We start from the raw sequence: 134,424 nt of genomic DNA, 5'->3' as shown, positions 1-134,424 counted from the left end.
TCATTAAAAAACATTATTCTGAGAAGGCTTCCAACAACTTCCTAAGATGTTATGTAGAAATCAGGACAATATGAAAAAGATTTATATTTTTAAAATATCAGTTTGAAATACTTTAAGAATTATTTTTGCAAATAAAATCTATTTAGTTAACAATTACTACAAAATTAAATGACTAAAAAAAACATTTTACCTTCTAATAACCTCCGGGCTGATGCTAGAAGTAAGGCAATTCCCAAATCTGCAGTGCTGTTAGTAACAGCATGTCGAGTGTTGACCACTTTCACCCCAAAGCTGGCAATCATGTCCAGGTCCAGATGATCCAGGCCTGCTCCTGAGCTTGCAATAGTCTTCAAGTGAGGCAAACTCTGAAGGAGCTCCAGGTCAATATGTGGTTTTCCTTCCCACATATATATTGCTTGTATCTTTTGACTGAAATATGTTTTGTTTTCAAGAAATTCTTGCATGGTGGTAAGATTAAAATGTTTCTTAAGATCTCTTACATGATCTTCATTCAAACTACACAATTCTTTAAAACCACTTAACAAAGCACCAGGTAGATTTTGATCTTGCATGATGTGTGGAAAAAAATAAAGGGTTTCTGCAGTAAAGGAAAAAAATATCTTCAGGAGTACTGACTTTGTTCTTTAGTCAATCATTGACTTCCTGAATTCCAGAAATGTAATGGGATTATTTGAGTATTTTTGTGAAATTTCTAGAATAGCTCATAGTTCCTAGGAGCTCATACTACTCTAAGTTTCCATGTCTCCTCCACTTTCTCCTCCCTTGGTCTTTCTCTGTTCTAAAATTAGCCATACCATTAAAATGAAGAATATTTTTATCATGTTTTAAATTAAATAAAATTGTGTGTTCCTGATGCTTAAAGGTCAGCAAAATAGAACATTTTGTATCTTAAATAACAAATTCTTTTTTAAGTGTAGCGAGGAAATAATTTTGACCTTTGTCTAACTGGCCCTTGATGGAAAAAATAAATTTTCCTTATGGAATTTTTATAAGATTCAGTTGAGAAAATAAAGTTTAATATAATTACCAAGTTGCAAATGTCTTCAGATTATAGTAAACTGAGTATAATGTAATCAGTATATGTTTATTTATATATTCTAATATATAAACATATACTGATATATACTGATCATATATAATTATATACACTCCATATACACTATAATAGTATATATATATATATAATAGTAATCAGAACATATTTTATCAACTTATATATAATAAAAACAAATGTTTATTTGTGATCTTTTAATACAAAGCTCAACTTTATTTTTTTTCTCTGACTTCAGAGTTACTGATCTCACCAGTGTACTACACTGCTTTCATGGTACTGACACAGAAAACTATGTCTTCCAGAGTAGATAATAGATGTTAGGGACTAAGCATTCAGTTTTTGAAATTGAATTTTGAAAGCCAACATTCTGAATTTCAAATGCCAACAAGAGTTTAACAAAATTGAAAGCAAAAAAGTTCCAATCATATTGATATATAAAATGAAGGGCTACTTAAAATTTTTAAAAGCTAATAAAATAAACACTAATGTGTTAAAAAAAAACAAATTTTTTTAATCAAAGGTGAGTAAAGAGAATATATAAGAAATGATGACGAAATAAACTCTGTTTGCCCAATTTTATGGCAAAAAAAATGGTAACAGAGAAAATAGATGAATATAAAAATAAAATATGCAGATCAAGAGAACAAGATATAGATTTAGATTATTTACAAAACAAAATGTCAGAAAAAAATTAAATATTCCATTAATTAAGTTACAGGGACAAATCTAGAGGCAGAACCAGATGGATTCCCAAGTGATTTCTATCAAACATTCAAAGAACAATTAATTATACTATTACATAAACTATTTAAAAAATAAAAGACCCAGGGGAAAGGATTCCTTTAATACTCTATGATACAAATATGGTATTAAAAACTAAACTAGATAGAGACAAAACAGACAGAACTATAAACCAGAAAGCCTAATAAACCTCAAGATAACATGCTAAATGAAATATTGGCAGGATGGCTCCCAAAAGACAAGTGATCATAGTGAGCATAGAGTTTTCAAAGGATGAATTGCAAAACATTCACAATTATAAGAAAGAATTTTCTAGATCACTAGTAACAAAATCATTAGTAATAATAGAATATAAACCAAAACAACCTCAGGGAAGTTAATAATAAGAGGAAAGTCCCCATATACACCAAAATATTTGTAACAACACTTTCTGTGATAGAAAAGAAATAGAACAAAGTAGATGTCAATTGACTAGAGAATGGCTAAAGAAATTGTGGTACATTAATACAATGCAGCTACTGTGTTGTAAGAAATATTGTATGTGATGAATACAGAGAAGTATGGAAAGATCCATATGAACTGATGCAGAATGAAGTCAGCAGAGTCAAAAAATGACATACAAGAAATCTACAACAATGTAAGTGGAAAGAACAACCACATAACAAAAAGTAAAAAAAGAATGTAACAATAGTATAAAAATCAAGCATGACTTGAGTGAAGAGATATGAAGACATGCCCCAACCCATGTCTTAGTTGAAGTAGAAGGTCCATAGGTGTTACACATTACACGTCTTCAGATATTTTTAATGTATTTATCAGTTGTCCTGATTTTTTTTACTCTTTTTACTCTTTATTTGTTATATGACATGCTTCTTTGGGAAGAGAAAGGTAACAATAATGACAATAACTATGATGATGTGAGAAACAGAACATATTAACAAGAACTTATTTTTTTTAAAAAAAGAGACTAAATTAACATAATAAAATGACTCTAAGCTATAATCTGGTTTGGATTTATGCCAAGAATGCTGGATTGGTTCAATATAATAAAAACTATAAGCATAACACACAATATTAATAACAAAAGTACATGATTATACCAATAGAAACTGAAAACTCTGATATCAATTTGGGGTAAAAATATTTTTTTAAATGTAGGAATAAATGGAACTGTCCTTAATATGATGAGCAGTATTTATCTAAAACCCAGATGCAACTTTATATATAGTGGAGAAAGGTAGAAGTCTTTCCAATAAAATCAGGTGTAACACAAAGATATCAATCATTAGTATTACTTAACATAGGGCTAGAAATCCTAGCCATAAAAATGTCTAGAAAAAAGAACCAAGGAAATTACACACAAGCAAATAGGAAACAGAACTATCACTTTCTACAGGGGATACTATGAAGCCCCAAAGACATAACTAAAAATTAATTGAAACAATGACTCCAGCAAAGTTGCAGGATATAAAATAAAAAATGACTAAAGTAATGGTACCTAACATGTATATAGGTGTAGTATGTGCCAGGAGTTGTGTTAAGTATGTCGTGATGATCTCATTTGGTCCAAACAACAATCCTGGGAGGTTGATACCATTGTTATCCCCTTTTTACAGATGAGGAAACTGAAGCAAACTAAGGTAAAGTGATATTCCCAACATCACAAAGCTAGTTAATGTCTGAGGTCAGAAATTGAATTCAGGTCTTTCTGACTCTTGGCCCAGTACTCTATCCCCTGTACCATTGAGCTGTCATAGAAATCAATATCATTTCTCTATGCTACCTGTAAATTTCAATGTAAGAGAACTTCCATGTAAAATAATTATATGACACAAGAAATATTTGTTACTCTAGCTACTAAAATACACATAAGAACTATATGAATATCACTACAAAACATCCATTAGGGGGGAAAAACTAGACCTAAATATGGAGAAATAACTAATGATTCATGAGTAAGGTGAGTCAATATAGTAAAAATATTATCTAAATCCACCTGTTTATTCAATGCCATACTGACCAAATTTACCAAAAATTATTTTATAGAGCTAAAAATGTTATACAATTCATCTAGACCAGCTATCAGTAAACTATCAGGCAGATCTGTCTCAGTGCATATTTATGTATGGCCAGGAAGCTAAGATTAGTTTTTAGGTTTTTAAATAAAGCTTTATTGTATTTTAAAAATATACTGAAATACATGTAAAATACATTAAAAACCATTCTTAGCTCTACAAAAATAGGTAAAGTGTATTTTGATTTTGGTCTCTAGTTTGCTGAAACAAGTGGAAAACAATTTGTAACTACGCTCAAAAAATCGCAAAGCTGTAACTAAATCTTTTAACCTAGCATTAGCACAAACAGGCCCACACTCCAAAGGAATCAAGGAAAGAGGAAAGTGACCCGCATGTACAAAAAGGTTTATAGTAACAAGTCTCAAGAAAAGCATAAAAAGGTGAACAGGGGAAAAAACTAGCTATTCAATACGGGCAAACTGTTTACATCGCTCCAAGGGAAGATGGTGCTTGTTAATCTGGAGAACTGTGTATTTATTGTGATATTTGAAAGGGATATACATAGATAGAGGGAGTGGGTATAAATTAAATGATGTGATGATGAAAACATGGTTTAAAGGTACAAAGGGATTGTAAAGGGAGATGTGAAAAGGAGGAGGCAGAAAAAAGTAAATTATATCGCAGGAAGAGGCACAGAAATATATTGCAGTAGAGGGAAAAAGGGGAGAGAGATGAAGAGTGTTTGAGATTTTTTCTCTTCTGATTTGGTTCAAGGAGGGAACACTAAACTCAGTTAAGCATAGAAATCTAACTAGCCCCAGAAGCAGTAGGAGGGGAAAGGGGATAGAAAAGAGAGAAGAAGTAGTAAGGGAAAAGGGGAAATAAAGGGAGGGGTATTGACAGAAGGGAGGAAAGACTGAGGGAAGTGGTAGTCAAAAATTAAAACTCTATTGGGGAGGGGAATGGAGAAGAGAGAACTAAAAGCATAAACAGAGGGAAATAGGATGGAGGAAAAGAGACAGACAGTAATCATAACTGTGAATATGAATGAGATGAACTCTTCCATAAAACAGAGATGGATAGCAGAATGGATTAAAAGCCATAATCCAAAAATATGTTGTTTACAAGAAACACATCTGAAGCAGGAGATACGCATAGAGTGAAGGTAAAAGGTTGGAGCAGAATATGTAATGGTTCAGCTGATATTTTAAAAGGAAGGGTAACAATCCTAATCTCAGACAAAGCAAAAGCAGAAATAGATCTAATCAAAAGAGGTAAGGAAGGAAACTACATCCTGCTAAAAGGCATCATAGACAATGAAGCAATATGATTACTAAACATTTAGGTACCAAGGGGTATAGCATCCAAATTCTTAGAGGAGAAGTTAAGGGAGTTACAGGAAGAATTAGACAGCAAAACTATACTAGTGGGAGATCTCAGCCTCCCCCTGCTTGAATTTGATAAATCTAACATCAAAATAAACAAGAAAGAAGTTAAGGAGGTGAATAGACCTCTGGATAAGGTAGATATGATAGATCTCTGGAGACAATTGAATGGGGATAGAAAGGAATATACCTTTTTCCCAGGGGTACATGGTACATATACAAAAACTGACCATGTACTACTGTATAAAAACCTCACAATTCAGTGCAGAAAGGCATAAATAGTTAATGCATCCTTCTCAGATCATAGTGCAATAAACATTATGTGCAATAAAAGGCCATGGAAAGATAGACCAAATATTATTTGGAAATGAAATAATCTAATCCTAAAGAATGAGTGGGTTAAATAACAAATCATAGAAACAATCAATAACTTCATTCAAGAGAATTACAATAATGAGACAACTGACCAAAACTTATGGGATGCTGCAAAAGCAGTTCTTAAGGGAAGTTTTATATCATTGACAGCTGAAAAAGTTAAAAAAGATCAAATTGAAAATCCCCAAATAAATACCAAATTAGAAATATTGAAAACCAAAGGAGAGATAAATAAAGTTGAAATTAAGAAAACTATTGAACTAATAAATAAAACTAAGAGTTGGTTTTATGAAAAAAAACAATAAAAGTTATAAACCTTTGGTCAATTTCATTTTAAAAAAAGAAAGAAGAATACCAAATTACGAATATCAAAAATGAAAAAGGTGAACTCACCTCCAATGGGGAGGAAATTAAAATATCAAACAGAAATTACTTTGCCCAACTCTATGCCCATAAATCTGACAATCTAAGTGATATGAATGAATATTTAAAAAAATATAAATTTCCCAGATTAACAGAGGAGAAAGTTGAATACTTAAATAAACTCATCTCAGAAAAAGAAATTGAACAAACCATCAATGAACTCCCTGAGAAAAATCTCCAGGGCCTGATGGATTCACAAGTGTATTATATCAAACATTTAAAGAACAGTTAACTCAAATGCTATATAAACTATGTGGGAAAATTGGTGAAGAAGGAGTCCTACCAAATTCTTTTTATGATACAAATACTGTTCTGATACCTAAACCAAGAAGAATCAATACACAGAATGAAAATTATAGACCAATTTCTCTAATGAATATAGATGTAAAATTTTAAAATAAGGTATTAGCATAAAGAATACAGCAACTTCTCATGAGAATAATACATTACAATCAGGTAGGATTTATACCACAAATGCAGGTGTGGTTCAATATTAGGAAAACTATCAGCATTATTGATCATATCAACAACAAAACTAACAGAAACCATATTGTTATCTCAATAGATGCAGAAAAAGTTTTTGACAAAATACAACACCCATTCCTATTGAAAACACTGGAGAGCAGAGGAATAAATGGAGCCTTCCATAAAATAATAAGCAGTATCTACCTAAAACCGTCAGCAAGCATTATATGCAATTTGGATAAGCTAGATGCATTTTCAATAAGATCAGGGGTGAAACAAGGTGTCCCTTATCACCATTGTTACTCAATATGGTACTAGAAATGTTAACTTTAGAAATAAGAGAAGAAAAAAAATTGAAGAAATTAGAATAGGCAAAGAAGAAACTAAGTTATCACTCTTTGCAGCTGATATGATGATACACTTAGAGAATCCAAGAGATTCAAATAAAAAATTACTTGAACTAGTAAACAACTTTGCAAAGTTGCAGGTTACAAAATAAACCCATATAAATCACCTGCATTTCTATATATTACTAAGAAAGCCCAACAGCAAGACATAGAAAGAGAAATCCCATTTAAAGCTATGGTAGACACTATAAAATATCTAGTAATCTATCTGCCAAAACAAACCCAGACACTATATGAATACATTACCAAATACTTTTCACACAAATAAAGTCAGATCTAAATAATTGGAAAAAGCAGTTGCTTGTGGGTAGGCAAGCTAATGTAATAAAAATGACAATTGTACCTCAGTTAATTTACTTATTCAGTGCCATGGCAATCAAGCTACCAGAAAATTATTTTCTACAGCTAGAAAAAATAATATCAAAATTCATCTAGAAGAACAAAAGGTTAAGAATATCAAAGGAACTAATGAAAAGAAATACTAGGGATGGTGATCTAGCCCCACCAAATCTCAAATTGTATTATAAAGCACTAAACATCAAAATCACTTGGTACTGGCTAAGACATAGAGGGGTAGATCAGTGGAATAGGTTGGGCACCTAAGATGCAGTAGTCAATGAATATAGCAGTCTACTGTTTGATAAATCCAAGGACCCCAGTTTCTGGGATAAGAACTCATTGTTTGACAAAAACTGCTGGTACACCTGGCTAACAATGTGGCAGAAACTGGGCACAGACCAACACTGCACACAATAATACAGTCTAAATGCATACATGATTGAGGTATAAAGGCTGATGCTATAAACAAACTATGGGAACAAGAAATAGTATATTTGTCAGATTTATGGAGAATGAAGACATTTATGACCAAACAAGAGATAGGGAACATTATGAAGTGCAAAATGGATAATTTTGATTACATTAAATTGAAAATTTTTTACACAAACAAACCCAATGCAAACAAGATTAGGAGGGAAGCAGAACACTGGGAATTTTTGCAACTAGTGTCTGTGATAAAGGCCTCATTTCTGAAATATATAGAGAACTGAATCAAATTTACAAGAATGCAAGTCATTCCCCAATTGATAAATGGTCAAAGCATATGAACAGGCAGTTGTCAGAGGAGGAAATTAAAGCTATATATAGTCATATGAAAAAATGCTCTAAATCAACACTGATTAGAGAGATGAAAATCCAAACAACTCTGAGGTACCACATCACGCCTATCAGATTGGCTAACATGACAAAACAGGAAGATGATAAAAGCTGGAGAAGATGTGGGAGAATTGGACATCAATTCATTGTTGGCGGAGCTGTGAGCTGATCCAACCATTCTGGAGAGCAATTTGAAATTATGCTCAAAGGACTACAATAACATGCACACTCTTTGACCCAACAATATCACTTCTAGGACTGTACCCAAAAGTGATCATAAAAATGGGAAAATGTCCCACATGTAAAAAATATTTATAACAGCTCTCTTTGTGGTGGCCAAAAACAGGAAATCAAGGGGATGCCCATCAGTTGTGGAATGGCTGAACAAGTTGTGGTATATGAATATAATGGAATACTAAAGTGTTGTAAGGAATCATGAACAGGAGGACTTCAGAGAGGCCTGGAAGGACTTATATAAACTTATGCTGAGTGAAATGAGCAGAACCAGGAGAACATTGTACACAGTAACAGCCAAAGTATGTGAGGACTGTTTCTGATAGACTTATCCCTTCACAGCAATGCAAGGACCTAAAACATTCCCAAAGAACTCTTGAGGAAAAATGCCATCCACATCCAGAGAAAGAACTATGCAGAATGCAGAATGAAGCAGACTATTTTCTCTTGTGCTATGTTTTTTGCTTTGTTTTTTTTTTTCATGGTTTCTCCCATTCATTTTAATTCTTCTGGGAAACATGACTGATGTGAAAATATGATTAATAAGAATGTATATGTAGAGAACTCACATAAGATTGCATGTCATCTTGGGGAGGGAGGGGAAAGGTAGGGGGAGAAAATTTAAGACTCATGGAAGTGATTGTTTAAAACTGAAAACAAATTAATTAAAAAAAAATAAAACAAGTCCTGAGCAAGTCACTTAATCTCTGTCTCAGTTTGATGTACTGTTTCACAATGAAAAATAAACTGTGATAAAGAGAAACTGAAATACAAACTTCAGAGCATGATCAATTTATTAGCTAGGGAAGAAATAACCAATAAGTGAGAACCAAGGCCACTCCATGGCCAAGGACCCCTCTCACAAACACAGCAACTCTTTTATGCAGTTGGTTAATTAAGGCACCAGTAACACAAATTAAAATAAGACTGTGATTAGTTTAACATGAAGATGAAGGGTGGGCTTATATTTGATTTGACTCAGAGAGCACATTTCCATATCCCAGGGCAAAAAGGAAAAGCACAAGACTGATTCTTGTCCTGTGGAAAGACTTGTGGTAGACAAACATATTATGATGACGTTGACTTGTCTTCCCTTTCCCCTTCCTCTCTTCCAAAAACTTACAAGTTTTGAGTCTTTGCAGTCAGCCTGTAGCCCACAGGAATAAGGAAGCTAAACTCTTACAGACTCTGCCACTGAGGCCTCTATAATCAAGTCCAGATCTGATCCATAAATATTAATATCTTGATTAGATACAATTCTTCATTAATAAGTAATAAGTAATATAAAATAGAGTAGGGTATCAGTTTTCAATTTCACAACTGTAAAATGATGGTAACAATAGCACCTTCCAGGGTTGTTGTGAGGATCAAATGAGATAATGTGTGTTGTTGTTTTTTTAAAGCACTTAGCACAGTGCCTTGCTGTTGTTCTGCCATTTCAGATGAGTCTGACTCTTCATGACCCCATTTGGAATTTTCTTGAAAAAGATTACTGTAGTGGTTTGTCATTTCCTTCTCCAACTCACTTTGCAGCTGAGGAACTGAGGCAAACAGGTTTAAGTGACTCGCCCAGGATCACATAGCTAGTAAATGTCCGAGGTCAGATTCAAAATCAGGAAGATGAATCTTTCCGATTCCAGGTGCAGCAGTCTATCCACTATGCCAAGTAGCTGCCCTGTGCCTGGCACAGACTGGGTGATGTATAAATGCTGGACACTTTCCCTAGTGACTTCTTTCTGTCTTTCCCAACTTCTTTGACTTTTTTCCCCTCTAGGGTCTCTCCAATCCAGTAGTACTGGCCTAATTGCCATCCTTTGAACATGATACCATGTCTAGTCTCCTTTGCATCCCTATGCATGGCACAGGCTGTCCTCCATAGCTACAACGCTTTCCGCTTACCCATCTACCTCTTAGTTTCCCTGGCTTCCTTTAATATACAGCTCATATACTAACTTGGGCAAGAGGCACTTCCCCATTTGTTGTTGGTGTTGGTGTGGTTCAGTCATGTGACTCCTTTAGTGATTTTCTTGGTAAAGATACTGTAGTGCTTTGCTATTTCCTTCTCCAGCCCATTTTACAGATGAGGAAACAGGTAAACAGGGTTAAGTGACTGGTCCAGGATTACACAGTTAGTAAGTGTCTCAGGCTGGATTTGAACTCACAAAAACAAATCTTCCTGATTCTAGGGCCAGCACTCTATCTACTTCACCACCCAGTTGATAATGGTTTTTTCTCTGGAATTACCACTCCTCTATTTCTGGATGTATCTTTTATGTACATAGTTTCCTCATTAGAATGGAAATTCCTCAAGGGTAGACACTGTTACTGCCTTTTTTTTCTATCCCTAGTGTTTAGCACAGGGTTTGGCACCCATTGAATGATTAATAATGGTTTGTTAACTGTCTGATGATTCCCACTATGCAATAAGAAAAAATTCCAGACTTGGATTTGGAAGAATGTAGCACCCTACCTCATCTCTTTCCCTTCTGCAGCCTTGGTTGGTGGTACAGAGTATCTTTAATCATTTGGGGGGACGTAAACAAAATTATTTACTAAAGCAGCATCAGTGAACAAAGATGCAAGAAAACATTTTCCTGATAAACTTGGGGCCTACCCTTCCATAAATGCGCACCATCTATCAGTGGAAAGAGTGTAGGTCATATGAGGAGAGGCCCATCCTTAGGGAACACTTGGTTAGGGCAACAGTGTTCCTGGGAATGTGGTCTTTGTGCTGTCAGGCTTTGCCCTCTTGGGCATGAGATTGTGGAGCTTCTGTTTCTTTTCAGTGTCACTCAAAGTCATTGGCTATGGTCCTGTCTCTTCTTCTTTGTAGCACTAATGGGATATCCACAATAGCCACTATGGATATGCAGGTGTATTTTCAGGGTAAATTCGCAAAATATAAACTCTCTTCCTCAAAGATGGAATCAAAATATTTTTTACAATACCAGAAAGTCAATTCCACCACAGTAACAAGGAAGTTTGAACATATTACTAATAGAGGGAGGACCACTATCTCCATTCCTTCCCCTGTCAGACCTCCCCACAAACAAGCTCCCTTAGGCAAAATGCCCCTCTTTCACCCAGACTAATTGCTCTTTTCTGCCCTGCCTGCTGCCTCTGTCTCAGTTCTATCTCATTCTGTCTTCCTGCAGCACCCTTCCTGTTACACACATTCAGCAAGCTCCTCCCACCATGGGCTTCATGTGACTCAGGCTGGGGACTGGGTCAAAGCTCAAAGCAGGTCACATAGGCCTATTAAAGTACAGGGAAGATCTTCAAATTCCCTTAATATTACAGCTGTCAGGCTTTGTCCCCTTGGGCATGTGACTGTGGAGCTTCTTTTTCTTTTCAGTGTCACTCAAAGCCATTGGCTGTGGTCCCATCTCTTCTTCTTCTTGAAAAGACTAGGCTCTGCAAAAAAAAAAAAGTATGAAATTGTCCTTTCTCCTTAACCGAGTCACTAGATATATATTCCAAAGATATCAAAGAAAGAAGAAAAGCCCAACATTCATAAAAAATATTCAAAGTAGCTATATTATATAGAGGAAAAGAAGTGGAAACTGATGGGATGCCCACTAATTAGGGAATAGTAGAATAAGTTGTGTTATGGGGATATTATGGAATACTAAAAGTGATGTGAGAAGTGATAAAGGGGAATGCTCAGCAATATGTGAGTTTTGAGATGGTTTTTGGAGTAGTTTATTTTGTAGTCCTCTCAGAAATAGCATTAGGATTGATGTCACTTTCATTAATTTTATATTTTTTATCAGCTTGCTAGACCACAGTGTCTTCTCATCTTTATCTCACAATCATAGAATTTCATTTTTCTTTAAAAAGCAACTAAGTTGTAGCATATGAATGTAATGGATTATTATTATGTTATAAGAAATTATGAACAGGGAGACTTCAGAAAAACCTGGAAAAACTTATATACTGAGTGAAATGAGCAGCACCAGGAGAACATTATATACAGTAACAGCCACAGTATGCAATGACTGATTTTGACAGACTTAGCTCTTCAGGGACCTAAAACAATTTCAAAGAACTCATGACAGAAAATGTCATTCAAATCCAGAGAAAGATGTATGGAGTCTGAATGCAGAGCAAAGTTGACTATTTTATTTTTTAATTTTGTTTTGTTTTTCTTTCTCATGGTTCCTTCCATTCATTTTAATTATTCTATACAAACATGATTAATCTGAAAATATATTTAATAGGAATGTATATGTGGAGCCTATATCAGATTGTATGGTGGCTTGCAAGGAGGCAGAGGAGGAAAGGGAAGAAAATTTAAAACTTATGGAAGTTAATGTTGAAAACTGAAAACAAACAAATTAACTTAAAAAATAAAAAGCAAGTAAATAAAGATTGAGGGTTTGTTTCTTTTTTAAGCACATGGTTCAAGGCTGATTTGTTTCTCTGGCTTAGCAGTTAGTCATTTTAAAAATGTTTGTTTCATTCACTTAAAAAAGTAGTAGTAGTATTTGATAATGACCTTTTTACCACAAGATAGGTTGTAGTTTCAACCCCTCCCCCTCACAGTTATTACTAGAAAACTCCTCCTTGAATATAAAACACTTCTTCCCTGTGTTTTTTCCCACAGTTTATTTTTGACTTTGGACAGGAATTTTGCAGACTCATCAAGTAAATAACATTTGTTAGAATTCTGAGGCTCTTGAAGACAATTTCAACAAACGGTAATTTTCTTTTTTTTTAATTCTTAAATTGTTTTACAAATAAGGAAAAAAAGGTTAATCTCTAAGCAGTCCAAAGTGTAAGTTACAATCATTGGTATCACATTTTGTAAATATCTAAATTATCATTTGGTTAAGCCAAAAGAATAAGTATAAATTTTTTTCTTCTGATTTTGAAGGGTAGATATTAAGAGTGTGATATACTATGTCACTCATGTCCTTATCTTTTGCCTTTAAAAAGCGAAAGTATTTATTTTTGCATATTATTTATCTAAAGCGTATTATTTAATGGTTAAGAAAGCATTGTTTTGTAGAAGTAAATGGCAAAGCACTCTAGTATCTTTGCCATAAAACCCCCAAATGGGGTCATGAAGAGATAGATATGACTGAAAAGACTGAATAAGAACATTGTTTACCAAAGAGAGACACTTTCAGTCCTGTACCTGAGACAGACGCCAGACTGAAAAGTCCTGAAAGCCTATAGGATTAGAGGTGAATTTGGAGTAAGGTACTTATTAGATCTTTGGTTAGGGAGAAACTTCTTAACCAAACAGGGACAGAGGTAAGCATAAAAGAGAATATAAACAATTTCTTGAATAATATTTTATTTTTTTCACTTACATGTTAAAAATAATTTCTGACATTAATTTTTAAAAATGTTGAGTTCAGTTCTCTCCCTCTCTTCCTTCCCTCTCCCCTCTCTGAGATAGTAAACAATTTGATACAGGCAAAATATGTGTAGTCACGTAAAACATATTTCCATATTAGTCATGTTGTGAAACAAAGTAGAGGCAAAAGAAAGAACAGAAAAAAAGAAAGTGAAGAATAATATGCTTCAATCTTCATTCAGACTCCCCATCAGTTCTTTCTCTGGAGGTGGATATCTTTTTTCATCATAAGTCCTTTGGAATTGTCTTAGATCATTGTATTGCTGAGAAGAGCTAAGTCATTCACAGTTGATCATCACAAGATGAAGAAATTTTTCTTACATTAAAATGAAAAAGTTTTTACATGAATCAAACCTGTGCAGCTAGAATAAGGGAGACAATGTTATTTGTTAAATTAAATCTTTGGATAAGGGGTGAAGCCAAGATGACAGTAACAGTAAGGAATTTCTAGAGTGCTCCTCCCAAGTCCAGCCAAATACCTGTAAAAAATGACTCTAAACTAATTTTGGAGCTGCAGAACCCACAGAATGATGGGGTGAAGCAAATCTCTAACTCAAGACTGCCTGGAAAGTCACTAGGAAGTGTCCATTATGCCTTACTGCAGCATGAGCCACACCAGCACAGAAGAGACCTGAGCAGGCATTGAGAGAATAAATCTTCCACACCAGAGGTGGTTTCCAGACTTCCAGTCCAAAACACTGAGGACTAATTAGAAGATCGGTGGAAAAAACCTGTAGGACCTGTGAGAAAATAGAGTGGTCTGGCCCTAGCCCCAAGGTGGCAGAGCATTTAGGGGGCAGAGGAACCAGCAGTCACAGTAGCAGTAGGGGCAGCTGTAGCCACTGTTTCTGGAGCTCTAGGCCCATAGGCTGTGGAGGGAGCTAGCTGCTGACAGTACACCCCCCAATCCCCACTGGAAGCATAGACCTACCTTGCCAAAGAGCTCAAAAGTCAAGTAAAAGACTGGGGAAATGAGCAAAAATCAAAAAAAGCATCAGACTATAGAATTTTACTTTGGTGACAAGGAAGACCAAACATGCAAACCAAAAACAACAAAATTAAAGCTCCTACATCCAAAGCCTCCAGGAAAAATATGAATTGCTGTCAGGCTATGGAAGAGCTCAGAAAGGATTTTGAAAATAAAGTAAGACGAGTAGAGCAAAAATTGGGAAGAGAAATGAGAGTGATGTGAGAAAATCATGAAAAACAAGTCAACTGCTTGCTAGAGGAGATCCATAAAATGCTAAAGAAAATAACATTTTAAAAAATAGACTAACCCAAATGACAAAAGAGATTCAAAAAGCCTATGAGGAGAAGAATGTCCTAAAAAGCAGAATTGGCCAGATAGAAAAACAGGTCCAAAAACTCATTGAATAAAATAATTTCTTAAAGATTAAAATGGAGCAGATGGAAGCTAATGACTTTATGAAAAATCAAAAAATTATAAAATAATGAATAAAGGAATGAAAAAATAGCACACAATGTAAAATATGTTATTGGAAAAGCAACTGAACTGGAAAATAGATCCAGGAGAGAGAATTTAAAAATTATGGGACTACCTGAAAGCCATGATTAGAAAAAGAGCCTAGCACATGACTATTATGGAAGTCATTTGCAAAACTTCACAGATATGGCCTATATTGAATTGCTTGTCTTCCCAAAGGGAATAGGTGGGGAGGGAGGGATGAAGAGAAGTTAAAACTCAAAGTTTTAGGAACAGCTGTTGAGTATTGTTCTAGCATACAACTAGGAAATAAGAAATACAGGTAATGGGGTATAGAAAGTTATCTTGCCATACAGGACAAAAGAGAAGATGGGGATAAGGGAAGGGAGGGATGTTAGAAGGGAGGGCATATCGGTGATAGAGGTAATTAGAATGCTCAGCATTTTGGCGTGGGGGAAGGGGAGAAATGGGGAGAAAATTTGGAACCCAAAATTTTGTGGAAATGAATGTTGAAAACTTAAATAAATACATTTTAAAAAAAGAAAAAAGGAAAGAGCCTAGCCATCATCTTTCAAGAAATTATCAAGAAAAATTGCCCTGACATTTTAGAACCAGAGAGTAAAATAGATATTGAAAGAATCCACCAATTGCCTCCTGAAAGAGATCTCAAAAGGAAAACTCCTAGGAATATTGTAGCCAAATTCCAGAGCTCCCACATCAAGGAGAAAATATTGCAAGCAGACAGAAAGAAATAATTTGAGTATTGTGGAAATACAATCAGGATAACACAAGATCTAGCAGCTTCTACATTATGGGAATGAAGGGCTTGGAATATGATATTTCAGAGGTCAAAGGAGCAAGGATTAAAACCAAGAATCACCTACCCAACAAAACTGAATATAATACTTCAAGGGCAAATAGAATTTCAATGAAATAGAGGAGTTTCAAGCATTCTTGATGAAATGACCAGAGCTAAATAGAAAATTTGATTTTCAAACACAGGAATCAAGAGAAGCATGAAAAGGTAAACAGAAAAGAGAAATCATAAGGGACTTAACTAAAGTTGAACTATTTACATTCCTATATGGAAAGATCATATTTGTAACTCTTGAGATTTTTCTCAGTTTTAAGGTAGTTGAGAGGATTACATACATTTAGACAGAGGGCACAGGATGAATTGAATAGGAAGGGATGATACATCAAAAAATAAAATTAAAGAGTGAGAGAGGAATATATTGGGAGGAGAGAGGAAGAAATAGAATTAGGCAAATTATCTCTCAAATTAAAGAGACAAGAAAAAGCTTTTTTCAGTGGAGGGGAAGAAGGGGTAGGTGAGAGGAAAAAATGAACCTTATTCTCATTGGATTTGTCTTAAGAAGGTAATAACATGCACATTCAATTTGGTATGAAAATCTATCTTACACTACAAGAAAGTAGAGGAAAGGGGGATAAGCGGGGTGTGGGGGAATAATAGAAGGGAGGGCAAATGAGAGGAGGGGGTAATTAGAAGTAAACACTTTTGAGGAGGGATGGAGTCAAAGGAGAGAATAGAATAAATGGGGGGCAGGATAGGATGAAGAGAAATATAGTTAGTCTTTCACAACATGACTTTTATAGGAGTGGTTTGCATAACTGCACATGTATAACCTCTATTGAATTGCTTGCCTTTTCAGTGGGTATGGGTGGGGAGGGAAGAAGGGAGAGATGTTGGAACTCAAAGTTTTAAAAGCAAATGTTAAAAATTGTTTTTGCATGCAAAAATAAGATTCACAGGTTTTGGAGTACAGAAATCTATCTTTCCCTACAAGAAAATAGAGGAGATGGGGATAAAGGAGGGGAGGGGTGTGATAGAAGGGAGGGCAGGTTGGGGGAAGAGGTAATCAGAATGCATGCTGTCTTGGGGTGGGTGGGAGGGAAAGATGGGGAGATAACTTGGAACTCAGAATATTGTGGAAATGGTGAAAACTAAAAATAAATAAATAAAAATTTAAAAATAAATACAAAAAAATACCTCAAAAAAGGAATCTTTGTATCAAATATCATTGGTAAAGTCTAAATATCCAATACCTCTAAGACCAAGAGTTATTTTTCAACAAATAATTGACCAAAAAGTATTAACAATAAGAAAAAACTTTGAAATGGAAACTGACAATTGTTCATTGGTTTTTTATTTAATGATGCTTAACATTTTTTAAAAGATTGTTTTTCTGTGAACTTTACAGATACCAAATAATTTGGGATTTCCATATATATAGTAAAACAGAAAGAGATGGTTATACATGGAACTGTGAATTGATATTCCGTTTTGATTCCTTTTCTTTTTAAACATGCTCATGTCATATTTTCAAATATTCTGATTGCCTCTGATCCACTGCCTTTCCTTTATTTCTGTTGTCTTTTGTGTCTTAAAAAAATACTTCAATGACCTGCTTTAATTCTTTTTGAATTTTGAATTTTCCCTCTTCAATCTTTTCCTCAACTGAAAAAGAATTCAACAACTCTTGTAACTAATATGTATAGTGAAGCGAAACAAATCATCATTTACTTTTGCTAAAAATGTCTTTAGTTATACCTTATTTGATATCTACAGGCTGTCACTTATTTTTCAGGAGGAGGGTAACATGTTTCATTAGCAGTCCTTTCAATTTATTTATTGTTAATTGTTTGATTGGTCAGAATTCTTAAGTCTTTTGAAGTTGTTTTTCTTTGTAATATTGTTGTTATTGTATAAATTGTTCTCATTGTTCCATTTGCTTCACTCTAAATCAGTTCATGGAAGTCTTTTCAGGTTATTTTAAAACCATCCTCTTCATTATTTCTTATGGTGCAATAATATTACATTAAATTCTTAAGCCATAATTTGTTAAGGTATTCTTCAATTGGTGGCCATTTCTTGGTTTCCAGTTCTTGGTTACAATAAAATTAGTGCTATGAACATTTATACATATACATATATATACATACATATATATGTGTATATATATATATATATTCTTTCCCTCTTTATCTCTCTGAATATAAGCTTACTAGTGTATTAACCTTATTGTTAGCAATTAAGAGCATTTTTCCATATATTTTTTCATAACTTACTTTTCTTCTTTAGATAAGTTCCTGTTCCTGTCTTTTGACTGTTCATTCATCAAGGACAAAAAGAGTTGCTATAGACATCTTTGTATATACGGGTCCTTTTCATCTTTCTCTGATTGCTTTGGAGTATAGGTCTATTTGTGCTTTTGCTAGGGTAAAAAGGTTGCAGTTTAATAACTTTTTGAGCATAGTTACAAATTGTTTCTAATATTACTGGACCAATTAATTCACAGTGCTATCAAGAGTGAATGAATATACCTGTTTGCCTGAAGTCCTTCTAACAATCATCATTCTCATTTTTTGTCATCATTGTCAATCTGATTGGTGTGAGGCTGAACCCTGAAGTTTCTTTTATTTGTATATCTAATCTGTAATGATTCGGAGAATTTTTTTTAAAGCTATTGATTGGATTTATTCTCTTGAGAACTGCCTATTCATATTTTTAACCATTCATCAATTGGTGAATGGCTTTTATTCTTATAAATCTGAATCAGCTCCTTATTTATCTTGGAAATGAGATCTGCTGACGGGTTATACTCAACAACTGCCAGACTGCTTTCCATTAATCCTAGAAGTTGCTGTTAATTAAGTACTTAGCAAGTAATTTGACTTTATAGAATATTATTCCATTGTGTTGCTTTGCCTCAGTAAGTTGTATACCTCATCTATTCTATTTTTTATTTTCAACCTCTTTATATATATTTTGTATTATAGTTTATATTCAAGCTCTTTATTTTCTAACCACTATCAAAACCTTTTACTAATTAATGTTCTTTAGTATGGTTTGAAATGGGTACTGCGAGGCTCTATTACTTCCAATTCTTTTCTTAATTTCTCTTAAGATTTTTAACCTTTTGCTCCTTTAGATCAGGTGGCCAGCAAGCAATATCCCAAGGTCAAAATCCACTTTACCTCTTTTTGTACAGCTAAGAATGATTTTTACATTTTAAAAATACAATAAAACTATAGTTAAAAATTTTTTAAAAAATCCTTCTCTGACTTGCAATACAAAAATATGCAGTAGGACAAATCTATGTGGCAAGTACTCTGCTGATATTTGTTCTAGATGACCTTCATCATTTTTCTAGCTCTATAATCTTTTAAAAATTTGATTGGTATGGCTTAGAATAAAGAAGTTGATTTAGATAATATTTTTATTATATTGACTCTCCCTATTCATGAGCTGTTAGTTATTTTTGAAATATTTATAGTTGTATTCATACAGCTTTTATGTATATTTTGGTAGCTAGAGTCATAAATATTTTATGTGACATATAATTCTTTTACATGAAAGTTCTCATATTAAGATTTATATGTAACATAGAGTAAGATGCTGATTTCTATGGCAACTCAATGGTACAGGGGATAGACTACTGGGCCAGGAGTTCCATTTCTGATCTTAGACATTTACTAACTATGAGACCTTGGGCAAGTCAGTTGATTTTTGTTTACCTCAGTTTCCTCATTTGCAAAATAAGGATAACAATAGTGTCTACCTCCCAGGATTGTTGTAGGCACCAGATGAGATCATTGCAATACACTTAGCACAGTTCCTGGCACATAGTAAGTCCTATATACATGTCAGGTACAATTATTATCATCATTTATTTTATATTCTGCAACTTTGCTGAAATCATTGTTTCAATTCATTTTTAATTAGCTCTTTGAGGTTTCATAATATCATCTGCAAAACATGATAGTTTTTTCCTCTTTATTTGTGTGTATTTCCTTGATTCTTTTTTCTTGTCATTTTAGTAGCTAGGATTTCTAGCTTTATGTTAAGTAATAATGATGATAATGGATGTCTTTGCATTATACCTGATTTTATTGGAAAGACTTCTACCTTTCTCCATTACATATAATGGTATGTATTACATATCTATTGGTATAATAATGTGCTTTGTTAGTATCTGTTATGCTTATAGTTTTATTATGGTGAACCAACCCTGCATTCTTGGCATAAATCCAAACTACATCATAGTTTAGAGACATTTTAACATGTTAATTTAGTCTTTTTTTTTAAAAAAGTTTTTATTGTCTTATGTTTTTTTTACATCATCATAGTTATCCCCAGTATCCTTACTTTTATCCTCCCAAAAAGTCATCATATATAAGAAATAATATATCTTTAAAGAGTAAAAAAAAAAATCAACACAACTGATACACTGAAAAAAATCTGAAGACATGTAAAGTGTAACACCTATGAACCTTCTACTTCAACTAAGACATGTTTGTGTATGTCATTTTCTTGGTTCAGCTTATATTATTCTGCATCAGTTCAGGTAGATCTTTCCATATTTCTCTGTATTCATCACATACATTCTTTCTTACAGCACAGTAATATTCCATTATATTCATGTACCACAATTTGTTTGGCCATTCCTTAATCAATAGCCATCTTTTTCTCTTCTATTTCTTGTCTATCACAGAAAGTGTTGCTACAAATATTTTGATATATATGGGGACTTACTTCTTATTAATGACTTCCTTGTGGTTGTTTGGTTTGTATTTTTCTTATTACTAGTGATCTGGAGAATTCTTTCTTATGGTTGTGAATACTTTGGAATTCATCCTTTGAAAACTCTATTTCATAACCATTAATGACTAACATTTTGGTAAATAACTGTAGTCTCCTTGCCAATGTTTCATTTAACATTTTATCCTGATGTTCATTAGGTTTATTAGTCTATAGTTTTGTCTGTTTTGTCTTCACCTAGTTTAGTTGACAATATCATATTTGTATTATAGAGTCTAAAAGGGATCCTTTCCCTGGGTCCCTATTTCTGTCAATAGTTTGTGTAATAGTGGAAATAATTGGTCCTTGAATGTTTGATAGAATTCACTTGGAAATCCATCTGGTTCTGCCTTTAGATTTGTCTCTGTAACTTAATGGCACATTTAATTTGTTTCTGACATTAAGCTTTATAAAGAATCTAAATCTATGTCTTGTTCTACTAATGTGCATATTTTCTTTTTATGTTCCTCCATTTTCTTTGCTGTAATTTTTTTTTTGCCATAGAATTGAACAAAATAGTTTTTGATAGTTTGTTTCTTCTTTACTCATCTTTGATTTGAAAAATTTGATTTTCTTTTTTTAAAAAAAAAATCACACTAGTATTTATTTTATGGGTTTTTTTTAACATTTTAAGCAGTTCTTCATTTTATTTATCAATATGTTTGGAGCTTTTCTTGCTTTCAATTTTGTTAATCTCTTGCTTTGTTGTGATTTCGTGGTGTTTTATGGCAGCACTGTCTCAAAAAAGAATTGAGAGTCAGCTTGACATTCAAAATTCACAACTTTGGCTTTCAAACTTCAGTTTCAAAAATCTAATGCTCATTCCATAATTTATGTTGTCTACACTGACATCCACAGTTTTCTGTGTTAGTACCATGACAGCAATGTAGGATACTAACTCTAAAGTCAAAGAAAAAAAATAAAGGTGAGCTTTTCATTAAGGATTCAGAAGTAAACATTTGTTTCTGTTATATAAGTTGATTTTATATATATATTGTTGTATACCCTGCTTATTATCACCTGAAGAGATTTTCCACTCAATAATTATGTTATGCTTTGTTTCCTCAACTGAATCTTATAAAAATTCCATAGGAAAAATTGTTTTCCATCAAGAACCAGTGAGACAAAGGCAAAAATTATTCATTCACTACACTTATAAAAGAATTTGCTATTTAAGATATAAAATGTTCTATTTGTTGACCTTTAAGCAGCAGGAACACGGAATTTTACTTAGTAAATTTAACAAGATAATGAAATTTTTCTTCATTTTAATGGTAAGGCTAATTTTAGAACAGAGAAAGAGCAACTTGAAGAAAGCATAGGAGACATGGACATTTAGGGTAGTATGAGTTCCTAGAATCTGTGACCTATTCTAGAAATATGGCTAAAACCTCCAAACAGTCCAATTCTATTCTTGTTATAATTCAGGAAGTCAATGATTAAAGAATACACTTCATATTTCTGAAGATTTTTTTCCTTTACTACACAAACCCTTTATTTTTCTCCACAGATCATGCAAGATCAAAAACTACCTTGCATTTTGATAAATGCTTTTGAAGGACCATACGGTGTGAATGAAGATCATGTAGGAGATCTTAAGAAACATTTTAATCTTATAACCATGCAAGAATTTCTTGGAAACAAAACACATTTCAGTCATAAGATACAAGCAATATATATATGGGGAGGGAAACCACATATTGACCAGGAGCTCCTACAAAGCTTACCTACATTGAAGATTATTGTAAGCCCAGGAGCAGGCCTGGATCATCTGGACTTGGACATGATTGCCAGCTTTGGGGTGAAAGTGGCCAACACTCCACATGCTGTTGCTAACAGTACTGCAGATATGGGAATGGCCTTACTTCTGGCATCAGCCCGGAGGTTATTAGAAGGTAAAATGACCTTTTCAGTCATTTAATTTCATGGTGATTGATAACTAGAGATACTTTATTTGTAAAAATAATGAAAAAGTATTCAAACTGATATTTTAAAAATATAAATCCTTTTTAATATTGTCCTGATTCCTAGATAATGTCTTATGAAACTTATGTAATCCTTCTCAGAATAATGTTTTTAAATGAACATTTTAATTTTTTAAATTAAAATTCATAGGATTACAAAGGAAACCAATTCTAATTAAATATCATTATCAAAAAATTTATAAAACAAGTTCCTAGACACAAGGTTAACAGCCCCAACCTTATTGTGACAGAAAATTGCTAGTTTAGAATAAATGTTAAATGTAACTTTTTTGCCAGGATATTCTGGTTTATACTATGAAGAAAACTGCTACCTGTTCCCATTATTTTATGGGTTATTTTTTGCTGAAATTTTTGTTTTGCTTCATGTAGAAATGGATGAGTTGTGTCTTCCAGAGCATGAGTTCTCAGAACAACTCATTTTATCAGAGATTGTGCAGCAAGATGCAAATCACAATTTGTTCCCTTCATTTCTTTGTTTTAAGAGCATACTAGAATTGTTTGTGGAGACAGTTCCATGGCTCAATTTTGCATCTTGGATTTTTAGGGAATGAGGTAGCTACTTCACCAGACACTAAGCATTTTTCTATGAACTGGATGGGAGAAGAAGTGACTGGATCCACTTTGGGAATCATAGGTATGGGCAACATTGGCTATAAGGTTGCTCAGCGAGCCAAAGGATTTGAAATGAAGATTCTGTATCACAATAGGAATCGCAGGTAAAACTTCCAAAGAATAAATTTCCAAATTTAAGTGTATTTTTGCCTCTCTAAATGAAATCCATGATTCCATTAACTGACACATTACAGTATAGTGATAAAATTCCTCCTATTACTCCCTCCCAGAGAGTTTTCAGTCAGATGTTCTCTATCATTCTTCTCTTCTTTCCTTCCCCATTCCAGTTCCTGGATTTTCCCTCAAAAATATATCTTCTTAAGATACAGCATTACTTCCATCCCTCTTTATCTATTCTGTTCCTCCCAAATATATGATTGTAAAAAGAAGGAATATTTTAAAAGCAAAGTCTTATAAAAGTAATTTTGATTTCCTGAACCACCCTTACCCCTGAAAGGGTTTTGGGGATCCCACAGTTTCTACAGACTGCACTTTAAGAAATGCTACTCTATGATACATATTTTGGTGAATATACATAGGCTGTTTTTTCCTTCTCCCATCCTTTTTATTTTAAAGTCCACTTGATTTACAAGACAATAATTGGAACTAAGATCTGAACACAATTTTTGTTACTCTAAATCTATTACTTTTCCCACTATACCACATTGCCTCAATGCTCTTTTATCCAATTGAACTTAATTGTCACTCCTTAGCCTAAGCCATATGACTGAATCATTTTATCTTGTTTTAGCTTCCTTTTCAGTGACTTTTTCCTGGATTTTGTTCTTGGTCTCTTGAAATTTCTTTGGGTACTTTGAGCTGTTTCTGATTAGGAAACTCACTTTTTTTCTTGATTTACTCTGGCAGGAAGGTGGAAGAGGAACAAGCAGTTGGTGCTCATTACTGTGCAAAGTTGGATGAGCTGCTGCAGCAATCAGACTTTGTAATGCTGGTTGTCAGACACCCCAGACTCATAAGATGATTGGAAAGAGAGAGCTAGGACTAATGAAACCCACAGCTTCTCTTATAAACATTGGCAGAGGTAACAGTAGAAGATAGGCCTGGCAAAATGAATTTTTTCTCCTTCTCTGAAATGATATAGCACTAAATCTCAAATATTTGGCATTTTCTGTCAGTTCCTTCTTTTGTAGATCTCTTGATTCAAAGATTAATCCAGATTGGTAAACAAGACAGTTGAAATTAACCTTCTACTTGTAATAATTCTTGAGTATTTGTGAATATATTTTGAAACCAAGTTATGAAAAAGTCAAACAAAAGGTTTTTTTTTCAAATTCAGATTTTTTTATACCTTTTGTGAGGAAAAACAGTATCATACTGAATATCTTTTAATTTTACTTGTATCCTTCTCAGTGTTTAGTCATTATTATCATTCTCAGCAAAATTCTTTTTTTCTCAGCAAAAAATCTCTTTCTTCCTTGCCATTTTATGCCTTATTTAAATATCTACACATAATAATTCTTCTTATGTTCACTCAAAATTAAGTCATGAGTTGAATAGAACTTATGAAACTGATAACCATAACAGAGTTTAGTATAGAGAAGTAAAGTTTTGTTGACATTGAAATGATATGACTGAAATCGGTGGTGATTGTATGAGTCAGCCCTAGTTTACTGATGATCAGAAAGCAGTGGAGTTTGGATACAAGAATTCTAGGAGTAGCTTTGTTATTAACCATGGCCTTGATTAATCTTCGTGTCTTAATTACTTTATGTATGTATCTTAAAGATAATATCTGGAATTTATAACTCACAGAGCTTAAGTAATAGATGTAAAAGTGCTTAGGAAAAGTCAGAATATATAAATATCTCATCAATATATAAATAAAGGATATGGGAATATATGAATTTATAATCTATACAATTAAATATTATCTAGATAATATACCAATATACAAAAAATATATATTTCATAATATACACATTTTATATAAAATATATAGCACAGTCATTCTAAATAATATCAGTATTTTTACCTGGTGCCTTGGTGACCATGTTAGGCAAGCAAAAACCTACTCCCCAGGGAAGATGTATTAAAGGATAAAGTTAGTACTTCTGTAGCCTTAACACTAAACAATGAACACGTAAATCTCAATTCTAGAAACTAATATTGCAACAAACAAAAGAAAAAGATTTTAAAGAACTGTCTTCAAAAATAAAGTATCCTTCTCAAAGCATCTCACTAAACTTTAGAGTTAGGCATTTACAGAATACTGATTGACATTCAAAAAGAACATCATAAATCTTTTTGCAAGTGTGTGAAGACTTGAAGTTTAAATGAGAAGAGTTTCTTTCTCTCCTAAAATCTACTTGATGGAACATGAACATGTCATTTTGAATCTGAAATGAATAAGAGACATCATGACCTAGTAGACTTGGAGTCAGCAAGGCCTGGGTTTAAATACTGGCTCAGACACTTCCTGGTTATATAGCCCTGGGCAAGTCACTCAGTCTCTTTGACCATCAGTTTCCATATCTGTAAAATGAAGTGGTTAGACTATATGACCATTGAGATCCACCCTTTCTAGTTTTAAATCTATAATCTAGTTTTAAATCTATAATCTATATTGAGTTGTCATAAATAGTAGCTTACATTTTCATAGCACTTTAAGTTTTGTGGATTGACTTCTGTACATTATCTCATTTCATGCTCTCAACAACCCTGTAAAGTGGGCATATGGGTTATTAACTTGATTTTGTAGATGAGAAAAACAAAGGCCCAGTGATTTGCCCACAGATACCTGACTAGCAAGTGTGAGAAACCAAATTCAAATCCATGTCTTATTTTGGAGTAGCTAGGGGGCACAGGGAATAGAGTGCTAGGCCTAGAGTCAAGTTGTCTCCTCTTCCTGAGTTCCAAATCTGGCCTCAGAAACTTACTAGCTATGTTACCTGGAGGAAGTCACTTAATGCTTTTGTCTCCGTTTCCTCATTTGTAAAATAAGGTGGAGAAGGATGGCAAATCAGTCCAGTATCTTTGGCAAGAAAGCCCCAAAATGAGTCTGAAAAGTCAGACACGACTGAAAAATCACTGAACAACAGCAAGGCTGACCTTCCACAAGAACATTTTTCATCTCAATTAAGCTTTAAATCTTAAGTTGCTCTTGAGTTCTAAAAAAGTTGTTAAAAAAAAGTTCTTTCACACTGAAAGAAAAAAGTTATGTTTCCTCAGTGCCATTTTTATTTTTGCATCACAATCATTTGATTTTATCCAATTAGATATTCATGTGTTCCTGTCATTTGATTAGTTAGAACAGGAGTAACTATGTGGTTTGAAGGTTCTTGAAAGAAGGTGAGATGTGGATATCACTTCTCTATTACATGCACACCTAATACATAGTTCCTATATATGTACTATATATAGTCTAATTATGATACTGATAGAGATTCATTATGATAATAACAAAGATGTTATTCCATTAATTCAGGTCAATTGGTTGATCAAGATGCCCTTGTTGAAGCTCTTCAGACTGGGATTATTAAATCTGCAGCACTGGATGTGACTTATCCTGAACCCCTGCCCAGGTAAAAAAAACAAGAAACAAAAAACAAAAACCTATTACATGCATAAAATTATTGAGGGTTTTATATAAAGATAAATAGATGGTTATAGATAAAGATATTTTACTATATTTGACAAATTTGATAAAATTTTAAAATATTTATTAATTCATTTAAAAATAATAATAAACCCATAACATGTTAATATGAATAACATACTCTTATGAAAAATAATTAAATCTTCCAAAACAAAAAATTTAGTGGGAAGAGAGGCATTGTTTCACATGTTTTTGCAAATCTCTTCAATGTCTGACTTAATAGAGGAAAGCTAGATTTTTATGTCTTTTTCTCTATTCAATATTTTGTTTTGGTTTCTTCTCACAGATACAGAGTTGGAAAATAGAGGAGTATATTAACAGGCAAATAACATCTTAATACTTGAATACTTGTGACCTTATCGATCCCTCAAACAGGTCTCAAAAACCCCCAGCAGGTTTTCTTGCTGGTTAGGAAAATCTTTTAAGTCCTCTCTGGTTCTAAGATTGGATGATTCTTCCATGAATCACATGAAATTTTCTTGAATTCATTTTTATCTTTGTATTAGTATTAAACATGTAATTGCAGTTTTATAACAATTCTAAAAGAACCATTAAAACTGGAACAGCTTTATTCAGTGCAGGGTATTTTAGATCTCATCCTTGGTTAAAAGTAACAAAATTATGCTAACACCTCATGTTTGTTGCACAACTCTTCAAACTCTATATCTGTGATTAACATTTAATAGGCTTGTCACTTTCACTTATTATTCCTAGCTTTGCCATCATTAGCAAAGAAACACCTTGTATTGTCTCATCTATAAATACCTTGAATGTGTGAAGTCAGATTCTGTGTCTCTATTTCATCTTTTCTTCTCCAAGCTACAGGCTACCTGCATTAATTTTAATTCTTCCTCAGGTGCTAAGTTTCAGAGCCTTTGCCATGCTGGTCACCATCCAATTTGTTTTGCTGAAGTCCCTCTTAAAATTTGGCAGCCAAAATTGAGCATGTGAAATGTGACCAATGTGCTATATGACAGGACTATATTTCCCAGTATCTAGCACTATGAATGCAGCCAATAATTATATTGGTCTTTTAAAAAGATTATAAAAAGTCACATCACTTTGTTGGTTTATTGAGCTTGTGGTCAACCAGAACTGGAAGTGAAAGCTCAGGCTTTTTCTTATGAACCTTGACGAGCTACATGTACTTAGTCCAGTCTTCTGCAGTTGATTTATTGAACCTAAATACAAGCCTTTCCATTTAATTCTTCAAAATAATATCTAGTTTTCACTAGCATTCTATTTTTTGAGGTAATTTTGAAGACAGACAATATCAGAGCCCTGATTTGGGATCCAGGAGTCCCGGGTTCTAGCCCTGGCTTTCCCATTAATTCACTTTGTGTCCTTAGTTTGGGCCTCCATTCCCCTCATCTTTAAAATGAGACTGTTGGACTAGACAGTCTTTAAGGTCCTATCTGGTTCTAAAATTCCATTATTCTTCCATGAATCAAATGGAATTTTTTCATATTCTTTTTTAATTTCTTATAAATTTTTATCTTCTGTCAAATATAGAAAGTAAAACTACAGTATAATAATTTTTTAAAAAACCAATGAAACCCAAATAATTTTTTCAATGTATTTGTATTTCAGATCTCATCCTTTGTTAAAGTTAAAGAATGTTATTTTAACACCTCACATTGGAAGTGCAACTCATCAAAGTCGATGTCTCATGATGGAAAATATGGTTGAAAGTCTTCTGGCTGCTCTCAGTGGCCTTCATATTCCTAATGAAGTACATCTTAAGTAATTTGTTTGGGTGGAAAGTTCATAATGTTGAAAACTTGACAGACTGAATGACAAAAGCTTATTTTCACTTTGCATACCTTATACATGCCAGTACTTCTCTTTATGAAATTAAAATTGCATCAATTTTCATTTTATTATGTTTAAAAAACTTACAAAGAATATGTATTCCCAAGAATCCTTCAGAGTTTAACACTGCTCTGAATATAATATAGTAATGTTATCTTTGGTGGTCTTGTCTGCTATTCTCTTTCTCTATGGAGTTTACAGTATTCAAAACTTACCTAACAAAAAAATTAACAATATAAAAGCAAACAAGGTAGATAAGGCAAGAAAGAAATACACTGATCTGGATAAGGGAAGGAACAATGAACCAAAAAGTGGAAGGAAATGCGAAAACATTTGTTAAGCATTGACTAGTTCAGGATAACCTCTAAACAAAATTGCAAAGTAGACCATGTTATTTTTCCATCTCTATCTCTACCTTATATCCTCTCTTTTATTCACCCTGAAGCTCATAGACCTCATTTTGCCCTTTGGCTTTTCTGGCAACCCTCCACCACAATTGTATAATGAGAGTAGTTGTATTAACTTAGCATAACTGACTCCATTTTAAGTCCCTATGTTGTGACTGAGATGTTTTGAATAAGTAGTTTTGCTATAAGAAATACTTTTCTGTCCTGTAGGTTGTTTTTCAATAAAAAGATGAATACAAGATGTATGTATGAAAAGTGACATACAAACTATCAACAACATTTGTGTTTCCAAACAACTAATAAACAATATGTAAACCTTCAAATATGAAAAACCACTAATGGAAATATTTTAACTTGTAGTATCAACAACTTGCTTAATTTTCTAACCACCAAATTATGTGGTAAACTCAGTAATAAAGCCATCAGAATTTCAGTGTAACCAACCAACACCTCCCTCTATACTGCTTTGTGATCTCATCAGCTCCCATGGATTTAATTACTATCTCTATGCTAACAGTTCTCAGCTCTAGCTATTCTGACCCAATTTCTCTGTAACCTCTAATCTTCTATCTCCAGCTGGTTTCAGACCTTTTGAATGGAATGTCCACTATATATCTTAAACTCAATATGTCCAAAACAGAACTCATCTTTCCCACTAACCCTTCTCCCCTCCTCCCTGCCACATTCCTGCCAGAGCCCAGGCACCATCCTCCCAGTTTCTCAGGCTATCATCCTTGACTCCTCACTATCTTTCATTTTTCTTGTTCAAACTATTGCCAATCTCACCTTTGCAATATCTCTCCAACAGGTAATATTGCCACCCCTCAGTGCAAACCTCTCAACCCAGCCTACTACAAGAGCTTATGGGTGTATTTTCCTGCTTCAAATCTCTTTCTATTCCAATCCATTCTCCATTCAGCCACTAAAGTGATTTTCCTAAAGTACAGCTCTGATCATGTCTCTCCTCCCTCCCCTCACCCCCCAATAAACACCTGTGGCTTCCTATTGCCTCTAGGAGCAAATACAAAATGCTCTGTTTCCCATTCAAATCCCTTCATAAACTAACCCCTCCCTACCTTCCCAGTCTCCTTGAACCTTACTCCTGATACATACTCTTTTTTCCAGTGATGCTGACCTCCAAACTGTTCCAAGAACAAGACACTCCAACTCTGAACATCTCTGGTTATTTCTTTCTCCTGCAATACTCTGCCTCCTCTGCTCCAACTACTGACCTCCCTGGCTTCCATTAAGTCCCAATTAAAACCCTAACTTCTACAAGAAGTCTTCTCCAATCCCTCTTCATGCCAGTGCTTTCCCTTTCTTAATGATTTCCTATTTATCCTGTATAGAGCTTGCTTGATACTTATGTTTGCATGTTGTCTCCTCCATCAAATTATGATCATGAGCTCTTTGAGGTTGGAGACTGTATTTTGCATCTTTTTGTGTCTCTAATGCTTAGCACAATGCCCGACACATTGTAGGTGGTAAAACTCCTATTGTGGAAACTGTCTCTAGCAGGCAGCTGAGCAATTTGGGTGCCAACATAGGGTTAAATGGAAATTAAATGGCATACCTGTGGTATTAAAGGTAGCACTTGAGATCTGATCTTCTAGTTATGAGGTTAGTTCTCTATCCACTATGCCATGGTGCCAGTTGTGGGCTAGGATCCTGGTGGAACTGGAAAGGTTTGTGTTGATTTTTCACATGCCTGGGTAGGGGCAAGACTTAAAGATCTTCCCCACCCATTAATAGGCCTCAATACCATTTGTTAATTTTTGTTGAGTCACTGGGTCAGAGGGTCCTGCCCTCCAGCTCTGAAAAATGTATAAATACTCTGAGGTGAGGTATTACTTTGAGGCTTAGTTTTTGGGAGAAGGTTTCTGTGCCAGATGAGACTCTGGGAAGCCCCTAGGGAGACCCCTGGCTTTGAAAACCCAGATGTTGGTGCCTTTCTCTCTAATAGCTATGTATGTATGGTAAGACAGTTGGATCTGTCTGTTGATCTGTGATGTATGTATTGCTTATTGTGCCAGACAGTTGGAAGCCCTGTCTGCTGATGTTTATTTCTCTGTATTTTCTCTAAAGTTCAGGGTGCTGACTTTTTCCACTGAACTAAGTGAATGACATATGTGCTTGACTAAGTGATTGTTGACTCCTCAAAAGTTCTTTTTCTTTTAGAAAAGCAGATCTAAGAACCTGTACAGCAGGCTCTCTTGTGTATGTTGGGGTACTTGCTTTTACAGCCCATACCAGCCAGACACTGTTTTGAGCAAGTATGCTAGTGTGTAGACCTGAGGCAATTTATGCTAACTTTACCCCCCAGGTGAATTGATTTAAGAATACTCTATGGGTCTTTGGTGTAAGAAGAATATAAAAGTGGTTTTTTTTTTTTAGTACTTGGCAGGGATCTCCTGAATCAGGGAACCACCTTGCAGGTAGCATTTATCTGGGAGCATTGAAATGTACTTTTAAAAAAAGGACCATTTATCTGAACTCTCAAGCTCTAAGCGATTCATTGTGCCACAGGTGAAACAGGGATTGGCATACTGGCTCTGTCCTTGTTGTTGTTCTGTCCTTTTATAGTCATATCCAATGCTTTGTGAAGCCATTTGTGGCAAAGATACTGGATTGTTTTGCCATTTCTTTCTCCAGTTCATTTTACAGATGAGGACACTGAAGTAAAGAGGGTTAAGTGATTTACCCAGAGTCAAACAGCTAGTAGATGTCTAAGACCAGATTTCAACTCAGGTCTTCCTGAGTTTTGATCCTAACCTCTATCCACTGTGACGCATAGCTGCCCCAGTTCTCGTATACATGTACAAACATGCACACATATTATAAACTTAAATAACTTGATTTTGTAAAGAAAGCCTGTGATAGTTGAGTAGCCTGTTTGGATTTGGGGTCTAACTTTTATTGGCTATAAGTTTCCTCTTCCTCTTTTCTCCTTTTACTGTCCTTTTAATGTAACTTGACTGTACCATTCTTGGATAGGACAGAATCCTCCTGGGCAATCACTCACTTTTCCTTGCCTCTGACATCAGAGATGAGGGACTGGTCATATATGTCTATTATATCCAGACAATAATGATTCATTTCATTGTGTCCTTCTTATGTTCTATAGGATGTTTTCTTATGTGTACAAGGATATAGTAGGGATGGGTTTTTTGTTTTGTTTTTTCTAATGAGCAAGGATATCCTAGCTTTGAGGAATGTAAGTCAATCAATATTACTTCCTGTAGAATATGTATATGCATATATATAGCTGAATTAATAAGTAAGATCTTTAGTTCCCTGATAGGCTCTTTGTGTCTTAGAAGTTTATTCCCCCTGGCCTATAGAATCTGAGTTAGTATTTGTCAACATAAAATCTCAAAAAGAAAGCATCAGCCCATTGATTCTCCCCTCGAGAGAATAATCTAAGATCTTTCTTTTGCCATTGGGCCAGATAGTTTAAGAAACATAATTCCTTGGGAAGATTTATTCATATGTCACTTGGCATGTATCCTATAGGTTGTAATTGTCCCTTATTTTCATCCCTAAAACCAGCAGAGAGAAAAATTAAGCTCTTACTAAATGCCACATCCAGTGCTAAATTCTGGTGATCAAAATACAAGCAAATAAGACAGTCTCTACTCTTAAGAGACTGCAGGGGAAAACTACATAAAGGGAACTAGAAGCAAAAGATTGGGGAGAAGGGAGCAGCTGGTGAAGTAGAGAAAAAGAAGTCCTAGAGAGTCCAGCTGGAAATGGAGTAGAGCTTTGCTGAAGTTTTGCTGAAATAGTACTCCAGTCAGTCACTAATCAGAAAACTGGAGGCTCAGGATGGAGGTATCTTCAGAGTGGCATAGCAGCTGTTTAGGAGGAGGGGGAATAAGTCCAGAGAATGGAGCTTGGAGAAGTCCTCCATCTCTTAACACATAGCAACTGACACCCTACATTAAACTTTCCAAAGTCCCATTGTTAGACAACTTTGAATAAATCTGGGAATGTTACACTCTAATGCTCCAGTCTCCTCCACCTGATAAGTGAACTACAAGATACTAGAGCATTGATCTGGAAGTAGTGGTGGCAAATAACACCTTCCTTCTTATTCATTACCATGCTGAACCACCAAAAAGGTAGAGCTTCTGGTACACATTAAGGATGAGACTTTTTCTATACAAAAAGGAAAGACTAGGAATCCATCTTTTGAGCTGCTTCTCTATCATCACCCCAATTCCAGACTTGGATTTGGAAGAATGTAGCATGCCACACACATGTCTAGCCTTCCTTCAGCCTTGGCTGGTTACACAGAATATTCTTCATTTAAAAAAATATATTTATTTGTTTTCAGTTTTCAACAATCACTTCCATATGTCTTAAATTTTCTCCCCCTCCCTCTCTAAGATGGCATGCAATCTTATATAGGTTCTACACATACATTCTTATTAAACACATTTTCACATTAGCCATGATGCATAGAAGAATTACAATGAATGGAAGAAACATGAGAAAAACCAAAACAAAACGAAACACAACACAAGAGAAAATGGTCTGCTTCATTCTGCATTCTGATTCCATAGTTCTTTCTCTGGATATGGATGGCATTTTTTCTCAAGAGTCCTCTGGGAATATTTTAGGTCTTTGTATTGCTGTGAACAACTTAGTCTATCAAAAACAGTACTTGCATACTGTGGCAACTACTGTATATGATATTCTCTTGGTTCTGCTCATTTCATTCAGCATCAGTTCATAGCATATCATATTATATCAGTCTTTCCAGGTTTTTCTGAAGTTCACCTGTTCACCATTTCTTATAGCACTATAGTATTCCATTACAGTCATATACCACAGTTTGTTCAGCCATTCCCCAACTGATGAGCATTCCCTCAATTTCCAGTTCTTGGCCACTACAAAAAGAGCTGCTATAAATATTTTTGTAAATGTGGGACCTTTTCTCATTTTTATGATCTCTTTGGGATACAGCCCTAGAAGTGATATTACTAAGTCAAAGGGTATGCACATTTTTGTAGCCCTTTGGGCATAGTTCCAAATTGCTCTACAGAATGATTGGATCAGCTCACAGCTCCACCAACAGTGAATTAGTATTCCAACTCTTCCACATCTTCTTCAACATTTATCATCTTCCTGTTTTGTCATGTTAACCAATCTGATAGGTGTGTTGTGGTACTTCAAAAATGTTTTGCATTTGCATTAGAGAGATTTGCATCTCTCTAATCAACAGTGATTTAGAGCATTTTTCATATGGTTATAGATAACTTTAACAGAATATTCTTTAATCATTTGTGGACATATAAGCAAAGGGATTTAATAAAGTAACATCAGTGAGAAAAGATTCAATCAAACATTTCCCCTCCCAATTTGAGGCATACCCTCCCATGAATGTACACTAGAGTGTAGGAGAGGCACAGACATAGGGTATTCATGGCAACAATGTCACTGGGGATGTCCCTTCTGCTGGATGTTACTACGCGAGATGCTACCATGCTTTGCTGCTTTGGACATGTGATTATGCAGCTTCTGTTTGCTTTCAGCATCACTTAAAATTATTCGCTGTGGTGCTTGTCTCTTCTTCAAAGGAGTAGGCACTGCCTTGCTATTTCATACCAAAAAACCCTTCTTTTAGAAAAGCAGAATCCCTAGCCTTGGAGGAGCAGAAGGTTTCCCTTGTTGGGCAAAAATCCTTCCTGGGTTTTCTTCCAGGACTGATCCATCTTGATCCATTAAGAGTTCTGAGTAGACTCCAACTGACCTCAGAGAACTGAGAGGTTAAGTAACATGTCCAATGTTTCACAGCCTCTGTGTATCTGTCAGAGGAAGCCCTTGGATCCCAGTCTTCGTGACTACAAGATCAGTGCTCTAACCCCTACACCAGCACTGGTTTCTGGATACCAGTGATTTGTGAGTATTGAAAGTATTGTTTTGGAGTTCTCTTAGAAATAGCTATCAGATTGATATCACTTTCATTAATTTCATTTTTTCATCAGTTTATAGAGACAAGTTGGGTTGGAGTTAGTATATTTTCAGTCATTATCTGATCTTTATCTTAGAATCAAAGAACTACATTTTTCTTAAAAACAGCAACTAAATTAAGGTTTGGTGTTTTAAAAAAAATTATGTGATCCAAGATTGATTTATTTCTCTGGCTCAGTATTTAGTAATTATTACACATGTGTTTATATGTATATATATACACACATATATGCACATAGACACACATGTGTATGTTTCATACACTAACAAAATAGCAGTGTTACTTGAGAAAAATCTTTTTACCACATAATAAGCTATAATTTCAGTTTAATCTCTTACAGTCATTACCAGAAAATTCCTTCTTGGAATTTATGATGAAAGAAGAGATAGAGAGCATTAGGAAATGCAAAATGGATAATTTTGATTACATTAAATTGAAAAGTTTTTGCACAAAAAAAGCGAATGCAACCAAGATTAGGAGGGAAATAGAAAACTGGGAGAGAATCTTTACAACTAGTGTCTGTTATTAAGGCCTCATTTGCAAAATATATAGAGAACTAATTCAAATTTACAAGAATATTACTCATATTCCAATTTATAAATAAATTGATAAATCAAAGGATATGAACACGCATTTTTCAGAGGAAGTAATTAAGGCTACATACAGTCATATGAAAAGATGCTCTAAATCACTATTGATTAGAGAAATGCAAATCAAAACAACTCTCAGGTACAACATCACACCTGTCAGATTGGCTAACATGACAAAATAGTGCTGGGATTGGAAGCTCAATTCCATGTGGACAGTCTCGGGCGGGTAAAGGTGGGAACTTCTAAATCTTAGAGTTCTCACGAGGCCCCCCATAATAACAACAGGGAATCGAGGAGGAGACTGAGATCAAAAAGAATTTTGAAAATCAAGTAAGAGAAGCAAAGCAAAAATTGAGAAGAGTGATGCAAGAAAATCATGCTAAAGGAGATACAAAAAAAATGCTGAAGAAAATAACACATTAAAAAATAGACTAATTCAAATGACAAAAGAGATCCAAAAAGTCAATGACAAGAAGAATGCCCTAAAAGCAGAATTGGCCACATGGAAAAGGAGGTCCAAAAGCTCACTGAAAAAATCTTGGACTTTTAGGGAATGAGGTAGCTACTTCATCAGACACTAAATATTTTTCTATCGACTGAATGAGAAGTGACCAGATCTATTCTGGGAATCAGAAGTATGGGTAACTTTGGCTATAATGTTGCTCATTAAGCCAAAGCATTTGAAATGAAGATTCTGTACCACAATAGGAACCACAGGTAAATTCCAGAAAATGAATTTCTGAACTTAACTGAAGCTATGTCTCTCTACATGAAACCCACACTTCCATTCACTGCCATATCACACTGTGGTGATAAAATTCCTCCTGTTTCTTCTTCCATAGACCTTCAGTCAGATGTTCTCTATTATCTTGGTGAATATACATAAATCATTTTCTCCTTCTCCTCCCCTTTTTATTTTTAAAGTCTGTGTGATTTACAAGACACCAGCTGAAGCTGATATTTAAACATAGCTTTTTCTAATTCTAAATCCAGTGCTTTTTCCTCTATATCATACAGCCTTCGAGCTTTTTCAGATCCAATCTGAATTTAATTGGCAGCCCTTCATCTAAACAATATGACTGATTATTTTACTTTGTTTTAGGTTTCTCTTCAATTCCTTTTTCCTGGATTTTGTTCTTGGTTTCTTAAACACTCTTTGGGCATCTTGGGCTATTTCTGATTAGAAAACTCACTTTATTTTTTCTTGGTTTGCTCTGCCAGGAAGGTGGAAGAGGAACAGGCAGTTGGGGCTCATTACTCTGCAAAACTGGATGAGCTGCTGCAACAATTAGACTTTGTATGGCTAGTCCCCTTTTTGACACCTCAGATTCAGAAGTTGATTGGAAAGAGGGAACTAGGACTAATGAAACCTACTGTTACCCTTATAAACATTGGTAAGGTAATGAATATTAGAGTATGTACCTACCAAAATGATATTTTCCCCTTTAACTAAAAAGACACAGCCATAAATCCCAAATATTTGACATTCTTCATCAACTTCACTGGAAGGTTAAATACTAAACATAAACTGAAATACTTTGGTCACATAATTAGAAGACAGGACTCTGGCAAAGATTCTGATGTTGGAAAAGATTGAAGGCAAAACGAAAAAGGGATAGCAGAAAATGAGATGGAAAGACAGCGTGATGGAAATAATGTCTAACCTTGGACAGACTTTGAAAGATAGTGGATGATAGAAGGACCTGGTGTCACCAAGAGTTGGACACAACTGAGTGACTGAACAACAACAAAAGCAAAAAATCAGCTTCCTTCTTCTGCAGGTCTCATGGTTTAAAGAATAACTCTGGGAAACAAGTGAGTTGAAATTTACCTTCTAATTCTAAGTGTTCTTGACCTTTTGTGAATATCTTTTTAACCCAAATTTCTAAGTCAGGAAGAACAAAATATGTTTTTAATTCAGATATTTTCATGCCTTTTGTGGGAAAGAACAGTAACAAATTGGGGGTGCCTTTTAAGTTCAATTCATTGCACATTTTCTGATTATTTAGTAATTACTTTCTCATCAAAGTATTTCTGGTTTTCTTCCTTAGCATTTTTATAATGCCTAATTTAAATATCTACACAGAGTAGTTATTCCTTTTTCACTCAAAATTAAGTCACTGAGTTGAACATAGAACTTATAAAGTTGAGAACTATAACAGATTTTAGTGCAAAGAGATAAAGTTCCATTGATATTGAAATGCTATGACTGAAATGAATGGTGATTGCATATGTCATTAATAATTTACTGATGGTCAAAGAACAGATAGTGGAGTTTGGATACCACAGTTCTAGAAACGACTCTATTACTAATTAACTATGGCCTTGTATAATCCTTGTACCTTAATTCCTTCATGTATATAAAATAAGGATAATAACATCTAGAATTTGCAACTTAAAGATTTTAGATAAAAGAGCTAAAAGTGCTTTGGAAAAGTGAGAATTCCCATTTATATGTAGCATCATTATTTCCTCTTAGTTCTGGGGTAACCATGCTGGGCATCCTGATCCCCAAGGCAGATGCATTAAAAGATGAAGGTTTGTCCTTTGATAGCAGTGGCCCTAAAGACTTGATAAGTAGATAACCTCTGTTCTAGAGATTAACATAACAATTAACAAAAGAACAGTATTTGGGAATCTTTCTTCAAAAAAAAAATATTCTTAGGATAGTGTCATAACAAGCTAGTTTACAAGTTAGATTTGGAGTTGGAAATTTATTGAATACTGACTAACTTTCAGAAAAGAGAAGAGTTTCTTTCTCTACTTAAGGACTGCTTGATGGGTCATGGGCATATTATTTTTAACTTGAAATGAAATCAGAGACATCATGATGTAGTGAACTTGGAGTCCACAAGACCTGGATTTAAATCCTTTCTCAGACACTTCTTGGTTGTGGGACCCTGAGCAAGTCACTCAAGACCTCTTTGGCCATCAGTTTCACATCTGTAAAATGAGGTGGTTTGACTCTCTGACCTTTGAGATTTGTCCTTTTCAGCTCTAAATCTATCTCATTTTATTCTTCCAATAATACTGTAAAGTAGGTTTATTCATGGCTATTTACCTGATTTTGTAGATAAGGAAACTGATGACCCAGAAATTAGATAACTTGCTCATTGACACAAAGTTAGCAAGTTCAAGAAATTGAATTAAAACCCAAGTCTCTTATTTCTTAGGCTGATCTTCCTTTTGCTAGAATATTCTTCCTCTCATCCTAGCTTTAAATGTTAAGTTCCTCTTAAATTATAAAAACTGTATTCTTTTGCACTTGAAAAAAAGTGATTTTGCATACCTAATGTTTTCTAGGCTCCATCCTTCATTTTGTATTGCCATCATCTTTTTTTATGTGATTTGATGTTTTCGTCATTTGAACAGTGAGAACAAGGGTAACTGCAGTTTTAAAGAAGGTGTTGAAACAGGTTGAAATGTGAACATTACTTTTCTATTGTATATAATCTAATTATCATAGTGACAAAAACACTCTCATATTAATTCTGGCTAAATGGTTGATCAAGATGCCCTAGTGGAAGCTCTTCAAACTGGGATTATTAAAGCTGCAGGGTTCAATGTGAATTGCCCTGGACCCCTGCCAAGGTAAAGAACTGATCCAGCACATTTTTATCTAGATTAAAATGGAAGCAAAGTCCCCAGTCTTTGTTTGATGATAAAGGTTTTCTTTGGCTGGTGTCTCATTCTTAGAGCCACAGGGTTTTAGAAGTCTTCTAACTATTCTCTCACCCAATGCAGAACTCTTCCTATAAAACTGAGAGTTATTCACATAGCCTGTGGTGAACACCTACAGTGACAAATTGTTTGGTGCCCTCATCAAGCATTCCATTCAATTACTCATAAATTCTGGCAGTTAGATTTTAGTTCATTATAAGAAAACTTCTTGTCATTTCTCAGGTCCACTATTTTAAGCAAAACAATTTAAAGCTATCACCATATCTATATATTCTACAAATGTTTGCAGTCAGACTTTGTGTCTCTATTTAGTATTCTCTTCTCCAGACTGACTACCTAATTTCTTCATCTGTAAAATGAGGATATTGGACTAGAGAACCTTTAAAGTCTTGTCTGGTTCTAAGATTTCATTATTCCTCCATGAATCAAATGGAATTTTTTAAATATTCTTTTTAAAGCTCCTACACATTTTTATATTCCTACAACTGTAAAAAAAAGAAACTACAATAACATTTTTTAAAAATTCAGTGAAACCTGAATACTTTTTTTCAATGCATTTGTATTTCAGATATCAGCTTTTGGTAAAGAGTGTCATTCTAATACCTTATATTGGAAGTGCAACTCATCAAAGTCTGAGTTTCATAATAGAAAATATGGTTAAAGCATTCTGGCTGCTATCAGTGGGCTTCCTATTCCTAATGAAGTATTTTTAAATGATTTGTTTGGGTGGAAAGTTCATAATGATGGAAACCTGGCAGATTACAAAGGCTTCCTTTTAATCTGTATTTACTTTTTCATATTACTTTAAATAATTTAATTTTTAAATTTGTTTTTTATTTTATTTTTTATATTTATTTATACATTTTATATTTATTTATATGAATTATTTAATTTATTAATAATTTAAATACTTTATTACTTTAAATAAAATACTTTATTTACCTGTTTATATTACTTTAACTTATTTTTGCAGATAAAACTTTATGTCAGCAAGTACTTTTCTTAGAGAGGTTAAAAGCTCACAGATTTTCATTTTTATTTTGTTCAAATAGTTGACAATAAATAAAGTAAATTTCCATTCATCCCTTCAAGCATCTCCCATGATGTCATCCTATTATTATAAATGATGTTGTTTCCTTTCATAACAAATTTCTATAATCAAAAAAGTTTTGTAAGTACAATACTGTCTATTCAATAATAGATTGATATTGGAACATCTCTGAGTTACTATAATAACATGCAAGTATGAACATTTTACAGTTTTAACCTATATTTGTGGTCAGGGCAGCTAGGTGGTGCAGTGGATAGAACACCAGTGTAGGAGTCAGGAGGACCTGAGTTCAAATCTCACCTCAGACACTTGATACTCACTAGCTGTGTGACCTTGGGCAAGTCACTTAACCCCAATTGCCTCATCTCCAGTCATCCTGATGAATATCTGGTCACTGGATTCAGATGACTCTGGAGCAGTGAGGCTGGTGGCCTGCACAGCCCTCCCTCACTCAAAACAAAGTCAAATGTACATCATTATTTCTCTGATGGCATGGTCTTCTTCAGCAACAAAGGACAAATACACACACGTGGTCAAATTATAACATAGGAATGATATCCTCTTACAGGGGAAATTATGTAATGTGAAAGTTTTCTAGCTAAATAAAATAGTAAATTTTGAGACAGCAAAAGAATTATACTTTTTCTTTAAGAACTATATACAGATGCAAATGACTGGCTTCCAAATTTTATCTGTCATGAAAATTCAGGTTTTGAGTATGTTTTAGTAATAAGTTCTCAAAATTGGATTAAGGATTTATTAATTAAGGATTAAGGATTTTACATATAAATTGTATTGATAATGGTAAAGAAAGTGAAATTATTTCCCCATTTTTATAGTATCTGATAATTTTAAAAGGCAGAAGAACAGGCCACAAATGAGTTTCCTAAGGAAAAGTACTAGGATCAGAGAAATTTACACGTGAATTCTAACAAACCCTTAAAGATCAACTTATTCCAATATTAAGTAAATTATTTGTAAGAATAGGCAAAGAAGGGAATCCTACTAAACTCCTTCTATGAAACAAATATAATACTGATTTCTAAAACCAGGAAGAGAACAGAAAAAAGAAATTATAGACCAATTTCATTAATGAATATGGATGCAAAAATCCTAAGTAAAATACTAGCTAAAAGGTTACAACAATATATTACAAAGATTATACGTATACATTATGACCAAGTGGGATTTATACCAGGAATGCAGGGATGGTGTAACATAAGGAAAACTATAAACATAACTGATGTATTAAAAGTATTTGAAAATATAGGCATAAAATGTTTTTTCCTTAAATTGATAAAAAAAAATTGTTTCTCTAAAACCATTAGCAAGCATTATTGTAATAGGGATAAGCCAGAAGCCTTCCTAGTAAGATCAAGTGTGAAACAAGGATGCCCACTGTCAGAAATACTATTCAATATTATATTGGAAATCCTAGCAATAAGAGAAGAAAAAGAAATAAACAAAATAGAGAATGAGGTAATAAAACTATGTCTTTTTGTAGACAATCTGACAAACAAAATCCTGCAAGAAGACACAATAAGAGATATCCCATTTAAAATAACTCTAAACAGCACAAAATATCTGGAAGTACATCAGCCAAAACAAATCCAGGAACTACAAAAGATTTAAATAATTGAAGAAATATAATTTTCATTGGTAGACAGGGCCAATGTAATAAAAATGCAGAACAAAAAGTCAAGAGTAGCAAAGGAACTAAAGAAATATGTAAAGGAAGGAGGTTTGGCAGTACTAGATCTTAAATTACATCATAAGGCAGTAATTATCAAACCTATCTGTTCTGCTGGTTAAGAAATACAAAAGTGGCTTATAAATTTTTTAAAAAGTTTCTTATATCAGGTACAAGAATTAGATAAGGTATAACAACATATGTTATAAGGCATAATAATAAATGTTATATAAACTGAAATTCTCTTAAGTTTCAAAATTGGAGAACCAAATTTAAGTGATTGTACTAAATTATATTAAGTCAGAATTATCTAGGGACCTCTAGATTTGGAACCCAAAAAGCAGAGCCCCTTTTTAGAGCTGTTGTGACAATATGCAAATTGTCCAAAACAAAAGATATCTAGGGACCAGACAACTACATGAGAAAACTGGGACTCAAAATGTTCTGATTAAATGGATATTGAGAATGGGTTACCAGGATACAAGGAAACTGGTTGTCAGTTAATATTGGTGATAAATTGTATTGCTTTGGTCTTTTGTTTTAAGATGTTCATGTTTAAATTTTCTTGGATCTGTTACTGAGAGACTTATAACTAAGGACTTATGTTATGCTGACCAGAAGCTGATATCCAAAGATTAATGCAAGTTTTCTTGTTTGAAAACTGGCCCCATATTGATCAATCAGTCATTGTGTCTGAGAACCTCTACCAGGTCCTTCTGACTATTCCTACAGCTGTCAAATTTATGAGTGTGGACTCCTGAAACATCTGAAGAAAGTCCCTACTCCTAAGTGGATGGTAAAACCCTCCATGGACCTCTAGCATCCTCTAGTACAAACCAAGAAGCAGCTGTCCCAAGATTCCAGATAAGGGCTAAATACACTATCCCAATTTTTTTCTCTTCCGCTTTGTTATTTGCCCAACCAGCAAGGCTCTGATTGATGTGTGTGTTGACATTTTCTCCCTCTACATTCCTGGACCCCCCTCTCTTTTCTGTTTGCAAGCAAACAATGGCTAATAATGATACCTGGGACACACTTCCCCCATAGGTCTCCTCAAGAAATTAACCCCCTGGGCAATATCTTGTCCTGTCCCAACTGGCCTCTTGTGGCATCTTGGTTTATACCTACCTCTCCTTTATTGATCATAAGGGTAGAGGTTTTTTTCTTTCTTTCTTCCTTTATCAACTTATTCTTTTTAAAATTTATTTATTTATTTTTAGTTTACAACATACAGTTCCACGAGTTTCTGAGTTTTAAATGTTCTCTCCTTCCCTCCCTTTCCCCAAGACTGCATGCAAGCTGATATAGGCTCTACATATACGTTCATATTAAACATTTTTGCATTAGTCATGTTGCAAAGAAGAATTATAACCAATGGAATGCACCATGAGAAAGAAGAAACAAAAGAAAGAGCAAATAGTAAGCTTTGATCTGTATTCAGACTCTGTAATTCTTTCTCTGCACGTGGATAGCATTTTCCATCATGATCCTTTTGTTTGTCTCAGAACCTTGTATTGCTGAGAAGGGCCAAGTCTATCAAAGTTAGTCATCCAACGATATGGCTGTAACTGTGTACAATGTTCTCCTCTCACTCAACATCAGTTCATGTAAATCTTTCCAGGTTTTTCTGAAGTCTGCCTGCTCATCATTTCTTATAAGACAATAACATTCCATTACATTCATATACCCCAACTTGTTCAGCCACTCCCCAATTAATGGGCATCCCCTCAGTTTCCAATTCTTTGCTACCACAAAAAGAGCTGCTATAAATATTTTTGTATATGGGGGTCCTTTTCTCATTTGTATGATGTCTTTGGGATACAGCCCTAGAAGTGATATTGCTAGGTCAAAGGGCATGCACATTTTTATAGCCATTTGGGTATAGTTCCAAACTGCTCTCCCAAATGGTTGGATCAGTTCATAACTCCACCAACAATGCATTAGTGTTCTCAGCATTTACAGTTTTTTTTATTTTGTCATGTTAGCCAATCTGACAGGTGTAATGTAGTACCTCAGAGTTGTTTTGATTTGCATTTTTCTAATCAATAGTGATTTAGAGCATTTTTTCACATGACTATAGATAGCTTTAATTTCTTCCTCTGAAAATTGTTAATATCCTTTGACCATTTATCAACTGGGAAATATGTATTCTTATAAATTTGACACAGTTCTCTGTTTTAGAAATGAGGCCTTTATCAGAGACACTGGTTGTAAAAATTCTTTCCCAGTTTTCTGTTTCTCCCTTAATCACTGGCTTTGTTTGCACAAAAACTTTTCAATTTAAGGTAATCAAAATTATTCATTTTGCATTTCATTACATTCTCGTATCTCTTGTTTGAAGGTAGGAGTTCTTTCAGACCCCTCCCCTTTGGCCAAAGAGGGGGAATGTCAAGATATTAGGAGACACCCTCTTTTCCAGAGCTAAGGCCCAGCAAGCAGGCTGCGCTTTGTGCTCAACCTCTGGATGATCACAGCCCCAGCAAAATCCCAGAACTGTTTCACAGCAGCATCAGGTGGTCTCTGAGATAAGCACCTGTAGTACCCATGTTCCGTCATGAAGTCCTGCTATGAATCTAGCTTGTCATATTGTTGCTGTTATCCCTCATTGTCTGGGCTACAGCTCACTGCCCAGCCATTGGTATTATTGACATCTCCCCACGCTGCCTCAGGTCACCCCCACTATACCACACACTAGAGGTGGGGCTCAAGCACATGTCCTAGCTCGCAAGCCTTTTCTCTTACTTTGAAATTAAACTTCTACTTGATTCCTGACCCTTCCGTCCCTACCCTGCTTTGTGCAGCTCTGGCCACCCACAGGTTAGAGCCTGGTCCTGTTCAGGTTGAGAGTAGGAGATAATCAACAGAGGGGAAGCTCTGAGGACTAATGTCAGAGTGGAGGATAGGAGAAGTCTTTTTGCAGAAGGTGGACAGTAACTGAGATTTGAAGGAAACCAGAGGAGCTAGAATGTTTCACCGCGGGAGACGGCCGATGAAATGCTCTGAGTAGGAGCTGGAAGATGAGAGTGTCCTGGGAAAGGAACCTCCAGGAGGCTAGTATCGCTGAGTCAGAGTATGAGGTGGGGAAAGGGATGTCGGGTATAAATAGACTGGAGAGGTGGGAGGGGTCCAGGCCATGAAGTGCTTTAAGAGCCAGACGGATTTTGCCTTTGCTCCTGGAGGTAACACTGCCACTGAAGTTCACTGGGAGTTGTGTGGGTAGCGGTACCACGGTCAGGGAGCTCATGGGGAGCCACGGGAGTTTATTGAGCGTGCGTGGGTGGAGGTACAGTCGTCAGAGCCACAGCTTTACGAAGCTCAGTTTGACAGCACACTGAAGGACGGACAGAGAGACAGCTGCGGCGGGGACAAGAGCCCAGGCACGAGGCGGTGGCCGTGTCAGAGGCAGGGGGCCCAACGCCGAGAGGGCACCTGGGTGTGAGGAGGGGTTGCCGTCCCCGCTCTCGTTTTTAACAACTCTGCAGCCCCCTAGCGGAATAAAAGTCTTCGTTCCGTCTTTACATTTCGTGTAGTCTCTTCTTTATATCAAGACCGTGGAATCCGTTTCCCCTTAACACGTTGGAGGAATGGGGTCTTAAAGGGGGGGAAGGCCCTACATTTAGTAAAACGGCCTCAGGGTGACTTCGAAGCCCCTCCAGCACCGCGAGCCCCGCGGGGCTGCTCTCACCTGCGCAAGGCCGGTGACGTCACCGGAGCGGCGGGCGGGGCCCCCTGCCGGGGGCTGGAGCGTGGCGGCCAATCTCCGCGAGGGGGAGCTCCGGTCTCGCGGCCGGAACTTCCGGGACCTCTCCGGGACAAGTGTGTCCCGCGCACTTCGGTTGGCAGCGTCTGCCGGAGCGGCCTGCCGGAGCGGTCGGCCGGAGCCATGTGGCTTGCGGTGGGGCGATCCCTCTGCTTGTCCCGGAGCGGGTCGGAAGTGGCGGTTTGGAGAGGGAGCGGAGCCGTGGCGGCCGGAGCCGGGAGTCGGCGGCTGAGTCCTGGGGCCGGCGGAGGCGGTGACCCGGCCATGCCCAGCCTCCTCCGGGGCCGCCCCCAGCGTCGGGGCCTGCACGGCTCGCCCGCCGCCTGCGGCAGTAAGAATTTGCTGAAGAAATTTGCTTCGAAAACCAAGTAAATGGGCTTAGGACGGGGAAGGAGGCAGGTGGGTGGGGGCCGAGGGATCCTGGGCAAGTCCCTCCCTCTCCCGCAGCCTCAGTTTCCTCCAGTGCTTGTTGATTATTGACGGACTCCTCTGTGAAATGGGGCTGACACTGCTTACTAAGAGTAACAGTAACAGCGCCTGCTTTCCCATCTAAAGAGGGGGTCGAGGTAAAGCTTTGCCAGCGTTAAAGAGCCGCTTAAACGCCGCTGTCACTGACTTTCCGGAGGGGAGATGTGATATTGACGAACTGGTGGGGCTGGCGTTACATTGTAGCTCCTTCTGACACTTTAAGACTCGTCCGCTCCTGGCTGCTGGATACCTCAAATCTTAAGCTCTTCAGTTTAGAGCTGCAAGCGAGCCTTGAGGACATCTGGTTCAAACCCTGCCTTCCTCCCCTCTGCCCCACAATTTTAAAGACGAAAACCGAGGCCCAGAAGTGGTTAAGGGACTTGCCCAGGGTGCCACAGGTAGTAGTAGGTAGAGAAATCGAGGTTGAAACGAAGGGATTCTGATTCCAGGTGCTATGTATATACCCTTTCCATATTGACTCACCATAGTAAGTAAAGCAAAGGGTAACTTACTTGTTTATACTGTATTAGAACAAAAAGAGGAAGGTGCTGAAAGCGGTGCTTGGGAGGAGGGGGGGGAGGGGGTGAAGACTTTAAGTTCCCTTTAAGTTCTACGGAATCTTAGAGCTGGAAAGAACTTTTAGAGATCATCTTGTCCAGCCCTCTCATTTTATGAAGAGTACTCCTGATCGTCATTTATCAGGTCCTCAGAATTCTGGGTAATAAGGTAGGAGTCATTGAATTTTGAACACTAATGTAAATTGAAAAAGTTTGAATACTTACAGTGCAAAATTTCAGTAGGTACTATTGGTATATTAACCTGTGGTTTATAGCTGTGCTGAGATTCTAGTATTAACTCTAAACTCTGACTTTTCTACTATATGAGATTGATAAAAGAATAGCCTAACACTTTAAACCAATAGTTCTCAACTTATGGTTTGGGGGCCTCTGAGGGCATCTTGAGACCCTTTCAGGGACTCTTAAGAATTTGGAATTATTTTCATAATTTACTAAGATTTTATGATTTCTAATACAGTGACTATCTATAGATATATAATCCATATAAACAAAAGTTCTTTGGTGGGGAGTCCTCACTTTTTAAGAATGGTAAAAAGGTCCGGGGACCAAGGATGTTGAGAACTTCTGTCCTGTGTTGTAAACATTGGCCTCTGCTACCTCAGTTAGGAATTGTTCCCTCCTCCCCCTAAAGATATTTCATTTCTGCTCTTAAGGTTTCAGCATTTAAGGAGCAGTGTGAAGGAAGACAGATTCAATCCTTAGTACTTAAAGTCATCCAGAATATAATTGATAGGACAGAAAGATTATGTATTAGTTGTTTCTAAACAACATATGTTTGATGGACATTTAAAATGAGTATATGTATAGCATGGGGAAAGCTAAGTACTTAATAAAAACATTTATGGTAAATGCAGCACATGGGAAGTTTGTAGCATTGGTCAGGCTGAAAATCAAGACTTTGTATCTAGAAGAGAGCAGTTGTGTATGTCTGCCTCTGGACTGGCATGAGGGAGGGGTAGGAGCCCCTTTAGGGTCAGTGAATAACTTGGGATAAATCAGTGATTTGAGTTATCCCATCTCCGAAATATGGCTCCTCCTACTGTAGCTTCTAAAAAGTAGCAGTTGTGTTACTGTTGTTAATACTGTGAAACTGTTTCTATTTACTATATTTACAGATATTTACTGTATTTACATTGATACATCTGGACACTGTCCCCATTCATTTTTCCAGAGAATAACTTTACAGAATCAAGTCAAAGATCCCTGTCATTTTAAAGGTAACATTCTGTGGATCCTAATAGTGAGGTAGCAAATATAGCCATGGATATTTTAGGTTCTTGTTAGGCTTTTAATAATGATAAAAAGGAATGCAGCTGCATTTTAATAAACTTGATTGCCACAGAACTACCAAAGCCACTGACTTTTTTAGTTTTTATGACCCAGATACTTTTGGGTAGTTTGGAGGAGAGGTTTTTGAGAACTTTTTTCTGCATTTGTACAGTTACATAGAATCAACTTAAAATTGCTGAGATTTGAATTAACTTCATTTTTCTCTACCCAGTACTTTGTAAGTTGTTTTTAATTAGATCCCTAGTAACATGTCTAAATTTAGCACTTCAGTTACATAGCTGTGGTGTCCAGACTTCTCAAGGGTCTACTGATAGTCATAACTGTTTTCTTCAAGTTACCGTAAAAGCAAATGTAATCTTTTTATTTTCCCCACAGAAAGAAGTTCTGGTATGAAAGCCCTTCCCTGGGACCTCACCTTGTAAGTAAGGGATGGTGGTGATAGTAAAATTTGAGTCCTAGAAATCTTTTGCTAGATAAGCCTGGACACATTTGTAAGTGTATCATTCTCATTCCTCTGCAAGGTTGTAGAGAAGATGAATTTATTAGAATAAGGTTCTAAAAAGGTTGCCAGCCATCACTGATGGTGTTCTGATAGAGCTTCCGCAGCCCCAATAGTCTAACTTCATTACAGGCCCACCGTCCCTACCTAGCCGTCCATCCCCACCCCCCTGCCGCCAAAGTCCTAACTTCTTCATATATGCCTTACTGCTCACTAGAACAACAGGTGTATCCCTGAAACTCATAATTCTCATAAACAGAAACAGCAGGCATGTCCAAGTGATGGGAACCCAGCTACTGCCTCTACCTAGGCAGTACCCCAAGACCCATTCCTCATATTTCCCACATAAACAGCAGGTGTGTCCATTCACTCAACCACAATCACATCCATCTAGTCCTAGACAGGACCACAATACTCGGCCAATCAGAAAACAGCAGCACCAGGATGCCCAAGCAGGATGTGGACCCCAAAACAATAGAAAGGACTTTGCCTAAGCAGGCACCTACACAGTAATAGTAGAAAACTGACTAGAGTGAACTTATGATATAGAGAGGGTTGTTATAATATCATTATAATATATATACGTACCCCCCAAATGGGCTTCTCTGTATGCATTGTAGGTAATTGCATGTGCAGTTCCACTGTGGCTGGGACCCCTCCTCCATTACCTAATTCCCTTAACAAATTCCTCCTGCCTTTTTAATATTAATCATATTCTAATATTGTATGTAAATTTCTGTTATACAATTGCATCTTTACCTTATAAAAATCTGTCTTGCTTTCTCTGAAGTTGCTGGTTCCTCTTGGAACTTCATGAGAGGTGTCAGCCTCAATAAATGCCTATATTTGGATTGGAGGTGGTCTGACTCTGAACTCTTTGAGACAGTTCTACCCCAATACATCATGAAACCTCAACAGTTTTTGGTGTCCCTGAATATAAACCTCAACAATCACTATCTTACCCACTTGTCTCTTTTATAAGACAGGAGTATCTTTATGTAAGTAGGGTTAGTTGTCTTAGATAGTTAATGAAAAATGAAAATTTGCTCTTTTTGCTGAGAGCACAGGATTATTTACGTGCACTATTTTCCTCAAATCTTTCCAGTTACAGATTAAGGGAACATGACTGATTCCATTTCTATCTTCCACAAATATAATCATTGCACATGCAAAAATCTATGCAGATTGCTAATGAATTTAGATTTACAGATATTCATATGAAAGTAAATACATAGTGTTGGTGAATACTTTTATCTGAAAAAGTTACTGCATTAATACCAAAAAAGTCACCTGTGAAATAAAAAATTAGCATTTTCCCACTAAAAACCAAGAGTACTCAGACTGCTTTTTGTGAGCTGTTTCCATTTATAGATGTGGCTAGATGCCATTTGAACAATCCTTGATACCTTTCCTTTAAATTTTATAGGAGTTGAGTGTACCAAGAGGTTAGTAATTTTTAACCTGTGTGTTCTTTTTCTCTCTGAAGACACACAATCCATCCAGCTTGGAAAGTCTAATGAAACCAGCTTCAAAAAAGACTAGGAAAGAAGACAGCATACGCAAGAGAGCCCTAGATGGCATTCTTTATCAAGCATTGTCAGACTTAATCTCTACCTTTGAAGTGAATCAAGATGTCTATGATCTGAATGTGGAATTTTCTAAGGTAAACTATAATGGCCACTGTTCTAAAGAATTGTGCTGTTGGAAGCTTCAGGACTCACATAGATTATGCATTAGGTGTCCTCTCATCTCACACTGATGTCACCATTTCATGCACAAAGACTAGTTGTAAGTCGTGGGGGTAGCATTAAAACTTGTCATTTAAAAAAACTAAAAGAGAAAATTAGAATGTGCAGGTGCAAGCACATGCATAAGTAGAAGGATAGAATGCCAGAAGATGTGAGAATGAGGTGAATAGATCATTTTTTTTTAACTCAAGTAAACTGTTTCCTTTGGGCAGCTAGATGGTACAGTGGGTAGAATGATGGGCCTGGAGTCAGGAAGACCTGAGTTCAAATCCAGTCTCAGACGCTTAGTACTTGTGTGACCTTGGGCAAGTCACTTAACCCTGTTTGCTTCAATTCCTTATCTGTAAAATGAGCTGGAGAAGGAAATGGCATATCCCTCTTAATATCTTTACTAAGAAAACTCAAAGGAGTCACACTACTAAAAATGACCAAACAGCAATAAAAACAGTTTTCCACTATCCTTTTAAAATGAATTTGCCCATAGTAGGAAGAACACTGGAAAGGAAAGATCTGAATGGTGGTCTTTTCTTCTCTTTACTAGGTTGAGTACGCATGGGGTGAATGTACTAAGTGTCATGGGAGCCAAATATGGAAGTAATTAGGTAGTTTTGTAGAAGCAAAGTAGTGACTGTATTAGATGATTTCTTAGGTCCTTTACAATTCTGTAGTTTTTTGATCATAGAGAAGATATGGTTCTGAATGATGACCAGACCAAAAGACATTATGTTTTTTTTTGCTATGTGCCAGGCACTGAGAGGCCCTGGGGCTACAGTAAACCAAAGCAATATTGTCCTTACTCTCAAGGAACTTTCTCTTGGGGGAGATATGCCAGATCTTTCGTAAATGGAATTCTTGTTCAAAAATAACTTGGACTAGATGGGTTCTGAAAGCCCTTCCAGTTCTTGAGCTTCTGTAAAATGTTGAGGCTTTGTATATTTCATCATCTCCACTCTCCCATTCCCATAGCAATAATTGCACTGTTTGCACCCTAAGAGAGTGGGACCCTTGGGAATAAGGCACTGGCCACTGAAGAGTTGGGGTGTTTGTTAAGTTGTGAAGAGTTACATACTAGTTTTTGTTTATTCACTGAAAGAGTTTTTTGGATACACAAAACTTAGGAAAACCAACACCTGATTAAATGATTTTTTTTTTGGTTGGGGGTGGGATGGTGGTGTTTCAGGTATCTCTTGCCCCAGATTTCTCAGCCTGTCGTGTGTATTGGAAGACGTCCCTCTCTGCTGAGCAAAATGATCACATAGAAGCAGTTTTAAAGAAGAGTGCTTCACGTTTCAGGTGCTACCATTTTGCTTTCTAAATGATTCTACATTATAGTTTTCATGCTGTACTAAAGCTTCCCCACAACATTCCAGTGTTTTGTTTGTAGTTAAATTATCTTAGATTTTCCCTTATTAATTACGTTCCCTTTTATGGAAAATGTTGGGTAATTTTCTAGGAAATTCATAGCATACTTTGGCATTTTGTGAAATAGAAAGTACTTTATATTTAATGCTTTCAAAAATTGTTTTCCTCAGGCTTAAAGTATATGAACAATACCTTATTAACTGGAACTCAGTACAATTAAACATTTAATAAGAACCTACTGTGTTTGATTTGAGGAAGAAACAGAGTTTAGATAAAATAGGGTCTTGTTCAACCCAACTAAGTGTAGACTTCAGTTAATCAAAAATTCCCTATTTCATACTATACTTTTAGATGAAAGGAACAAATTTCAAGAACATAAGCTCATATAAAGGATTTAATTTTTTTTTAAAGTAACTTATAGGCAACATCCCAGGGTAAGCACACTGTTGTTCCTCAGTTGTTTCAGTCATGTCTAACTCTTCATAATCCCATTTAGGGTTTTCTTCACAAAGATAGTGGAATGGTTTGCCATTTTCTTCTCTAACTCATTGTACAGGTGTGGAAACTGAGACAAACAGGGTTAAGTGACTTGCCCAGGGTCACACAGCTAGTAGGTGTCTGAGGATGGATTTAACCTATCTCTTCTGCCTACCTCCGGGCCCAGTAGTCTATCTATAGTGCCTCCTAGCTGCTCGAAGGGAAGCACATGTTTTTGCCCAATCTTCTGTATCTGTACTAAAATACCATGAAAATTGGTGAGTATAATGATGGTTTTGAAAGTATTATATAATCCCGAAACACAAATCCCAGAAAAGTTAAATTATATTCTCTATAATAATAAATGAAAGTATGTACATTCATATTTTCTAAAATGCTTTATTGTTGATCTTTTGATGCATTCCCATTAACCCCAGTGTAACTTCCCATTAACTTCAATAAAACATTCCTGCATCACAATCAATAATTTAGTATAGCTAAGCAAAGTTATACATATCAACATGTTGTTTTGTTGTTCAGTTATGTCGGACTCTTTGTGACCTCATGGACCATAGCACTCCTGTCCTTGTGTCCTCCACTGTCTTTCAAAATCTGTCCAAATTCATGTTTGTTGTTTCCATGATACTCTTATCTATCTCAGCCTCTGCCATGCTCTTCTCCTTTTGTCTTCAGTCTCTCAACATCAGTCTTCTCCAGTGAGTCCCATATTCTCATCATATGGCCATAGTGTTTAAGCTTTATCTTCAGTATTCAGCCTTTCAACAGATAACCTGAATTAATGTCTTTAAATATTGAATGATTTGATCTCTTTACTGTTCAAGGGATTCATCAGAGTCTTCTCCAGCACCACAATTTTAAAGTGTCAGTTCTCTAGCACTCAGCTTTCTTTACAGTCTAACTCTCACAGCCATACTCTCTACTGTAAAAACCACAGCTTTCTGGACTTTTGTTGACCAGGTAATGTCTGTACTTTTTAGTATGCTGTCCAGATTTGCTATAGCTTTCCTTCAAAGGAGCAAGCATTTTAATTTCATGTTTGCGTTCACCGTCTGCCATGATATTTGAGTCCAAGAATATAACATCTGACACTGCTTCCATTTCTTCTTCTATTTGCCAGGAAGTAATGGGACTAGTTGCCCAGATCTTAGTATTTTTGTTAAGTTTCAGCCAACTTTTACACTTTGCTCTTTCTCCCTCATCAAGAGGCTTCTTAATTCCTCTTCCCTTTCTGCTACCAGAGTGGTAGTGTCTGCATATCTGAGATTGTTGATATTTCTCCTGGAAACCTTAATTCTGACTTTTAATTCATCCAGCCTGGCATTTCACATGTTGTACTCTGCATGTAAGTAAAATAAAGTGACAATGTACAGCCTTGTCATATTTCTTTTCTGATTTTGAATCAAGTAATTGTTCTGTGTTCAGTTCTAACCGTTGCTCCCTGGCCCTCATGCAGGTTCCTCAGGAGACAAGCAGGTTGATCTGGCATTCCTCTCTCTTTGAGACCTTACGGTATTTTCTTGTGATCCATACAGTCAAAGGTTTTAGTGTAGTCAGTGAGGCAGAAGTAGATGTTTTTCTGAAACTCCTTTGCTTTCTCTCTAATCAAGGGAATATTGACAATTTGGTCTGTAGTTCCTCTGCCTCTTTGAATGCGAGCCTGCTCTTCCAGTAATTCTCCATTTACATATTGCTGAAGTCTAGCTTGCAGAATCCTAAGCATAACCTCCCTGGTTTGTGAAATGAGCACATTGTATGGTAATTTTAGCATTCCTTGGCATTGTCCTTCTTAAGGATTGGGATAGAAATTGATCTTTCCAACCCATTGGCCACTGTTGTGTTTTCCAAATTTGCTGGCATATTGAGTGCAGCACTTTAATAGCATCATCTTCTAGAGTTTCCATTGGACAAGGAATTGGCAGATCACTTCAGTATCTTTACCAAGGAAACCCAAAAGAGATGGCCTCTGAGGTCAGAAGGTGTCTGATACTCTACTAGGGAAGAGCGGAAGACAACTACAAATAGATCCAGTGCTAATGAAGTGGCTGTACCAAAGCCTAAAGGAAGTTCAGCTGCAGATGCTTCTGGTAACAAAAGGAAAATCCAACTGTAAAGATCAGTATCACATAGGAACCTGGAATGTTAAATTGGTGAACTAAGGAAGCTGGATGTGGTCAAACAGGAGATGGAAAAATTTAATGTTGATGGCTTGGGTGTTACTGAACTTAAATGGACAAGAAGGGGTAAATAATTCAGATGATCACTACATATACTACTGTGGGTAAGAATCCCTTGGAAGAAATGGAGCGGTCCTCATAGTCAATAAAAGGGTGAAAAAAGGAGTACTAAGCTATATTCTCAAAAGTGACTGAATGGTATCTGTTCAAATCCAAGGCAAACTCTTTATCATCACAGGAATACAAATCTGTTCTCTAACCACCGATGCCAAAGATACCAAAGTTGGTCAGTTCTAAGAAGACCTACAACATCTTCTAGAAATAACACCAAAAAATGATGTCCTGTTCATCATAGGAGATTGGAATGCAAAAGTAGGAAATAAAAAGAGAAATGAAATAACAAGCAAGTTTGACCTTGGAGGACAAAAATGAAGCAAGGCAGAGGCTAATAGAGTTTTGTCAAGATAATTCACTGATCATAACAAACACTTTTTCAGTACCCCAAAAGGTGACTACATGGACATCACCAGATGGTCCACATATAAATCAAATTGAATATTTACTTTGCAGCCAAAGGCAGAGAAGCTCTATACAGTCAGTTGAAACAAGACCAGGAGCTGAGTGTAGCTCAGATCGTGAGTTGCTTGTTACAAAATTCAGGCTTAAATGGAAGCCTAGGTGTGACCTAAACAACACCAAAACATTGGTCATGTCTGAAAATATATACCTTATTTTGCACCTATAATCTACCACCTCTGGTAAGAGGAGCAAAGCATACTTTGAAATCACAATTGGTTCAGTAATGTTTTCCTTTAGATTATTGTGATAATTGGGTAAATTGTTCCACTGATCCTGCTTTCTTCACCCTGCACAGTTCAAACAGTCCTCCAGAGTTGTACTAGACTAAACTTAAACCATGGGTGGGGGATCTGCAGCCTTGAGGCCATATGTGGACTTCTAGGTCCTTGGTTGTGGCCTTTTGAATGAATCCAAATTTTACAGAACAAATCCTTTTATTAAGGGGATTTATTCTGTGGAGTTTGGATTCAGTCAAAGAACTGCACTAGAAGACCTTGAGGGCCACATGAGGCCTTGAAAGCTGCAGGTTCCCCACCCCTGATAAATCATTCAAAATTGAACAGAGTATCTTTTACCTTATCTCCTCTCCTCTTCCAGACTTCAGTATTTCTGACTAAGGTACCACCATCCTTCTTCTCTCCTAGATTCATCACCTCAGCATTATCCTGGATGCCTCATTATCTGTCTCTCCACATATGTAGCCAGTCGCCAAATCTTCCCATTTTTCTGTCTCTACAACATCTCTCATTTGCAGCCTCTTCTCTCTGCTCACACACTGACCACCCAAATTGAGTCCCTCTTCACTTCTTGGTTCTATTATTTCAACAGCCCCCCAATTATTCTCCTTCCTTCAACTGTTTCATTCTTCCAGACCATCCTGCACACTGTATAGTGTATTCTTTAAGCACGGATCTGGTCATGTGATTCCTCTACTCAATCAACTCCAGTGGTTTCTCCTAGATCTCCTCTTGTTGACTTTTAAAAACCTAGTCAACCTGACTTTGACCTGTCTTTCTAGTCTCCCTCTCCTGTAGCTAAGCTGATCTTCTCTCTGTTCCTCACACATAAGATTTCATCTTCCATTTGCTTGTCTTGGCAGGGGCCATCCTCCGTGCTTGAAATACTCTCTTTCCTTACCACCCCTTCACAGAGTGGCCTTCTTCACTGAAGATACAGCTTATGCACTATCTTCTGTAGGAAACTTTTCTCTCTCCTATACTACTTTGTACGTATTTGTATGTATTAACTTTGTGTTTGTGCTGTGTATATTTTCATATTGTTTCCCTCTGTTACAGTGTAGGAGTAGGGAGAGTTTCATGTTTTGTGCTCGTATCCCTGGAATCCAACACAGTGCCTTGCACATTGCAGTGTTTACATCACTTAAAACAATAAGTAAATACTGTCAATAATATGCTTTGCATACAGTAAATAACAAACACTTTGATATTTGTTTATTGATTCCTGTTTGTCATTCCTAACAACACAATTTGTTCTGCCCTTCTCAATTTAGTCCCTGTTTTGTTTCCAATTCTTTGGTACTATAGAAGGTGCTATTATAAATATTTTTGTGTATTTGTGATCTTTCTCTCTTTCTTTTACCTTTTTTGGAGTATGTGCTGGTATTGTTGGATCAAATAGTGATTTTTCTGGCATGATCTCAGATTGTCTTCTGTAATGGTCAGACCAAGTCACAACTCCACCTCGGTGCATTAATGAGCCTTTCATTCCACAGCATCTTCATTGTTTACCATTTTCATCTTTTATCATCTTTGCTAATCATGTCTGTAAAGTAAAAGTTTAGAGTGGTTTTAATTTTTCTTATTAGTGATTTGGATCCTTCTTTCATATGATTCAGTGTTGATAGGTTGAATTTCTTTTTTGAAAACAACCATATCCTATCCTTTGGCCACTTACCTATTAGGGAATGACTCTTCTTCTATAGAAGGGAACCTAGTATTGGACTTGCATTCTTAACCTCAGTTTTCTTAACTGTAAAATAGAGATCATAATAGCTCCTATCATAATAGTTCAGATTTGTTGAGTCTCAAGGTGATAGGTGTAAAGTGCTTTACAAACTTTAAAACTCTATATAAATGTTAGCTATTATTAGCAATTACATTTTGGTGTCACTTCCCTACATATCTTGAATGTCAGACTTTTTTCAGAAATAGTTTTGACAGACATTTTTTTCTCACTTCACAGTTTATTTTTTTAGTAAGCTTAAAAAATTATAAAATAAAATTATTTTATCTTTTGATTACTTTTATCCTTTGATTGAGAATTTTTCTTCTAGCCATGGCTATGCAAAGTGCTTTCTTTTCTCTACTTATTTTTTTATATGGTATGACATATTTAGGTCCTGCCTTCTTTTGGAACTCATTGCTTCACATGGTATAAGATGTTGCACTAAACCTCATTTGTTCCAGACAACTCTCTAGTTTTCTTACCAATTCTTGTCAGAGAGTTCTTACCCTAGTAGTTTGTGATCCTAGGCTTATGGAACACAAAGCTATTTTATTAAGTTGCTTCTGGGTCGTTTGCCCAATTAATATTTTGGGAAGATTTTCAGTAACAGTGTGTCTTATTAACTTTGAGGTAATTCGCTTACCCAGAATATTTTATTTCTTTGACTCACAATTCTACCATTGGACGGATACTCCACGGAAGTCAATGATGAAAAACAAGGTCCAATATATTACAAAATATTCGTAGAAGCACCCTTTATGGTAGCAAAAATTCAAAATAAAGTAATTGCCTCCTGTTTGAGAAATGACTGAAAAACTGTGGTATGTGGATCTAATGGAATATCATTGGGCAGTAAGAAATGGTGAATATAGTGAATTCAGAGAAACATGGGAATATTTTATGAACTGGTGGATAATGAAATAAGTAAAATCAAGAGAACAATGAACATGGAGACTACAATAAAATAAATGAAAAGATCATGAAAAAGTGAGCCTGCCTTTTGAGATCTAGGTGAATACATTCCTTATTGTAGACAGAATCATGAAACCTGTAGAACAGAATATTGCAAGAGTTATAAGGTGTGATCAATGTATTAGATGTTTTTGGTTGTTTCTCAGTTGTCACTTCTCAGAAGATTTAGTCTAGAGTGGAGGTGGTTGACTGTTGTAAAGACAAAAGGTATAAGTAAAAGTATTTAAAGGAAAAGAATGTTCCTTTCCTCAAGTTTTTAAATATTTGAGATTTATTTTATAGTAAAGACTGTATTACATTTTTAAGTACTAAGGAGTTCCTATTTTTTACATGACTCACTACAAATTTAAATATTGTCATCATAATCTTTTTTATGAAAGCTGAACCTGTATTATATGAAATTTGTATCAGATAGAATACTTGGCAGTATTCATAAAGAAGGCAGGTAGGTGGCACAATGGATAGAGTGCCAATTCTGGAATCAAAAAGACTATCTTCCTGAATTCAAATCCAACCTCAGACACTTACTAGCTGGGTGACCCTGGGCATTTCATTTAACCCTGTTTGCCTGGAGAAGGAAATGGCAAACCCATTCAGCATCTTTGCCAAAAAAACCGCAAACAGGGTCATGAAGAATCAGATATGAGTGAAAAATGACTAACCAACTATAAAAGAATTTTTAAATTATGTATAATAATAATAGGATAGGAAATGATAACTTGTGGTATAGGGAGCTTTCAGATGAAGAAACTCCTATAAATGCAGGTAGGCACCTTTACTGCAATTTTATAGTCTTAGAAAGTTTCCTGGAGCGCACTACGGGATGAAGTGATTTACAGCCAGTATGTCTCAGAAGCATGTCTTCCTGGTGCTGAGGCCTACTGTCTATGTACTATGCCATGTACTGCCTCTCTGTAATACTAGCTGACGTTTATATAGCAATTGAAGGTTTGCAAAGCAGTTTACATGTATTATCTCATTTGATTAATAATAATCAGATAAGTATCAGAAGGCCTAGGTTCAGACACCAGCTCAGCTACTTATTCAACAAACATTTATTAAACACTTACTATATACTAAGTGCTTATTAAATGCTAGGCACTAAGGATGCAGAGACAGCATTTAAAACAGTCCCTCCTCTCATTTATTTTTTTCTGGGGTGGAACAATAAATGAATGGAAAAATAAATTCAGTAAAATTAAAGGAGAAAGTATTAACAATACTAAGGGATTCAGGAGATAATTCCATTGGGAGGTGAGCACAGTGGATAGAGTATGGGGCCTGGAGACAGGAAGACCTAACTTCAAATCTGGTCTCAGGTATTTTCTAGCTATGTGACCCTGGATGAGTCACTTAACCTCTTTTTGCCTCAGTTTCCTTAGCTGTAAAGTGGGATAATAAGAACACCTACCTCTTAGGGTTGTTGGGAGAATCAAATGAGATAATATTTGTAAAATATTTACTATGGTGCCTGGCATGTTGAAGTTATATTAATATTATGTGTCACCTGAGTTGAGCCTTAAAAAAGACTACATAGCCTTAAGGAAGTCATAAAACTTTTTTGACCTCATCTATACAAAGGGACTGAATTATTTCTCTGGTCCCTTTTAGGTCTAAATTCTGTGATCTAGTGAATTCTGTATTATTCACTTAATTTTGAATGATGACGTTTTTAAGCTGAGTTTTACAGAATCATTGCCAACAAATTTTTCACTTGGTAATATTCTAATTAAGAGGCATAACTGATCAGAAAGCTTGTGAATTTTATACAGTTAGGTGACACAGTGGGATGGGATGCTGGGTCTTGAGTCAGGAAGACCTGAGCTCAAATCCTACCTCAGAAACTATCTCTGTGACCTTGGGTAAGTTGCTTAAACACTCTCTGTTTAGATTTCCTCTGCTGTAAAATGAGGATAATAATAGCACCTACCTCACAGGATTGTTTTGAGAATCAAATAAGATATTTATAAAGTACTCGGCACAGTGCCTGGCACACTGTAGGTGATTATTAAATGTTCATTTCCTTTTCTCCTTAGTACAAATCAGTATTCAGAATATTGTGATATAATAGAAAAAGCCTGTATTTAGACGTGGTTTTGAATATGGACTTTGATGTTTCCTTGCCCTATGTTAGTTACTTTACCTCTTTGAGTTTCAGTTTCCACATCTGTAAAATAAGAGTAATACTTGTACTAGTTATGCCTCAGAATTGTTAGAAAGAAAACATGAAAAAATTTTGTTCAAAATCTTAAAATATTCTAGTAGGTATGAGTTTTTGCTATAAAAATACTTTTAAGGATCCTAATTAAAAAAAAAACTAGTGTGATTATGACTCTACATTGTAATCTTTTTTTTCTCATGTCAGTGGACTGCAGGAGACTTTTTTAGGCTTGACATTTTAGTTCTAGAAGGTTGGATTTCTAAACTAGCTGCTTGCCACTGATTGCAAGTCATAATGTGTTTTTAACATCATCACACCTCTCCAGTAAATGTCATGGTAAAGCTGAGTAACTCTTTGGGCCTTCTGTTCTTTTTAGGCATCTTTTGATTACCCGTCAAGTCCTAAGAAATGTTCCTCCAATAGTATTTATTCGTGATAAAGGAAGTGCAGCAATAGCAGAGGTAAGTAAAACTTAATATCTGATGCCACATATAGATAACATTAGCTTGGTGGTGGGAATTTTATTTTGCAGATATATTATTCCTTTTGCTAGGAAAATGTACTTTTTCCATTCTTGTCCTGGAAAAGAAATAAGTTTTAGGGAAAGGAAAACTTGATATGAACATGTTAAAAGAACTTAAAAATTGAATCTGTTGATAATTAAATTATTATCCCCAACCTTTCCCAGAAGGGACCTTGTAAGCAACAACCCCCTCATTTTTCAGATGAAGAAACTAAATCACAGAGAGGTTAAGTGACTTGCTTAGTTACTCACACAGCTGGTAACTGTCTACTTTCCTGTCCATTTACATTTCAAGTGTAAAGGAGCCCTATCCTTTGTCTCAGTTAAATGAGGATCTAGTTTTCATTTTCTTAAAGCCTCTTCATTCATTGGACAAGTTTTTTTTTAAATTTTTTATTGATTGCTAGACATAAAATACTGTCTTGGGGTACTGACAAGGGATACTGCAATTTCAGCTTATATAGGGAGTGGGAAGGGTGGCTGGAGGCATCTTCTGATTACATTTCCCTCTTACCAAAATTGCCCTTCACCTGTATGAAAAAGGAAATGGTAACCTTTCCTTCCCATCATCACACTATGACATTTAAACTTGTCAGTGATGACTGGTGAAACAAACTGATCTGACCTTTTAAAACTGGCAGATCTTCTGGTCATTCCTGATTCACTTTTTAGAGATCTCTGTAGAAAATTCCAGTTTTGCTATAGACTTATCCAGTTTATGAGATTCATGCTAAAGGTATGACAAGATAATTTTCAGTGATATGACCTTTGGCATAATTCTGACATAGAAGGATTTTGCCTTTGATAATCTTCAACCCTCCATTCCTAATCCTATTACTTTCTCAGTCCCTTCCCTTTCCTTTTCTTGTAGCTTACCTTTGTCAATTGGTGTTTAGCAAATAGCCTGCTAAGATCCAAAGGAAAGAAAGACCTTCAAACTGGAGTCAAAGGGTAAATGTCCAAGTCCTTTAGCTTTACCCTTGGGTATCACTTATTCCCTTTGGGCAAGTTACTTAGTCTTTTTGACCCTTTGTTTCTTTATATGTAAAATAAAGATAATAGTAATAGATGCATCCTTCCCAGAAATGATTACATTTTAAAAAGGAAAATATGAAGGTGATTGAGCTGCCTTGCTTTCTCCACTTGAAAAAAGGAAGACTTTTAACTTCCCCCTCTAGTTTTGCAAAGATTTAGGTACTTGGTTATTTAATTTCATGCCCAATTGACTATGACTGATGATACATCAGGGATCTGGGATTTCATTGATATGGGTGTTCTTCCACTTACACATATTGCAACTCCTTTATAACTTAAAATAGATGGTCCTTAAGAGTTGCTGGCCAAACTAGAGTTGGTCAACCAAATTTCATTGGGTTGGTTGTCATCTAACAGACTCATGAACTGTGATCCTGAGGACTGTATTTGAAGCTTTTCCAGCCTGCTAGGACCTGCCAAAATTTGTGCTCCATTAGTATAGCTTTGGCCCTTGAAGAACTCAGAGTCAATTACATGTCGGGCTTGTCAAGATATGACATCCAAATAGGTCTTTAGTGGAAGTTGATTATAGCAAATGAAATAAATCTCTTAAATATTTTTTTGAAAAACAATAATCATCCAATTCCAAAAACATTACTTGGAGAGAATAAATTTGATGAAATGTTTTTTTCCTAATAATTGAAACCTGAAATCTTATGGTTGGTTTGTCTTTTGTTAAATAATGCTGAGGTGTTGATCTAATTGAGGCATTTTCTCCCTTTAGAAGCAATAAATTTATGGAAAATGTTTCTTAAGGTGCATTTTTATAAAGTGAAACTAGTGGAGAAAGGTGCTGAAGAGGACACAGGCCTTTTTATTGGGCAGCCAGTGAGAGGACTTGTGAAATGACATAAAGTAATCTGCTTCTTGACCTTTACAGATGTGGTCTCACCTGTATGTGATCATTGCCTGCTATCTGTCTTCCTTAGAGTCAGTTTATTCCTTGGTTTTAGGTCAAGGCTACACAGCAAGTTGGTGATAGCACCTTAGTATAAAAGTCATATTTTGATTCCTTCATAGTCATTCATTTGCATTACTCAACAGCCTTTCAGCCCACAAGAGAGGATTGGGCAATGTTATGAAAATGAATATTTAATAACACTATTTGGAGCATTTTTCAAAAATACTTTAAACATCCAAGAGAAATACTTGTGGAAATGAATCAAGGCAGAACATGAAGTCAGTTCAAATGCTTCAGCACTTCAGAGAAAATACTAAATAATCAATAAACATTTATTAAGTGCCTACTTTGTGCCAAAGATTCAAGGAAATGGTTTAAAAAACCTAGCTGTTCCTTAGAATATTGTGAGATATAGGGAGAATCATGTAAATTGAAGTTTTAAGATCAGCACTTGAGCCCATTTTAAGCTTCACAGCAGTATTAAAATTTGGAAATACAATTTTGTGAGGGGTGGGGAACCTGTGGCTTCAAGGCTACGTGTGAACTTCTAGGTCCTTGGGTGTGGTCTTTGACCAGGTTTTATAGAACAAATCCTTTCATTAAGGGGTTTTGTTCTGGGAAGTTTAATTCATTTCAAGGGCTGCACTTGAGGATCTAGAGGGCTACATGTGACCATGAGGCCGCAGGGTTCCCTACCCCAGTTTTACATAATAACTTAATTTTATTTGATGCTTTGAAGTCTACAAAGTAATCTTAAAACAAGTGGGATTGTGCAGGTATTGAAAGTATAAAGTTCATCATTTTGATGATGAAAAAAACTGAGGCTTTAAAGATGAAGTGATTCCTAAGGTGATGTAACCAGAATCATGGAATCCTAGAGTTACATGGGACTGAACTCAATCATCTTTTCTGGCCCATACCTAAAGAGGAATATCTCCTGCAACATCCCTTTGTACTGGTTACCAGATTCTTAATGATCTCCAGCAAACGGGCCTCACTATCTTCCAGGACAGTCCTTTTTTTTTAACGATGCTTATTATTTAGAAATTTTTTCTTCTAGTCTAAACCATCCTTTCTGAAACTTAGACTTCCTGTTCTTTTGTCTCTGAGACTAAGCAAAACAAGTTTGATCCCTTGTTCATAGGAAAGCCTTTTAGATGTAAGCCTTCTAAGTTTTCTCTTCTTTAGGGTAAGCATCCCCAGTTTTTTTCATCCTTCTGTGATCTCCAGTAGTCTCCCTGCTCACCCATTTTTGAACACATTCCAGCAGGCCTTGAAGTGTGGTACTTGGATCTGAACATGGTGTTCAAACATAGGTGTTTTCTGACCTGTGTAAGGTACAGAACGATTATCATGTCCCTCTTTCTGGGTACTGTGCTTCTCTTAAGGCATCCTAGGAGCATTTGCTTTCTTGTGAATTTTTTTCCGAAGCATAGGACTTTATAGTCATCTCTGTTAAATATCATCTTATCAGATGACACCAATTGTTCTAGCCATTAAAACCTGTTGAGTCTTGACTTTGTCACCTACAAATTTGATAATCATACCATCTCTGCCATTGACCAAATGATGGATTACAGTACTGTTATAATGCTACAAAACAGTATAGGTCCCAAAACAGATCTCAGGGCATTTTCTAGAGATCTTTTTTTCAGTTGATATTGGCTTGTCTTTTTGTGGAATCATTCAGCCAAATTCAAATGGTATATGGAATGTTCTGGGGGTTTGAGGGTTTGCTGTAAAGCCTTTTCCAGGGTTGTTATCCACCTTTCATAGCTGCCTATCACCTAGCTTTCACTTTTGACTTCAAGAAGTCATAGCATACACAGTGGCCACACCTCAGTGAAACTCTCTTGGTAGACAGGCTAAACCAGGGTAAGGGTAACTGACAAGCCACAAACCCAACTGAATTAGGGGGGATGTCTACGCCAAACATGTCAAGACTTCTCTTGGCAGAATGGTTGGATGAGAATAGTTTGTTCCAACAGCCATCAAGGTGGTTGAAGCAGATGCTATGAAGCACTTAGAGTGGTTAGAGCTTAGTCAGACATAAAATGTGCCAGGGTCATTCACTGCATCACAAGCCACTGCCAGTCATCTTGATTTTTGTCTTGCCACTGGACCTTCAGTGACTCTGGAAGAGATAGTGAGGCTGATGACTTTGAAACTCTGCCTCACTTAAATCCAATTCATGATCACCCTTGTGATATTATTGGTCCTCTTCAAAAACAAAGAATGAACAACAACAGTATGCTTGGATTTTGTCAGAAATTGAAGTTCATGTTACCAGGCTATTCATGTTACCAGGCTATGCTATGTAGACTTAACTTTCTCCCTCCTTTAAAAAAAAATTAGGACATTTGTCCTTTCCTCCCCACATCTTTCAATTCTCTCTCATCTTTCAAAGATGGTTAATATCCACCTATGAAAGGTGGATAACAATGATCACAGCTGCCAGTCCTTTCAGAATCCTTTATGTAGGTTCTCTCCCAGCTCCACTCCTGATTCTAAACTTTTCCACCTCCTAACTATTAGTCTGTCTTACCCTGGTGATGTCTCCACTCCTTTGGTGTCTTTCTCTGATTTGTGAGCTCCTGCTTGGGACCCTCATTTCAGGAAGCACTCAGACTGCCGGTATTCACTTCTCTCCTGCTCCATTCCTGGTTTTTTGTACTTTTCTACCATTTGTACCTCTTTCTTGACTGCTTTTATCAGTTGTCTTCCCCCATTGAAACATAGAGTAAAAATAATAATTGAATAGTTCTGCTGTATCTCTCCATTGCCTGTTTTCATCATCTTGTCTACCCCAAACAGAGGTACTAACCCTGCTTTGATCTTCCTTTTAAATAAAACACAAACTAAAAAAAGTCACCTTGACTTTTTTCTTCAGCTTCTAAGTGAGCTAGTCTTGGGTGTATTAGTAGCAATAAGTTTGTAAGTGTTGAAGCTAAGACTTGAATCCATGTCTCTCTCTTAATTGCAAGTCTAATCCTCTTTTCACTAGAGCTTTATAGTTATAGTTGTTATCAAAATGTAGATAACTATTTTAATTTATTTTCCAGGTAAATCGGTTGCTGGAAATTGCTGACTTTGGACCCTCTGATGAAAAAGATTTGCCACCAAGTGATCCAAGGTAAATAGCCTGATATTTCCTGTCATGCTTAGCCTCAATTGGAGGCAGCTTTTATGAGCATATGATGTTCCTAACACACGATATGACTTTCTGTTGTACCAGAAGCATAATCAAAACACCTAGAATGTCTATCTCTTATATGAACTTTTCAAGGCTTATGATTTTATGATTTTATGTGGTCTTGATAATTTTGCTATATTTTTTAATATTTTGGTGTGGTGTTCTTTTCACTTACATTGTGGTAGTTACTATATATTTTATTTTCTTGGCTCTACTTTATTCTGTATCAATTCCTACAGATATTTCTATGCGTCTCCACATTCATCACCTTCAACATTTCTTACAGCACAGTTATATTCCATTGCCCTCATATACCATAATTTGTTTAACCATTCCCTAGTTGATGGGCATCTACTTCGTTTCCAGTTCTTAGCTGTTGCAAAAAGTGCTTCTGTTAAATATTTCAGAATATGTAGAGAATTTTTTCTTATTGATCACTTCGTTGGGATATAAGCCCAGTAATGGAGTCTGTGGTTCAAAAGATATGTATGTTTTAGCACTTTATTTGCATAATTCCAAATTGCTTTCCAAAATGGTTATATCATTGATGATGATTTACAGATCAATCCAGACCTTACTTCTGTTATAAATAAAGAATAGCCCACAGATCAGGTTCCTTACATTTCTGATTCTGTGATCCTATTTTAGATCTTCATGAGAGAGTTTAAAAATGAGCATCATTAGTTAACAACTGAATAGAGAACATCTTTAGAGATCTTTGGAAATAAGAATTGCTTTCATGCCTTGCCTGAAACAAGTAACTTGGAAAAAAAAAGTCTTTGCAGCAGGTTTCTATGATAAAGGTCTCATATCCAAGATATCTAAGAAACTGATTCAAATTACATGAATAAGAACTTGTCTAATTCATAAATGTCCAAAGAATGTGAGTGGATAGTTTTCAAAGGAAGAAATCTTAAGTTATCCACAACCATATGAAGAGATGATCCAAATTACTAATAGTTAGAGAAATGCAAATTAAACCAACTTTGAGGTTCTAGCTCATACCTATCGTATTGGAAAAGATGGCAAAAAAAGGAAAATTACAGTTGTTTGAGGGGCTTCACGAAAACAGGCACACCAATGATCTGTGGAGCAGAACTATGATGAAACTGTGAATTGGTCTACCTTGAGGTGGGGAACCTGCAGCCTCAAGGCCACATGTGGCCCTCAAGTGTGGCCCTTTGACTGAATCCAAACTTCACCAGAAAAATGCCCTTATTAAAAGAATTTGTTCTATAAAACTTGGACTCAGTCAAAAGGCCACAGCACCCAAGCACCTAGTAGGCCACAGGTTTTCTACCAGTGGTCTAGCTGCTCTGGAAAGCAATTGGGAACTATGTCCAAAAAAGTCAATAAACTTCTTTTTTGTCTTACTTATGTAACTACATTAAATCTATCACTTCAAAGAGATCAAAGAATGAGGAAATGTACTCATGTCTATAAAAAATACGTATAGCAGATCATTTTTGAAGTAGCAAAGAATTAGAAATTAAGGGGGTGGTACCTAAAGGGGCCATCCCTTGAGCAATTACTTAAAGAAGACTATTCGTTGAGTGGGTGTATCTCACTCAAAGAGAGAATGCTATAAGACCTTTGCCTGAAAGGGTCAAGGTTTCCTATTGCATCCTGGATCATCTCCAGTCATCCTGATGAATAACAGGCCACTGGACCCAGATAGCTCAGGAGAAGAAGGTGAGGCTGCTGACCCTGCACAGCCCTCACTTACTCAAAACAAAGTCAACTGCAAGTCATGTCATCATCTTAATGTCATGGTCCTCTTCAAGAATGAAGGACAAACACAACCATTTTCAGCTCCACCAACAATGTATTAGTATGGCTATCCTGCCACAGCTTCTCCACCATTGACTTTTGCCATTTTTGTCATTTTTGCCAATTTGTGGGGTATGACTAAAACTTTTTTTGCTTTGTTATTTCTGTATTTATTATCTAATTTTTCTTTACATGGCAAACAATTTAAATCATTGTTATACATGAAAAATGTAACTTCAAGTTACATCAAAGTGAAGATATATATATCTCTGTGTGTATCTAATATACATATATACACAAATATGTTTCTGTATAATATACATATATATACATACATATGTCTGTTCATCCTTTGTTTTCAAAGAAGAACATGACATCAGAAATGATGACATCACTTGCACTTGACTTTGTTTTGAGTCAGGGAGGGCTGTGCAAGGTCACCAATCTCACTTTCTCCTTCTGAGCCATCTGTGTCCAGTGACCAGATATTCATCAGGATGACTAGAAATGGGCCAGGATGCAATGGGAGACCTTGGCCCTTTTAGGCTGGCCTTTTCAGGTACTCACTTAGAGGGAGATAACACCCGTTGAGTGAATAGGCCTCTCTAAGAAGTAGTCAGGGAATGGCCTTTTTAATGAACAAAAGAAAAAATAACTAAATCAACAGAAACTGTTACTAGCCATTAAGTGGAGCTTGGGCAGATACCTATTGTCGTACAACCTATGGGCTTCAGAATGCACTGGGTTTAAGGTTTTGGGAACGAGAACGGAGGGAGGGAGGGAGGGAAACAAGGGAGGAAGTGAGCAAGGGAGAGAGGGAGGGAGGGACAGAGGGAGGAAGGAAGGAAGGAAAGAAAGACGGAAGGAAGGAAGGACATCTAGCCAGTAAACCTCAAAGGAAGAGGAGAGGGAGACAGAAGGGAGAGGGTGAGCTGGGTTATCCAACTAACTGGGTCCCCACTCAGGCAGCTCAGTCTACTCACCATCTGTGTTCATCCTTCGTTTTCAAAGAAGACCATGGCGTCAGAGAAAAAAATGTGTGTGTGTGTGTGTGTGTGTGTGTGTGTGTGTGTGAAGTGGTATAGGTTTTTTTAATTTATTAATTTTTTTTTACCTCAATTACATGTAAAGGCAATTTTTTGCATTCTTTCTTTCAAATTTTAAGTTCTGCATTCTCTTCCTCCTCCCATTCCCCACATTGAGAAGGCAAGTAATTTGACATAGGTTATACATGTGTAGTCATGCAAAACTCATTTCTATGTGAGTCATGCTACGAAAAAAATAGGCAAATTTTTTTAAAAATAGAGAAAAAGTACCTTTGATTGCATTCAGGCTCCACCAGTTCTTTTTCTGGTGATGGACAGCACCTTTCATCATGGATCTTTCAGAATTGTCTTAGATCATTTTATTGCTAAGAATAGCTGATATTCATAGTAGATCATCACACAGTATTGCTATTACTGTATACAGTGTTCTCCTGGTTCTGTTTATTTCACTTTGTATCAGTTCATGTAAGTCTTTCCAGGTTTTTCTGAGAGCATCCTACTTGTCATTTCTTATAGTACAATAGTGTCCTGTCCTATCCTATACAACAACTTGTTCAGCCATTCTCCAATTGATGGACATCACCTTCATTTCCAGTTCTTTGCCACCACTAAAAGAGCTGTTATAAATATTTTTGTACATATTTTTGTTTATCTCTGGGATACAGACCTAATAATGGTATTGCTGAGTCAAAGAGTATGCATGGTTTTATAGCCTTTGGGGCTTAATTCCAAATTGTTCTCCAGAATAGTTGAATACAACTTCACCAGCAGTGCATTATTAGTGTTTTAATTTTTCCACAACCCCTCCAGCATTTATCATTTTCCTTTCCTGTCATATTTGCCAATCTGATAGGTATGTGGTGGTAGCTCAGAATTGTTTTAATTTGCATTTCTCTAATGAATAAGTATTTAGAACATTTTTTCATATGACTATAGATAGCTTTTATTACTTTGTCTGAAAACTGCCTGTTCATGTCTTTTGACCATTTATCAATAAGAAATGACTTTTATTTCTATAAATTTTACTCAGTTTTCTATATATTTGAGAAATGAGGTTTTTATTAGAGAAACTTACTGTAAAAATTGTTTTCACAGTAATGATTACTGTGTTTCCCTCTATTCTATTTCCCCCGTCTTTATCCTATTCTCTCAACCTATCCATTCTCAAAAGTGTTTTGCTTCTTTTACCTCCTTTCTTCTGTCAGTCCCCCTCTACCACCATTCCATTCCCTCTTTGAGCCAATTCCAATGAGAATAAAGTTCACACACTTTCTCCCCACCCCCAACTTCCTCCTTCTTCTCCTTCACAAAATCCCTTTGAAGCCTCTTTTATGTCAGATAATGTACCCCATTCTGTCTCTCCCTTTCCCCTTTTTCCATTGCATTCTTCTTTCTCACCCTTTAATATTATTTTTTAAGATTATCGTCCCATTATATTCAATTCTGTCTACGTATACTTTTAACTGCCCTAATAATGAGAAAGTTTTTAGGAGTTACAAGTATCATTTTTCCATATAGGAATGCAAACAGTTTAACCTTAGTGAATCTTTTATGATTTCTCTTTTCTATTTACCTTTTTATACTTCTTTTGAGTCTTGTATTTGAAAGCCACATTCTCTATTCAGCTCTGGTCTTTTCATCAGGAAATCTTGAAAGTCCTCAATTTCATTTTATTATCCATTTTTTTCCCCCTGAAGAATTATACTCACTTTTGACGGGTAGGTGATTCTTGGTTGTAATCCTTGCTCTCTTGCACTCCGGAACATCATATTCCAGACCCTCTGATCCTTTAAGGTCGAAACTGCCAAATCTTGTGCTAGACTGAATGTGACTTCATGATAATTTGAGTTGTTTCTTTCTGGCTGCTTGCAATGTTTTATCCTTGATGTGGGAGCTCCAGAATTTGGCTATGATACTCCTGGGAGTTTCATTTTGAGATCTCTCTTAGGAGGTAATTGATGGATTCTTTTTATTTCTATTTTGTCCTCTGATTCTAGGGTATAAGGGAAGTTTTCTTGGATATTTCTTGAAAGATGTCTAGATTTTTTTTTTTATCATGGCTTTCATGTAGTCTGATAATTCTTAAATTATCTCTCCTGTATCTATTTTCTAGGTCAGTTGTTTTTCCAGTGAGATAACTTCACATTTTCTTCTGTCTTTTCATTCTTTTTATTTTGTTTTATTGTTTTTTGTTGTCTCATGGAGTCATTAGCTTCCACTTGCTCAACTCTAATTTTTAAGGAGTTCTTTTTTTCAGTGGGTTTTTGTGCCTCTTTTTCCATTTGACCAATTCTGCTTTTCAAGATATCCTTCTTTTCATCACATTTTTGTGATTCTTTTACCATTTGGTCTATTCTGTTTTTTAAGGTGTTTTCTTCAGTATCTTTTTTTTGTGTGTCTTCTTTACCAAGCTGTTGACTCTATTTTCATGATTCTCATCCTTCACTCTCATTTCTCTTCCCAATTTTTCTTCTACCTCTTTTACTTAATTTTAAAAATCCTTTTTGAGTTCTTCCATAACCTGAGGCCAACTTATAGTTTTCTTTGAAGATCTGGATAATAAATTAGGGCTCTGCTTCCCAAGTGAAGGGGGTCACAATCACAAGCTTCAGATATTTTGTGCAATTGTTTTCAGAGGGAACCCATAAGTTTTTGATTCTTTCAAGGAGGTATGATCTAGGGAGAAGTGTTCTAGTGCTCCTCCTTGCCCTGGGACTGAGATCTAATACTGTGACCCAGCACAAAGTATGGGCAAAGTAATAGAGCCCTGCCCCTGGCTCTAGCAAAGGGACGCCTGTAATCCGCTTCTGATCATTTGTCACATCTCCTTACTATCTGTTGACTGAGAGGTCCAGAAACTACCATTGCTGCCACTGATTTCATTGTCCCAAAGGCCTGGTTTGCTGGGGCCTGGTCTGCACTAGTGTGGCATTCTCACCCTGGTGCAACAGACCTTTCTTACTGACCTTCTAAGTTGTCTTGGGCTGGAAAATTGTTTCACTCCATCCTTTTTTGGGTTCTGGTGCTCTAGAGTTTGTTTTGGGGGCGTCATTTAAAGGTACTTGGAGGGGTTTGGAGAAGAGCTCAGGCAAGTCCTTGGCTTTTTCTCTACCACTGTGGCTCTGCCTCCCTTCCTGATCCCTTGAAGTGATGTAGTTTGTAATCATGGCCTGTCCTAAATGTTTAAGAGCTGTTATATAAGGATCATAGTATAATTCCACTATGTGCGTAACTCTAAATAGTATTTGAAAATTGGGTTGGCCACTTGACAAGGGTGAGAGATGATAAATAGCTAGATGCATAGATGCTCTACTTAACTTCTCAGTTATCAGGAGAAAGTAAGAATGATCTCCAATACATTGAGTAAATTTCTGTTGTGAACACATAGAAAGAACATGGATATAAAATTCACAGGAGATAGGCATGAATGGGTTATGATCTCCTTTGTGGGTAGAAGCTTCCAAATCCATGAAATTACAGATCCACTTAAGAGTGTGCTCGACACTTGGGATACAAAGATAAAAGTGGAATAGTCACTCCCTTCAATGAGTTTGCTTACGTTCTGTTTGGAGAGACAACTTGTACATACATAGATATAGATATGTAAATTAGACAAGGCGAATTTTGAAGAGAGGGTATCAGGAACTAGGAGAATAAATAAAGGCTTTATGCTGAAGTTATCATGTGAGTTGTCTTTTTTTTCTTTTGCCAAAATAATTTTTTTCTATTTGGATTTTAATTTTTTTCAGTGACAGTCTGCCTTCTTTCCTTCCCATCTCATTTCCTTCCCACCCCCATTGAGAAAGGAAAATAAAATCCATATTACAAACATGTGTAGCCAAACAAAATAAATTCCCATATTGGCCATATCCAAAAATATATGTCTTGTTCTACTCTTATAATAGAAAAAAGTCAGTTTGTTTTGTAGAGGGTGTGAAGAAGAGTAATGTGTAATAAAACTAACAAGGTGGAATGGGGCCAGGTTGTGAAGGATTTCAAATGCTAATTAATTCACATTTGCTCCTGGTGAAATTTATTGAGAAGGGGAGTTTCATGACCAGACCAGCCCTTTAGGAAAATCACTTGAAGCTGTGTAGTAAATGAGTTAGAGTGCTGTGAGACTTGAGGCGGAAAGACCAGTTAATGAGGCCATTGCAATAATCCAGGTGAAAAGTGATGGAGACCAGAACTACAAGTGTATAGATGGAGAGAAGGGGACAGATGTGAGATTGTTATGGAGGTATAAACTGTAAGATTTGACAACTGATTAGATATGTGTAGTGAGTGAAAGTGAGGAATCAAGTATAATGCTAAGATTGAAAACCAGAGTGATAATACAAATGCTGAGGCTCTTGATAGAAATAGAAAAGTTAAGAAGAGGAATGGGTTGGAGGGTAGGGGGAGGAGTTGAAGATACTGAGTTCCATCTTGGCCATGTTGAGTTTGATATGGCTATGAGGACATCCAGTTCGATATGTCAAGGCAGAAACTTTTAAGAATAGAGAATGGATAGGTAAATAGAAGTGTAATTCTCTATTTGAGTTGTCTTTTTCTATTGTTGCCATTGGCAGGCATATTTAATAACCAACCTTCAAATAGTCATTTGTTCCAGAGAGTAATCATCAGTGTCTGCTACCAAGACAAGTATAATCTCATTTATTTCCCAGCTTTATTAACTCATCCTTCATCAGTAAAGAAAACATGGAAGACATCTTGGTGTCTTTAGCTGTTGAAACTTCTGTGTGAAAAGCTCAACACTAGAGGGTTGGTTTCTGCTTTTTTGGTCTACAGAAACTCAGGAAGTTTGTCTGCTAAGGTATAGAGGGATTTTAACCAGGTTTGTTGGAAGTAGTTCCTACACCAACATAAGAATGAGTCTTTGTCCTTAAAAGTTATTAGATCATAGATTTAGCACTGAAAGAGATCTTCAGAAGCCACTTGTCTAGTCTAGCTCCCTCATTTTTATCCGTAAAGAAATGAGGGCCCGGACAGATGATATTACTTTCCTGCCCAAAGTCATATAGGTAGTAGTAAGTAAAAAGTCAGGATTTGAACCGCAGACTTTTTTGTTTCCAAGTACAGTATTCTTTACCTTGCATCAAAGTAGCTGTTAAGTCTGGTTTTTTTTTTTAAGCTTTTAGAAGAGGCATTTATTCAAATGCATAGCATAGAATAGTAGTGACAGAGTATTCCCTCTAAATATCCACAGAGGGTGAAGTAGGAAGAGTGGGCACAAACTTAATATACAATGCAAATGAGGAATAGTCAGTCAACAAGCATTTATTATGTGTTCACTTACTGTGTACCAGGTATGCTGCTAAGTTTTAGGGACACAAATACAAACAAAAAAGAAAGATGGTCTCTGCCTTCAAGGAGCTTTCATTCTTGTGGAAGAAGACAACATATAAAAGGGACATGAAAAGCAGGATTGGGAAAAGTAGTAAGGGTACATTGGAGAGGAAGGAGTTGTATCTCTGAAAGGGTATGATGGCATGGCTGCAAAGTCCAGAAAGTCAGAAGCAAAGCCAGGAGTTAAATAAGCCTGACTGGGGCCACTCCCCAAAATGTATACCCTGGAGGGGGGGAGGGGGGATTCACTAACAGGAACAGGAGACTTGCAGGAGTACAGTTCCAGGGTCAGAAGGAAACTGAGGCACAGGGGCAACATCTAAAGAATCTGAAGCAGAACTAGTAGAGGAAACACTGATAGGAAACCTAGGTTTAGGTACCTTACAACTCTAGAAGAGCAGAGCCTCCATCTTCTTTCTTTTTTCTAGGGAGCCCTTACAAAGGGCATACCCTTACATGATTGTCCTTACCCCATAAGGATAATAAATGACTTTAAACTACATTCTCAACATTGTCTTTTCTTGTATCTCATAGGTTATTGATAATTATCTCTAGGGCAGACAGTAAAGTACTATTCCTTCCTTTATTCTGTACTTTTCTAGCCAAGGAGAAATAGCACTTTACAATATAAGTAGCCTTCTACAGATCTTGTGGCTAAGGCTAATATTTTTAATGTCAACATTAAAGTGAATCCAGTGGATTTGAGCTGAGTGTATTACGAATAATGACAGGATAGTTTCCAGTCAATTAAAAAAAGTTATGTGATACTGACTTTTATATACTATTGTAATATATAGTACTTTCTTGGCAAAGAAGCAAAACAATACCAGTTGGCTTCCCATGATGTATTACTTACGAGCTGCAATACAATTTATGACTACCAAATGATTGAGAAAGGAGAAGAAACCAATTGCTCAAGACTTCTGCATCCAGGTTTTTTCAAAATGTGTATTAATAGATTCTGTCTCTACTTCATTTCTGAATATGTCCCTTTCCCATTTTCTACTGAGTGACCTATCCCTCTAAGAGAAGAGAAATTGAGTTCTGCAAAACTAATCAATATACCAACCAAGTCTAACAGTATATACAGTTCCATGCTCATTGTTTCCTACCTATGTATGGAAGAGCAGGAGGTATATCTTCTAGTATGAAAGGGACTGAGTACTTAATTTGGGATTGAGATTGCCTTCTGTTTATCTTTTCTTTCATACCACATGCATATGTGAGTGGCTGTGTTGAGCCCTTTCCCTCAGAGTACTAAGAAATGATCTCTTTATCAAAAAAGGATCAAATCATAAATACCCATAAACAATTTGGAAAATACATCCTACAGTTACAGCCATGTAGGGGTGGGTGGGGGTGGGTATTTAATAGTAAAACCTCAATTCTTTTGGTGATCATATGAGACACACTTTGTTTATAGCCAATTTGCTATCATGTTGTGTCCATATAGTAAGAGGGCTTAATGGCTTTGAAAGGGAAGATGGTATTGTCTCTCTTTTTCTTAGCTGCTCTTGGTTGAGTACCCTTAGCATGAATGAGTAGTTCTGTTCGTTCAGTTCACTTGATTCATCTGGCATGTATAAGTGCACAAATTCATTTGGAATGCATTTAATGAGGTATTGAGTGGCTCTGGAGAAATCTGCTCGACAAAATCACATGTATGGTCATAAAGTGCTCAGGCTGATTAATTCTGAAGCAAAAGTAATGGCATAAAAAGTGTTAGCTTTCTTGCTACAGTTTTGGTTCTTTATTATAACCCTAAGTGGTGTTTTATGAAGGTATGTGTATAAATGGGGTAGTATATAGAGTATTTTAATGTGGAGATATTTAAAGAGATTCTATTATGCTGTTGATAAATGATTTCCTCTTTTCTTTTTTCTTAAATTCCCAGTGAGCATAAGGCTTCAGTAGCCTCTATATCATCTCATATGTCAGAATCCACTGTTCAGCCAAGTCTCTTTGGAATTGACCATGAGGCACTCCACAAGCAGATAATGGAGTACAAAAGAAACAAAGGGAAAGGGCATGAGACCATAAGCATTGGGCTTGCAGAGCAAAAGCAGGAGCAGGTATCTATGCTGCAGAAGCAAATGAAGAAGAAAATGAAGAAGGCAAAGCGTCCCATGGATGATGACATTACCCCCCAGGAATATATCCTCAATAGATACTATGATAATCAGCTGGACAAGGATGATACATTTTTTGAAGAGCAGAAACCAGAGTATGAACTACAAGAATCATTAGAAAAATTAGAATTAGAGGATAACAGTGTTTATAAAGAACAAAGTTCATTAACTACAGGTCTTGGAGAAAATAAACTAAAGAAGTCTTAACTTTTCTGACAGGTTTTTAAAATTTACTTTGGTTTGCTATTTAACATTAAACTGGTCCTAAACATCTACTACTGTGCTATCATTATACACATTATTATTATGTGCATTATTATGTTCGCTACTTTGAAAATTAAAAGTACATTTTTCCTTTTTCAAAATGGGAAGTTGGTTAAGGAGACATATCAGAAATTTCAGAGAAGAATAAGAATAAGTTGGTTAAAAGAAATCAATTATTTTTTCTGATCTAAACTGGTATCTGGTTTATTACCATCTTGCTATAGGGCATATTAAATGTCTACAGCTCATTCAAGGATTTAAGCCTGCTTTACTATGTAAGGAGAACTTAGAAGACTGCTTTCTCCCCTTTTCCCTCTCTGTTGTCTTAATCATTGCAATTGAAAAGTATGTTAAGTGCCTCATTATGTATCATGCTATACAGAGGGTCTTCCCCAGAAGAACCCTAACCCTGGTAAGAAGCTTTCTTACTAATACAAGAGCTTTTAAGAAGCAACTCTGCAGGTGGTAGTATAAACACATGGAACCAAAGATGAGCTGTAGTAGAAAGAATGATCAGCTTGGAATGCAGCTCTATGATCTTGAGCAAGTTAATTTAACTTCTCTGGACCTCAGTTTCCTTAGTTGTAAAATGAGGAGGTTGGACTAGATCTCTAAAAGCTATTTCCAATTTAAGACCTTTGATCATATAGAATATTTTAAGCCCAATTCTCACTTGAACTCTCCAAGTTGAGAATTCAATATCTGCTCAAGCTCTCTTAGAGAGAAAATTCTGTTAACTTTTTGTCAGTGGGAGAGCCAAATTCTCTTGCTTCAAAATAAACTTGAAGGAGATATTTGGATTTATGCCACACTCAATTTAGGTTGACCAGTCAGAAATTGGTAATAATAAAATTGATTGATAATAAATAATAATAACATAATAAAATTGATAATAATTTAACTGATAATAAAATTGGTTAATTGATAATCATTGGAAAAAATGAAATATATCTTTTAGTATAAAAGAGAATGAGTGCACAGTTTGGTAGACTTTCAAGACTATTTCTGTTCATCTGTTCCTGAGATAAATCTTGTTATTTTAAACCATGTGCCCTCACAATAATCTCTCATTTATAGCACATTGTTACCCTGAAATTTGACAGTAAGTTGCAGAAATGTCTATTGCATTTCATGAATTCAGGCATTGTTTATGCTGTGAGTTTAGACTTAAACACTCTCTAAATTTTTATTGTCTGACTTTCCAGGCTTTCATATTAGCCTAACTTTGCATTTAATAAGATAAATTATTGATGGTAATGCACATTGCATCGAAGAGACTTTGTACATGACTTCAGAGATAAGGTGAGTAGAAGTCATGAGACTGAACACTTTTCCTTTATAGCCACACTTCATGTGTTAAGGACAATTGATTCAAAAGAAAAGTGACTAAAAAATTTCAAATACATGAAATTAAACTGTGGTTATGGCCATGTATAATAAAATTGGAGTAAAAAAGCAGATGGGAAAGTAGGTTGAATGATTGTACTTTTAAAAGGTGGATCAGAACCTGTCAAATAGTTGTACCTAGAAAGTGTTAATTAATGGATTCTAGTAAACAAAGATTTGTTAAACAATTATTGAGAAGTAGAAGACTAATTGGTGCTAGGGAGGTACAAAGTTTCTAAGAAATACTTCTCACCTTTGTGTTTTTTAATTTGGTAGAATATGACAGAAGATCTCTTGTGGCATGATGTATTACTTTTCCTTTGGCCCTGTTCAACATTTTTTTTAAAAAATCAATAAAATAAGCATAGGTAGCAAGCTTATCAGATTAGTGGAAGACCTGGAACTACAAGTTATAGCTCTGCATTTGACATAATTGGGTTAAAAAAATCTTTATATTAAAATAATAGACTAAATCTTACAAGGTGAAATATAAGAGTAAATAAATGGAAAGTGCTGCAGAGAAGTGGGAAAAAGGTACAGCTGCACCAATTCGGGAGACCAGGATAGGAGGTAGATCAAAGTTTAAAAGAAAACAAACAACCTAGAGGCTTTTGTGGATCACAAGTTCAATATGAATCAAAGTGAGTGATAGTTCTGTTGTCGTTTCCTGATCACATGGTCTATGGAATATTATGTTCTGAGTATTGAATTTATGAGGAACATTCATAAACTACAGCATATTCAAAGAAGGGTGAACTGGGTAAGGGAACTCAAAACTAAATTGACTAACTTCCTTCAGAGAATTGAGATTAGCTTCAGAGGAAATTCCCTAGGCTGAGGTAAAACAGTTATTTTTGCATATTTAAAGAATTATCACAAAAGAATTAAATTTCTTTTGTTGGACCCGAAAGGCAGAACTAGAGCCTATGAATGAAAATAATGGGTAGAGAGGGGCAGAACCGAGATGGCAGAGCAGAAGCAGAGACCTATCTAAGCTCTTCCCCCTGCCCAAACCCCTCAAAATACCTGTAGAAAATGACTAAACAAAATCTAAAGCAACAAAAGCTACAAAATGACAGTGAAACAAATTTTCCAGCCCAAGACAATCTGAAAGGCTGACAGAAAGGGTTTTCTACAACAGGCCCAGAGTGGAGTGCAGACCAGCATGAGCAGCACTGGCACAAACGGGACTGGAACAGGTCACAGGGTGCTGAATTACTGGCAGCTATAATGGTTTCCAGACTTCTCAACCCACAAATCCCAAAGCTTCAAAGGTCAGCGAGAAAGCTTTCTCACCTGGGTGAGAGAGGAATGTGACCCAGCCCCAGGAGGGGGTGGCAGCCCCTGCCGCAGTGACGGCTGCTTCTGAAGTTCTCCACCTACAGACAGGGGAATTGAATAGTTGAGCTGGGTCACAGTCTGGGGGCAATGAGGAGCACTGGCATGGCAGAGCTGGTGACGACCTTAAAGAGAGAATCCAATTCACAAGGTCAGGGTGGAAAAGAGTGCTTGTGGTTGCTCACAGGCCAGGAAAGGTGTAAACACCTCTTCTTTGATCTTGCCACGTTGGAGGAACTGAGAATTTACTGATCCCTAGAGTTGTCTCTGAAAAAAGCTGCACAAAATCCCTGAAACTTGGGGCAATACACCTTCCATTTAACAAAGAACTCAAAAGTCAAGCTGGAAAAATGACCAAAAAAGGAGAAAAAAAATAAGACTATAGAAGGTTACTTTCTTGGTGAAAAAGTATTTTCTTACAGCAAGAAAGATCAAAGCTACAATGGGAGGAAGAGAGCAAGGTCAAGGCTCCTACATCCAAAGCCTCCAAAAGAAAATATGAAATGGTCTCAGTCTGTGAAAGAGCTCAAAAGGGATTTTGAAAATCAAGTAAGAGAAGTAGAGGAAAAATTGGAAAGAGAAATGAGAGAGTTGCAACAAAATCATGAAAAGTGAGTCAACAGCTTGCTAAAGGAGACCCAAAAATGTTGAATAAAATAACACCTTTAAAAATAGACTAACCCACATGGCACAAGAGGTCCAAAAACCAATGAGGAGAAGAATGCTTTAAAAAGCAGAATTGGCCAAATGGGAAAGGAGGTTCAAAAACTCACTGAAGAAAATAGTTCTTCAAAAATTGGAGTGGAGCAGATGGAAGCTGATGACTTTATGAGAAACCAAAACCAAACAACAAAACCAAAAAAAAAGAAAAAAATAAAAGACAATGAAAAATCTCATTGGAAAAACAACTCACCTGGAAAATTGATCCAGGAGAAATAATTTAAAAATTATTGGTCTACCTGAAAACCACGGTCAAAAAAAGAGCCTAGACATCATCTTCCAAGAAATTATCAAGGAAAACTGCCCTGAGATTGTAGAACTGGGGCGGGGTTGGGGGGGAGGTAAAATAGAAATGGGAAGAATTCACTGATCACCTTCTGAAAGAGATTCCAAAAGGCAAACTCCTAGGAATATTGTAGCCAAATTCCAGAGTTCCCAAGTCAAGGAGAAAATATAAGCAGGCAGAAAGAAACAATTCAAGTATTGTGGAAATACAATCAGGATAGCACAGGATTTAGCAGCTTCTACACTAAGGGAGTGAAGGACTTGGAATATGATATTTCAGAGATCAAGGAGATAGGATTAAAACCAAGAGTCACCTACCCAGCAAAGCTGAGGGTAATACTTCAGTGAAAAAAAAATGGAATTTCAATGAAATAGAGGACTTCCAAACATTCTTGTTGAAAAGACCAGAGCCGAATAGAAAATTTGATTTTCAAATATGAGAATCAAGAGAAACATGAAAAGATAAACAGGAAAAAGAAGCCTTAAGGAAGTAATGCAAGTTGAACTGTTTATATTCCTGCATGGAAAGATGTTATTTGTAACTCATGAGACCTTTTTCAGTATTAGGATAGTTAGAGGAAATGTGTGTGTATGTATGTGTATATTATATATGTGTAGGTATGTATATGTACATATGTGTATATATGTATACACATACACACATAGAGGACACAGAGTGAGCTGAATATGAAGGGAGAATAACAAAAAAGTAAAATTTACTGTTAAATGAAACATGCTAGGAGTGAGAGAAAGGGAGAGGTAGAATGTAGCAAATCATCTTACATAAAAGAGTCAAGAAAGGACTTTTACAATGGAGGGGAAGAGGGGGACATGAAAGGAAATAAGTGAGCCTTACTCATGGTATTTGGCTTAAAGAGGGAATAATACACAATTGAATATGGAAATCTATTTTACTCTGCAGGAAGGCAGGAGGAAGGGGAGAGGAGAGGAAGGTAATAGAAGGGACAGCAAATTGGGGGAAGGGATAATCAGAAGCAAACATTATAGGAGGACAGGTCAATGGAGAGAATGGAATAAATGGAGGACAAGATAGGACAGAGGGAAATGTGGTTACTCTTTCGCAACATAACTATTATGGAAGTGTTTTACAGGGCTGCACGTGTATAACCTATATTGAATTGCTTATTTTCTCAATGAGGGTGGGTGGGAAGGGAGAAAGGGAGAGAATATGGAACTCAAAGCTTTAATAATAAATGTTTAAACTTGTTTTAGCATGTAACTGGAAAACGATATACAGGCAATAGGGTATAGAAATCTATCTTGCCCTATAGAAAAATAGAGGTAAGGGGATGGAAGAAGGAGGGGGGTAATAGAAGGGAGGACAGACTAGAGGAAGGGATGGGTGGGGTGCAGGCTGTTCTGGAATGGGATGGACCAACAGTGAGGTACCTCAATCCTGATGCAAGAAGCTTAGGACAGTGACCCCTCAAACCCAGGAGCAGAGTTCAATTTTCATATAAAATTAATAGTTGTGAAATAGGCTATAAAAATAAGGTGGGAAAAGAAACTGACCATAGAAAGTTACTATGGTGACAAAGGAGATCAAAACAAAAACTCAGAAGACAATCATGTCAGAATGGCTGCATGCAAATATGCAAAAGAAAATGTGAATTGGTCTCAGGCCCAAAAAAAACTCAAAAAGGAGTTCAAAAATCCAGTAAGACTGGTAGATGGAAAGAAATGAGAGTGGTGCAAGAGAATCATGAAAAAAAGTCAACACAAAAAATTCAAAAAAGATGTACAAAAATTTATTGAAGAAAACAGCTCCTTAAAAAGTAGAACTGGCCAAATGGAAAAGGAGGTACAAAAGCTCTTTAAAGAAAATAAATTCCTTAAAAATTTGAATTGGGCAAGTGGAAACTAATGACTTTATGAGATATTAAGAAACAATAAAACAAAGTCAAAAGAATGAAAAAATAGAGGAAAATGTAAAGTATCTCATTGGGAAAATAACTTACCTGGAAAATAGATCCAGGAAGAATTACTGGACTACCCTGTAGCCAGGATCAAAAAGAGAGCCTGGATATCACATTTCAAGAAGTTATCTAGGAGAACTGCCCTAATGTCCTAGAACCAGAGAGTAAAATAAAAATGGGAAGAGTCTACTAATTGCCTCATGAAAGAGATCCCAAAGTGAAAACTCCCAAGAATATTGTAGCCAAATTTCAAAGTTCTCAGATCAAGGATAAAAATATTGCAAGTAGTCAGAAGGAAACAATTCAAATATCAAGGAGCCATAGTCAGGATTACATAGGATTTAGCAGCTTCTACCTGAAAGGATGAGAAGGCTTGGAATATGATATTCCAGAAGGCAAAGGAACTAGGATTACAACCAAGAATCACCTCGCCTCAAAAACTGAGTATAATTCTTCAGAGAGGAAAATGGATATTCAGTGAAATTGAGGACATTAAGGACATTGAGGAAATTGAGGACATGCAAGCATTTCTGATGAAAAAGAACTGAAAAGAAATTTTGCTTTTTCACATACAAGACTCAAGAGAAGCATAAAAAAGGTAAACAGGAAAGAGAAAACAGTGAATTCAATAAGGTTAAATTGTTTTTATTCCTACATGGATCATCCTACAGGATGATACTTGTAACTCTTAGGAACTTTTTCATTATTAGGGCAATTAGAGTATACATAGACAGAGAGTAGGGGTGTAACTTGACTATAATGGAATGATGTCCAAAAAATAAAATTAAGGGATGAGAAAGGATTGCATTAGGAGAAGGAAGAGAGAAATGGAATGGAGTAATTTATCTCACAGGAAGAGGAACAAAGAACTATTACAGTGGAGGGAAAAATGTTGGTAGTGGGCAATACTTGGACCTTACTCTTATCAGATTGTCTCAAAAAAGCAATATGGAAAATTGAATGAGAATAGAAAGGAATATCCCTTTTTTTCAGTGGTACATGGCACTGACACAAAAACTGACCTTCCACTGGGGCTTAAACTCACAATCAAATGTAGAAAAGCAGAAATAGTAAATGCATCCTTCTCACATCATAATGCGATACAAATCATACTCAGTAAAGGGCCATGGAAAGAATGATTAAAAATTAATTGGAAATGAATCTAATGTGTGGGTCTAAGGACAAATAATAGAAATAAGCAATAATTTCATTAAAGAGAGTGTTAACAAAGAGACAGTATACCAAAATTTATGGGATGCAGCCAAAGCAGTACTTCAGGGAAAATTTATCTTTAAGTGCTTAGCTCAATAAAATGGAGAAAGAACAGATCAATAAATTGAACATGCAACAGCAAAAACAGCAAAAACCTAGAAAGAGAACAAATTCAAAAACGTTAGTTAAACACCAAATTGGAAATCCTGAAAAATCAAAGGAGAGACTAATAAATGTGAAAATAAGAAAACCATTGAACTAATAATTAATAATTAACAACTAATAAAATAATTTTATGAAAAAAATAAAATGGATTAACTTGATTAATTGAATTTTAGAAAGAAAAAGACAAATAACTAGTATCAAAAATGAAAAGGATGAATTCACCACCAATGAAGAGGAAGTGAAAGCAATTATTTGGAGTTGTTTACCAAATTAAAAGCCAAAAAAATCTGACAATCGATGTGAAATGGATGAATATTTACAAAAATTGCCCAGATTAACAGAAGAAGAAACAGAATGCCTAAACCCCATCTAAGAAAAAGAAATTAATCAAGCCATCGATGAATTCCCTAAGAAAAAAATCTCCAGGGCCAGATGGATTCACAAGTGAATTCTATGAAACATTTAAAGAACAATTAATTCTGATACTATATAAACTATTTGGAAAAAATAGGCAAAGAAGCAGTCCCATCAAATTTTTTTATTACAGAAATACCTCAACTAAGAAGAGCAAAAACAGAGACAGAAAACTACTGACCAATTTCCTTAATGGTATTGATGTAAAAATTTTAAATATTAGGAAGAAGATTACAGCAATATGCCAGAAGAATTATACACTATGACTAGGTGAGATTTATACCAGGAAAACAGGGCTGGTACAATAATAGGAAAACTATTGACATAACTGACCATATTAATAGCAAACCAATAGAAATCATATGATTATCTCAATGGATGCAGAAAAAGCTTTTGACAAAACACATCATGCACTCCTATTAAAACACTGGAGTGCATAGGAACAAATAGGACTTTCTTTCAAATGTTAAGTGGGGGGTGGAGCCAAGATGGCGGAGTAGAAAGACGCACATACGCTACCTCCGAACCCACTGCCCATAAAATATCTGTAGAAAAAAGAACCACCGGCGAATTCTGGAGCAGCAGAAGCCACAGAACAACGGAGCAGAGGAGATTTCTGCTCCAGAGAGCCTGAAAACCTCTTGCAAAAGGTCCCTTGCGCCCCAGACCTGGAGCAGAGCCCAACCCTGCCTCGGCAGTGCAGCGCGGAAAGGAGCAGATCCGAGCAGGCTTCAGGGACGGAATCTCCAGTGGCCGCGCAGGTCCTCCACCCACAGGTGACAAGGGTCAGTGAGAGGGTCTCTTCGGCGGGTCGAGAGGGATGTGGGGTGCCTCCATAACTCAGGTCCCCTCGGGAGGCAGCAGCAGAGGCGGGAGCAGACCAGGGCTCCCCAAGCAGGCAGGAGCCTGGGTCCATTGTTGAAGGTCTCTGCATAAACCCCCTGAGGGAACTGAGCCTGGGAGGTGGCCCTGCCCCCACCTGAGCACCTGAACTTAATCTCACACTGAATAGCAGCCCTGCCCCCGCCCAAAGCCCTGAGGCTGGGAAGCAGCATTTGAATCTCAGACCCCAAGTGCTGGCTGGGTGGATCTGGAGGCGAGGTGGGGGTGGAGAGGACACTCAGAAGTCAAGTCATTGGCTGGGAAAATGCCTAGAAAAGGGAAAAAGAATAAGACTATAGAAGGTTACTTTCTTGGTGAACAGGCATTTCCTCCCTTCCTTTCTGATGAGGAAGAACAATGCTTACCATCAGGGAAAGACACAGAAGTCAAGGCTTCTGTATCCCAGCCCACTCAATGGGCTCAGGCCATGGAAGAGCTCAAAAAGGATTTTGAAAATCAAGTTAGAGAGGTGAAGGAAAAACTGGGAAGAGAAATGAGTGACATGCAAGCAAAGCATGAAAAACAAGTAAACACCCTGCTAAAGGAGACCCAAAAAAATGCTGAAGAAAATAACACCTTGAAAAATAGGCTAACTCAACTGGCAAAAGAGGTTCAAAAAGCCAAGGAGGAGAAGAATGCTTTCAAAAGCAGAATTAGCCAAATGGAAAAGGAGGTTCAAAAGCTCACTCAAGAAAATAGTTCTTTCAAAATTAGAATGGAACAGATGGAGGCTAATGACTTTATGAGAAACCAAGAAATCACAAAACAAAACCAAAAGAATGAAAAAAATGGAAGATAATGTGAAATATCTCATTGGAAAAACAACTGACCTGGAGAATAGATCCAGGAGAGACAATTTAAAAATTACGGGCCTACCTGAAAGCCATGATCAAAAAAAGAGCCTAGACATCATCTTTCATGAAATTATCAAGGAAAACTGCCCTGATATTCTAGAACCAGAGGGCAAAATAAGTATTCAAGGAATCCACTAATCACCACCTGAAAGAGATCCAAAAAGAGAAACTCCTAGGAACATTGTGGCCAAATTCCAGAGTTCTCTGGTCAAGGAGAAAATATTGCAAGCAGCTAGAAAGAAACAATTCAAGTATTGTGGAAATACAATCAGGATAACACAAGATCTAGCAGCTTCCACATTAAGGGATTGAAGGGTGTGGAATAGGACATTCCAGAAGTCAAAGGAACTAGGACTAAAACCAAGAATCACCTACCCAGCAAAACTGAGTATAATACTTCAGGGGAAAAATTGGTCTTTCAGTGAAATAGAAGACTTTCAAGCATTCTTGATGAAAAGACCAGAGCTGAAAAGAAAATTTGACTTTCAAACACAAGAATGAAGAGAATCATGAAAAAGTAAATAGCAAAGAGAAGTCATAAGGGACTTTACTAAAGTTGAACTGTTTACATTCCTACATGGAAAGACAATCTTTGTAACTCTTGAAACTATTCAGTATCTGGGTACTGGGTGGGATTACACACACACACATGCGCACGCACACGCACACACACATAGAGACAGAGTGCACAGAGTGAATTGAAGAGGATGGGATCATATCTTTAAAAAATGAAATCAAGCAGTGAGAGAGAAATATATTGGGAGGAGAAAGGGAGGAATGGAATGGGGCAAATTATCTCTCATAAAAGAGGCAAGCAAAAGACTCATTAGTGGAGGGATAAAGAGGGGAGGTGAGAGAAAAACATGAAGTTTACTCTCATCACATTCCACTAAAGGAAGGAATAAAATGCACACTCATTTTGGTATGAAAACCTATCTTACAATACAGGAAAGTGGGGGAGAAGGGGATAAGCAGGGTGGGGGGGATGATGGAAGGGAGGGCACGGGGAGGAGGGAGCAATTTGAGGTCAACACTCATGGGGAGGGACAGGATCAAAAGAGAGAACAGAAGTAATGGGGGACAGGATAGGATGGAGGGAAATATAATTTGTTCTTACACAACACTACTATTATGGAAGTCATTTGCAAAACTACACAGATTTGGCCTATAATGCTTGCCTTCCAAAGGGAAGGGGTGGGGAGGGAGGGAGGAAAAGAAGTTGGAACTCAAAGTTTTAGGAACAACCATCAAGTACTGTTCTTGCCACTAGGAAATAAGAAATACAGGTAAAGGGGTATAGGATGGAGACAAGGGCAGAGAGGGATGATAGAAGAGAGGGCAGATTGGCAGACGGGGCAATTAGAACGCTCGGTGTTTTGGGGTGGGGGGAGGGGACAAAAGGGGAGAAAATTTGGAACCCAAAATTTTGTGAAAATGAATGTTAAAAGTTAAAGAAAGAAAGAAAGAAAAAAAAGAAGAAGAAAAAAAATGTTAAGTGGAATCTATCTAAAACCAGCAGCAAGCATTATCTTTAATGAGGAAAAGCTAGAAGCCTTCCCTATAAGATCGAGAGTGAAATAAGGAGGCTCATTTTTGCCACTATTATTCAATATTGTACTAAAAATGTTATAGCAACAAGACAGGAAAAATTGAAACAAAAATAGGCAATGAGAAAAACAAAATCACTCTTTGCAGAAGATATCATGATACGCTTCCATAATTCTAGAGAACCAACTAAAAAACTAGTTGAAATAATTAGCACCTTTAACATAGTTGCAGGATTATAAAATAAACCCACATTAATCATGAGCATTTCTATGTATTACCAACAAAGTCTAGCAGCAAGAGATAGAAAGAGAAATTCCATTTAAAATTACTATTGATGGGTTGTGGGGCCCACTGGGAGCCCAGGCCATTGGACGGGAATGTGAGGCTGACTTGAATTTTGTGTAGATGGGCGGCTGACTGGCAGGAAGTCATGGCCAGCCTGAAATTGCTCTATGCCTTGGGCAGCGCCAGGGATCACCTGCAGCCTGGACACACTTGTCTGCTTTCTGCACTGGGAGCTCATCACTCACAACTACCAAGGCCTTGGCACCAGCAACTAGCCAGGTCCAGGCGATAAGAAATTTGAGTTGTTGCCACATGAATGGAATGCCAATAAAGATCTGTATGTTCATCACTATGAGTCCACAAATAAGTCAAAGGAACTCCTTCTGAAGGCCATCATGGTGGATGATACCATGATTATCAATGCTTTGGAATGTAAGTTACAGCAGGTGGTGTACTTGACCCTGAACGTGAAGGATTATGCGGATGGTGAACATCTGGGTGACTTCCATAGAGTCTACAAGAACAGCAAAGAGCTCCAGATATGGATCACTTCAGGCCTCATTTTGCCCATCCACAATTCTTTGAGAAAAAGTGATTTGGCCAATTCCTTTCAGGAGTTTCTACCTGCCACCTCCACAGAATACGACCCTCTCCGTATTCCCCCTCACCACCCACACACCAGCAGGCAACCTCCTTGGCAAGATTCCCTGGGTCCCATTGCTCTTGGGGGAGAGGACCTGGACCCCTTTGGAGGTCAGAGAGGTGGCATGATTTTGGACACCCTGACATCTGGCTTCCCAAGAGCTCTCATTGATCCATCTTCTGGACTCCCCAACCGGCTTCCTCCAGGTGCTGTTCCTCCAGGAGCTCCATTAGATCCTTTTGGCCCCATTGGAGCTAGTCCGTCTAGACCCAGTCCAGATCATCTCCCACCCCCAGGCTCTGATGACATGTTCATGTGAAGGCCATAAAAAAGTAACATCCTAAAGTGAGCATCCTTACAGAGCTGAACCAAGATCATCAGTTTTCATTCAGTCCTGGAGCTTAGGAATCCTCTAATGGGTTGGAAGTTCAGCTGGAATTGCCTGCCCATCCCCACAACAACCAAGACACCATTCATTCTCCACCTTTGCCTTGAAAAAGCTCACTGCTTGTAAAACAAGAAGTCAACTTTCATCACTGCCTTCTGGTTCCCATAGGAAATTTTTGACAGTGTGTGACCTCATTCCTGCTTCAATCCTGGTTGCAGTGTTCTAAGGACAGAAAGCATTTGATGTATTATTAAGCACTCAAATGTCAATATAAAAATTGTGTTGTTGGGTCAAAAATAAAAAGTAATATAACTATTGACAACATTTTACCTGCTAAGTGTACCTGCCAGTGTAAACCCAGGAGCTATATGAACCCAATTACAAAATACTTTTCACACAAATAAACTCAGATCTAAACAATGAGAAATATTCTTTGCTCATGGGTAGGCTGAGCCAATATAATAAAATGACAATCTATCTAAATTAATTTACTTATTCAGTGCTATTTTAATAACTACCCTGAAATTATTTTATAGAACTAAAAAGAAATAACAAAATTCATCCAGAAGAGCAGAAGGTCAAGAATATCAAGGGAATCAATAAAAATTAAGAAGGAAGGTGGCCTAGCCATACCATATCTCAAACTATATTATAAATCACTTATTATCAAAACAATCTGGTACTGGCTAAGAAATAGAGTGGTAGATCAGTGGAATAGATTAAGGAAATAATATACAGTAGTAAATGACCATAGTAATCTAGTATTTGATAAACACAAAACCCCCACTTTGGGGGACAGGAACTTATCATTTGACAAAAATTATTGTAAAACTGGAAAACAGTATGACAGAAATTATGTATAGGCCAACATCTTATACCATATATCAAGATAAGGTAAAAATGGATAAATGATTTAGACATGAAGGGTGATACCATAAGCAAATTAGGGGAACGTAGAACAGTTTACCTGTCAGATCTATAGATAAGGGGAAAATTTAGAACCAAACAAGAGATATAGAGAATTACAAGATGTAAATTGGATGATTTTGATTATATTAAATTTAAAATATTTAGCACAAGCAAAACCAATGGAACAAAGATTAGAAGGAAAGCAGAAAGCTAGGGAAAACAATTTACTGCCAATGTTTCAGATAAAGGTTTTATTTCTAAAATATATAGAGAACTGAGTCAAATTTATAAGAATACAAGTCATTTCACAATTGATAAATGGTCAAAGGATACGACCAGGTAGTTTTCAGACAAAGAAATCAAAACTATAGTTATAGAAAATGCTCCAAATCACTATTGATTAGGGACATGCTAATTAAAATAACTCTGGGGTACCACATCATATCTATCAGACTGACTAATATGACAGAAAAGGAAAATGATAAATATTAGAAGAAATGTGGGACAGTTCAGACATTGATGCACTGTTGGTGGTCGTGAACTGATTCAAACATTCTAGAGAGCAAGTTGGAACTATACCCACAGGGCAATCAAATTGTGCCATACCCTTTGACTCAGCAATATTACTGCCAGGCAGGTCTGTATCCCAAAGAGATTAAGAAAAATACAAGGGGGTGTGGAGAAGGACCTATTTAAACAAAAATATTTATAGCAGCTCTTTTTGTGGTAGCAAAGAATTGGACACTGAGGGGATTCCCATCAATTGGGAATAGTTGAACAAGTTGTGGCATATTATTGTGATGGTATACTAGTATGCTATAAGAAATAATGAGCAGGATTCTTTTAAAGAAACCTGGAAAGATTTACATCCACTATTGCAAAATAAAGTGAGCATAACCAGGAGAACAGTGTATATAATAACAGCAACATTATGTGAAACATTATGCATGTTTCATCATGAGTTTCAAAGGACTCATGATGAAAAATACTGTGCATTTCCAGAGAAAGAACTGATGAAATCTGAATGCAGATTGAAGTATACTATTTTTTACTTTTTGTATTTTTGTCTTTTTATGTTTTCTTTTACAACATGACTAATATATACATTTTACATGATTAGGTAAGTATAATTCATATCAAATTGTATACTGCTTCAGGAAGGGGAGAGGGAGAAGAATTTGGCACTCAAAATTTTTAAAAATGAATTTTAATTGTTCTTACACGAAGTCAAATAGCTTAACACAACCACTAAATAAAGGAGAAATTCATTGAATTGAAGGGAGAAATACTAAAATTACCATGTCAAGGATCTCAACAGACCAGTTCATATCTAAGCAAATCTACCAAAATATAAATAAGAAATGAGCAAGAGACTTAGAAAAATTAGAGATGATAGACCTCTGGCAATTATTGAATGGGATTAGAAAGGAATTTACATGCTTCTACATTGATAAAAAAACATCTTTACAAACACGAAATTATATTGGGATGTAAAGACCTCATAAAAATGTACTCACAATTTGACAAAAATTATTGGGAAAACTCGGAAGCAATTTGACAGAAATTAGGTATTAGAACAACAGTTCAAGCCATATACCAAAATAAACTTGAAATGGATACATGATTTAGGCATAAAAGGTAACATTAAAAGCAGATTGGAATAATTTTAAAAAAAAGAAATTACCTTTCATATCTATGAAAAAAAGCTTATGACTCCCTACTAGTGGGAAATGACTAACTTATGGCATGTATATGTAATGGAATATTATTGTATCATAAGAAATGATGAAATAAACAGTTTCAGTGGAAACTGGGAAGAGCTCTATGAACTGATGCAAGATGAAGTAAGTAAAACTGGAAAAACAATTTATACAATGACAACAACTTTATAGAGAAAAATAATTCTAAAAGACTTTGGAATGCCTATCAATGCAATGATTAACCTTGAGTCCCGAGGACAGATGATGAAAAAATATTACCTATTTCCAGACAGATGGAAATTGATGAATGGTCAATTTGGGAATTTGTTTTGTTGGATTATGCATGTTTGTTACAAGGGCTTGGGTTCTTCTTGTTGAACTAGGTGGCATAGTGTAATGGCAATTTGAAAGGAAAAATCTTTCTATATGGAGAGTCTTTCATTAATAGGCCCATGTGATCTGCTTAAATCAACTGAAAGCCTAAGTCACATAGGAAGGGTGGAACAGAACAGGGAAGAAGTGAGTGAGAGGAGGATGCAGGCCAACAGGCACAGCAAGGCTCATGAGTATTTGCTTGTGAGAAGTCCCCAGCAGGGGACGGGTGAGGCTTGGGAATGCCTTTGTCCCCAGCAGGGCTAATGTGTATAGACTTCTTGACTACTCTGACAGATTTGACTTTCTGGTTTGAGGATTTGGCTTTCTGGTGTCTGAATAAATGTTTTTCTTCTGCCTTCTATATGGAGAGTCTTTTATACTTTGCAATTCAGAACTATGCCAGCATATTGATAGCCATCCACAATGCTGTGAATATTGCCTAGGTGGTACACACAGTCATGAGAAGAGATAAGAAATGTAAAAAAAAAAAAAATGAATATTTTAAAAAGGAAATAAATGTTAGTTAATTGAAAAAATAAAGAATTTGAGAACTTGACAAGAACTTGACATCTTATACAAATGTATATAGAATCATCCATGCTTTAGATCAACTCTTTAAATAAAAACAAGGCACCTATCCACAAATACCATGATGATTAAATTCTGGGAGTGTTGCTGTTGCTATATGACATTCTCTTTAGCAGATTCTCCAAAGGTTTTTATAGTTTATGCTCATCCAGAAATATTGTTCTGTTTCTTTGCTTACTTAGTCAGTTAGGAGCAACAAGATAGAGGATTGTACATTTTTCTCTTATCTCTAGGACTTTTCAAACCTTTCCAAACAGAAATTACAGACCAAAGATAAAGCAATTTCAGCTGTCTCCATGGTCTAGAACAATAAGAATCCATAAAAAGTTTTTTAACAACCCACATGATTTGACTTCTACATGAACTGAGCTCACACTACATTAATTGACCCAAGGACTGGACACATGGGCTTGCAAGAAACTCAGGAGAGGACAACTGATTGGAAATGCAAATAAACAGAAGTGAAAACCGGTCTAAAACAAGAGAAGCAAAAAATCAATAACCTTAAAAGAAAATATGCTCATTATGCAAGTAAAACATACTGATCTCAAAGACAAGATGGGCAGAGATCACCTAAGCATCATAGTTCTTCCAGAAGAACACAACAGGCCAAAAAACTTTTTAATACCATAATGCAGTAATAAAAAGAACTACCCAGAACTTTCTTTATAGAAAATGTAATACCAATTGAAAGAATTTTTTATCACCTCTAGACAAAAACCCAACTACAGAGTCCAGGATACAATAATTAAAGTTAACAATTTGGCGCAGCTAAGTAGCAGACTGGACAGAAAACTGACCCTGAGTGGCCTCAGACACTTTGTAGCTATGTGACCCTGGCAAATCGCATAACCCCATTTGCCTGAAAAAAAAAAGATAAACAATTCAGAATCATCAAGCTATCAGGAGAAAGACCTTCTAATACAAAAGAAAGGAAAGTCAAATAACACAAAATTATTCTCCACCCACCAGAAAATGTAGGAAGGAATGGAATAATGTGTTTCAAAGATCAATGGAGATCAGGATTCAGACCAGAGTGACCTACCCTGCAAGCCTGAGCATATTCATTAATGAAAAGGATGGATATTCAGTTTAGAAAAATAAAAAGAGGTATTTGAAATCTTCTTAGAAAGAATATCAGAACTAAAGAGATTGTTTGCTATTCAAATACTCCAAATAACAGAAATGAAGGAGGAGTGGGTATATTTCTCTGCACTGTGAGGAATTAAAAAAAAAAACTGGCGATGTACGGGGGTACAGAAATGCTGCAAAAAATGTAAAAAGGAAGAAATTATTAATATGCCTTTTACAGATCATAATTCAATAAAAATAGCAATTGGTTCAGGGACCACAAACAAAAGGTATAGATGAAAATGGTGACTTAACAATGAAATTCTAAATAATGAATATGTCAAAGAACAAATCATAGAAATAATTAATAACTATGTAAAAGAAAATTGTAATGATGAAAAATATTTGAAAATTTCTAGAATGCTGCTAAAGCAATCTTCAGGGGGAAATTCATATCCTTACATTCATTAACAAAATAGAAAAAGAGAGGATTAATGAACTGCAAATGCCTTAAAAAATTACAAAGTCAATAAGGAAACAAACCTAAAAAAAGCTCAAAAGAGGATATTTTAATAGAGGGTGAAATGGATTAACTGGAAATAAAAAAATAGAATCAATAAATAAAACTAAAAACTGGTTCTTTGGAAACTGTTAAGATTGATAAACCCTTTTCCCCTTTGGTTCTGATTCTTCTTTCACAAAAAAACCAATGTTGAAAGATGTTTGATATGATTGTACAAGTCTATCCTACATTCGATTGCATGACATCTTGGGGAGGTGGGAGTGAAAGAAGGGGGAAAATTTGGAACTCAAAATCTTGTAAGAGTGAATGTTGAAAACTAAAAATAAATTTTAAAAAACCAAGAAAAATATTGATAAACCCTTAGCTAATCTGATTAAAAAAGAAGAGATCAGGAAATCAAATTATTAAACTAGTAAATGAGCAAGGTGAAATCACAACAAAATCAAAAAGAAGAGAATAGTCAGGACATATTATGCCCAATATGTGCTAATAAAACTAAGAACAAAAAGGAAATAAAAGAATACCTTCAAAATGTAAAATATACATGCTATTAGGAGACCCAGATAGAGATCTTAAATAACCCAATCTTAGAAAAGTAAATAGAACAAATTGTAAAGGAACTACAAAGAAAAAAATTCCTGATCCTGAAGGACTTACAGAAAAATTCTATCAAAATTTTAAAGAACAATTGGTACAATTAATTCACAAACTATTCTCAAAATTTAAGAAAGAAAGTACCCTACCAGAATCCTTTTATGAGATATAGTCCTAATACCAAAACCAGGGAAAGATAAAATGCAGAAAGAAAATCATAGGCTGACACCATTAATTAAAGTTGACTGAAAAAAATTTTAAGCAAAACAGTGTCAAACAGAATACAGAAATTTAGCCAAGAAATCTTTCATTATAACCAATGGGATTTATACCAGTGATAAAAGGATAGTTTAACAATAGGAAAATAATATAATTAATCATATTACTTGGACACAGCATTCTATGTCAATTTCAATAGTCATTTCCCCAAGAATGCAGGTATTCTTTGTGTTGTTCTGCTCTCCCAAAATTGGGGGTGGTTGGTGATGGGGGAAAGAAGTTTTATTATATACCTTCACAAATAATAACCTCACTTGGTGGCTTATGTTTGCTTTAAGCTGTATTATTTTATTGTTTAGTCATATCTAAGGATTTTTCAAAAGCATGGTTGCACATTATCATTAACGTCATGTTTTTACTTTGCCCATAACTTTTAGAATTAAAAGAGCTAAGTGGATCCCTGTGAATGAAAATGCAATTTAACTTCCCTTGAATGGCACAACTTCATGAATAACACATTCATAGAAATACCTGTCAAGTTCTCAGTGTAACTTCTTCGCTCCTTAGGTTTCACACTGCTAATACTTTTGAAGCTGGAAGAATGAACGGCATTCTTGCTTTTCATGTTGAGGGAGTGGTTCAGATGCTTGTGACACAGGTGAACAAGACTTGGTCTTTTTCTCAAAATGGAGCTATAATATACTGGATAATATGAAAGCATTATTTCTCACTGTTTCTAAGAAATAGGAATAAAATACTCTTTCTTCTTTTCTGCACTTCAGCATTTAGTGAAGATGAATATAATTTGAATGCAGAGGTTCCCAGCCTTCTCAAGTTGACACCCTGTTGTTTGACTTTGCGACACTTTCTTCTCTTTTTTAACTCATGAAGTGCTGCACATTAAAAAAAAATTCAAGTGAATAAAAGTAACTGGATTTACTAATGCCAGTACTCTTCCCAGATAAGGGGAGACAGCTTGGGGAGTTGTAACACTGAGGTTTATGAGCACCGATCTAATTGCTCCAAGTAAGAGTGTCTTCATTGCTCCAGGCAGGCTCAATTACCTGTCAGTATGTTCATTCCTCAAGTAACTGTGTGATCTGAATTCATAAGCTGTTTATTCATTTGAGAGGTAGTCTCCCGTTGCGGAGAAAGAGCTAGCCTTGGAGCCAGGAATATCTGAAGTCAAGTCTTGATTCTGACTCCTATTGGCTAAGTGACCCTGGGTAAGCTGTTTAACCTCAGTGCTCTGGTCAACACTTTCAAATTCACTGGTAGAGAGAGAATGTACTCATCTAGGAGTATCCTATGCCAATGAAATCATGGGTCCTATCCTAGTTCTATTCTTGTTCAGTTAAACAACTTAGGAAACATTTGTCACTTTAAGGGTTTACAAGGTATAGAGCTCTGTTTGCTCTTGGAGAATACCAAGTAATACATGGCACCTGTCCTAGAGAATGGACTCCAGTTCTAATTCTGGCTTTGCCTGTGTGTTTTGTAACCTTAAATTAGTTATTTAACTTCTACATGTCTCAGTTTCTTCATCTGTAAAATGAAGGGGAGGAAGGAGAGAGGGAATGGATTAGATGACTGCTAAGTCTCTTCTAGATCTAGGACACAAACACAAATGACAGAGGTGAAAGCAAAGGTTTTAGGGGAGGTCCAAGAAGGAGAAAGGATGCGAAACTTTGTGCCTAATCTTGTATTCCCAGGGGGCAACAGGAAATCTCCCTTGTCTCCTATAGTCTCATTTCCAAAGTCAGAAATACTATGGGAATGTGTGTTAGTCTCCTAACAGACAGTGTCATTGCCCTAGTTCCATAAGGAAGCCCTGTTCTGAATATTACCAGGTGAATGGTTTGGGGGCGGGGTGGGGGGGCGACCAACTTATGATCTCTCCTACTGAGATAGGATTTGGTATAGCAGTCTTCTTTACTAAGAGCACCCTCCCCCAACCCCAGCTGTCCAGATCTATGAAGGAGGAGGATAAGAGTGACCATTCCTTGCCAAGGTTAAGTGGTAGGTAGGTGTAATCTCTTGATCACATCACAAGGCTTTAGGGACTTAGATCTACAAAGAGATGTCTAAGAGATTTCCTTAGACTGAAAATAATCCAAGTCTAAGACACTGACCTCCATTTCATCAACAGCTCTTTCCTTTTAAAGGTTAAATCTGCTCTTTTCTGTACTAATCCCAAAGAAAGCATTGATTGTATCTTTTGGAAAACTCAGAAAGCACACTAGAGAAAGATGAAACTCTTCCCTTTCAATGGATATCCTCCCCTAAACTGGGGAAAGTATATAAACCACCAGCAACAAGAACATTTCTGTGGGCAAAGCAAAAACAAAAAACAAAAAAAGTCAGTGGAATGCATTCAATGATAGATTCAAATTGAACATTCTCCACTGTGGAACAAAACTAGTATTTTTTTAAAGCCTCCCCATTATGCCAAACACATTATGACAAATTCACTACCTTTCAGTCTTTGTGTAGAAGATTACATTTTAATCGTAGAGGAAAATGTCAAAAATTACTCAAGTCTCACTTGTCACTTTTTACTTCCCCTACCCAAAGTAATTTTCAGCCTCTGTGGGGTTCATAGTCATCTTAAAACCTAGCAATATGTGGATATCAATTATTTCCAAAGAACAGAACAAAGCTAGGGAGAACGAATCCCTCAAAGAGCAATGCAACCGAGCCTTTGTCATTATGTAGTATCAGATGAATAGTAGCATGGATAATTTTCCTCTATAGTAGAGAACAAGATATAAGTACAACTAGGAAGGGACAAATGATGCTACAAGAGTATGGAATGGGAGTGATGGGGGAGAGGGCCGAACCTCAAGCAAACTGGGACTTGAGAAGGGAGGGAGGAAAAAATAGTATTTAAGTTGGGCTTTGGTGGATAAGCAGAAGGTAAAGATTGTGGAAGGAGAATTTCAAGCAGAGTAATTCCAAGCAATTCCCAAGAAATTTGCAGAGCACAAAAGGTCCTTTTAACAAAGCTGGTTGTGATTATAGAGAATGTGCTATGTTCTGCTCCACTTAGTGCTAGGTCTTACAGAGATGACTGAAAAGGTGACAGTAGTGATATCTTAAGGACAAGCCTCTGTTAGTGTTGGTGTTCAGCTTGTTCTCTGCTCTCAGTCAAAAGAACCAAGTCATCTGGGGGGGTCATAGCTGAAGTTATGCTTTGGGTAGCATAATCCATATTTGGAGTGTATATCTGTTTCTTATATAGTTTTTTTATCAGCTAATTAAGTTTTTTACTCCAAAACATGTGTTGCTGGAATGTATCTTCTTCATTAGAAGAGATATTACTGCACCAGTCTTTGAAATGTACTTTCAGGGGAGCATTAAATTTACCTTTGTAATTATGTGTTGCTCAGTTTAATATTGAAGTTAATTAAATTCACTGAGTACATGCTAGAATAGCACGTGTATGTGTATTTGGCAAGAGTAGGAGAATATTGAGTAATGGGGGAATGAGTTTAAGATTTAAAATTTTCCACAAACAAAACCAAAAAGTAAGTAATCTGAAATGTGGATATGCTGCTAATTATACTTCAGTCTCCATCATCCTATACTTTTAGCAACAGAAAATCCAGTTAAATCTAGGAAATAGAAGTTAGCGTTATATTTGGCTGGCAACTCAGGACATTCCTAAAACTTAAAGACTGGCATACAAATATCAAATTTATCTTACTAACTTATTTCTATAAAACAGATATTCATTTTTTAGGATTGGAAACTTTTATGACAATTTCTACTTAAAAGTAAAATTCTACATTTTTTAAATGCCTCAGTCTGCATATTGAGTCTATAACCTCTCTGTCAAGAGACGAGTAGCATTATCTTTTATTTATTTATTTTTAGTTTTCAACATTCATTTCCACAAGATTTTGAGTTCCAAATATTCTCCCCATCTCTCCCCTCCCTCACCCCAAAACACCATGCATTCTGATTACCCTTTCCCCCAATCTGCTCTCCCTTCTATCACACCCCTCCCTTCCCTTATCCCCATCTTCTCTCTTTTCTTGTAGGACAAGATAGATTTCTATACCCCATTACCTGTATTTCTTATTTCCCAATTGCATGCAAAAACAATTCTCAATATTCATTCGTAAAACTTTGAGCTCTGCTTTCTCTCCCTTCTCCCTTCCCACCCATCCCCACTGAGAAGACAAGCAATTAAATATAGGCTATGTATGTATAGTTTTGCTAAAGATTTCCATAATAGTCATGTAGTGAAAGACTAACTATACTTCTCTCCATCCTATCCTGCCCCTATGTATTCTATTCTCTCTTTAGATCTTGTTCCTCCCCTAAAGTATTTACTTCTATTTACTCCCACCTCCCACTTGTCCTTCCTTCTATCGTCCCCCACCCCACTTATCCCCTTTTCCCCTACTTTCCTGTAGTATAAGATAGATTTTAATACCAAACTGAGGGTGCGTGTTATTCCCTCCTTAAGCCAAATGTGATGACAGTAAGCTTCACTTTTTCACTCTCACCTCTCCCCTTTTTCCCTCCATTGAAAAATTTTTTTCTTGCCTCCTTTATGAGAGATAATTTGCCCCATTCCATTTCTCCCTTTCTCCTCCCAATATATTCCTCTCTCAGCCCTTAATTTTATTTTTTTAGATATCATCCCTTCCTATTCAACTCACCCTATCCTCCCTGGCTACGTGTGTGTGTGTGTGTGTGTGTGTGTGTCTGTGTGTCTGTGTGTGAGTGAGTGTGTGGAATCCCTCGAACTACCCAAATACTGAGAAAAGTTTCAAGAGTTACAAATATTATCTTTCCATGTAGGAATGTAAACAGTTCAAGTTTAGTAAGTCCCTTATGATTTCTCTTTCCTGTTTACCTTTTCCTGCTTCTCTTGATTCTTGTGTTTGAAAGTCAAATTTTCTATTCAGCGCTGGTCTTTTCATCAAAAATGCTTGAAAGTCCTCTATGAATGACTATTTTTTCCCCTGAAGTATTTTACTCAGTTTTGCTGGGTAGGTGTTTCTTGATTTTAATCCTAGTTCCTTTGACTTCTGGAATATCATATTCCAAGCCCTTTGATCCCTTAATGTAGAAGCTGCTAGGTCTTGTGTTACCCTGATTGTATTTCCACAATACTCAAATTGTTTCTAGCTGCTTTCAGTATTTTCTCCTTGATCTGGGAACTCTGGAATTGGGCTACAATGTTCCTAGGAGTTTCTCTTTTTGGATCTCTTTCAGGAGGTGATCGGTGAATTCTTTAAATATTTATTTTGCCCTCTGGTTCTAGAATATCAGGGCAGTTTTCCTTGATAATTTTTTGAAAGATGATGTCAAGGATCTTTTTTTGATCATGGCTTTCAGACACTCCCATAACTTTTAAATTGTCTCTCCTGGATCTGTTTTCCAGGTCAGTTGTTTTTCCGATGAGATATTTCCCATTGTCTTCTATTTTTTCATGTTTTTGGTTTTGTTTTGCAATTTCTTGGTTTCTCATAAAGTCATTAGCTTCCATCTGCTCCATTCTAATTTTTAAAGAACTATTTTCTTCAGTGAGCTTTTGAACCTTCTTTTCCATTTGGCCAATTCTGCTTTTTAAAGCATTTTTCTCCTCATTGGTTTTTTGGACTTTTTTTTGCCATTTGAGCTAGTCTATTTTTAAAGGTATTATTTTCTTCAGCATTTTGGAGTCTCCTTTAGCAAGCTGTTGACTCACTTTTCATGATTTTCTTCCATCACTCTCATTGCTCTTGCCAAATTTTTCTTACTTGATTTTCAAAATCCTTTTTGTGCTCTTCCATGGCCTGATACCATCGCATATTTATTTTGGAGGTTTGGGATGCAGAACTTTGACTTTGATGTCTTCCTCTGATGGTATACATTGTTCTTCCTCATCTGAAAGGATGGAAGAAAATATCTGTTCACCAAGAAAGTAACCTTCTATAGTCTTATTTTTTCCCCTTTTTGGGGCATTTTTCCAGCCAGTTACTTGACTTCTGAGTCCCTTGTCAAGAGGACGGTATACTCTGGGGACCTGTAAGTTCTCAGTTCCTCCAAAGTGGCACAATCAAGGGAGAGGAGTTTACTCCTTTCCTGCCTGTGCTCTTGTCTGCGAGCAACCACAAACACTCTGTTCTGCCCAGGATCTGCAAGTAGAATTCCTGCACCAGAGCCTCCACCAATTCCATCATTCAGTGCTCCTCCTCACCCCAGGACCACCACTCAGGGCTGAGAACCAGATCTGCTCTCAATTCCCCCAGGGTCTTTAGGTCAAGGGTTCCAAAAATGAACACTGCTGCCAGCTGGGGCCTCCTGGGACTGGGGCTATGGCAGGACCCTATTCCCTTCTCATCCAGGTGAAAGAGCTTTCTCACTGACCTTTGAAGCTGTCTCTGGTGTTTGTGGGTTGAGGAACCTGGGAATCGCAGCTGCTGCCCAGAATTTCATGCCCCAGACTGCTCCAATAAGTAGCATTCTTTAGGAACATTAATATTTTAAAAACCTAAACTGGGACTGATAATTTTCTTGGGTCTGAATTCCAGAGCATGCCCTAGAAAGGGAAGAAGAGAATCATGCAAGCACAGGAATATGTGATTTTGCTTGCACACACCAGCAGTGCTGAGACCTAATTCTTCCATGATTTGGGCATTGAATGAGGTAACTGGACAATATACATACTTAGCTGGATGGAGGTGCTTTGGGAAAAGCTGATTAGAAAAGGACTTTTAAGTTCAAATATGTTATAAACCATGAAGCTCCATTAAAAAACTAGATTTCATTTTCTTTGGATGGTTCAAGTTCATCCAGACCACCTGCAGGGAAATCAAGCTCTTCAGTTTGGCTTTGGGAGCATCTTCTGGATATTTTCTTGATGAATGCTCTGCCTCTCATGCCTTCCTCTACTCTTCTGGTCCCTTAGCTCTTGCCTTATCAAGTTGAAATTAGTCTATCTGCTTTTTTAAATAGCTCCAGTGGAATTGTTTTGTACTTTCTTATTTACCATTCAGGCTTAGTGTCATCTATGAAGTTATCTCACCCATCTTCTTTCACACAGAGAGAGTTGTGATTTCCCCCCACCTTCTTTTTTTGTAAATAATGCATATACTCTTTTGAATAATGCACATACTATCTGAAAACTGTATTTCTTTGCACTATATTTTGGCAGTTGTTGTTAACCAAAATTCATTTCCTCTTGTTTCAGGCATCAAACTGTTCATATGTAATAGTGGTAGTTCTCTAGACTTGAGACTGGTCATTGGGCTGGTAAGAATTCTCAAGAATTTCAGTTATTCTACTCAACTGACTGCTCCTGCTATTGATCTCTTCAAACAACTCTGACGAAGTTGCTTTGGGTCCTATTCTTTAGTCTCAGACTCTTTTTCCTATCGCTCATACACTTCTAAATTTTAAATCAAACCTTCCTAACTCTCAGTGACTCACTTTTTATTTAAAAGATAAAAACTTAACAGATTTCCCCTAAGAAATAACATTTTATTATTCATATTTCAACCTACGAATATTTATGATTTCTCATTTTTAAATTTTACTCTGACATAAAATAGTATATGCAAATGAACTGAGGGACTCTAGTGTACTGTAGCTGTAAAGATTCAATACAAACCAACATCTGATTCTACACAGGAACCTGCCTGTTTGTGTACTTATATTTTTTCAGTATTTAATAAATAAAAGTTCTTTCTCTGCTCTTTTAAACCATCAAATTATTCATGTACAAATAATTGATTATCCTACATCTTTTACAAGGAGATTCAAGTGTTTATATTTATGCCACAATTCACTTTCTCTCAAAAAATGCTCAAGTCATATCTGAAACCTGTATTTCTTTAAACATATATTTTAGCTATTTCATTAAAACAAAATTCTTTTCATCCTTTGAGGCATCAAAATATTCATCAATATCTTTACAGACTTTATGGATTTATTTTACTTTTTTCTTTTACACTTAAATTCTTTTTTTCTGCTCTTTTTCAGCACAAACTGCTTCATATGAAAAAGGATTAAATGGATAGTACCTTACACCGAAATCCTCTAGACTGCTTCTCAAGGTCAGCCTAGAAAAAAAAATGAATCACTGAGTTCTGTATGAGGTTGTCTAGTATGACTGTAGCCATTAAGATGAGGATATGAAAACCACTATCTTATGATTCTCTTTTGCTGCTATGTACAGATAGCATGCTAAAAGGTCACTGCTGCTGGGTAGCAGATGAAAAAGAACATTGAAAGGAAGAGTTAATAACTACCAACTTTAAAAAATATATTTTGACTTGAAAATGGTGTGAGGTACATTCATAATCTTATGTAGAGACAATCAAATTCCAAGGCATATTTCCACATTTCAGGAACACAGAGCACTGACAAGAATAAACATACCCCATACATAGAGAGGAAAGAGATCTTAGAGGCCTCTTTGAATCCCCTATTTTACAATTTGAGACTTACAGGGGTTAAATAATTTGCCCAAGGTCACTCTTAGCAAAGTGACAAAGCTAGGAATTGAACTCAGGTCCTCTGACTCCAGAGTTCCTATTCTTTCTAGAGTATCATATGGTAGTGATCATGATAACAAGTCTCTGATGAACCTTGATTCTTTCTCCCTGGGATTCACCTTTGAAATCGTTATGTATAACATGTGCGGACCTGGGATCAGGTCATCTCAATTTGAATCCTCATGCTGACATTTGTAGCATAAAAAATAATGTTTCAATTATTAAGAACGTATCAAATAAAGACTTTTCTGAGAAAACTGCTAATGACTTGCATTTCTGAGCCCTCTCAGTTCTGCTTATTAGAAAAAAGTTTGGAGCAGGGGAGGTGGCAGCAACTGCTTCTGGAGCTCTAGGCCCACAGATTGTGGAGGGATCGAGCAGCTGAGAGTATACCTCCCCACCCCTACATGAAGCAGAAAATTGCCTTAACAAAGAACTTAAAAGTCAAGTAAATAGCTAGGAAAATAAGCAAAAACTGGAAAAAGAATCAGACTATAGAATCTTATTTTGGTGACAAGAAAGACCAAAATATGCAAAAAAAAAAAAAAAAGACAACAAATTCAAAGCCCCTAGATCCAAAGACTCCAAGAAAAATATTAATTGGTCTCAGGTCGTGGAAGAGCTCAAAAAGAATTTTTAAAATCAAGTAAGAGACATAGAGCAAAAATTGGGAGGAGAAAGGAGAGAGATTCAAGAAAATCATGGAAAACAAGTCAACTGTTTGGTAAAGGAGACCCAAAAAATGCTGAAGAAAATAATGCTTTAAAAAATAGACTAAGCCAAATGGCAAAAAAGATCCAAAAAGTCAAAGAGGACAAGAATGCCCTAAAAAGGCAGAACTGGCCAGATGGAAAAGGATGTCCAAAAGCTCACTAAAGAAAATATGTCCTTAAAGATTAGAATGGAGCAGATGAAAGCTAATGACTTTATGAAAAATCAAGAAATTATAAAACAAAGCCAAAGAAATGAAAAAACAGCAGAAATTGTGAAATATCTCATTGGAAAAACAACTGACCTGGAAAACAGATCCAGGAGAGACAATTTAAAAGTTATTGGACTACCTGAAAGCTATTTGAAAAAATAGCCTAGACATCATCTTTCAAGAAATTATCAAGAAAAACAGCCTGGATATGGTAGAACCAGAGGGTAAAATAGATATTGAAAGAATTCACTGATAACCTACTGAAAGAGATCCCAAAAGGAAAACTGCCAGGAATATTGTAGCCCAATTCCAGAGTTCCCAGATCAAGGAGAAAATATTGCAAACAGCCAGAAAGAGACAATTTGAGTATTGTGGAAAATAATCAGGATAACACAAGATCTAGCAGCTTCTACATTAAAAAATCACAGGGCTTGGGATATGATATTCTAGAGGTCAAAGGAGCTAGGATTAAAACCAAGAATTACCTACCCAACAAAACTGAGTATAATACTTTAGGGGAAAATATGGTCATTCAATGAAATAGAGGACTTTCAAGCATCCTTGTTGAAATGACCAGAACTGAATAGAAAATTTGACTTTCAAACACAAGAATCAAGAGAAGCATGAAAAGATAAACAGGAAAGAGAAATCATAAGGGATTTATTAAAGTTGAACTGTTTACATTCCTACATGGAAAGATCACATTTGTAACTCTTGAAACTTTCCTCAGTTTTAAGGCAGTTGGAGGGATTATATGCATATAGACAGAGGGCACAGAGTGAGTTGAATATGCAGGGATGATATCTAAAAAAAAAGAAAATTAAAGGGTGAGAGAGGAATATATTGGGAGGAGAAAGGGAGAAATGGAATGGGGCAAATAATCTCACATAAAAGAGTCAATAAAAAGCTTTTTCAATGGAGAGGAAGAGGGGGAAGGTGAGAGGGAAGGAGTGAACCTTACTCTCATCGCATCTGGCTTAAGGAGGGAATAACATGCACATTCAATTTGGTATGAAAATCTATTGTACAGTACAGGGAAGTAGGGGGGAAGAGAATAAGTGGTGGGTGGAGAGATGACAGAAGGGAAGGCAAATGGGAGGAGTAAATAATTTTGAGGAGGGATAGTGTCAAAAGAGAGAATAGAATAAATGGGGAGCAGGATAGGATGGAGGGAAATATATTTAGTCTTTCACAATATGACTGTTATGGAAGTATTTTGTATAACTACACATGTATAGCTTACGTTGAATTACTTTCCTTCTCAGTGGAGATAGGTGGGGAAGGAGGAAGGGAGAGTAGTTAGAACTCCAAATTTTTAAAATGAATGTTAAAAATTATTTTTACATGCAACTTGGAAATAAGATATACAGGTAATGGGGTATAGAAATCTATCTTGCCCTACAAGAAAATAGAAGGGATGGGGATAAGAGAAGGGAGGGGTGTGATAGAAGGGAGTGTGAGTTGGGGGAAGTGGAAATCAGAATGCATGCTGTCTTGCGGTAAGGGGAGGGGAGAGATGGGAAGAAAATTTGGAATTCAAAATCTTGTGGAAGTATCTGTTAAGAACTAAAAATTAATTAATTAAAAGAAAAAAAGAAAAAATTTGTGGAGGAAATGAACCTGTCTGACCATGGACAATGCCCCTAACCTGTATAAGCTTCAGTATTCTTATCTATGAAGTACAGAAAGTATTAACCTCACTGGGTTGTTGTGAGTGAAATACTCTATAAACTTTCATTTTTCAGTATTTCTCATCTTTGTGCTCCAAATGTGAAAATACTTCAGTCATGTACATGCAGGTGTAGTCTCATTTAGAAATTATTAGCTTCTTCTTGCCTCTTCCTTTTGCCCTGGGAATAACATACTATGGCAACCAAATGAGGAAAGAACAGACATATTTTCAAGGATCCAGACACTTCAGGTAGCACGACTCAGGGCCAAATTGATAAACCAGGAAAGATCAGTGGCCATTGAAAAAAATAAGAGCAAACCCTTCCATGACTATGTCAGAAATCCCAAACTAACAAGCATATTTTGAGAAAACTAACAAGAGGAAACTAGGGAAATCTATTCTGAGAGTTGAAAGGGACCTGAGAAGTCATCTATTCCAGCATCTGCTTGAAGACTGCAGTTAAAATGGTTTTCTCATCCAGATTCTGCTTGAACTCAGTCCCATCAGAATGCAAACTTTAAATGTCTTAACAGAAATATAGTCAGTTTCTCTGAGTAAATAGTTTCTTTTCACAACACTGATTTATAAATTTTCTTCTCCTTGGGCAGTACTTAAAAATCCCAAATCTCATATTTCATCATATTTCTACTGTTAGGGAATGAAGATAAGGCAAAACATTTTGACAGTATAGATCATGTTTTCTATTTAGATTGCCTGGTCAAAATGTCTAACAGTGTGAGAATTAGCAAACACTTAATAAAGGGAGGGATAAGTTAAGTGAACCAGCATTTATGAAGCTGCTATTATATTCCAGGCATTGTGCTAAGCACTTTTGCAAATATTAACTCATTTGATCCTCACAACGACCCTTTAAAATGGATACTATTACTATTCCCATTTTACAGTTGAGGAAACTGAGGCAGAGGTTGTGATTTGCCCAGGATCACATATCCATTAAGTATCTGATGCTAGAAATGAATTCAGGACTTCCTGACCCTGGGCCCAGCGTATATACCACAACCAACCTCTGTGCCGCCAGCTACTTCTAACAAAGAGGTATGTCATAATGGATAGAGTGCTAGACTTAGCATCAGGAAGACCTGAGTGCTAATCTCAAACTGACACTAGTATTGCGACCATAAATAGGTCATTTAACTCTTCTGATCTTCAGTTTCCTTATTTCTCAAATGAGGACAGTTAATGGTTGTTGTATCTACCTCATGGGTTATTGTGAGACTCAGAAAAGATGATGCATGTAAAGCCTTTGCAAACGTTTAAGATAAATATAACTTTAAGTTTTACTAACAAATGTTTATTGAATGACTATAATTTAAAGAAAAACAAGGGTTTTTGACCAGGAATCAAAGCCAAATTGCTTAAGTCAACGTAGCATGTACCCAGTTCAGAGCCAACTTCTACCACAAATCTCTTCTCAAATAAGCAGAACTGCGAGAACTAAGAGAATTTGTGTGTATAAACTGAACTTCAAACCTGGACCATCTGCATAAGACTCTCCTCATTGGTGGAAAGTGATAACTAGATGTCATGTACCTGTATGAAGGAAAAGTTGGGTAGAGAGCTTTGGAGAGAAGAGACATTTTTCATTCTTTTATTTGAGAGACAAACAACATAGTTCCAAATTTTCATGAGGTAGAGATATGAGGAAAAAGAGAAAAGACTTTGGAAAGTGGCAGATATGTAGGGAAACCAATAACTCAACTTATTCTTGATTTCCAACTTTCCATCCTAGTAACTTTGGGGAATTTCCCTTCATTTTAAATTGGAGTCTTTCCCACTGTTGAACTAATATATCTTGCCTCCAGTGAGAAAAAGTATTTTCTATGTGTATCTTATGGTATATTCTAAGAGAAAGAAAGAAAGGAAGGAAAGAAGGAAACATACATACATATATACATTAGTACATATATATGTATGTATGTTTCATTCTATACTCTGAATCTTTTACCTCTCCATCAGGAGGCAGGTGGCATATTTCATCAATAGTCCCCTTACAATGATTAGCATTCCTAAGTTATTTAGTGTAAAAATTGTTCTCCTAGTCTGTTCACTCCACTCTATATCAGCTCAAACAAGTCTTTTCAGGTTCCTTTGAAATCATTTCCTTCATCATTTCTTACAACACTGATAGTATTCTATTACATTTATATACAATAACTTGTTAATCCATTAAGCAGTTAATAAGTACCCCCCTCAGATTCCCATTCTTTGTCTCCCTTAATCTATCTACTCCCCCACTATCTACCCTTCCCCTTCTCTTTCCTTCCTGTTTCTCTGTTGAGTAAAATGCATTTCAGTATCCAACTATTTGCTTGTATTTTTTCTTCCTTAAACCAGGTCAGAGTTCAAGTGTCAACCACTTCTCCCCTTCTGTTTGCATGGACTTCTACTTGTATATTTTGATTATGTGAGGCAATTTTCCCTAACCTTCCTTTCCCTTCCCCCTCTCTAGTGCATTGCTCTTTCCCCTCTCTTTCCATTCTTCTCTTAAGATCTAGATACGACAGAACTTCTACCAAGCCTTCTGTCTAATTAGTTTCTTTCTGTGAACCTTGATGAAAAGAAGGGATACATGTATCAACTCCCCATATTAGAATATAAGCAGTTTATCCTTAGTCTTGTGATTGTTCATTTGCATTTGCCTTTTTATTTTTCTCTTAACTCTTGTGTTTGAACTTTACAGTTTCTATGCAACTCAGAGCTTTTTGTCAGTAAGTCTTGGAAATCCTTTATTTCATTAAGAATCCATTCCACCACCACCACCACCAGCAGCACCACTAGCACCACCAGCCTCATATAAAATTTATAGTAAATTTTACTGAGTAAGTTGTTCTTTTCTTTAGGCCTATATTGCCTTTTGAAATGTTGTATTCCAAGCTGTCTTTATAGTGGTAGCTGCTAAATCATATGTGAACCTGACTGGTTCCTCAGTACTTGAATTTTTTCTTTATGTCTGGTTACAATTAGTTATCTTTGATTTAGAAGCTCTGGATTTTGACTTTAATGCTCCTGGAAATTTTATTTGGGAGTTTCTTTCAGGAGATGACTGTTGAGTTCTATTTTAATTTTGTCCTCTAGTTCTATGAGACTTGAACTGTTTCCTATGATAAGGAAGTTTTCTCTAGCAGTTCCTCTATTTTCTTTTAATATTTTTTTAAAAATATGATATCTAGCCTCTTTGGAGGGTCATGCTTTCTGGTAGTCCAATGATTCTAGATTTTTTTCTCCTTGATTTATTTTCCAGGTCATTTGTTTTTTATTATAAGATATCTTATATTTTCTTATTTTTTCTTCAGTATTTTGACTTTGTTTTAATATTTCTTATTTCCACATGGAGTCATTGGCTTTCCATATTCCTGTATTTGAACCATTCAAATTTTCAGGGAGTCATGTTGCTCAAGCAAAGTTTTGTACCTCTTGTGCCAAGCTGTTAAATTCAATTCTTTCTTCCAATATCTCTCCAATTCTTTCTTCCATAGCTCTCATTTTTTCTCCAAATATTTCCTCTTATACTTTTATTTATAAAAACATTTTAAACTTTAAAAAAAACTTCATACCTTCAAGAATTCTAGTTGGGTAATGTGTAATAAAGCTGCTAGTTGGCACTTGTTACTAAACTCCATATGAGCTTGCTGATGCCTCACTTAGGTCCAGCCCTCTTGCCCTAGTGCACAGCCTTTCCCTGGGTGATGGAATGTTCCATACAATATGCTCCTGTAAAGACCCTGATTCCAGCATCCACAGTCCTCTCTGTTGTTATTCTATGCTTGCCTAGGCTGGTAAAATGATGCATTGTATCTTTTTCTTCAACGATTTGGTCTGATGTATTTTCTAGATCTATTTTGGAACAATTTTGGTAAAGAGATTCCTAAATTGCTTCCAACTACTCTGCCATCTTGACTCTGTGTCCTCCACCATTTTTAAGGATGTGCACAGAGCCTGGCCCTGATAGAAAGTCTCAATTCAATTTTCATAACCTAGCCCCTTCCTACCTTTTCCAGTGTTTATCCTCCTTGTTTCAACTTGTACCAGACAAAAATTGTCTCTCCTTTCTAATCTCTGCCTCCTCGTTTCCCTGGCTTCTTTCAAGTCTCAGCTGAAGTACGACCTTCTGCAAGAAGTCTTTCATAGATCTCTTGAATTTTAGTGCCTTTTTTCTGAGATTAGCCTTAATATATAATTGTTTGAATGGTGTCTTCCCATGTGAGCTCCTCGAGAAAACTTTTGTGTGATTTTTAGAAGGCCTGCTAAATTTTATTTGTAAGCCAATTCATTGAAATAGTTTAATGGTATTAATAATAATTGTGCCCAGACCTACTGTGATTAGTGAGATTTTATTATTTGAAGAGAAAGCTTTTTTGGGACCCTGAATATTCTTTTTGGTGTTTCATTCTTAGGTTTGTTGTATTCTTGGACTGTCCTTAAATGGGTGATTTCAGAAAAACATCAGCAGTTAGAAACTCAATAGAAGCAACATCTGAGATCTAAGCCTAGTGAATATCTGTCCCTAGAAATAATGCAGGGAGTTTTTCTTGGGAAAACTATGGTTGAACCCTTCTCCATTCATTTTCCCATACAAGAAATCTGTCTGCCTGGTTCCATATACTAGGTTACTTATAGTGGTATAGACCTTGAAGACTAGTTTTGACAGTATTATGTAGGAATAAAAATTATCCAACCTACAATAAGAGAAATTGAGGCAGAGCTCTGAGTCAATGGCACTTTATTAAAGGGTCCATGGTCCTTCTAACACAGTGGACCTCAGATCTTCCTCATGATCTGAATGTCCCCTCCTACCAAGTCCTTATTTTTAATATATAAGCATTCAAGAATAGGATAATTTCATTGGTTGACATATGATGCACAGGCTAAAATAAGCAAAACAATATATCCACAGAGTCATGGGTTAAGCAAAGCAAGGAATATCTCCACTGACTAGGAGTCCTAAGACGGTCACAAGATGGGTACCTACTTATGACGGACAAAAGAGAATGATGTGTAGGCACAAAATAATTTTGGGGGACTTTCCCTGCAGTTGAGTCATCTCCACCACACTGGGTTTGGTCCCTATGACAAGGAAAGACAAGGGTTGAGTGTCTCCAGTGAGCTTCCCGTAATTACATAAGTAATCTTACCATCTGTAGCTCACCATTCTGGGTCCAAATACACAGAACTTATAGTCATATCAAATTGCTTGATACTAATTGGAATAGAGTAAGGAGTCTTCAAGCTTCTTCAATTATAACCACGTCACTATTTGGAACTTTCATAGCATATTTCTATTATCAGGGTACAAGAACAATGGAAGTTTGCCATTGCAGTACTGAAACTACTAGTTATTAAATTAATAGTAAAGCATCAGAATCACTGTAATAAGGTGCAATGGGAAGATCTTTCTATTTTCATCTGAATTTGTTGTCATTTCATGGATTAAGCAAGAGTTAAATTAGTGCTTGAACCTGTCATATGTATAAGACTCAGGTCCTGAAGTATCTTGTTCCTTCAGAATGAATGAGTATAATTAGACAAAGGTAGGGAAGCTTGTGAAACAAAGACATGAATTTATTAAGCTGTGAGGTTAAAGTCAGGAACCTCCTTTGTTTTTGTTTTAAGGAATAGGATTTCAGTATAGTTAATTATGTTAGTGAAGAGTAGTAACTTATGAGCTACCTTGTGTCATCTTAATGAGAAATCTGATTTTACTCATGTTTAAAGGGATTCTGAGAGCAGTAGTCTATATTTGCATCCATTTGAACATGGTTAATAACTGAGCCTGTTTTACTATAGACAATGTTTCATATAATCTGTTCTCTGTATTCAATTTGAGATTATTAATATTTACACAACCCATCCCAAGTCTTTGATATTTATTATTAAGCATCTTATGAAGGGAATTATGATTTTCATATTAATCAATATGATATATGCAATGAATATACTAATAATTTAGATTTCTCAGAACTGCCTCTTCTGGCTTGCAAGTCAGGAGCTTGAAATGATCAATCAAACCCTTGAAGTGCACTCACAATGACTGAATTCTTGTGCCTAGGTTCCTTAAGTGAAGCAAATCAAAGACTGTAGAACCTGTTCCCATTACAGAACTCTGGTTGTGTGACCCACTGAGTAATGATCCCTCACCCAAGGACCTGAAACAATACTGTTCTCACAGGAATCCAGAACACCTGTACTATGGACTCATGGGGTTGTATGGGAAACCACTCAGGACCTGGGAAAAATTGTAATCCACCTTCCCCCTTCCCTTCTTACTTGTGATTATATATGTAATTTCTGCCTTCACCACAGCAAGGTGGAATTCTGATCAGGAGAATTCTTGATTTGCAGATCTCGTCCTTATAATTAAACTGCTACTTGATTATTGGAACTTTGTCTCTTGTGTACTCTGTTTCGTCATTCCCAGATTACAGACTGGTTTAGTAAAATTCTGTTAACAATATTAAAACAAAACCATATGTGTAATGTTGAATGTAGGGATGAAAATGTATCTACTTATCATGAGTACTAGTTATATCAAGATAAGTTGTGATTTTTCTGTGGTGAATCTCACTATTACCAATGTGAGATGATAGTAAATTCTTATTATCTAAGATATGTGATTCTTGAAAGCTGAATCTACCTGAAATTCTGATTATTGGAACCTGGTATTTAAGACTTTTTGGGATTGTAACTGATATTATTCAACATCTGATTCTAGGTTACTATCAAGGAATGCTACTGAGCCAATGAATCGATGATGCCAGCAACCCTATGGAGTTTACATCTATCAACTACAAGTGGAGTTCTCATGGGAAAGTCTGGAAGAACAACTCTTGGCATGAGCTGAGATTGTATTGACTTGACTCAATTTCCTCAATGTGACATTTCCTCTTAAATGGAAAATATCCCACCTGGCTGATGTTAAGCCAGGCTCAATTCATTTGGCTGCCTATATTACTTTTGTCTGGAATTGCCTTCAATATAAGGGAACACTTTTCCGTGTCTCCATTCTTTTATTGCAAATTTCAATATGAACACATTATTAAATCTTTATCTTATAGGCTAATACTGGAGATATCTGAGTTACTATGATAAAATTCAGGTTTATGATTTGAGCTATTTAGTCTGGATTTTAAGTCCTTTCTATATTCCAAATAACTAACTGATTATTTAGACTCAGCATCTGTTACTTATATATTCCTGTCTAAGTTAAGGTCCTTTAATTTCTCACAATGATATGGGGATAATTAGGCAAATGATGCAAAGATTTGTGAAACCAGGATTTGATTCTGTTATTTAGTGAATATCATAACTGTCTCAGTTTTTTGTTAAGGAAAGGAATATCAATCAATTAGTTATCTTAGGAAAAGAAAGGCTTGTGGTCTATCTGGTAAATGCCTTAAAGAGACATTCACTTTTTTAGGAGTCATTCATTTGAACATGACTAGAAGTTGAAAATGTTTGATTATAAATTGCTTGATATGCACTGTTTTGAAATTGACTACTCAATGTATTTATATATCCCATCCCAGAACAGCTTTTTATAATTTGTTAGTCTGGCAACTTTTAAATGAAATCATTTTTGTATTAGAATCCATTTTCTTATTTTAAAATGTTCTGTTATTAATTCCTTACCAGAATTTCATCCTCCTAATGTGGGAATGAATAATGCCAACTATAAAAATTGGGTTCTATTTTCTCTTTATATCTGAGTTCCCTATATATATATCAATGTGACAATTGGCCAACCTAAAACTAGAAATTCCCTGGCCTAAAAGGTACCAAATTTGATTTTCTAATAATAGAGACAAAAGTTTTGGGCTAACTTTCGTTATTGACCTAGTTATTGGCAAAGTAAATTTAAAATCATGTTAAGAACAATTTTGTAGGAAATTTTTATCAGAGAAAAGAATTTCTACAAGTGACCTCATCCAGAGAAGAACTGTTCTGAGACCTCACCTGAACCAGAGAGCTATATCAGGTGTTTTCAAAGAACCAGAGGGATGAGACTTTTATTTTACTTTTGTACTTTTCCCCTTTGCACCTTTTATCTGTAAGGTCTACTTATCAAAGGGGATTGCCCCCTCTGCATTTGTCAAAAGGCCTGTCCATCTTTCCCTTTTCTCCTCACATTGTCTCCCCTCTTAAGTCCCATAGTTAGAAACCCTTGATAAAGTGTTTGTCATATCAGTTAGTGATTCACTGAGGAGGCTACACCTGTCAATAGAATCAAATGGAGAATAGGGGAATTATTATTAATAACCTATGACTTGGGGAGATTAAGAATCTTTCCCTTTTTCTAAAGTCCCAATTTTTAAAATTTCAATTTCTTGAAGGACACTGCTGACAATGAGATTGGACTAACCTTGTGCAGACTCTACCCAGGTAGAATAACCATTGTGTTCTGCTTGGACTTGGATGGGGCAAAAATTCTTTGAACAGGTTGCCCAAGACTGGGGAGAGGGGGACATAGAAGTGGATGGTATAATCAAAGTTCATGTCCAGCCCCTCATTGTAATATTCATTCTCTCATTAATTGTCAATCAATTTGAGTCAGTCGCTATCCTTTAGTACGCTCCCCTTCCAAAAGGACCTGTAAGCCATGAGCCCAGGGTCACCATGATTGTCTTGAGTCTAAGAGAGATGGTCAAATGGCCATCTTTTTATTAATAAATGTGCTGGACTTATTAATAAAATTATTGTAACATTCCCAAATTTAGGTGATGGACCCATACATTTTTGTAAAAATGATAGAATAGTTCAAGTGATTACTATTCCTTGTGAAACAAGACCACTTGTGAAAACTTACTCTCCTGCTGAAATAACTAACAGAGTAACTGAAGAACTGAGTTCTACTGATAGAATAAAATCGGGAGCTAAAGTATGGGTAAAATGGAATCCAGATAACATTCCAAAGACTGTGGAAATTATAGCACATGGGAAAGACAATACCATAACTATTGTTTATTCAGGAGAGGATGATTGCCAAATTGTACCCTTAACTCATATATTCTACCATGAATGAGGCTGTGATAGTGGGTTTATGGACTCTAGAACCATAGCTGACCCTATATCTACCCTGCTTCTGATTATTGTTTCCTTGTTTTGTTTGCTTGTTTGATTTTTGTCTTTTCATATGTTAAACTTGTTTGCTAGATTTATTTCCTATAGGCTTAGTACCCTACACCTGCAGATGGCTGATCACTTAAGCCGGAAGTCACCTCCTATCCATGACAGTGATGTGTCATCTCTGGACCTGAAGTTGACCAAACTCTAGATGCCAGCTAAAGAAGTAACCTCTCAAATGAGACCTCTTGGGGCAGGGACAGCTCTACATCCAATCTCAGTAAGAAGTAGTTGTGGAAGAAGAGACCTTCACCCCTTACCACAAGATTTTGAGACCCATTTGTTGAGGAGAAATGATGGGGTGTTTGTAATACCAGTTGCCCCATCAACCTGTGTACTAAATATGAAAGATCTTGGGGCCGAATGTAATAGTAATTTGAGTGGAAAGATCTTTCTCATTAATTAAATAGGCCCATGTGACCTGCTTGAATAGCCTGGAAGCCTGGGTCACATGTGGTGGGAGGAGCTTGCTGAAGAGGAGGAACAGGAAGGATGGAGCAGAACTGAGAGGAAGTAAGTGAGTGGGGTCAGGTCAGAGGGGATAGAACACAGGCCAACTGACACAGGCCCAACTGACACATTGTGACAGTTGATAGTGAGAAGACCCTGACTGAGGGAGGGGAGGTTTGAGAATGGCTTTGCCCTCTGCTATGATCATGTTTATTAACTTCTTGGTCACCAAGATGGTTTTGCTTTCTGGTTCTTGGATTTGGCTTTCTAGGGCTTAAACAAATGTTTTTCTTCTGCCTTCTATATAGAGAGTCTTTTTCATTTTGCAGTTGAGAACTATGCTAGCATATTCATAGTCACCAGCAGTGCTATGAATATTGCCTTGGCAATACAGAAGTGAAAACTGATACTAACCATTTGATTAATGTTATCAGTGTCTCACTAATGTTAGGAAGAACTGCTTGGTGCCACAAGTAACTTCTTTCCATGTTACTCCACTAGTCTGTTGGGAGATCCTTATAGAAGGCCATCTCCAGCCATCCTGATCTATATCTCACCACTGAACAAGGATGGCTCTTGAGGAGAAAATAAGGCTGATGACTTTGCACAGCCCTCCCTCACTTAAATCACTTGCATGTCATGGCATCACCTGCCTGGTGTTATGTTCCTCTTCGAGATTGAAGGACAAACAACAACCTCTGTGAGTAGAAATAGGAGTTGCCCTACGGGGGACCCAACTGGAACTGGCCAGTTGGGCAACACAGCTTTTTTTCCCTTCCCTTCTCCTTTCCTTTCCCTTCCCTCCCTTTTCTTCCCCTTTCCCTTTATCCTTCCCTTCCCTCCTTTCTCTTATCCATTCCCTTCTCTTCCCTCTTTCTTTACCTTCCCTTCCTTTCCCTCCCTTCCCTTTCCTTCCCTTCTGTGCCTCATCTCTTACCACTAAATGGGTGTTACCTCAGTGAAATTGAGACCTGTTAAAGACCTTAGCTTAAAAAGACCTTAGCTTCAAAATCTCTCACTGTAGTCAGGGTCATCTCCAGTCATCCTGATCTATATCTTGTCACTAGATCCATGTGGCTCCAGAGAAGAAAGTGAGGCTGGTGACTTTGCACAGCTCTCCCTCACTCAAATCCTGTTGGGGCCCAGCTCTGGACTGTGGCCTCCTGTGGGGTAGTTGAGACGCCTGGAGGTGCTAACCTGCCCCAGAGAGTACTGGGAATGTCTCGTTAACAGAGCTGGCTCCACCCATGGGGAGGAACATGGGAGGAGCTAGGGAGGGTATATAAACCAGGGCATAAGGAAGTTCGGGAGTGATGTAACCATTAAAGAGTGTGCAGCTGCCAACTCAGGTGTTCTGTCTAGTTATTCCTCTCCCCCACCAGAGGGGCCAGAGACGTCCGAAGGCCAACAGAGATCTAGATCTTGAGGTAAGATTCCAAGCGAAGCCCAGGGAGGAAGAGCTAGCATAGGAAGTCCAGGACAAAATCCAATTCACTTGCATGTCGTGGCATCATCTCCCTAATGTTATGGTTCTCTTTGAGAATAAAGGACAAACAACAATAATGTTATAACATACCCATAATACATGAAGCTCTCAGCTGGGAATTGTCCGGGTTGGCTTAGTATCACTTTTGTGGATGGACTCTGGAGTCATCAGGTTTGTGCCTCGTTTTGCAGCAGTGCACAGACCATTGAAGACAAATGAGCTCCTTTCTCACTTTATTCTGAGAATCTGGGTGGATACTTCAGATCCTCAGATCAACAAAATTTTCTATTAGTAATATAAAAATTATGGAAGCAATGGTAGGTAATGAGGTGGAAGAGTCAGGTGGAGTCCCATAAAAATAGTGTCAATAGTGCTTATACCTGAAATAAACTAAAAGTATAAAAGGAAGCCAAGAACAGCAAAAAGTGTGTTGTGTTGTTGTTGTTTAAAACTATACTGGGGCAAAGAGGAAGAAAAAAGAAAAGAAAAGCCACTGCTATGAGTGGATAATATGATGATAACTGACAATAGGTAATTGGTGGAGCTGTTTAATTTTTATTTTACTTCTGTTTTCTCTGCTGTGGAGAATCACCTTTACTCTGGAAGTGACTGGCCCAAAATGGCTAACAGGGAAATGATATCAAAGATAATGTTGAATTCAAGTCACCTGGTTCAAACGAGCTGCATTGTGGAGTAGTGTACATACTGTTAATCACCAAATCTATGTCTGTGATATCAGGAAAACTGTGAGAAATGAAAATGGTACTAAAGAATTGGAGAAGACAAATGTTATATCAATTTTCATAAAAGGGAAACTAATGGAGTCTTATACTACAGGCCAGTGATATTGACCTTGATTACCCAGAAATTTTTAGAATGGATTATTAATGATATAACACATGCTCTTGAGTTACTATCCCAACTCGCATTTGCATGGAAGAGTTGAATCCCCAGTGTACAAATACCATATTCCCTCAAGGTTCTAGGGCTATTCCTAATGTCCTGGGGGTTGTCTAGCTATAACTCAAAAGCCCCTACCAGTGTCCTTACTTGCATGATTATCAGTTGATATCAATTAGTCAGCCAGAAAGTTAGCTTTTAGACAAGATAAGATAGTACAAATAGTTGGTACAAAACCTCCTCCCCAAAATTTGTGACATACCCTCCCACTAATATCTATAGAATTAGAGGAAAGTAAGCTTAGAGAGCACATATGACAAAGGGAAACCTTTGTTCTTGGAAGTCATTTTCCTGGAATCTTCAAGATGTTTCCCTTAGGTATGGTATAATGCTTTTGCTGGGCTGTTTGTAGAGCCTTGAATCTGCTTTCTTCATCATATCCATTCTGTTCTTGGTTCCCAATGCAGATGCTATCATCAGTTCTTCTTTAGACACTACCAAAATCAAGGGAAAAATCTAGTTTCTCTAGAAACTTCAGAGTGCAAGAGGCTTCCTTGGCCAAGGAGATGGGGAGGGGACCTAGATCAAGACTCCAATTGATTCCTTCTTTAAGGTTTAAATGGAATGCACTCTTCTCTCTGCTGTCAGTCTCTCTGTTCTCTGAATTAAATTAACTTAGTGGTTTTAGGTAGGCAATAGATGACATGACCAAGATCCTTGGTTCATATGGGTAGATTTCTTTATTGAGTAAGGAGGTAATGTGATCAGATCTTACATATTCTTATAAAGTATCCACTTACTCTTAGGCTCTTGTCTACTGGGTAGATTTCTTAAAAATGGCCTCCATTCATACTCCTCACTCTGTCTGCAACTCTCAATATCTCAATTCCATGGAACAAGATGCCCCGCAATGGGATACTCCCTGGGGTCCCTTCATTCCTTCCTTTCCAGCTTCCTTTTGTGCCTTGTCTTCCCTCATTAGATCATAAGCTCCTTGAGGGCAAGAACTGTTTTTTTAAAATTATATCCCCAGTGTTTAACACAACTCCTGACACATAGTAGGTGCTTAATAACTATTTATTGAAATGAATTGAATTAATTTTACACTTGAAAGCATAGTTATGAAATGGCTCATGGTTAGGTCCCCAGTTAGAGATCTCTAACAATGGGCTGGGGGGGTAGGGGTTGAACCGCCTACCCTGTACTAGGAAAAATCACTCTCTTTTGTGTGGCTCCCACTGGGTTGTCATGCCGCAAATGAAGGAACAAAGGGTAATGTAAGCACAGGGTCAATCAAGGCTATTTATGAGAAATAATATTGAATACAGCAAACACTCTAACAGAATAAAAAAAAGTAAAAATGGACAGACCACCAACCTGCCCCTCTCCCACTGACCTATGGCCAGGAAGGTTCTATTTCAATCATCCCTCAGAGTTCTCTGACACCCTTATGGAGCACTGGGAGTTTCTGGGATTTCAGTCATAGGTTCCACCTCCTATCAATGGTGTTCCCTCGAGAATAAAGGAACTGCCCTGCAACCCAGTTCTATATGACTACTAATAGTAGTATTTAAAGGTATAAAACAAATATGCAAACAACTTAGTTATAAAACATGTTTTATAACTTGTTTTAAAACACATATGTAAACAAATATGCATCACAACTCCCTATAGGTTGAAGTACTAGTTCCAAACCCACTTTGGGCTCAGTTCCAGCACACCTTGGCTTCTTAGGGCTTCCCTGTTGGCCTACCCAGCTGTAACATCCCACCTGGAATCCTAGCTCCAGGATTACCACAGCTCAAATTCTCAGACCTAATGGCACCTGAAATCTTGGACAAATGAAGAAAAAGACAAGCAACCCCTAGCCATAGGTTCTGAAAGGAGAGAGTAGGTAATTCTCCCTTCACCCCACCCAATCTTCACCTCCCAGTTCAGTTCATGGTCCCCACTGTACTAGAGAACCATGATCTTCACTCTCTGGACACATCAGGAAAGAGTGTGTAAGAGAGAGAGAGAGAGACAATCTCATTCCTGTCAATTTTTTAAGAGAAAGTCAATCAAAGGAGGTTACTCCTGGCCACATGGAGGCAGGGTATTAGTTGATATGGGCATGTTCCAAAAACCTTTTTACACATTTCCCCTGTTTGAAATTTGCTATCCAAGCAATTTCCCTTACAGGCAAAAAATTCAGAACAGTTCTTCTGGGAAGGCATAAGCAATGTAACACTTGCTTCCCCAGTGCCATAAGCAAAGGCTCAAAATAGCCAATGTTACATTATTATTTGCAGTTCCACATGCCTAGAATGTATCTTAGAATCCACATTTTTCTTCAAAACTAGGGCTCAAGAACTGGCTTCCTTCTTAAAAAAGAAACATGGTGAACACTAAACTTTCCAAACTACATGGAACATTCCCCATAGGGACTTGAGTCCTGGGATCAACCTGGAGTCACCCCATTCTTGAATAAGAAAAAATACCCTGGGGGGAAATCTTTCAAAAGATTCTCTCAGCGCATTAGGCCATTCAACTGAGGTCTGCCCAAAAGTGTCCTCTTCTCCACAGGGCACACCAAAAATTCTTTAGGCCTCCCTCTGGCATGGGCAATCCACATGAGAACAATTTCCTCTGGATTCCTTGTTCCAAATTATCCCAAAAATATCCCAAAGAAATTCCTTCTTGGAATTGCCAACTTGCCCATTGTGACAAGAGGACAAGAAGATTCAGTTCTAGAAATAGCAAAGAATGTTAGTCATTTGTGGATTTTAAGCACAAGATTCTGATTCTAAGGAGTTGTAGTGCATTTTGCTTTCACAAAAGATCAGCAGTCTAGGTCTGTTTAAATGCCAAAGAACAATATAAACATGTCTACTTGATTATAGCAATCTAGAGAATTCTCACATTAATCTTAGTCTCAGCACTTTGTAATACAAAGCAGCACCAATATAATCATATTGGTATTAGTTATCAGTATATCAAAACTTGTACAGAATTCAGTAATACAAAACTATAACTTTAATAGTCAAGTAATCAACAAACAAAAAGTTTACAAAATTGCACCAATAATACTGACTTATGAGGGAACACACTAGAAAAAAATCAACTGTACATTATAGCCTAAAAAATTTGGGGACAAGTCAGATTTCTCTTGGATCTCATGGTCTCTAGGATATCTCTAAAATAAAAAATCCCAGGCAGAGAATCTTTTCAGGAGTTCTAGCTAAAGAAAAGGGCCCAATTTATCCTAGTCAAGGCCCCACATGTAACATTGACTGCCTTAATTCTCCCTGCCTAGGAGACCAGATAGGTTAGATTTGACCCCAACCACCTTAAGGGTATCAGGGAACTCTGGGGAAGGGGTGAAATTTAACCCACCTGGTCGTCTAGGCATCAAGGACCAGGCTAGGCAATCTATCAATCAATCAATAAACAGTTATTAAGTGCCTACTATGTGCTAGGCATTGTGCTAAGAAATAGAGATGCAAAAAGAGGCAGTCAGTCTCTGCTGTCCAGGAGGTTAACAATCTAATGGAATGTTATAAAAGTAAGGCAAGGACAGGGTAGACAGGATAAAGACTTACCATTTGTTCCTTATATTTGGCTTTTCTCTCAGGTGGGTGCCTGTGATTAAAAATAGCCACACACCACTCTGCTTGCCCATTTAGAGGCCGTCTCTTAAGGCCTTAAAGAAGGGGACTGGAGATGGCACAGATATTGGCTGCCATGGTCACACTACTATCATGGGGTGACCCCCACTTCTCCCTTCTCTTCATTTTTGTTCTCTCCCTGCATTCCTCAAAACTTTCACCAAAAACCATACATGAGAAAGCTCTGCCTTCCTGTCTGAGAGCTGATCTCACATTAATTTCCTCTCTTTCCAAGCAGTTAAGAACTACAGTTCCCTGGGTTTTTTGTGACCAGCCAGTGCCTTGTCAGAAGTTCTTACATTTATATGTGCATACATTGTCACACCCTATAGAATGTAAGATCCTTGAAGACAAGGCTATTTATTGTTTCCTGAATATCTACTATACCACCTGGCATATATTAGGTGTTTCCCTTCCTTTTCCTTTTTTCTTTCCTTTCTTCTTTCTCTTCCTCCTACCTTTTCTTCCTTCCTTCCTTCCTTTCTATACAGTATAAGCTTTTTGAAGACAAAACTGTTTCATTTTTAACTGATTCCTCAGCACCTAGCACAAGGCCTGACACAAAGTAGGTATTGTTGATAAAGATGAGTGAATTAATATCCCCAGAATCTGTGCTTCTTCCTATGCAGCTTCTCATTCTGTCAAAGACTTGGCGTATCTGACATGTTTACCAAATTTTCAGATGATACATAGATGGGAGGTATAACAAACACACTAAAACAGATCTGGGATCCAAAAAGATCTAGAAAGGCTAGATATTGAATTGAATCTAATAAGGTGAAATTTAATAGATATTAATATAAAGTCTTACACTTGGGTGCAAAAAGTCAACATCAGAAAGTCAGAATGGGGCAGACATATCTAAATGGTAATTTGTCTGAAAGAGATCTTGAGGGCCTTAGTGGACTGAAAGCTTAATGTAAGTCAGCAGTGTGGTGGGCCAGCCAAAAAAAACAGTAATGTAATCTTGGACTGTATTGAGAGGTCTGGCTTCTAAGGAATAAGTAGATAATGATATTGCAAAACTCTGCCCTAGTTCAATCACATCTGGAGTACTGTGAGCAATTCCAGGTATTGCCATTTAAGGACATAAATAAACTGGAGAGCATTAGAGGGCAACCAGGATGGTGTAAAGCATCCAGTCCATGTCATAGGAGAATTGGTTGAAGGAATTGGAAGTGCATAGATTGCAGATGAGAAGACTAAAGGGAAATGTGGTAGCTATCTTCAAGTATTTTAAGGGCAGTCACATGGAAGAGGGCCCTAAGAGGTTGAATCTGAAATAATGGATTGAAATTACAAAGAAGACTGAGTTTTGATGTTAAGAAAAACTTATTAATCAGAGCTGTCCAGACATGGGATGGGCTACCTTAGGAAACTGTGGGTTTCTCATCCGTGGAGATTTCCAAGCAGAGGTTTGTTACAAGGGGAGGTGGGTAGTAGGCAGTGGGCAATGGGCAGTGGCACATTGGTGCCTTATTTCAGAAGGGAATAGACTTGTTCTGGGGAAATAGAATCCTACTTGTAAAAGCCCAACTTGGATTAGGTAGTATGCTTCCACTACAAATAAATAAAGTCAGTACCAGACAGGATTTGGGCTGTTTGTAGACTGATGGTACAAGTGCTATCTTCTATAATATGGCAGGGAGAGAACAGGGAGTGATTTATCCCCCATATATATCAATACATCAAGCAGCACAAAGAACAGATTTTTTAAGCTTATGCTAGCAAGGCATCAAGTATTGAAGCTGAATGATTGGTGATTGAATATGATTGAGGATAAGGATGCCTGCAGAGAAAATGGTGCAGGAAAGGCAGATACCTTGAGAATAGGAAAAGGAGGCAAGTAAATGAAAAGGAATCCCTGATCTACTTGAAGCCAACATAAAATTTTGCTCTGGCTATTATAAACTAATAATAATAATATCTCACATAAAGCTTCATAAATTTATAGCCCACTTTTTCCTTGCAATCATCCTTTGAGGTGGGTAGTGCAATTATTATTATCCCTATTTTCTAGATGAGGAAACTGAGGCTTGGGGAGCTTGCATGACTTGTCTGGGTCACGCAGCTAGTATTAGAACCCAGATTAGAACCCACATCTCCCCTGACTACAAGTTCAGGACTCTTTCTACTACACTGATCATACACATCTCAATACACTGTATGACTAACAAAAGTCTAATAGGGATACAGTCAATCAAAAATGCTCTTGAACTGAAATAGAAAGATTTAAAGTAAGCACAAGGTTACTTAAACTCAGGCATAGAGGTTTTGTGCAAGCATGATAGAAATTTGTCTTCTCTAGGTGTCATCAACCAATTAAAAATTTCAAATTGATAATGATGGTGATAATTCTTAAATAACCATGGCAGTATAATCTGGTCAGCTAAAATAATGGAACATGTGACATCTCTCCAGGGAGAATAATTACCTTCTTTCTGAATTGTTTTGAGGAAGAAAATTGCTTTTACCATCTGCAGTGTGGATGCTACAGTTCTCTACGGACATATCAAGCTCAGAACAGTCTCTTAGATTAGGGTATCATATAAGCAATTGGGAAACTGCCTTCCCTGCCTCCACAACAGCCTGATTGAAGGAATGGAGTCAGGTGATGCAGGCAGGAAGCTGCAGATGTTGCTAGGCATGTTAATTTATTGGATGCCATTCTTATGATCCTGCTGCCTAAGAAGCTGGGTTTCAGCTTTGCAGTGTGATCCATTTCTTTTCATCGTAGGTTACAGATCAAATCATGCTTAGGACAACAGAGTAGCCTCTCTGCCTACAATCAGAACAATTTTACAAGAAAGTTCTTTGCACTAGTGATCAACTTCTGGACTCACATATAGTGAGAAAAAAACCAAAACCACTGAGAGATTAAAGTAGGGATGGGGCTCCAAGATGTTGTGATGAACTGGTTGTTATGCCAACATACAAAGAAATGCAGATGTGCCAATCAGTGTTCCATTATTGCAATAAAAGGGGAACCATACAAAATCCTGGTACAAGATGCTGACTAGCTTTAATTTTCTTACTTATATATCCTGGTACTCATCTCTGTATAAATCACCAATGGCAGTACTGAAAAAAATGGATCCTTTTCTGCTACAATTGGTGCTATCAGATGGTAAATAAAATGAGTATACCTTTTACATATTATTTGATAATAATATCAAACTTATTGGTGAAGCTGGGAATTGGTACAACCATTTTGAAAAGCAATTTAAAAATATGCAAATAAAGTGACTGAGCTACCCATACTATTTGAACTAGAGATTCTATTACTGGGCTTATACTACTAAGGAAGCCGTTTACAAGAATAAAGTCCTGATAGGACCTATTAGGACTTTATTCTTGTAAATGGCTTCCTTAGTAGTATACCAAATTTTCATAGCAGCATTAGTAAACAAAGCAGATACCCATTGTTTGGGAAATGACTAAACAAATTATGGCCTGTGACTGCAATGGAATATACACTGTGTGGAAGAAATGATGAATGTGATGAATACAAAGAAGCCTGGAAAAATCTCCATGAACTGGTACAGACTGAGGTGAGAATAGCCAAGAAAACAATATAGACACAGCTACAACAATGTAAATGGAAAGAACAACTGCACACCAACACATACACACACACACACACACACACACACACACACACACCTCCTCAGTGTTTCAATGTGTGGTACACAAAGTTTAGTTAGCATTCTTCAAAAGATTAGACTATCCCCAAAGGGTAATCAGGTATTTGCCTGATTTCTTTGTGGGGCAAAATAGGAAAAGGAAAAGAGAAGAGATGGGAACAGAGGTGATCCAAAACCTTTGCCTCATAGTCTACCATCATGGGAAGTTGCCTAGTCCTTTTTGTGGAAGTTTCCTAACACTTTCCAAAGGCAAGAGGTTGAATGATCCAAGGATGGGTGAAAGGGGGCAATAGTTATTGAGCAAATCATTTATGATAGAGAACAAGCAGAAAGTGATAAGAATGGTTGAGGGACATCAAGAGAGGTGAACTTCGCTATCTTGACTTCTTGATGAACCAATTCAACTCTACATTTTATTTTTCTTCTGAGTCCCTTGATCCCTTATCCCATCATTGATCTTGCCTTGCAAAGCCCCAGTCTTGGGTTATTCCCACCATCTATATGCCTCTGCTCTGACTCATATGCTGCTGAACAAGCTGGAGAAAAAAATCACACAGCTGTATTCACAACAAATTTATATTACATAATCTCAATTGGATCCTCAAGGCAATCCTACAACTCTCTAATTGATTCACTATCCCACTCACCTTGGTGTATTTTCCAAACCTTCCTGCTCAAAATTCCCATGGCTTCCTTTACCCCTGTCCTCTCAACTAAGAACTTTGCCTCATACTTCACTGAAAAAAAAAATTGAGACCATTTGCCAAGAGCTTCCTTTTCTCCAGTCATCTTATATTATTCTGATGTCTTTTGCTACTATCTCTTCACTCCTGTTTATGTAATAAGGTAGAGTTCCCCCTTGCCAAGGCAAATCCCTCTATGCACAAATGATAGTATTTCATCCCCTCCTCTATCATTCCTATTCTTAGTAATCTTCAGTATCTTTCTATGCACTTATTCCTTTCCTGACGCCTACGAACATGCCACATCTCAGGCTTCAGGCTTCCATGACCTACCTTAACCTGGGTCACGAAAGAAATAATTTTTTAATCTAATTTTAGGTGTATAATTATCAAATCAGTTTCCCATTTCTGAAGTTCACAGTGCAATTTGTAGGGGAATATGAGAGCAAATGAACAGGAAGCTACAGGAATTCAATTCAATTTTTAGAAAGTTTTTATTGATATCTTTTGGGGTTTTTTTTTGCATTATCATAGTTTCCTCCAGTATCCCTCTACCTCCCAGAAAACTATTCCATAGAACAAATAGTGTTTTTTAGAGAGAAGAACAAAGAAGAGGGAAATTGTTCTTTTGAAGTTTGATAGAATTCTCCTGTAAATACAGCAGAGCTAGGAATCTTTTTTATTGGGTAGTTCCTTCACAGCTACTTTCATTTCTAAGATTGGATAATTTAAGATCTTTATTTGGTCTTCTGACATTTTGGGGTTTTTTTTTCCACATTTTTGAAGGTATTCTTCCATTTCTTTTGTATTCTTAGCTTTGTTAAGATACAACTATGCATGTTAAGTTCTGATTATTTTTTTTATTTTTCCTGGATTTACAATAATTTTACCTTCTATTTGCTATTTTATTGATTTGATTTTCTGTTCTCTTCTTTTAATCAATTTTATTTCTTTTTAAATCATCAACTTTTAGTTTTATTTAACATTTTTTTTTGTTTCTAGTTTATCTATTCTCTTCTAATCTTTAATATCCCATGGGGTGTTTTAAATATTCTTTTGACTAATACTTTGCTTTCTGTATTAAGAAGTTCTTTGCATTTTTCTTGTATAATTTCTTACAATATGCTATACAAGGTTTTTTTTTTGGATTTATTATATTCTTCTGGGAGATCTATAATCTCAAAGTTGTATCTATTTGTCTTGTCTTCAAGATTAACATGTATTTCCTTGAATAGAGAGTATGCTTTCTTTTAATGTTATTGCTTTTAGTTTCTCTTCAGCTGGATTGTCCTTTACTTCTTTGTATTTGCCTTCCCAACCAGTTGTCTTCTTTTCTGTTTCTTTGTATAGTTTTTCTATTCTGCTAATTGTTTCTACTGTGAAGACCATATAATCTCCTCTCACAGTTCTTATTTTTTTTAAAACCATTCAAGTATAGTGTGTTGAGATTCCATGCTCTCTTCAAATTGCACAGGATCCTCTATCTCAAGTATTGAATCATTTTCTTTGTTTTGCAATATTTATTCATAGACACCTGAACTCATTTACTAGATTTGGAGGATCTATTTCCTTCTGCTCTTGCTGCTTTGTCGGTCAATTTATTAACTTATGCTCAAAGTCTTTAAGTTGTCTTTATCCCAAGATATTAGGTAATTTCAATCTTTCCCTCTTATTGTCTCCTATTGCTAACTTTCTTACTCCCCTCCTCTGATAGTGGCTTCCCTGAGTCTGAATCTCAAAGCATTTCAGTCTTCTCATACATTGTGCAGTCCTTGCTTGTAAGTATACACAATGCATTAAAGATGAAATCTTGGTAATAATATTATATTCTGTAGTTTTGACCTAAAAGTTGCATCTGATCTTCAGTAATTGAACTCAACTGGTCATTATTTCCCCAAGGCTATATAATTTACATGGCAAATTCCCACACCCCCAAATGTAATCAGGTATAAAAGTTATGGGACTAGTGCCAAGTGGGACTAAAATGGATTATTAATATATTCATTCGTAAGGTTGATTGATCATTTTCAAAGTCTGGATGGAAGATACCTTTAAGAAAAAGTCCTTAAAGAATATAAAGTAGCATCAATTCCCTATTTTCTTTGATAGACTACTTCATGGAAAGGCATTCAAGTGTTACTATTGAGAGTCATAAGTTCAAGAACTGGTAGATGTGATCGTTAAGTGAGCCATTGTCAGTAATCTCTGAAAAATCATAGAGAATTTAGAGGAACCACAGGCCTGCAGAAGGAAAAATGTCCTGATTTTTGAAGAAGAGTATGGAGTATGCAAACTATAGTCCAGGAAGCTCAGCTTGATTCTTAATCCTTTAAATTTTTAAAAGTAAAAAATATGTAGCTTATTTAATTCACAAGAAATAGAGCACTAGAGATTATAACAGATCTGGGGCAAGCCCCAACTCACACAGATTAATAGAGCATCATTACCTACCTGACTAGGTTCTCCTTTGGAAATACATTTTAATACTTTGGTAATTCCCAAGACTTCACTGATGTGATTCTCTGTAATGGTGCAAATTGGGCCCCATTCACATTTTCTCGTTCAGTGTGATTTTTGTCCATATCCTCCCATCAAACCTCCACAGGGACTCGGAGACTTTCCTCTACTAACATTCTGACCATCAGTGCAAAAACTCTGACTCTTCTTTACTCTTTATTCCTTGCTCTTGTTGCATGAACTGCCTGTCTCCTTTTTGGGTCATACATTTTGTGGATATTTTTTATTTAACTTGTTACATAAAAAGTTACTTTTACTCTTCATTTGTCTTTATGTTACCTTTCTGATCATTTGGGCTTTTAATGCACAGGAGGTTGTAGTTTTCCATATTTAATAACCAAGAAGCATGACTAGAAGAATATTATTGCTAAAAAAGAGATTTTAAAATGTATTTTTTTATATTACCTTCATTTCCAAATGTATCTTTCTCATCTCTCTAGCCCAGAGAGCCATCCCTTATATCAAAGAATTTTAAAAAATAGAAAAAAGTTCAGCCCAAAATAAGCAGCATGATTAAGTTTAATATTATATGAAATATTCTACATCAATATACCCCCACATCTTCAAAGAAAGGAGGGAAGTACATTCTCCACTCTTCTCCAGGATGGCCTTAGTTATTACAATTACACAGGGTTTAGTTTTTATTTTTGTTCTTTGTATTTATATTGCTGTCTCTGGAAATATTATTTTCCTGTTCCTGCTTAGTTTACTTTTCATGAGTTCATATATGTCTTCCCTTATTGCCCTATGATCTTTGTCTTCATTGTTCCTTTCAACACAGTTATATTTCATCATCTTGAAATACCACCATCTATTGTTATTTGCCAGTTGATGAGAATCTACTATTTTTATTTCTTTGCTATTACAAAAAGTTCTATTATCAATATGAATGAGTGAAAGAAAAAGCATTTATTAAACACTATGTCTCCAGCACCTTGCTAAGCACAGAGGATACTAATACAAAAGCAAAGACAATCTCTCTCCTTGAGGAAGTTACATTGTAAGTGGGTGATAACATAAAAAAGGGACTGCTGACCAGAGAGAAACACTTTGAATCTTATAGTTTCAAGGATGGTAAATGGAACTGAAGAGGCATAGATCAACTAATTCCAACCAGAAACAATGTAGAGTTTATTTCATTATGGCTCACAGTACCAGAACTTGGAGGGTAGGGAGGAATGCTGGGGATGAGGGTGGAGGAGAGAAAAGTATTTCCTGGAAGGGATGAGGCAAGTGGATTGGTGAAAAAGGTCAGAGGGGGAAAGGGAAGCATGGCTGGGGTTTATCTTGAAATGGTGGTTCATGAAAAGTAATAACCAATCAGGTAAGTGCACTTGGGGTGGAAATTTCTACAGAGAAAGAGGGAATCTGAAGAGGAGGAGGAGGCAGGAGAGTCTATAATAAAATAATTATATTTAGTGTACATTTATTTTGGTGTATATTGGAACTTCCTATCTTTTGTCTCTTTCAGTTATATTCCTAACAATGTGATCTCTGGAAAATTCAGTGTGGTCTCAAAGATAGATTATATTCTTAAAGGATGATGAATGAACCTCTTTAAAAGAAAGCAGTGGACAACTTCTGGGGACAGAATCAAGGATAGAGAAAGCAGTCAGCTGAGCTCTCCTAACATCCCCCTTCAAACAATTTTACAATAATGCCTCAAATTGAATTCTGGAGTGATAAAGCCAGGAAGAGGTCAAGTGAGACATTCTTTCAACCCAAGGCAACTTAAAAGGTCAGAAGACCCATGTAGGTGAAACATCAGTAGTGGGACTAGGTGGTAGCAATAGAATTCCTAGGAGCTTTGAAGTCTCTTAAGCCAGAGATGGTAAAGAGATTTGGCAACTGATCAGAAAGAGATTATGGGAACCCCTGTGCTAGCACTGGATGCCAGACCAGATGCTATTTAGCAACTCCCTTGCCTCTATGCACTTCTGGGTCATAGTTCAAGAACAAAGAGGAATATTTTTAGTCAAGAGGAAGTGGAAGCCCTGAGGAATAGGTTTCACTTTTGGTCACAACATATCAGGGCCCCTGAGGTATCACTTCCCATCCCAGGGGAGCAAGGTTCCTGAGGAGTAGTATTGATTGCAAGCCCAAGGAACCAAGAGTCCTTCCTGGTTAAGGAACAGAGAACAGACAAGGAGGGTTGTAACTACATTTCTCCCCAGATCACACTACCTTAAAAGCACTGAAAAGTTCCAAACTTTCAGAACTACCTTGAAAACAGCAGTGCGAAAAAGCCTAAAACTTTAGATGGTGCTCCTTCACATTCTCCATTCCAAGGATAAAACCCAAATTTAGCTCCAAGTACCAAATCAAGAAATAGACTGGAAAAATAAGCAAACAACAAACAAAGAACCTGACCATAAAAAGCTACTATGGTGACAAGAAAGGTCAAGACACAAACTCAGAAGTTAATGAAGTCAAAACAACTACAAATAAAGCCTCAAAGAAAAATGTAAATTGGACATAAGCCCAACAAGAATTCCTGGAAGAGCTAAAAACTGATTTTCAGAATAAAATAAGAGTGGTAGGAAAAATTAGGTAAAGAAATGAAATCAAAGGAAGAAAAATATGAAAAGACAATGACTTCATAAAAGAAGCACAAAAATGGGGGGTGGAGCCAAGATGGTGGAGTAGAAACACACACATATGCTAGCTCCAAACCCACAGCCCATAAAATATCTGTAAAAAAGAACTTCCAATAAATTCTGGAGCAGCAGAAGCCACAGAACAGCGGACCAGAGATTTCTGTTCCAGAGAGCCTGAAAACCTCTCGCAAAAGGTTCTTCATGCCGCAGACTGGGAGCAGAGCCCAGCCCTGCGTTGGCCACCTGGCACCAAGAGGAGCAGATCCAAGTGGGGAGCAGATCTGAGCAGGCTTCAGGGACAGAATCTCTGGCAGCTACAAGGGTCCCTCCACCCACAGGGGACAAGGGTCAGTGAGAGGGTCTCTTTGGTGGGTTGAGAGGGGAGTGGGGTGCCCCCATAACTCAGGCCCCCTTGAGAGGCAGCAGCGGAGGTGGGAGAAGACAGGGGCTCCCCAAGCAGGCAGGAGCCCGGATCCACTGTTGAAGGTTTCTGCATAAACCCCCTGAGGGAACTGAGCCTGGGAGGTGGCCCTGCCCCAACCTGAGCAGCTGACCTTAATCTCACACTGACTAGCAGCCCTGCCCCCGCGGAAGCCCTGAGGCTGGGGAGCAGCATTTGAATCTCAGACCCCAAGTGCTGGCTGGGCGGATCTGGAGGCAAAGTGGGTGTGAAGAGGATATTCAGAAGTCAAGTCACTGGCTGGGAAAATGCCCAGAAAAGGGAAAAAAAACAAGACTATAGAAGATTACTTTCTTGGTGAACAAGTATTTCCTCCCTTCCTTTCTGATGAGGAAGAACAATGCTCACCATCAGGGAAAGACACAGAAGTCAAGGCTTCTGTATCCCAAGCATCCAAAATAAATATTCAATGGGCTCAGGCCATGGAAGAGCTCAAAAAGGATTTTGAAAATCAAGTTAGAGAGGTGGAGGAAAAACTGGGAAGAGAAATGAAAGAGATGCAAGAAAAGCATGAAAAGCAGGTCAACACCTTGCTAAAGGAGACCCAAAAAAATGCTGAAGAAAATAACACCTTGAAAAATAGGCTAACAATTGGCAAAAGAGGCTCAAAAAGCCAATGAGGAGAATGCTTTAAAAATCAGAATTAGCCAAATGGAAAAGGAGGTTCAAAAGCTCACTCAAGAAAATAGTTCTTTCAAAATTAGAATGGAACAGATTGAGGCTAATGACTTTATGAGAAACCAAGAAATCACAAAACAAAACCAAAAGAATGAAAAAAATGGAAGATAATGTGAAATATCTCATTGGAAAAACAACTGACCTGGAAAATAGATCCAGGAAAGACAATTTAAAAATTATGGGCCTACCTGAAAGCCATGATCAAAAAAAGAGCCTAGACATCATCTTGCATGAAATTATCAAGGAAAACTGCCCTGATATTCTAGAATCAGAGGGCAAAATAAGTATTCAAGGAATCCACCAATCACCTCCTGAAAGAGATCCAAAAAGAGAAACTCCTAGGGAACATTGTGGCCAAATTCCAGAGTTCCCAGGTCAAGGAGAAAATATTGCAAGCAGCTAGAAAGAAACAATTCAAGTATTGTGGAAATACAATCAGGATAACACAAGATCTAGCAGCTTCCACATTAAGGGATCGAAGGGCGTGGAATAGGACATTCCAGAAGTCAAAGGAACTAGGACTAAAACCAAGAATCACCTACCCAGCAAAACTGAGTATAATACTTCAGGGGAAAAATTGGTCTTTCAGTGAAATAGAAGACTTTCAAGCATTCTTGATGAAAAGACCAGAGCTGAAAAGAAAATTTGACTTTCAAACACAAGAATGAAGAGAATCATGAAAAAGTAAATAGCAAAGAGAAGTCATAAGGGACTTTATTAAAGTTGAACTGTTTACATTCCTACATGGAAAGACAATCTTTGTAACTCTTGAAACTATTCAGTATCTGGGTACTGGGTGGGATTACACACACACACATGCACACGCACACGCACACACACATAGAGACAGAGTGCACAGAGTGAATTGAAGAGGATGGGATCATAACTAAAAAATGAAATTAAGGGGCAAGAGAGAAATACATTGGGAGGAGAAAGGGAGAAATGGAATGGGGCAAATTATCTCTCATAAAAGAGGCAAGCAAAAGACTTATTAGAGGAGGGATAAAGAGGGGAGGTGAGAGAAAAACATGAAGTTTACTCTCATCACATTCCACTAAAGGAAAGAATAAAATGCACACTCATTTTGGTAGGAAAACCTATCTCACAATACAGGAAAGTGGGGGAGAAGGGGATAAGCAGGGTGGGGGGGGGATGATGGAAGGGAGGGCATGGGGAGGAGGGAGCAATTTGAGGTTGACACTCATGGGGAGGGACAGGATCCAAAGAGAGAGTAGAAGCAATGGGGGGCAGGATAGGATGGAGGGAAATATAGTTAGTCTTACACAACACGACTATTATGGAAGTCATTTGCAAAACTACACAGATTTGGCCTATATTGAATTGCTTGCCTTCCCAAAGGGAATGGGTGGGGAGGGAGGGATGAAGAGAAGTTGGAACTCAAAGTTTTAGGAACAACTGTCAAGTACTGTTCTTGCTACTAGGAAATAAGAAATACAGGTAATGGGGTATAGAAAGTTATCTGGCCCTACAGGACAAAAGAGAAGATGGGGACAAGGGAAGGGAGGGATGATAGAAGAGAGGGTAGATTGGTGATAGGGGGCAATTGGAATGCTCGGTGTTTTGGGGTGGAGGGAGGGGACAAATGGGGAGAAAATTTGGAACCTAAAATTTTGTGAAAATGAATGTTAGAAGTTAAATAAATAAATTTAAAAAAAAAAGAAAAAAGAAAGAAATACTGGGTTAGATCTCATATGATATGACTTCAAAAAGTAAAACTGTTCCAGAATAGCTAAAAGAGTACTTAACAAAAGAAGTGCAAGAAGAAGAGCTAATACAGAGGAATTAGATGGGGAAGGAAGGCTGTTAGTTCTGGAAACCTACTTTCATCAGGAATGGGTTCAAGAGGGGAAAAGACATATACAGCTAGAAGAGTATAAAAGTCTTCCAAATTCAGAAAGAAATTAAACTCTAAGGGGATAGGGAGGTTGCTTGTGTAGACATATGGTATTAGTAATATGCAAATTATTATTAAGAATGTAGTCCTCTGTACATTTTAAAGGTCTAGTTATGTCAGCTATCATTTATAAAAAGGAAAGACAAGACTAAATTCAGATCTCAAAAAGAACAAAGTATTACAAGTAAAATTCAGTTGAACATACCTTCAGCTTTATTATAAAGACAGAAATAAAATCTGTCACCTTCATGACATATTTAAATTTCAAGATTATATAAAAGATAACCTAATTGTTACATCTAACTTCAATTATAGGTGTATATGGATAGAAGGGAAAATGTTATGTGGCTCCAAGGGAGACAGAATAGACATTTCTAACCTTTCCTCCCCCCTACCCTTCTCCAAGGAACACTTTATTTTGTGACAGGAGAGAAAACTGTAAGTGAAGGATGGAGGTCATTATACTTTCTCCAGGAAGAAAGAGTTTGGGGATAGAATTATATCTATATGATTCCTTAAATAAGTTTAGTCTAGGGGATATGGTTTTCAGGTTTAAGCTAAACCTCTGATTGTTCCTCATTAATGGGGAAAGGAAGACCCAAGTTTTATATATCCAAGTTTTGACTCCCTTCTCACCAAATACAAGTTCCACAATGAACATACATAGAAAGTAGCAAAGAAACCAATTTATCCATATCGATAGTAAAAAAAGAAATCAGAGAAAGTATATATAAGAGAACACATACCAGATGATACAGAGTGAAAGAACTCTCCTGTTTGGAGAGCGGTAATTCAATTCAACCAAGAGAGGGT

At 36.6% G+C, this 134,424-nt stretch overlaps 3 protein-coding genes, 1 long non-coding RNA gene and 1 pseudogene across 4 annotated transcripts in view; 4 read left to right on the top strand and 1 right to left on the bottom strand.

Moving 5' to 3' along the window:
• Positions 1 to 572, bottom strand: part of LOC140498318 (glyoxylate/hydroxypyruvate reductase B-like) — a 16,777-nt gene extending 16,205 nt beyond the window's left edge. The window contains exon 1 of the mRNA XM_072599484.1: positions 191 to 572. Coding sequence (XP_072455585.1) covers positions 191 to 572 — 382 coding nt within the window. The remainder of the gene's footprint in view (positions 1 to 190) is intronic.
• A 12,307-nt stretch (positions 573 to 12,879) lies between these two features.
• Positions 12,880 to 29,450, top strand: LOC140500932 (glyoxylate/hydroxypyruvate reductase B-like). The gene is given in 7 exon segments (XM_072604016.1): positions 12,880 to 12,975; positions 22,197 to 22,581; positions 23,216 to 23,387; positions 24,151 to 24,239; positions 24,242 to 24,325; positions 26,729 to 26,825; positions 28,490 to 29,450. Coding segments are annotated over 6 exon segments (981 nt in total). The 5' UTR covers positions 12,880 to 12,975; positions 22,197 to 22,199; the 3' UTR covers positions 28,647 to 29,450.
• Positions 29,451 to 45,829: 16,379 nt separating this feature from the next.
• On the top strand, positions 45,830 to 76,382 carry RBFA (ribosome binding factor A). Its single transcript, XM_072604015.1, has 7 exons — positions 45,830 to 46,235; positions 48,579 to 48,621; positions 50,189 to 50,365; positions 51,631 to 51,743; positions 60,538 to 60,622; positions 65,683 to 65,753; positions 75,873 to 76,382. Exons 1-7 carry the CDS (start codon positions 45,991 to 45,993, stop codon positions 76,312 to 76,314), a joined length of 1,176 nt encoding a protein of 391 aa, XP_072460116.1. The 5' UTR covers positions 45,830 to 45,990; the 3' UTR covers positions 76,315 to 76,382.
• Positions 76,383 to 86,971: 10,589 nt separating this feature from the next.
• On the top strand, positions 86,972 to 89,033 carry LOC140500930 (proteasome inhibitor PI31 subunit pseudogene; annotated as a pseudogene).
• Positions 89,034 to 101,628: 12,595 nt separating this feature from the next.
• Positions 101,629 to 112,900, top strand: LOC140500929 (uncharacterized). Its single transcript, XR_011965975.1, has 3 exons — positions 101,629 to 101,747; positions 102,388 to 102,461; positions 112,227 to 112,900. It is a non-coding gene; the product is annotated as an uncharacterized lncRNA (long non-coding RNA).
• Positions 112,901 to 134,424: the final 21,524 nt, after the last annotated feature.

This window comes from Notamacropus eugenii, chromosome 4 (assembly GCF_028372415.1).
Source record: "Notamacropus eugenii isolate mMacEug1 chromosome 4, mMacEug1.pri_v2, whole genome shotgun sequence".
In the NCBI taxonomy this organism is placed as follows: domain Eukaryota; kingdom Metazoa; phylum Chordata; class Mammalia; order Diprotodontia; family Macropodidae; genus Notamacropus; species Notamacropus eugenii.
This window is presented reverse-complemented; position numbering and strand designations above follow the sequence as displayed.

Bases quoted from the DNA above. Each gene is read 5' to 3' on its own strand.
- RBFA (XM_072604015.1), top strand. From the start codon at position 45,991: ATGTGGCTTGCGGTGGGGCGATCCCTCTGCTTGTCCCGGAGCGGGTCG. The intron at 50,366-51,630 runs GTAAACTATAAT...GTGGTGTTTCAG, and splicing joins TGAATGTGGAATTTTCTAAG to GTATCTCTTGCCCCAGATTT. The intron at 51,744-60,537 runs GTGCTACCATTT...TGTTCTTTTTAG, and splicing joins AAGAGTGCTTCACGTTTCAG to GCATCTTTTGATTACCCGTC.